This window comes from Phalacrocorax aristotelis, chromosome 1, assembly GCF_949628215.1.
Source record: "Phalacrocorax aristotelis chromosome 1, bGulAri2.1, whole genome shotgun sequence".
In the NCBI taxonomy this organism is placed as follows: domain Eukaryota; kingdom Metazoa; phylum Chordata; class Aves; order Suliformes; family Phalacrocoracidae; genus Phalacrocorax; species Phalacrocorax aristotelis.
This window is the reverse complement of record NC_134276.1, coordinates 194,506,024-194,650,202: the sequence shown is the minus strand read 5'-3', so window position 1 is coordinate 194,650,202 and position 144,179 is coordinate 194,506,024.

The window sequence follows — 144,179 nt, the reverse complement described above, 5'->3', positions numbered from 1 at the left end:
GGTCTACTCAAATCCAAAAGGGAAGCATACCAGAAATGGAGAAGTGGAGGATTATCTGCCGAGAGCTACAAGGGCATTGCCAGAGAGTGCAGAGATGCAGTTAGAAAAGCAAAAGCCCATCTTGATTGAAAATGGCTGTAGACATAAAAAATAACAAGAAAGGGTTCTTCAGGTATGTCAACCACAAGCAGAAAAAGAAGGAAAACATAGGCCCACTGTTAGACAGAAAAGGAGAGTCAATCACCAGCAATGATGAAGAGGCAGAGGTCCCCAACACTTCCTTCACCTCTGTCTTTACCAACACTGTCGGGTCCCAGGCTTTGGGAATGAAATTACCAGTTGATCCAAACACCGACCCACCATCGGTGAAGGAAGAGTTAGTACATGAATTATTACAGGAGGTTGACCCCTACAGATCAATGGGCCCTGACACCATCCACTCGAGGGTGTTGAGAGAGATGGCTGACATCATTGCAAGGCCACTCTCCATAATCCTTGAGAAGTCACGGAGAATGGGGGATGTCCCAGAGGACTGGAGGAAGGCAAACGTTACCCCTATCTACAAGAAAGGCTCGAGGGAGGATCTGGGTGACTATAGTCCCATCAGCCTTACTTCAATCCCTGGGAAAGTTATGGAGCGAATGCTCCTGGGGGTCATCACAAGTCAAATGAAGCACGTGATTGGGAAAAGCCAACAAGGCTTCACTAAAGGCACATCATGCTTGGCAAACCTGGTGGCCTTCTATGGCAATGTGACTTGCCTGGTTGACATGGGGCAGGTGGTGGACACTGTCTACCTGGACTTCTCCAAGGCCTTTGATACGGTCCCCCACAGTCTCCTCCTGGAGAAATTAATGTGTTTTGGCCCAGGTAAGTGGTCTGTGCAGTGGGTGGGGAATTGGCTGACAGGCCGCACCCAAAGGATGGTGGTAAATAGCTCTTTTTCAAACTGGCAACCTGTCACAAGTGGGCTCCCCCAGGGATCAATATTGGGCCCAATGTTATTCAACATCTTTATAAGTGATCTGGATAACGGGGTCAAGCGTAGCCTGATGAAGTTTGCTGATGACACCAAGTTGAGTGGGGAAGTCGACACTCCAGAAGGGAGAGCTGCTCTGCAGGAAGATCTGGATAGGCTGGAGGAGTGGGCCAGCAAGAACCTTATGAAGTTCAACAAGGAGAAGTGTAAGATCATGCACCTGGGAAAACATAATCTGGGAGTGCAGCACAGACTGGGATCCACCTGGCTGGAGAGCAGCTCTGTGGAAAGGGACCTGGGGGTCCTGGTAGACAGGAAGCTCAACATGAGTGAACAGTGTGCTGCTGCGGCCAAGAAGGCCAACAGGATGCTGGGTTGCATCAAAAAGGGCATCACTAGAAGAGATAAAGAAGTCATCATCCCACTCAGTGCTTGCAGGCCACACCTGGAGTACTGTGTACAGTTCTGGTCCCCGCTATACAAAAAGGATGTGGACAGGCTGGAAGGAGTCCAGAGAAGGGCTACCAATACGATCAAAGGATTGGGAAATCTGCCATACGAGGACAGGCTGGGAGAACAGGGTTTGTTCAGCCTTGAGAAAAGGAGGCTCAGAGGGGATCTCATCACCATGTGCCAGTACTTAAGGGACAGTCACAAAGACGATGGAGACTCCCTTTTTACACGGAGTCCCATGGAGAGGACAAGGGGGAATGGACACAAGTTGCTGTTGGGGAGATTCCGATTGGACACGAGAGGGAAATTTTTCACAGTGAGAACAGTCAACAGTTTGAATAATCTCCCCAGGGAAGTGATTGACTTGGCCACGTTGGACACCTTTAAGAGTCGTCTGGACAGGGCGCTGGGCCATCTTGTCTAGACTGTGCTCTTCCCAGAAAGGTTGGACTAGATGATCCCTGAGGTCCCTTCCAACCTGTGATTCTGTGATTGTGTGATACTGTGATTCAAATATAAAACTAATCAAAGGAATGGGCTGTGGTCACCTCTGCCAGGAATTGCCTTACTCTACAAATTTTGCTCTCCCATTTGCACCACTCTCATGTCCCTTCATCTTGACCCTCTGACTTTTTTGTGTTTTCTGATGCCCAGTTTCAACAGGCATTGATATGGCCACAACCCAGCCCTACCTCTACACTAGTGATCGCAGCACTCACCTGTGAATTTCAGCTGTGAGATAACCGAAGTCAGCCATAGGAAATGCTAAAAAGAGGACCTGCAATCATCTGAGTTTTGTACTGAGTCAGGCCTGTAAGTGCTTGTTACCTCTCGAACTGACACGGGGTGACTCATCGGTACAACCTGACTGGGTTATATAATGCTTAGGCACTGAGAGGCTCTGCTTTTTCAAACTGGGGACTGTTCTTGGCAATAACACTAACCTGGCAGTACCCTGCAATAACAGTAACCTGACTGTAACCCAGGCAACCTAAGAACATTAGTAGCTCACTAATTAGTAAGTAATAACCAGATATAGCCTTTCAGGAGACTCAGAGCGGCTAATCAGGGCTTTCATAAATAAAAAAATTCATCTCCTGGGTGCTAAACTTCAGTTGTTGGTGAAAGTGGGATTTATGGCTTGTCCATTGGGAGACTCATTCACGGTAAGGCAGGGTGGGAATAGATACTGTTCTGGCTAGCCCACACTAATGTGTCCTGTAAATGGTCTCACTGAGTTCTGCATCCCAGACTGGTTCTGCCCAGCGTTTGATAGCTGGTCAAGGTGCCAGTGGCAGGACCCTGCTCGAGCTTAGTCCTTCCAGGCTCAGTAGAGAGAGATAGACAACATCAAGTGGACCAGGGGACAATTCCAAATGGCTAACCATTAAGACATGTTATAAACAAAGGAAAAAAATATTGCTGGAAGTTCATAAATGAGTACAGTTAATTGGGTTACAGTCTAATTAATCCATATCTATTTCTTCTTTTGTCTCCTTTTTCCAGTATTTGGAGGAGACGTTACCATGTGACTTAAAAGGATGCTTGTTGAGTAGGGATTAAAAAATTGGGTCTTACAAACTTCTCTTAATCAAGTGCAAATCAATACTTCTTAAATTAATTGACCTGTGATTTCTTTAGGATTTGCCTTTCCCGTGCTCTCCAGAATATACCTGAAAACTTTGACTAGTTAAGCTACAGTGAGTCAGTCAGTTTTCCTCTGATGCTTAAAATGTTTTGGTTTTATTTGTTGGGTTTTTTTAATAAAGTTTTTATCATAAAAACATTCCTACTATACTACGGAGAGTCTTTATGTTTTCTAGCATTCCTGCATTTTTAAAGATATTGGGGCAAAATATCCAAATCAAGAAAGCTCCCATTTTCTGCTTTGTTTGGGTTTGTTTGTCTTGGTTTGCTTGTTTGCTTGTTTGTTTTATTTTTGGGTAGGTTTTTTTGATTGTTTTGTTTTGTTTTTTGTTTGTGGCTTCTGTGCTGTAATGCAATTACTTCAGCAAGAAACAACAAGGCTGTTTCTTTCTCTGAGATGTTGGTAAACTGATGATGTCAAGTGAATGTTAATTGGTTGCTGAAGCATAACTCTTTAATTGCCTCATGGAGACTATGGAAAGCCTGTAATTGGTCATAAACTGCAAAGGAGGGTGTGGCATCTGCTTCCTCTCTTGTTCTATAGTTGTTACTGTCATTTTTATCCCTTCCCTTTGCCACTTCCGTGACTGCCAGAGTAACTCCCTGGAGATGAGCAGAAGATATACAGTTAATAAGCAGCAACCAACATTTGGACTTTCTTCACCGCAATTATTGTGTGTGTTGGTTTTGTTTGTTTGTTTGTTTCCAGTTGCCTTGCTAATGAGGCAGTCACCAAGCTCTGCAGCTCACAAATGAGGGTATGTCCCCAGCAGCTGCTTTGCCAAGCCTCATGCTTCCTTAGGTCACTGCCTTGCTGTCTGTCCTTTTCCCAGACATCCCAGACTGACTGTACACTGCAGGCACCTTAGATCATCTTTCATGCCTGTGAATATAAAACACTTTTAAGCCAAATTCACTCTAAAATGCCCCTTGCACTAGTAGAAGTTTTTCCTCACCTTCCCTCACTTCTACCCTCTCTTTAATAAAATGAAATAACCATAATAAGAACCAGAACAGTGTAGAACCAGCCCTAACTTCTTTCTTCATGGTAGTGTTGGTTTTTAATGCATTCTGGGTAGAGACAACAAGATTTATACATCAGCAGGTTAAGCATTGGTTGTGGAGCAGGATTCAGAAGGCAGCTTGAGGAGGCGTGGAGAAAGTCCCTAGAACTTCTGTACCTGAACTCAAGCTTCTCTCCAGGACATGTACACATAAATGCGAGTTGCAAACAGTTATAGTTCCATTTGGAAGCTGTATCTCAGTATGTTTGCCTGCTGGTGCAAGGGTTTTTATGAAAAACCAAAGCAGGACCCTTCATTTTGGAGGCAGTGGGTCAGCTTTTCATGTAATCCTGTCTGACTAGAGAGAACATGTCACTGAAAACAGAAAACTATGCTTCAGACATTTCTTTATAGTGAAGGCCTATGACCTGTAACCACTAAATTATGGGGCATGAAAAGACAGCTCACAGATTCTGTTAAAAATGCAAGATTCAAGGAGCCAGACAGCAAGCAGAAGCCCTCAGCAGGAGTCTGGATTCTGCTCCCAGCTCTGCTTCTCTGCTTGGTCAACTATTGAATATACTTACCTGAATGTTTTTGAGAGTGGAGTCTAGAACTTCCATCTATAAAGGCACTGCAGGTATCATGAAGCTACTGCACGCTGCTACTGCTCACTGCTTATCTCTGTGGCCACGTAACTTCTGTGCTGTAATTCAGCTCCAACAAAAGTAGAGTGATCCCTTAACATACTTCAGGTTACAGCAGGTAGCTAGGGCACTCTCCTGAGAAGACTTTAGTTCAAATCTCTTTGGCTGACATGGATATAAATCCCCAGCTTTACAGACTACATATTTGGCTGTATCACCACTTCATGATGAAATATTCAGGTAGGCACATCACCTTTTCCAGACCTGTTTTTATTTCTGCTATATTTTTCATGCACTCCATTGCTTTTCAAAAAGACGAATGTGAGTATGTATAATACATAAACAGTCATCTTTAGCTGTTATTATTTTGTCTGCTTTTCTCCTTAGTCTGTTATTTTGTAAAAACTTATTATTTATGGAATTGTTTTTTCATTACATTTGATCATTCATGTTTAGGAACCAAGGTTATTAAATGCAGTGGTAAGAAGTTTTAGATAAACTTGCTTAGGGTAGTTAGTTAGTTAGTAGGTCGTCAGTTAGGTAGTAGCACCTCAACTGACACTATGCTTGACCACAGTTCACCCATCACACTGTTAATGCTTTAATTGATCTGTAATATTAAAATGTGATGGATTCTGTGGATGTGATGTGATGGATATTATCCTGACATTCCTGATATGGAAGTTGGTATAAATATTTCTACTGTAAGTTCATTTAACTTGCGTCATATAAAAGTGCTGTTATAAAGAGCTATGGGCCAAAATGAAATAATTAAGAACGGAGTTTTGTGTAGTGTGGGGTCTGCAAGGTTAAAGTTCTGGAGAAGCATTTTTAAACACAGATTATTTTTTTTATCTTCGTCTAGAAGAGGTGGAGAAGATTTAAGGACTCAGGCTAAGTGGTTCACCTGTGTGTTACATGATCTTGTCTAGCTGCATGCTAGAACTTTACATTTCAACCAGGCTCCTCCTGCACCCATGTGACTCATAGTATCTCTATGAGAAATTCTAGACACTAATGTAAATAAGCAAAGCACCAGGACTGAAGCTTTCCAGTTTGGAAGCACTTCCACAAAGCTCCAACAAGAGCTTGAAGTCTGAGTGTGGTCTGTACTGCTCCAGTACCACCAGAGGCTGAGCTTCATATTTCCTCTTTCCAAGTGCCCTGTTGTGTGTCGTGGTCACACCAATAATGCAAAACAAACCACAGATCTGAGTCTTCATAGCTCAGGTGGCAAGTCATCTGCTAAAGCACAATATAACAGAAAACCTAACTTAGTGTGTGCTAAAGGGGTCATTTACGTTAGACTGTCTTTTCCAGTGAAATTCTATAAGGTAGCAAACAATAACAACATGAGTGTTCCCAAGCATAAGAAGAAACAGAACAGAGCAAACAAAAAAATGCATCCTTCAGGAGATGACATTGTTGGTAGTTGTTAAGAAGGTTGCAAAATTTCAGTAGGCAGCTGCAACTTATGCTACACAACAACAAAAAATACGACTATTCAAAATACTTTGAAAGGCTCTTGAATAATTTTAACTTCAGGCTGTTTGTTACAAGCAGTAAGAAAGCAGTGAGTAACAATCCATTCACAAGGTCATTTTTCAGAAAAAGTTATTTTCAGAGCTGAACTGCACAGAGAATCAGATGTCCGTGGGAACATTTGACTTGCCTGCTAAACAGTTTGTGAGATATTTGTAACGCAAGTAAATTGTACATTTTGATTTCCTACTCTTATTGTTATAGAAGCCAGATAGCTATTAATTCTTTGTAACACTGTTGTAGCAGGTGTGTACAAAAGTCAGTGACCTATCTAATCCACCCACAGGATCTAAGTTGTCACCCTAACTTTCAGAACAGTGTGGTTTGCAAATACAATTGTAGCTTGTCATTTTATCATTAAAATTTTTAAAAGGGAGAATTATATCAGACATGCTTCACGAGTCTGTTCTGGTGAATTAGCAATTGGTGTGATTCCCCGTGGGCATTAAAAGTAGCAAAATGTACTTACTGCCTTGGCAAACAAGTCTGGCATTTTGTAGAATGGGACCTTCAAAATCCATGCATACTCACTGCAAATATTTTTAGATTTAATTTATGCATTTTATATTGGTTTTGCACATGATGTTCCACAGAACAGACATATTATCATGTATCTTCAGATGTAATTTTTTTAAACAGTGATGTAATAAATCATTGGAAGAAACTAAAAAGGGATACCGTAACTTCTCCACCACTTTCAGTCTTTAATTTGAGATTAAGTGTCAATCTGTACTCTAATTCACAGTTTTTCAACAATTTTATATAGGCAGATAGTTATAAAAAATACATGCAAGCAGTTGTAATATTATATGTATGATGTCAAGAAAATTGTTCTGGAAATATTTCTTTCCTTTGTTTTCTTATTTTTCTTAAAAGTAATATTATTTTACAGGTTTCCCTACTTGACTTTTTGGGTTTCCCATATTTTGAGGTGGAAAGAAGGGAATCAAACTCGCAAGCTAAGAAAAACTTCTTCAACAGAAAGTTGTTGGTCAACTTGCTTAAATCACTGGTTCAAAGTCCTTGGTCTCTTTATGCAGTAAGAGCTAACAACGATGTCCTTTTAGATTTTTAGTATGTGAAGCTTCTCTGAAAGGTCTGGACATTGCAGGTTTACTGCTTACCATGCTAGGTATCAAGTTCCTTTGGAGAGAGAGAGTAACAAAGGTTTGTGTCCCTTCCACAGTAACTAATTGCAATTGTAAAGATGGAAACAATTGACAGGATCAGTTAGCTGGTGTAAGAGAGGATCATTTAGATTCAGCATCATATCACCTAATTGTAAGTAAGCCCTGCTGGCACTAGTATTTATGTGTATCAAACTGACATGATGCCAAACTCAATTTGCTTTTTAGTTGTTTTACAAAACTACTCTAGCAGACTATGTCCAGGTCTGGATGTAATAACATTGTTGACAAGTCTGAAGATAAAAATTCATATGCCCTTAAATGGAATTACTTTCTGTTCATAAATACAACAGTAAAGATTGGGAACGTGTTTGGTTCTGCCTCGGTCTTGTTAATTGGGAGTGATATTGGCCAAAACGGCTGCTTTTAGAAATCTGGGAATAACCCCTTTTCCTGACAAGCACATGTCCTGCCCTCCACCACCATTGTATATTTTAAATGAATCTATTCATCCTGTCTCCATCTGACAGTTACAATCTCACTACTTCCTTTGCATATAGGCACTATAGATGTGACAGGCATCAAGAAATACACACTGAAATCAGTGGAGTGCCTGTCACGGGGGACTCAGTTGCCCAAGTGCAGACCCCTAGTGCCAGGTGAGGTGCTGTAGGATGCCCTGCAAGCCTCCAGCCACTGTCCCAGGAGGGCAGGAGTCTATCGTGACTTCATTGCCCCACTGCTACCCCCACCACCCTCAGGCACTGAGGTTGACACTATCTGCCTGTCTATAGACTACTGATGCCACCCTTTTTGATCAGTAAGGGGCCTTGGGGTGCAGGATTTAAATTTCATTTGCTCTATGTGTGTACCTTCTGCACACCTCTGTTGGAGCACTGCTGAATTTAGTGGAGTTTACATACCTATGCAGCAGACCAGAATGTGTTTCACTGCATTAAAACCAGCATACACTGTAAATCCCCAGAATCTTTTTGGCACAGATCTTGAAGCTGTACATCTCAGAGAATTGCTTCAGATCTGTGTCAAGGCTTCTGACTCAGAAACCCTTGTATAATCACAAAACTGTGTAAATTTCAGATAAAATAATACACTCTGTCCCTGGGTTGTTTTTTTTACCTAAGTCACACGTTTGTGATCACAACTTTACAAGTCAGCAACCTTGATATGCCTTTGAAAGTTTTCTGAAACTTGCAATCCTAAGTGTTGGCCAGCAAGAACTTCATCATTCAGTTATTTTTACTTTCATCGTTTTTCTTAATGTCTTCCCTATTCCAGATGCTCTCTGGTGTCCAGTTTTGTATTTCAAAAGAGGACCAGGGAGACTGATGATGCAACCAGTGCTGTAGATGTTGGTGTTCTTGGCAGACTCTAGTTGAACTTCTGCTGCAGATAAGAGTAGGTGGGACAACTCTCAAAGCGGCCCCAAAAGCAGACATGTGAGGGATGGAGATGCATTCCAAGGTGAAAAGAAGAGATGACGCAGTTGTATTCACAGCTCTAAACATCAGCAGGAAAGGCAGATAATGTTCCCTCAGAGACTGTCTATGGAGACATTCAGGAAAGTTCAGAAAGATTAACTAGAGCTATAAAGTTAAATCTTATAAGCAGAATACAGATATTAAGGTCAGGTTTGTTGAGCTGAAAGAGCACACAGGAAGGCACGAGACTTGGCTTCTGTTTCTGCCTCTGGCACTGACCTTCTGCATGACCACCATGGTTGGCTGTTGTCACACTTCCACTTTCAGCAAAAATGTAATAAGGATATTTGCCTAGCCTGAAAATGGTTTGAGATCCATTTAATATTAGTAGTGAGTTATTATTTTATGGAAGCTGTTATTCAGAAGTGGCTGTGCTTTGGAACTTTATGAGATGGCCCTGTCTCATATAAGGCAGGAAAGACAGGAAACTAAAGGCTATCCTATTTCTGAAGGAGGTGTTTACTTTTGGGTTTGCTGTCTGGGTTCCTTTTATAGATAATAGAGACTTCTATGGTTCAGTTCATCTTCTCTGAAAGTAGCTTCCCTGAAAACATCACATCAGTCTTGTCCTAAAATTGCTTTTTTCTTTCCATTGACTATAAAGAGCACCTAGAATGACCATCTTACAGATGACATCAGGCATTAGGTGAAACGAATCCCACCTTCTGAATTAACTTTCCCAAGTGTGCCAAGACACTGACAGTTCACATAGCACCAAAATTAGTATATTTCCAGGAAAATTTTGCTACCCTCTCTATTAAGTCCCTATTTTGGTCTATAAAATGCTGAGAGAAGATGGGTCGTAGTTCATTTTAACCATTTTAAAGTTGAACAGTGTTTGCCTTTTGAAATTTGTTAATTATGTGAATAACATATTCTTCCTTCTGACCTCCATACAAAATATATTATGTCTCCCATGGTGATAGATTTCTACATGTTTCACTTATCCCTAAACCCAGGTAATGTGGATTACTTAGACATCAGAGGTAACATGGAAAGAGTATCAGAAAAAATATTTCTTCTTCAGCATGATAGGACACTGGTAAAATGGATCAATAAAGTGCTACATTATTATATCCAAGCTGTATCCAGGTGAGAGGTCCATACAATGTTTAAAATTATAGTGCATATCATTATATCGACAATGCTCGTTGTGAGGAGGTACTTTCAAAACTTACAGTGCTGGAGAGGGAAAGTGCACCTTCCCAAGGTGAATTGTGGATGGATAAGCCATCTTATTCTCTGTAGTCTTTTTTCTTCCTGCTGTTATAACATTTGCCTGGGGGTTGTTAGCAATGCCTTTGGCTGCAGTGCAAGACTCATGGTCACATGTCTGCAAACATGTTTTCCCCTAATAGCTGCATGCCTTTACTCCCTTCTGCTGACATCTTTCTCATTTTGCTCAACCTCCAATGGAAAGTGGAGGCTCCTCCTACGTATTTTACCTATCACTTCTGTTATGTTGTCTCCCCACTGGAAAGGATTAGAGATGTCAGAGGGAGATGCCAGTTTCTACCCTGGACAATCAGGCAAACTGTAAAAGCAGAGGAACCTCCCCAGAACTGCTAAAAGAATTTTATGCTTTGTGGTTCACCAGATTCTGATATTTATGCCACTAGTGTAAATCCAGTGCTGGGTTTTTAAGCCATTTGAAATGAGGTCATAGACCTGACTTCTTTTGTCGCTTAGGGTCTCATTTTTCTATTTATAGGTACTGAGATATAACAGGTTTTAAAGAGAGCAGTAATAGCACACTTGAAGGATATGCTATTGAAAAGGTTGAATTGCAGAGGTTCAGAAGCATGGAAAGAGCAAAAACAGCAGCCAAGCTCTCCAAAGAGAAAAGGTTATCTAAAATTGTGAGTTCCTCTCATTGTGATATTTTGCCAACAAGTCACAGATGTACAACACATGAGCAAGTGAAAAAGTGATTATGAGGGTTATAATGGCAGCCCTGAATCCATAATGCATAATGCATTCATCCCAAGGTGCATTTGTGCATCTGTTAAGGTATTTTCACTAGTAGTGTAAAAGCTTTAAAAACCATTTTCTGAACTGTTTAGCTCATTTGCAGTGTTTAATTGATATTTTATATTTTTGTCCTTATTACTTTCTGACATTAAGCCATGACACAATGCATGAATATATTATAGTGACAGTTGTTCCAGCTTCCGCTTGTGATTCATCCCTTTGAGCTCTGTCATCATTTTTGCATATTTCTTTGTGCCCTCTTCTGCTTTGGCAGGGTCCCTGCAACACTAAGTTAGCCCTAGCTAGGCATGGTAGTGTGTCTGAGTCTGGGTTTGTTTCCCTAGAGGCTCATATAAGCCAGAATGTGGCCTAAGGTCCTTTGCTGAGAAATAAAGCAATTTCTGTTCATTTCTGTTCTTCCTCTTGTCATACAAGCAGTATTCTGCTCCAATTTGTCTTTGATCTCTCTGACACTCAAGTAACATCCAGACAGTTCCTCAGAGCTTACTTCTTCCCTTACCAATTTTGTACAAAATAAAAGCTGAGATTATTCTTGATCTACAGCAGTGGGATTGAGAAGAGATTCTGGCCCAGTGATCCATTTCCACTCTCACCTATCTAGGTGCTGCTCATGCTGATTTAAATGACAGCTGAAGCTGGTCTTTTGCCATCTGAATTCTAACTTCTCTTCCAACCCACCACATCTCCCTCCTGTATTTACAAAGAACACCACATTCTCCCTGCACTTTTTGGCCTTGAGGCCTAAAACTTATCTCATCCTTGAAACTGGTCTTTTTCTTTGTGTTTCCTTTTTTTTTTTAATACAGTAATCCCAAATTGCCAGACACCCCATACAGCCATTTACACCAATGACACACAAGAATAAAGTGTTTGGGAAAAGATGAGTTATTAGAGTGGCACTTGCCTTGGCTTCAGTATAAGGTACTCTACATATGGTGGAAGTTAATGGAGACCTTATCAGCACGATTAAGTCATTTGTAAGTGGGGAGAAAAATAAAGCAATATAATTCTCCATATATCATTTCCCTGAGCTGTTTCCTCCCACAACAGTGATATCACCAGCACAAAGCCCTTCAGACATCCTTATCCTGACCAGAACGATGCACTCTGAGCTTGTTGCTAACCCCTTGTTTCAGTTTTTTCTGAGGTACAGCTTTTTTTTCCTCAGTCAATGTAGATTATATTCATTGTTTCACACCTCTCAGCTTTATGAATTATTTCCTTTAGAAAAAACTCCAGCAGATATGTCAGCCATGATTTATTCTGTATGATATTGTAACAAATTGATTTCATGAGCTGACACTTTGCCAGACATTTTGTGGCCTCCAGGCCTGTGTGCCTCTGTGTTCATCCCAGTGTAAAGCAGGCACCACTGAATTCACTACTGATAAGAACATGGGTAAAACCAGAACCCTTTAAAACAGAACGTAACCTTAAACTAATACAAAGGTTATAATTATTTTGGGGAATAAAATAATAAAATTTGAGGATGCATGAAATACAACTTAAAGGACTTATGGTATGACAAAGGACAAAAAGCCAAGTGTGGATTTATTTGGTGGATTAAAGAAATATTTGCCTGTCCACCATTTAAGTTATCCAGTGAAGGGTATGGTCCAACATCAGATACTGGAGAACATGACTGCAAAATCCTACTGATGTTCCTGGATGTTAACATTGCAGAGCCTCCACTTCTGCTCCTTTTCCATCAGCAGAACTCCTGCTGACCTTGACAAGAGCAGGTTTGTACTTCGACAAGAGCTACTTTGAACTGTTTCAGTCTAATTTACCTTTTTTATTCCATTGTGTTGGAGGGCAAATAAGTACTTAGAGTTCTAGATAAAGCACAACACTTACTTACCAGCATAATAAAATTGATTGATTGATTGATAGATACATTAATTAGGATCCAATAGCCAAAGGAGTTGTGGAGAGTTTTGCAGGCTGGAAGAGATCAGTTTAGATGTTAAACACACAAGAAAGAAGGATGGGGTACAGTAGGAGCTTGTAGGAACAAGCGTATTGTGGTAAACAAGAACAGAGAGCAGAAAGAGAGGTGGATAAATGTCTTGAGACAAGCCAGGTGCACAAACACTCATTTAAAAATTAGAGTTAAACAAAATGTTTTCCTGAGGCTCTGAAATGTGGGATCTATAAAGAAAGCACAGGACTAGTACAGAACTTGCAGTTCCCCTCGGTGTCTGCGGGCACTGCATCTCAAAGCAAAAAGCAGTCACGGCATGGGCAGATGCAGCTCTGACAGCCCCTACAGAGAGTGTTTCAAGTTTATTGTGTAATGAGGTAAGGTCTTTGCATTGGGTGATGTGTGGGCCATGACTGCATTGTGGTACCATAATGCACCTTCTGAGTAACCTGAGCAACCTGTCCAGTCTTCTTTGCTATTGAGGGAATGCAAGAGAAGGTGGTTAAAGGAAGGATGTGAGAATTAATGGGATGACAGAGGACTCCCTTGGCCTTCCTCCTAAGTTTGCTACTTACTGGAAGCTCTTAACTGCCAGAATGAATATTAGGATTACCCATCTGAGACAGCCTGAGACCTACCTGAGTCAGTAATATGTTATTTCTTCTATATAGAGTGGGGGAATGCAGAAGGACTATGGGTCTGATTCAGTAAAGTTATCTCTACCTTTAGAAACCTGCATTTTGTACTAAGAAGTTACTGGGCAAAACACAGACATAAGGATCAATTGTTCAGTAAACATCTTTAAATACATAATCATTAGTATCTATTTTCTTTTTACTCTTTACCATTGTTTAAAGAAACTTCACAAGCTTGCTGCTTGTTATACCATTATACAATATACAGCACTCTGATCGAAAATTGTCCTATTAAAATACAGTGAATAACCTGAATAACCTCTGTGTGAACCCTGATCCTTATTATCTTGCAATTTCAGTTCCTCCAGTGTACTCCTCCTTATTGTCTCTGTGAGTAACAGCAGTTTCCTTTGAAACCTGCTCAGTTGCTTCTCTCTGTGTAGTCCTTTACCCCAACAGAAAAAGTATCTGTCCCCTACCATTTGCACAAACAGTGTGGAGCTGCCGTCTGCATGCTGCCTGTGCTGTGACTGAGGGATGAGTGCGGTTCCCCCTGGCTCCGGTTGCCAGGTCAGGAGTGCTCTCCCAAGCTCCATGCCCTTTCCCAGCTCCACAGCTGGGAGGTGAAGAACGCGGCAGAGTGTTCTCCGAGCTTCTGGCGAAGCACCTTGCTAATTTTATACCACCAGCATCTTTCCCATAATGCTAGAGAACTGTTCCAGGAAAAAAAACATTGCCAGAAGAGCTTTTGCAGTAAAAGGCAAGCAGAATTTTATCCATCCATCAAATTGGTTTGGCGGGTTTATTTCTCAGTAAGATAATACTCTCACTCTTTGTGAATGTGTCTGTGTTTGAATAGTTTTACTCCTATTTTACGCTACCTTTATACCTCTTTTCTCCCTGAATCTTTGTTCTGGGACATCTTTACAGAAATCTTCCCATCTCTTCTCCGTGGAATATTTAAGCTGTTGTCCACTATCCTAGTATATGCCAACATTTATTATGAGGAGTATCTTTTCTTCTTATCTCTTAATCAAAAGCAAAAAAAAAAAGGAAAAAAAAGATGGAATATAAAGCGTGAAGGCCCAGAGTGACAGGGGAAGTCAAGTTAATTCCATTGTTTCAAAACACAGGAAAAAATATGTGCCAAGTCCCAGTAAGGTTGTTATCTTGGTGGTGCTGTGGAGCACAACATACTGATGCTAATAGGTAGAAACAAATCCTGTCTCACAAAGCTCATTTTGCTTTAAGCAAGCACTGAGGAATTGGCCCCCTTCTCTCTATGCAGCTTTCATGAGTCTGGAATTGGCACAGCCTCAAGCTCCACCTCTAGTCCCAAAACAAGATTTTGAAAGCAACATAGCCTTTTGGTTTTTCATCGTCAAGGATACTGTGCCATTTCAAGACCCATTCCATAATAAATTACTACTGACTGCCAGCTGTTAACAAACTCAACATTGTCTCCCTTCTGTATAAACAGCTGTGTTACAAGAACGAAAGAAAAAAGGGAGAGAGGAAAGGGTTTGTTACAGCCCCATGATGCCAGTGAACTTTGTGTGCTCTGATTTGTGAAGAATTCAGTGGCTATGTTTTAACGGAACATTAAAGTATTGAAATAGGAAAGTAAGAAAGCATTAGATGACCCTAATGCTTTTTTTTTTTTTTTTTTTTTTTACGATATGATTTGTTGATGCGTGGCAGAGCTTGGACCCTGAACTATACAGAAAAAACTCTTTGTATTCCCAAAGTACATGTAGGCTATGGCAGAGTGCACTGCTCATTGGAATAACTCATTTGCCCTTTTAGTTCTCAGAGTTTACAAGTTTGATAATGAAGCCTCTGAGAACAGTATCAATACAATCAACATACACTATACTTCTACTCCAGCTTCGCAGCAACAATTCATCAACCTACTAAGTATGAGAAAAAAAAGGTTCACTATATTGAATACAGGTTCGCCTGTATACTTCAGGAACCCAGAATTGCTCAGCTCTAATGCAACACTTGGTTGCCAGGTCAATCTTATAATAGACGTTGTGACAAAATACATTTACACACGTGCATCAGTGAACAAATTTAATGATGTTGGATAGCGCAGTAATAAGAAGTTTTGCAAAAAGTTTTGCTAGAGACTACAATGAGGTGGGCTGGGGATAAAGGATGAAAAAGTTCAAGTATTGAAATTAGGCTTCAAAAAAAGGGTTTGAAAACACAAACATCTTTTGTGCCACTAGAAATGTACTCAGATGGCAAATCCAGACACAAAGCAAAGCATTCTGAGGCACCGTCAAGGGTTTGTTAAAATATGTCTGGACACTGAAGCAAAGCCAATTTACACAGTACCAGTTGGCAAGCATAGGGGTGTTTATTCTGCTTGATAAGCATCTCCTTAGTAACTCTATGAGTCAATAAATTGGGTTGATGAGCAGCATGTGGGGGGAAAAACTTGAGTGCAATAATAGTGCAGCGTGGAGAATGTTAACCAAATGTTAGGAATAGCAACTTGAAATCAAGGCTGCAGAGGTTGCTTTTTGCAAGAGGATTCCGGATAAACATGTGAAAGGTGAATAACAACAAGTATGCAAGGGAAGATAATGTGCCAAATTAGCCTGCAGCTCACATCCACGCTTATTTCCCTCTGCTTGCTCAAGTTAGATTCTGGATCAATTTTCCCTGATTGGCAGTCCTTTATTTGAATCGCTGTTGACTGAGTGCCAATAATTACAAATGGTACATAGGGGAAAATGAGGTCTTTGTTCAGGTGGGGTACATTTGACAAGTTAACATTTGTAACTGTAGCTTAAAGGACTTCTTTACTTCCAAAGGCTAGTTTGGTTCCACTCCCCTAACAACCATTGTATTGGACGCCTTTTACCAATGACAGATTCGTCAGTGGAAATCCCCATTCCTGAGATGACGTTGCATAGGAATCCCTAATGCTACCAGGGCAGGCCTTCATTGTTGATCACAAATCTATCAAAACCTTGATTCTTGTTATGTATCATTCCTTTCCCAACCCTTTACTTCTAGGCTAGCGTCTCTGGGGAAATTTCAGATGAGGTAACACTGCCTAAAATGGTCAGCAATAGTAATAGCATAGAGAATGGAATTTTAAATTCTAGCCATATATTTAATAACCTCCATTGCTGTCTAAGGGAGCCAAGCATGTCTAAAATCAAATGCAGAAGGCCTAATGCGTAAGACGAATAGCCTATGAGGTCACAGAGAACAGTTATGATTATCTAGTCTGACCTTTTGAATAACTCAGATCCTGCAGTTTCACCTAATTATCCCTGCACCAAACCCATAACTTTTGATTACACTATGACAGATATTTCAGAAACACATTCAGAACAGATTTAAAGAACTAAAGTGACAAAGAATCAATTGTATCATTAGTAAGCTGTTCCTGTGGTCAATTACTAAAGCTGATTCACAGAAAATGTTGACAGAATCATGCAGCCAAACAAAGTGCACCCTGATGAAATCAAAGTGCTTCACAAAACGCTGTAGAGTGGTGCACTTTTGCTTCAGGTAAGAGAAGAGCTTCAGGCAGACATATTTAAATTATTTGTGTTTTGAAATGGCTTCACTAGAAATTCTGATTTTGTATTATAAAAAAACCAAAATTAAATAAAAGCATTCCAACTTCCTGAATTTTTTCTTTACTAAGAAATTTGGATTCTTGGGCTTCAACAGTCAAAATACAGGTATATATACTAAAAAAAAAGATATTTTATACTCTTAGTTGTTCCAGACATTTATTAATTACCCTTACAATTAAACTCTCTTAAAATCCAGGCTGAACTTGAGCTGAATTGACTTCAGATCCAGACAGAGGTTCTTATTTTTTATGTAGTTGTGCCCCTTATGACCAACTTTTACAATTTTCTTTACTTCTCCTTTGTGAACAAGTCAATTTTTTAACTTTCTCCTGGAAAACAGGACAGACTGATGTTCTCTAGACTCTCACCATGAAATGTTTTTTTTACACTTTTAATCCTTATGATGGCTTTTTTAAGGTCTTCCCAATTATCAGCACCCTTTCTAAATGTGTGACTGTGTTATTACAATGACCGCTGAACTGTTGGCACTCTTTACATTCAGTATGTAGTCATTGCCATTAACATCTAGCAAACCTTTTAGCTCTCTTCAGTAATGTATTAAGATTTATGTGATCAAATTTAGGGAGCATTACATCTCATCCTAATGATGCCCAAAATACGGTGGATGAATCATGCCCTAAAAGTGCTGACTTCTTTTCATTGACTACCAGTGGAGCCTTGATGACAGCTCAGAAGTAGACATCAGCAATGTAGATATTGAAAGGTAGGTGGGATTAATTCCTTCGCAAGAAACCAACAGTCTGAATCAGTTATTGGCTCGGAGACATACAGTTTCTAAATCTTTTTTGTATTACACTCACAACAGTTTTCTTGCCTTTGTATAAATGGAAAACATATTCCAAGGTGAAAATGATGACTCATCCACCCATAAGAGTTTCTACCATTGATTTAAAATAATTTTTTTTCTGTCTAGCGCTGACTGTTGATAGAGTCCTTCAGGCTAAGTAGAGGTTAAATCATGAAGTAAGTATGGGAAGTGTATTTTAAATTCAAGTCTCACCAAAAAATAAAAGCAATGGCAGGGGGATAAGTTTATGTATCACTGAAAATGGTAAAGACACCTCTAAGCTGCACCTGAATAGTAAGTGTGCACAATAATACTTTTGTCTTACTGTTGCTACTGTTTCCCACTATCACAGTATTTCACTTCCTGCATGTGGACACAGCATTTCTGCTTAACAGAAAACACAGGCCATTTTCCTGACTCAGAAGACTTAAAAGGTTTTTCCTTAAAAGGGGCTTGTCTGCTCTGGTTTTGGTCTCTCTAACAAGGCAGTGAGTAAGCATCCAGGCTGGACGGTGAGTCATGAAATTTGTGATTTGGTCTCATAGAATGGTTTGGGTTGGAAGGGACTTCCGAAGATCACCTAGTCCAACGCCACTGCTGTGGGCAGGGACAGCTTCCACTAGATCAGCTTGCTCAAAGCCCCATCCAAGTTGACCCTGAATACTTCCATTGATGGAACATCCACAACTTCTCTGGGCAACCTGTTCCAACGTCTCACACCCTCCCTGTAAAAAATGTCTTCCTTATATCCCGCTTGAATCTACCCTCCTTCAGGTTAAAACCATTGCCCCTGTCCTGTCACTACAGGCCTTAGTAAAAAGTCCTTCTTCAGCTTTCTTGTAATCCCCGTTTAAGTACAGAAAGGCAGCAATAAGGTCTCCCTGGAGCCTTCTCCCCTCCAGGCTCAACAACCCTCTCTCTGCCTTTCTTTATAGGAGAGGTGTTCCAGCTCTCTAACTGATGAACTTCATGGTCCTCCTCTGGACTTGCTCCAACAGGTTCACGTCCTTCTTGTGCTGCAGACCCCAGAGCTGGATGCAGTACTCCAGGTACTCACAGGAAGGGAGTAGAGGGGCAGGATCACCTCCCCCGACCTGCTGGCCATACTTCTTTTGATGCAGCTCACGATACAGTTGGCTTTATGGGCTACAAGAGCACATTGCTGCCTCTTGTCCAAATTTTCATCCATCAATATCCTCAAGTTCTTCTCTGCAGGACTGCTCTCAATCCATTCATCCCCCAGGCTGTATTGATACTGGGGCTTGACCTGACCCTGATGCAGGACCATGCACTTGGCCTTGTTGGAAACTTAATGAGATTCACATGGGTCCACTCCTCGAGCCTGTCAAGGTGCCTCTGGATGGCATCCCTCCTCGCAAGTGAATCAGCTGTACCACTCAGCTTGGTATCATCTGCAGGCTTACTGAGTGTGCTCTCTATACCACTCTGTCGTTGATGAAGATATTAAATAGTGCTGGTGCCAGTACAGACCCTTGAGGGACACCACTAATTACTGTTTTCACATGGACATTGAGCCAGTGACAGTAACTGTTTGGATGTGGTTATCAAGCCAATAAACTGCTAAACAGCTCAGCTACATCATTGTCCTGTGGAAGTCTCTGACTAAAGCACTTCATCACCTATTCACCTTCTCACCTTTTGTCTCTTACTAAGAACTCTGGAAACTGGGTCTGTTTCTTAATATGCAAGTGCCTAAAGCAACACAGCTTTCCTCTGAGACCTCTATATTTATTGGGATGAATAAATAGGTAAATAGTGTTAACTGTTGACTGAGAACTCACTTTACAGTTGTAATGCTCTCAATTGTCAATAAAGGAAGAGTTGAGATCCCAGACTGAGTAACTTCTGTGCAGAGAATTCCTCCTGACTTCAGTGGGACTTCTCCATTCGCAGAGGGATTAGAAGACCAGATGTTTGGGCAGGATCTGAGCTGGCATCAAAAGGGTAAAAAGCTGTACAACTCACACTCATGTGTGCTATAGAGTCAGCTTGTCTCCATCACAATTAAAGTCTGTTTGTCTTTCACAGCATGACAGAATTATTACTTTGTTCCATGCAAAAAGGGCTATATTGTGTAGCAATAATAGGAATGCATTAAAATGTTTTAAACCTTTTAATAATATCAAGTATGGAGGATAATTTATATCCCTCCATTTTATTTATTTAAAAATAATTTATTTTCAGGAATTTTTATTGTATTAAACATATAATAATTGTGGAATTAAACAATCAGATGATTTGCTGTTGTGTATTATGTTCTTCAACAGCTATTTCACCCTAAGGCATGGATTAAATGGTGTCCCATGATAATATTTCTTCCTTCTTTGTTTATATAATTTCTTATGTTATTTTTTAAGACCACCATTCTTTTTAGACCAGTATATTATTCTATTTTAGACAGAGAAGTTAATATTTTCCAATTTTTTGTGACAATGTATCTTGATAAAGGAAATTAAAACTGTAAATTTTTTTTCTCTTTAATGAAAGACCAACTTTTATCCAAACTATATAAATTTAAAATAAATTTATAGCTCAAGGTCTGGAATTTGCTGCACTTCAGTAGATATTTGATGGAAAGCACTGTAAGAAATAGGCATTTAGAACAGGATTTTGAGATACTGTTTGAAGTATCCTACAGTATTAAAGATCAGTCGGCGAGGAGCACAGCGGCAGCAAGGGCAAGTCCCATGGCTCAGTGCTAGATCGGGGCAGGCAAAGCGGTTCCTCGTACCCGAGAAGCCCAGGTCAGGAGGTCAGGAGCCGGCAGCTCTTGCGAGTGGGGCTGATGTGCAGCTGACGTGGCGTGGGGCATTGCCAGAAGCAACGGTGGGAGATTTAAACGGCACCTAGGGAGTGCGAGCGACCAGGGCGTGGCACGTCAGAAGGCCGTGGCGCGTCAGAAGGGCGTGGCACATCCGTTCGCACAGGCAGGGCGAGCAGGAGGGATGCTGCAGCCCACTTGTAGGTCTATAGCTCAGGCAAGTGCTTCAGCCTTGGGTGAAATGGTGGGCACTCGCCTCAGAGCTAAAACCACTGTTCGTTCAGCGAAAGCTCCCGAGATGTCAGACTCATCCACCCAGACGGGTCTGGTAAGAAAGGACACGCCAGTACAGGCAGTGGGTTGCAGCAAATGCCCAAACCCCTCTCCTGAGGAAAAGGTAAATACCTGCCTGAGGTGTGCACAGGTTGATGACCTGTTACGTCAGATGGCCGAACTGCAGGAAATGGTTAAGAGGCTGTGCAGTATTAGAGGAGCTGAGGCAGAGGTAGACAGGTGGCTTCAGAATCATGTTCCTGTGGCAGACACCACCAAGGATGAGGCACTGTGGACCCTAGTGACTCACAAGAGCAGGATTCCACATCAGCCTGCACCCTTCACCATCACAATCAGAAACATATAGGAACCCTTAATGACTGAGGACACCCATGAGCAAGGTCTGCAAAGTCCCCTGCAAGGGCAAAATGTACCAGCAACACACAGAGGACATCGTAAAAAGAAACGACGCTTGCTCGTGGTGGGTGACTCTCTGTTGAAGGGTACTGAGGCACTGTGCTGGTTTTGGCTGAGAAGGGGTTAATTCTCCTCACCGTAGGGGTCGGCTACCTTTCCAGCTTCCTGCACTCTGCCACGTGGTGGGGGGGGGCAGGGAGAGGCAGGGCCATGGCGGGGGCGGCTGACCCCGAATCGCCAATGGCATGTTCATTCCATACCATGTGACACCATGACCAGTATATTAAGGGGGGGGGAGTTTGCGGCTCAGGAGTGGCGTGACATCAGATTGGTGGGCGGTGAGCGGCTGCATCACGTGCAGCTTGTTTGAAGAGCCTATAGGGTTCTTCAGGTATGTCAACCACAAGCAGAAAAAGAAGGAAAACATAGGCCCACTGTTAGACAGAAAAGGAGAGTCAATCACCAGCAATGATGAAGAGGCAGAGGTCCCCAACACTTCCTTCACCTCTGTCTTTACCAACACTGTCGGGTCCCAGGCTTTGGGAATGAAATTACCAGTTGATCCAAACACCGACCCACCATCGGTGAAGGAAGAGTTAGTCCATGAATTATTACAGGAGGTTGACCCCTACAGATCAATGGGCCCTGACACCATCCACCCGAGGGTGTTGAGAGAGATGGCTGACATCATTGCAAGGCCACTCTCCATAATCCTTGAGAAGTCACGGAGAATGGGGGATGTCCCAGAGGACTGGAGGAAGGCAAACGTTACCCCTATCTACAAGAAAGGCTCGAGGGAGGATCTGGGTGACTATAGTCCCATCAGCCTTACTTCAATCCCTGGGAAAGTTATGGAGCGAATGCTCCTGGGGGTCATCACAAGTCAAATGAAGCACGTGATTGGGAACAGCCAACATGGCTTCACTAAAGGCACATCATGCTTGGCAAACCTGGTGGCCTTCTATGGCAATGTGACTTGCCTGGTTGACATGGGGCAGGTGGTGGACACTGTCTACCTGGACTTCTCCAAGGCCTTTGATACGGTCCCCCACAGTCTCCTCCTGGAGAAATTAATGTGTTTTGGCCCAGGTAAGTGGTCTGTGCAGTGGGTGGGGAATTGGCTGACAGGCCGCACCCAAAGGATGGTGGTAAATAGCTCTTTTTCAAACTGGCAACCTGTCACAAGTGGGCTCCCCAAGGGATCAATATTGGGCCCAATGTTATTCAACATCTTTATAAGTGATCTGGATAACGGGGTCAAGTGTAGCCTGATGAAGTTTGCTGATGACACCAAGTTGAGTGGGGAAGTCGACACTCCAGAAGGGAGAGCTGCTCTGCAGGAAGATCTGGATAGGCTGGAGGAGTGGGCCAGCAAGAACCTTATGAAGTTCAACAAGGAGAAGTGTAAGATCATGCACCTGGGAAAACATAATCTGGGAGTGCAGCACAGACTGGGATCCACCTGGCTGGAGAGCAGCTCTGTGGAAAGGGACCTGGGGGTCCTGGTAGACAGGAAGCTCAACATGAGTGAACAGTGTGCTGCTGCGGCCAAGAAGGCCAACAGGATGCTGGGTTGCATCAAAAAGGGCATCACTAGAAGAGATAAAGAAGTCATCATCCCACTCAGTGCTTGCAGGCCACACCTGGAGTACTGTGTACAGTTCTGGTCCCCGCTATACAAAAAGGATGTGGACAGGCTGGAAGGAGTCCAGAGAAGGGCTACCAATACGATCAAAGGATTGGGAAATCTGCCATACGAGGACAGGCTGGGAGAACAGGGTTTGTTCAGCCTTGAGAAAAGGAGGCTCAGAGGGGATCTCATCACCATGTGCCAGTACTTAAGGGACAGTCACAAAGACGATGGAGACTCCCTTTTTACACGGAGTCCCATGGAGAGGACAAGGGGGAATGGACACAAGTTGCTGTTGGGGAGATTCCGATTGGACACGAGAGGGAAATTTTTCACAGTGAGAACAGTCAACAGTTTGAATAATCTCCCCAGGGAAGTGATTGACTTGGCCACGTTGGACACCTTTAAGAGTCGTCTGGACAGGGCGCTGGGCCATCTTGTCTAGACTGTGCTCTTCCCAGAAAGGTTGGACTAGATGATCCCTGAGGTCCCTTCCAACCTGGGATTCTGTGATTCTCTTATAATGATACCCAAATCTGTCTGGTATAACTCACAACTCCAAGGAAAGCCAGAGTTTACAGTAGGTGGAGCTGGGTGTGATGTCTTAGGGCATCTCAGATGGCACTAATTTTTACATAGGTGTTGAACCTCTGCTTTAGGATGAGCTAAGTTGCTCTCTATGGTCCACTGACTGTGTTAACTGAAACTTCATTAACTTTGACAAGAGACTAGACACCTAATGGACAAGGAGTCATCTACATTTAAATTACTTAATCTGCAAACTAAATTCTATCTGTATCCAGAAATGGTTGTCTAGGCTTCCACTGATGCCAATAAAGTAGAATCTCCTTAGGTAATTCATCCAGTCTAGACCCCATGACTCACCTCCTACAGATGCCTTGTTTACTTATTCCTACTTTAGTTTATGTGCCATAGAAGCAATATGTAGTCCTGTCAGCAGAAAAACAACCTTTGACAAGAAATACTGTGTCTACCTTAGACAATTTTCATTACAACTGTGCCTAGCAGATGATCAGCAATATAGACATGCACTAAGATTCCCTCTATAGCTGTAATTCCACCCTTCTGTGACTTTGAATTATGATGCTGCCTTTTAATTAAGTAATTACATTTCAAAGGAGTCCTGTATCTTAGACACAAACAGAACCTAGTTCTTCAGGGCAGCGTTTGGATGTCTTAACTAAAAGACCATGGTTTCTTTTCAGGCAATTCCTTGCTCATATTTTCTGCATTGTCTCTATGTTTCCTCATAAATGAAACAAAAGATTTGTGGACAAATACTCTTGACTGTGCTACATTATTGCTCTTGATAAGGTCTGAGTTTTTTTTTATTTTGAACCTAACCCTTTTAAAAAGTTATAAAAACATAAATGTTTAAAACTTTTTGTCAATAATCATGAGGACTGATTATTTCAGATCTGCAGCACAGTGACTAGAAGCTGTAAGAGTTTAATTTTCCCTTTGTGGGGCATCCACTAGCATCAAAGAGTCTCTGGTGCAGGACATCACAGTAACAAACAACTGAAAGAAGGATAAATTACTGGAAAATATCTCAGTCTTTACTTCTGTGAAATTGAGTAAGCTTGTTTTAATTAATACATAAGCACTATGGGAGGATAGAGCGAGTGTAGTATTGTTCAGAGTGTGGTCCTGTCGGGCACAAAAAACACTTTTAAACATGCTTCCCAGAGGTTTACAGTTAGGCTAAATTTTGTGTTGTTTTATTTTTTTAATAGCAGGGATAGCAAAAAGCTATTATTCTTCTGGCAGTTTCCAGCCAAAATTTCAAATCTTCTTGGGCATCTCTTTAAACCGTTATAATAAGTTGTGAGCAGGAGAAAAGCATGATATTATCCTCTAACATCATCGGAAATTAATACACAAATGCTATTTAAATGTTTCAGATAGAAGGTCCATCTGTGAATGACACCAATTTGGAAGAATGCCTAACTTTGTTTAATTTATTAAGAAAATGAAAAAAAAAAATTATGAATAGGTTATGTTGAGAAATTGTAGGTACTGATGTCTATGCTGTTTACTGCAATTTCAGTCCTGGTGTACTCATATGAGATGCCCGCCATGCCAGCATAATTCTTCTGAAGACAACAGGGTAGGTGGATTATGCATGTTTTGAAACTGATACGCACTTTGTCACTCCTGAAACTAAGAAGCCTGAAGCTGGAACTGAATCACACTGAACTGTACCTAACATACCATATTTCAGCTGTTGAAATATAACCATAACCTTTTAGCATCTGCTGGGTATGAGTAACAGAATTTTTAAGATTTGGTACTAAGGGGTAGCAGCACATACTGAATGAACGCTATACAGCCTCGTTGCACAGCAAATCTTGGAGTATTAACTTCTTTCCAGTTGCTGCATCCTCATTTAAATGCACTGCAGCATACTGGGATTTTACACTCTGTAAGTGTTGCTGTTCTTTTATAGAAACCATCACACCAGTGTCAGACGCTCAGGATTGGTCCTGCAGGGCAAGAAGTCAGTCATGCAAATTCTTGAAATTAATAAAAGCTCCAATACAGTTTTCTGGAAAAAAAGGGTTTCAATTCCCCATACAGCTGTTTGCAGGGTTTCCTAAGCTATTTTGTAGATGTCACATTGCTGTCTAAATCACCCAAGAAACTTAAACATGATGTCACCATTCGATCTTGGTAAGAGGCATCCATTTCCTATGAGAATGGGGAATTAAGGAATGGCATGGGGAAAGAGGAGGAAAGTAACACAACAGCAGTTTGGAGTTTTGGAATGTGCAATCATTCTAATATGTGCAATACATACTTTAAAACAGTCACGCTTCAAAGTTTTCTTAAAAAAAATACTGACTTAATCCTTGCTCCTCTGAAACCGGCTCCTCCTCTTCTCCCAGTTGTTGGCTTAAGCCATCTGTTATCTGTCACAAAAGGTCTTTTAAAAAGCTCTTCCTAAATGGGGAGATGTATAACGGTCTTGGTTTAATATTCTTAGTGAACTAAATGTTATTTGGCTATTGGCATGAGACTGCTGACTCCTGACAAAGGTCATGCTGGGGCTGGACAATCTACTTTGTATAAAGGATTGACAAAGAACAACACTAAGGAATAATACATTCCAGTTTTTGCCGACACAAATGATTGCATATGCAAAAGAGCAAATCTACAGTTAAAAGTAACCTTGAGACATATGTAAAACTTGCCCTTATGTTAGTCATAATATTCATAAATGAAAATCTCTAAAATTGGTTTTAAAATGTAAAAGCTGTCTTGTAATAGCATTTTATTGCTCTAGGGTTATAATAGCTATAATATATATAGTTATAATATATAGTTATTATATAGTTATAATAGTTATAATATATAATCCATCAAACCATACCATAGCTAGCTTAGAAAGGGCTCCTGAACCTCAGCCTACAACGAGTGAATGCTACTGTTTCTTAGAAATTATGATGTTTAGTAAGAACTTATTTTCTTAGCTCCTCCTTATGCCTTTCATCAGCTCTGGAAAGCTCTTGCTAACTATACAATAAAATTCTTTCTAGAAGAGCTTTCTAGAACTTAATAAAGTTTTTTTAACCTGATGTAGGAGTCTGTTAGAAACTAAAAATGTATTTTAAGAGTCAATAAAATGAATTCTCCAATAACATATTTGTGTTTTACTTTGAATATGGCTTTAAAACTTGTTACCTGTGGAAGCCTGATGTTTCTGTCCTGCTGAACTCCAAAACCCTGCTGCATAAAGTTAATGTTAATTTAACCTAAAAACTATGAACAAATGGATATAGCAAAAGGCTAAGTAGGTATTGGCTACACAAGAAGTATAAGTGTGTATGAAAAATATTCTCATCTCTTAATGGGCTAGAAATGCTGCTCCTGATTTCTGTTTTCTAAAATAATTCAGTGCTGTAACACAAAGGAAATGCAAGTTAACAGCAAAGACTTCTATCTCCCTTTTTAAAGGCATATTGTGTCACTGCTGTTGCACACCTTTGATCTGTTGCCGGTTTGTTGTCATGTGAAGCCTTTTATTGTTGAATAAATATCTTACCAATAAGTATTTTCAATAGTGCTCTGCCATGGTTGACTGGATGGCCTGAGACCAGATCACATTTTAAGAAGCTTCCTCTGTCCATTTCTTTCTGGATGATCGCCTTAGGGAGATACTGCATTTGTAACCATGTTGAGCTATTTTGTTGGGCTAAAATGTCTAAAAAGATAACGTATCTGTGAAACTAAGGTTGGCAAGGAATGAAAAACTGACTGTAAGAGGATCAACCACACACACACACTCCCTGAAAACTTTAATTATTGGATTATAACTTGTCTGTGTTTTAACTGTGGGCCTTTAGATCTTTGCTTGGTGAATGTTTAATATTCACTTTATGCTGCCTCAGTAGCAGCCTTCCAGAGTTACTGGCAAAATGAGATTACTTCTGTTGGCAAAAGAATTTCCAGTCTATGCAAAGAAATGAATCCTAAGGAACCCACTGACATTTATTCTGACTTGTTAAAAAAAATTTCTGAAGCATGAAGATACATTTCCTGAAAAATGCAAAATCTATGTTTCTGTTAAGTAAACACATCTGAAAGGATAAAAACAGTGTGAAAAAGCTAAAAGAGTTTTGAATAAAAATAACACACACCTACAAAGGAGTATTTCATTGGTAGGGAAGCACTGTGTCCGTTTTGTTCAGCTCGCCTTTACCCAGTGCTGGGTCATATCATATCATGCACATCACACAAGACATCAGACACCAGGATACGGCAGTGAGCATTGGTGGGGACTCTGCCTGCATTCCTCTACCTCCCTGCACATGAACACCCCAAGCATGCTTTGAGGTGCAATTTAATTATCCAGCATTTTTTTCAGAAGGGCAACCTTCCTCCTCATACCCTGCTGAGGTCAGCGCCTGCTGCCTGCACCGACCCTCAGAGCCAGGTACTGCAATTCAACAGCCCCTGCCCCAGTCTGCTCACACTTCAGCTGCATCTGCCCCTGCTGCTGCCCTTGTGCCCCGGGAAGGGAAAGCTGCCTTCTGCCCTTGCTAAATCCTCTCCTTGTCCCGCCCACGAAATGACAGCAGAAGCATCTCTTGTTCCTTTCTGAGGACTGCCTTGTTTTGGGTGAGCCTAAACAGAAAGAAGGAAAAGGAAGCTTCCTGACAAGTTGTGGAAGGGATAAGCAGAATCTGGCCCTCAGAATTTGACTCTGACTTCTTATGTCTTACTAGACCATTTTAATTACTTGGCATGAAAATGCATGCCAGAAAGGAAGCACAGCCTGAGCCTGTGTACAAAATAAGATTCAAGTGAGGAAAAAAAACTCAATAAACAGGTGCTGCTTCTGGTGCTACTAGGGCTCTATGGACACTGCTTCTCTACAAGACTTTTTGTCATTGTTGGAAACAGAAATAAACTTTGAGAGAATCTTGTATATGGATATGTGGACTTTTGGATATAGAATGTGTATATATATATATAATATATACATATCTTCATACATATATACATTGTGTGTATATGTATATACATACATACACTTTTTCATATGGCTCTTGTAAGCTGAACTACTTTGTAAGTTCTGGTGCTTTCTGTGAAAAATTTCAAGACTTGGCTTGAATTCCCTGCAGTAAGGGGCTTTTTTAAATCACAAAAATGGTCTTTCTCACTGTTAACCACAGCACCTCTGCATATATGTACTTGAAATGTTTAATTCCATGACTACACAATGACATAGCTTCTAAAACAAAGGTAATAATCTATATCCAGGCAGGATTTTTCAATAACTGCTTTATATGAGCTATGGATGCAGCAGGGAACATTATAATATCATCTTCAGAAATGGTTTTCATTTAAACTATAGCACACAGGGCAAAGCCTAATAAAATAAAAATGTGTTGGAGTCCAGATGACTTCCCACCTGATTGTTTCTACCTATGGAATAAAAAATAACCTAGTCTCAATCACGTTTAATTCTTCACCCCTCTGCCAAGCTAGACATTTATGTCAGGTTCATTACATGTTTCTTCCTTGCTCAGCAGCACTGCCACCAGTAAACCCAACAAGCAGAGAACAAGAAGGGAACAGAAAGGCATAACAGCACAAACATTGAACTCAAGGTTGTTTCACTCAGTATTTGCTCAGTATCCAACAAACAAAGAAAATAGTCAAAAAACAAAATAGGACAGCTATGGCTGAGAAAATATTTCATTTGGCATTTTGTTTAAGTGGATGCTCATAAATGACAGTTTTGTATTTACAATTCATTGATATATCTGGCAGCCTGATCCACCAAACATACAGGGGCACATCTTGCTCTTCCTTTTTCCACCTAATATCTCTAGTGAAATCAATTAATTTCCATGAAGGTACTCTAAATTTAGGACCAGAAGTTATATGACCTGAACAGACAGTGATCAGACTCCGTTAGCAATGAAACAGAGCAAAACTGAAGATTACTGTGAAGATACTTCAGTTACTGTGCTCTGGATTGTTCATCTTACTAGATGTACATTGCATTGGAGTAGGTATTGCAATGGAGCCATTGGAGTAGGCATTGCAATATCATTTCCCATCCACCTTTGTTTCAGTCAGTCATTTTAACTTATCCTGTGAGAAACCTGAAAGGAGATTCATATACCTTTAAAGGATTTGTGAACTCTTTGGGGAAAATTAACTTACTCAATTTCCTCTTATTGCAGAGATTTCTTCAGCTAGTGGGGGAAAAACTGCTGCAGCACAGCAGCGTAGTGAGCTGACTATGAATGCCAAGTAGTAAGCAAATCTACGATTGCAGCTAAAAGTAAACAACTGTTGCTAGCTACAGCTGCTTCCTTATTTTTAATTTTTTAAAACCTCTTCTAAGATTCATAGTTGATTCTTGTCAAGGAAATGTTCTTCCTTAATTGCAATACTCAGTTACTGATTTGCTAGTCTGCAAATGAGAGCTTTCCTATATAATGCCTTTGATTTTTTTCCCTCTCATAAACTAATGGAGCTAAAAGTCATGTTTGTTCGCACTGCAGCTTCTTCCCTACTGACGCTCCCTGTTCTCTTTGCACAGTCCCCTTTCTGGATGTATTTGCTCATCATCAGCAAATCTATTTTTAGGTACTCTCCTTGAAAGAGGGGAGTAAGGAGAAAAAAATAATGTGGATGATCTTATTTAGGAAATTCAGGGCTGCATGAAACTGTGGAATTAGGTGAACTAAGAAGGGAAAGGGAAGAGTATATCCAGCTGTCAGTGGTGCTAAGGAGGGCACGAACTTCACCTTCTTTGTCTCACCAGTAAATCTGTTTGAACAGCATTTGTAAACCTCTGATGTTCAGGGTAGCAAAGGTTTCCTATTGACTTTTACTCTTTGTCTCCTTACAACATGAGGACTCAGAACAATAGAACTGCTGTGGGTGCCACAGACATGAAAACTTCCTAGCAGAGCTAAGTAGGAACGTTTATCATCTTCAGATACTTTCCTTCCTTTCTCCTGATATAAAGTTTCAGATACAACTATGGTAGAAGAACTCTAAGAAACTAATTTCTTACATCAAAATTGGCAAAGAACCCTGCTAGAGAAGCTCAGTACAAACCCTTTTAATATTAATTAAATATTTTTAAAAGAATGCTGGTCCTTGTGGACTTGAACAAGAAGCATTAGTTGCCCAAGAGTAGAAGATGCTCTCAGTATCCTACCTGGCCTTCAGCTGTCATTCTGGACAGCAAATGTATCCTACAGCTCCTGGACTGTGAGATCTGTCTGACCAGGTGCCTTACAGACCCTAAGTAAATAGGTACACAGGGGTAGGCAAATGAGCTGGAGGCCAAAAGCATGTACCTCTTATGGGCCATGTTGGGTGCCAGTAGCTGGTGAATCCCTGGGAACAGCAGAGATGAGTCACGTAATGAGTCACGTAATGAGCTGCAGGATAGGCCTGGGGATTTAGGGAGATCTGGTGCCTCTTAGCCAGCAGAGCATTCTGAAAGAGAAAAATGTAGTTCAAAATAATCTGAAAAGATTCAGAGGGTTAGGTTATGGAATGATGTCTTACAACACCTTTTTTCCTTGGCAGTGCCATCTAGAGGTAAATAAGTTTAAATGACACTAACTTCTTAAGGTTGAAGAATACTTCACTGCTCTTTGAAAAAAATATTTTGTTCTTTTCTGATTGAATATATTATTTAGGCAAGAAGTATTTTTAATTATTGCATTATTATTAAATTCCAATCATTCCAAACATTTGTGGTTCCAAACTCTTAATTCTTGTTCCATTTGGACAATAAGCTTTTCATTTCTTATAGAAATGTCACACAAAATTCTCCTAGCAGAGGTAGGAATAGCTGTTCCCGCAAGGGAAGAGAACATTCTCGATTGAAGCTATAGTTGTAAGAGTCAGCAGATAAAAAAATACCACATGAAAGTTTTTCTTCACCTGCAAGTCCCTTCCTCATGTATACTTAGCCAACTTGTTTATTTTATTTAGCCATAGTGGAAGAACTATACAAAAAGTTTTCTTTATTTCTTTCCTCATTCACTCCCAATATTCAAAATTCATAGATTTCCAAGAAGACTCACATCAGCACTTCTAATCATTGCTGTCTCCACTGATTTGTCCGTTCACAAATGAACTAGTCATTCTTGAAGAGTAAGCATTTCAAAGATGAAAAAAAACAGCTATTGTACCTGTATACTGTACAGTTCAACTCTTCCATTGTCTTCCAGGTTTTTTCCTCTCTTTAATATGTTCCTGGTGGAACATCCATTCTGCAAGGTCTGAACTGTTTCATTACCACCCTGGTCTTCTCTCCTTGCTGCAGGACTGCACCACCACTACTCTCTAGAGCACTTCCTAAAGTAATTTCCTGCCTGCCTTCAAGTAAATTTTTTTGGCACACTCAATTTATTCAGCCCTAACTCCCTCACATTGCTCCAGCTGAATCTGCTCTGCAATTGCCATTCTGTGTGACAGCCTAGAGTCCTGACTTCCTCTGGACTTTCCTTATTGTGTGCTGCAGTAGTACCGCTAAAATGGGATCTCATTACCTGGAGGCTGAAAGAACTTGTAACAGACTCAGAACAAAACAATCTTAGTATTCAGAAAGCTTTTTTCAGCATTTTAATACATTGTCCATGGTTTATAACTGCCCTTTTGATCGAGCTCTTTCCTTGCAGAATGGTAAATTTCAGATTTTTTTAGGAATCTGAAAAATTCTTAATTTGCAGGGAGGAAAGACTTTACAGACAAATCTAACTGCAGCAATCTCTACTCCCTGGGGTAATGTTTTCCATGAGAAAATTATTTCTATTATTTGTAATAAGCATTATGCAACTTCTAACATTGCCAGAAATATGATCCAATATGAACAAGGAAGCCTTTATTATGCATTGAAATTAAAGTAAGTTCCAGTGATATGGAAATTCACCATCAGGAAAGCTACTGTAAGAAAGGCTGGCTAAAGTTTGAGGTTAGTAAGAAATTTATCAGTGTGATACAAGTTTAAATATTTACACACCCACAGAGTCTGTCAAGATAGTTTCACATTTTCACAAAAAAAAAATTTTCTTCCATCCAGATTTCTTTGGAGCTTTTGTTGCTCTTCTTTCATGATTTTATTTCAAATGCCATGAAAGATTGCTCTTAAGCATTTGTTCTGAGATTGTTCTTAGACAAATTATTCATGTTTTGTTGTTATTGTATGTCTGTCCTGTGACTTTTTTTTCTTACAGTACCAGATTCCCAAGTTGATACCTGGCTTTTGGTGAGAGAAGCACACTGAACTTTTCTTCACCTGAGAGTTTCTAGAGAGGTCCTTATGGAAAAAAAATGAACTAAACTGTATTCCATATAGCATTTAATTTATCACTGCTGTATAGAGTCCATCGTAAAGTTTACCCAGCTGTAGAATCTTTTCTGGTCTTTTAAAACTGCAGAACCAGGCTAAATCTCCTCTCTTAAGAGTTTTCCCACCTTATGGTCAATTCACTTTATCAGAGTGAACTCACAAATTCACTGTAAGACAGTTCTGGTTTTTTCAGATTTACTTTTTAATAAATCCAATGGCAAAGATACCTATTGTACTCCACAAGCCCCACAGAAAAACCTGTGTTAGTCTCCAGCTCAAGGCCAAACATAACTGTACAACAACCATTTTCATTGACTGCTGTTGCAGAAGTCACCAACAGGCACAGGTTATGCCAATCCTTTTCTAATTCTACAAAAGTAACCAGAAGCAGCTTTTCACCCTCCACCTCGGTGCTGTAGGGTCTGTTGATCCCCATTGTCTCACTCATTTGCCAGACTTGTGAATGTGTAAGATTTTTTTCCCTGTGATTTGAGTGCGTCTTGTTAAGACCATAGCTGGGGAGGCATTAATAATCCCTGCTAGAGCCACAACTTACTCATTTCTCAGTGGATGGTCTTTAGACTTGATGTTAGTCCACAGCTTAGACTGAGTTCCAGCCACAGGCTTAATCACATCCACTGCGATGTATGCTGTCAGTGTCCTGAAGGGATATTAATATATCTTACCAATACAGGTACCACACTAAGCATCATTTTTCAGAATCCTCTCTCTATTTAATATAACACAAATTTTCTCGAAGCTTAGTTAGGATGTTAAGAACTCCAAAAAAATCCAGTGAGTTTAAAATCATGGCTCCTTCAGAACCTTCAATGTTTCTAATGCATTAAGCTGATACCTGTGATTGCTTCACCTCCACCGTAGCAGACTATTTCTTCATAGAATCATAGAATCATAAAATAGAATCATAGAATCATTAATGTTGGAAAAGACCCTTAAGATCATCAAGTCCAACCGCTAACCTATCACTGCCAAGTCCTCCACTAAACCATATCCTCAAGCACCACATCTATCCTTCTTTTAAATACCTCCAGGGATGGAGACTCAACCACCTCTCTGGGCAGCCTGTTCCAACGCTTGACCACTCTTTCAGTAAAGAAATATTTTCTAATATCCGATCTAAACCTCCCCTGGTGCAGCTTGAGACCATTACCTCTTGTCCTATCACTTGTTACTAGGGAGAAGATCCCAACCCCCACCTCGCTACAACCTCCTTTTAGGTAGTTGTAGAGAGCGATAAGGTCTCCCCTCAGCCTCCTCTTCTCCAGACTAAACAACCCCAATTGCCTCAGCCGCTCCTCATGAGACTTGTCCTCTAGACCCTTCACCAACTTTGTTGCCCTTCTTTGGACACACTCCAGCACCTCGATGTCCTTCTTGTAGTGCGGTGCCCGAAACTGAACACAGTACTCGAGGTGCGGCCTCACCAGTGCCAAGTACAGGGGCACAATCACCTCCCTCCTCCTGCTGGCCACACTATTCCTGACACAGGGCAGGATGCCATTGGCCTTCTTGGCCTCCTTGGCCTCCTTGGCCTTCTTTAGTCTCTGAGCTTTTCTACAGATAGCAAGGGAAATGTTTACTATGGCACTGTGAAGGAGCAAAGGACTAGCATGTCTCTTGTCAAATGTTACTAGTATACTCTTCTCCATGCCCGTTATGACAATCTAAACAAACCTGGGTAGCATACCAAAGAGGGCAGTCTGATATCAAACTAATAGAGGCACTGACAAAATCAACTGGAAAATACACGAATACCCAACTACCAGAGTAAAAAATTGAACATCCAGTTAAAATTTTGCAAACTAGGAGAATGTTATACAATTTACTGTGCTACCAGCAGAGTTAATGAAAATCAGTCACATTGCCACAGTGTTCCTTAATTTCTCCATTATGGGCTATGGCTTTTAGTTCCTAAGGCCACTGAAGCTCAATAAAGAAAATTAAAGGAACTCCTGCTGATTCAAGACAGAGCAATAAGGTTTAAATCCCATGTTCATAGATTTAACAAGGAACTGTGAACTGATATTTTGTGGGTTTTTTCCACCAAAATAATTACTTGATTATGCTCAATAAATTAACCTCCTTTTCTGTGCCCACCTTCTATCATCCATTTGTTTTTCATTTCTGTTGTAACTGAAGGCAGAATATTCTGCTACTCAGAATAAGAAAATAAAAAGTATTGAAGATGAATATCACAATCCGAGACTTTAAATCAACTTTTTAAAAATGCCATAGGTTTAAGATTGAATGCTCTGTCTTTGCAGTTCAGAATTGTTGGTGACATTTCGCTTATTTTATTTATATATAGATATACACACAAAGTAAAACTACAATGGGTACTCTTAGCTATAGCCAACAGCTCACTGAAAAAAAAACAACGAAACAATATAAAAGCAAGAATGCAGGTGGAGTAAATAACTTCATAAACAGTAAAGCCTATGATGACATAAGAATCTATGCCAAACAAAAATATGTGCGGAAAATGGAGAAAATTGGCAAACATCTCTTTTTGTAACACCACCTGCATACAGAATCACAGAATCTCAGAATGGCAGGGGTTGGAAGGGACCTCTGGAGATCATCTTGTCCAACCCCGCTGCTTAAGCAGGGATACCCAGAGCAAGGGGCACAGGACCGTGTCCAGGCAGGTTTTGAATGTCTCCAGGGAAGGAGACTCCACAACCTCCCTGGGCAGCCTGTTCCACTGCTCTGGCACCCTCACAGGAAAGAAGTTGTTTCTCATATTGAGATGGAACTTCCTGTGTTCCAACTTGTGCCCATTGCCCCTTGGCCTGTCATTGGGCACTGCTGAAAAGAGCCTAGTCCCATTGTCCTGACACCCACCCTTTAGATATTTATAGGCGTTGATGAAATCCCCCCTCAGCCTTCTCTTCTCCAGGCTGAACAAACCCAGGTCTCTCAGCCTTTCCTCATAAGGGAGATGATCCAGTCCCCTGATCATCTTGGTAGCTCTCCACTGGACTTGCTCAAGCAGTTCCCTGTCTTTCTTAAAGGCAGGGGCCCAAAACTGGATGCAGTAGTCCAGATGTATCCTCACTAGAGCAGAGTAGAGGGGGAGGATAACCTCCCTCGATCTGCTGGCCACACTCCTTTTAATGCATCCCAGGGTACCCTTGGCCTTCTTGGCCACAAGGGCACATTGCTGGCTCAGGATCAGCTTGTTGTCCACCAGCACTCCCAGGTCCTTCTCAGCAGAGCCGCTTTCCAGCAGTTCAGCCCCCAGCCTGCACTGGTGCATTGGGTTGTTCCTCCCCAGGTGCAGGACCTTGCATTTGCTCTTGTAAATACATGCATTCTACCTCATATAGACATAGAAATAACAGAAATATTTTTCTGACATGTTGAGATTAAAGGCAAGAGTAATCTGCAAATACATAGACAGTGCTGTAAAGATTGAAAAGAAGTGTGTATTTGCATCAAAAATGGTAATAAGAAAATAGTGTCCAGAGAAAGGCCATGAAGTTGGTGAAGGGTTTAGAGGGGAAGCCATAGGAGAATCAGCTAAAGTCACTTTGTTTGTTCAGCCTGGAGAAGAGGAGACTGAGGGCAGAACTCATCACAGTCTGCAGCTTCCTCGATGGGAGGAGGAGGGGCAGGCACTGATCTCTCCTCTCTGGTGACCAGTGATAGACCCAAGGGAATGGCAGGAAGATGTGCCAGGGAGGTTTAGGCTGGCTATTAGGAAAAGGTTCTTCACTCAGAGGGTGGTGGAGCACTGGAACAGGATCCCCAGGGAAGTTGTCATGGCACCAAGCCTGATGCTATTCAAAAAGCACTTGGACAATGCCCTCAGAGATATGGTGTAAATTTGGGGGTGTCCTGTGCAGGGACAGGAGTTGGACTTGATGATCCTTGTGGGTCCCTTCCAACTCAGGACATTCTGATTCTATGACTGTATTCTGTGAAGAAACAGTATTTTAAGGAGGACCAGGGCATGACTACCAAGAGATTAGAGACATGCATGCAGTCCAAAATTAAGTCAGACCAGAGTACTTGGTTTGCCTTACTTTAAATGCTCAAGTGAAGCATGCACATTAGTACTTTAGTCTCCCCATAGAGTCTATGAGAAAAGCTAGATATATACTATAATCACCCACCCTACGTAAGGTCTAAATCATTCTCTGCAAACAACTTTTTTTCTCTAATCACTCAAGCCAAATTTAGATATTCTGGAGTTTGTGTTCGTTGTGTCAGTGCCTAAAGCTAGGTGAAATGAACCTTGGACCATGTGATTTTGTCTGAATTTCTTATATTTCAGTTTTACATCTAAGAATAAATTGGAAGTCCTTCAGCATGAGAATTAATCATTCATTATGTATGATAATTCTTTAAAATAGCACACAGCAGTTGTGGAGGAATGGAGGCAAAGGCAACACATGAACTCAGTAAACCTTTAGGTCAGGTTGGCGTGGCTACTGGATTTTATAAACTCCATTCCATTTATTAATAGATTTGCTTTGATCTTTGCTCTTAGCTATTGTGTTTATTGTCTGCACAAATTTTTTACCTTTTGACTGACAGAGTTTTAGGGGTAAAAGATGTATTTCCATTATGTTTCATTTGTGGTTTATCAAACCAAGAACTTTTATTACATACACAAAAGACTTTATCATTTACTCACAGAGATTTTTATTGTTATTATTTTCATAAGGAATGGCTTAGACAATGCTTTTTATCTATAGGTCTTTTGCTTTATGCTTTTTAACTATAGGTTGTTATGGCTCCTAACCTAAATAGATTAAAAGAAGAATATCACAAATATTCTGCTGTGAAAAATGCACTGAATAGCTGTGAAAACCTCAAGCATAGCTAATGTTTGTGATTTATTTGCCTTACAATGGTATTTGATCCCAAACAGAAGAACAACTTTTGGCTTCAGTAAGGTGAAGGGAAACTATATCCAGGATAATTGGCACAAGAAGGACACCAATAGTGTGTATGGTGGTGAGTAATAAATGCAGCTTTTTCTTAGATTTTCAGCTGAGAAGCATCCACAGAACTTTGGCACAAGGCGTAGTCTCAGGGGAGCAGCGTGCTCTGTCTTACGAGACATTACTGGAGTTTTTCAGAGCATACCCACCCATGTCTAACCACACTCCCTCCCAGTCCACAGGCCCAGCATATAAGCAGAGGAGATACACTGGGGCAGCCAGGGTTTCCTACACAACAGCAGCAGTCTCAGAGTGTATCTCCTCCCGTACATGGTGTCCCCTCATAGCCCATGACCCCCCTCAGAGATGGGAGCAGGGGCCATCCCTGGTGCCATAGTGGTGACCCCAAACCCTGAAGCCTTACTAGGATCACTGCTGATCTGAATTTTCTGAAAAGTCATCGCTATTGCCAAAGGCTTTTTCATTAAAAACTGAATTTGAATCAAGGATTTGGCATAACCCCTGGTACAACGTAAGGCATATCATGTATCTAATACCGTCTTCCTCTCAGTCAAGCAAAGTGCTGACATAAATATAACAAGCAGTAGAATGTGACCCGATAATACTGTATGCTTTCTCATTCAGAAAATGCTGTGGCAAATCCCTCACAGTGTCAAATCACAATGGATTGAGGGGCAAGGAACCTGACAGCACACGAGTGCCACTACAGGCTTCCACCCCCACAAGCACCACATTCAGCATCCTGGGAGCCGCACAGCACGTTTTTTCACATTTGCAAAAGTGCATTCCTTGATAAAGAGGCAGAGCTGATTATTGGAACTGACAATTTCTAAAACACATTTACCAACATTTTTTTGTCCAAGGGAGCAATAAATATTTGAAATAAATGTTTCACAGTTCACAGCACAGAATTCCAGTGTTCAGTTAAAAGCATTCTGCTAAAATACTGTCATCTTACAACAAAATCTGAAGGTAAATGGACTGTTATGAACTAATCTAGAGCATTATAATTTTGTTCTACAGCTTTGTGCTTCTTTTCATTAGTTCTTTCTCTTTGGCTATTGAGGGAAGGCTGTAATAGTGAATACTAAGAATATATGTGGTGTACAGTGAGTTTGATATAACTGTTTTCTTTTTTTTGAAACTTGAGCAAATTTTTTAAGTCAACCATCTTAGCATAAGAAGTCTAATTTTCAAAAGCGAATAACAAAAGAGACAATCAAAACTAAACAGAGTAATAGGTACTGTCACACAATTCCCATCATAAAAATGAAATAAATATCAATGGGCTGGCAAGCAGTTTCTTTCTGTTTTCCAAGAGATTCCCACAAAAAGGAGTGAAATACATTCAAAACACACAGAGCAGAAGCAGTGTAAAGTAAAACAACAGCATGTAGCAATACTCAGTTAACTCACTCTTCATACAAAGATGGTAATGAAGAAAACACACCAAAACCTCTTCACAATTACTCTGTGGTTTTGCTTTTCTTCTTACCGCCATTTATTTTTTCTCCCTTCTGCTAGTCTAGGTAGGCTTCCTAGCAGACAGTGCACTTGTAAGGAGGCCACAAACACTGGGCAATTCCATTCTAGTTACTCTTTTCTGGTCAAATTTGGTGCTGTTTGGATTTTTCTGAGTAAATTTCAGCCAGGAGATTCTACATACAGGCTCAGAGTATACCTACCAGAAGTTCAGAAGTTAGTGTCCAAATGGATAAGGTTACTAAAATGCAATGCCAAAATCAGGCTTAATAAATAACCTGTTTTATACTACAAGCAATGCTACTTCCACTGGAAAATTCTCCTGTTCTTTGTAAGTATAGACTACAACTTTGGTTTTCTCTCTCTTTTTTTTCTCCTGTCAGTGAAAATAAAATTAAAATTAGCCTGCACAATTAGGAATTCCCTACTTTTTACATAATAAAACAGATGGAAGAGGAAGATACTCTCTTTCTGTTCTCATACAAACACGCACACTCATCAGAATTTATGCAAAGAAGCACCAAATGGCAAAAAATAGAAATATCAACACCAGATAATGTTGATAGAGTAGTGATTATATTAGCACATAGATTATGTTGGGAAGGCTAGAGGACCTTTCTGATCACCTAGAGGAAATTCCATCACCTATATTACTGAATTTTATTTAGTCAAATCCTGCACTGAGCTCATTTCAGCAGGTTTTTGTCTAGAAATCCTATGCATGGCCAGAACAAACAACATCTGCAGGGGTGCCTAAGTGAGCTTGGGCGACCAAGTGACTTGGCTAAGTGACTTGGCTAAGTGACCAAGAAAAGTGTTATATCATTTCAGACAAATTTGAAAGTAAAGTGTTTAAAACCTCATTGGGTGGTGCTGGATTGATAGGCACAGCTCTAGCAATCACCATGCCCTCTGACTTCACACTACATCTATCTTCATCCAGCCTCAGTCAACACTGGATATTGAAACCATCCCGGCATACCTGTCTTTAATTTGCCACAGACATCTTTAGTCTTTAGTCCAGATTAATTATTTTCAATCTCCCGGTCAGCTGCCTTATACATGAATATTAAAACTTGAAAGTATGCCCTCCAGTGAGAAAGTTGCACAACTTTCCAGAATAAGCAAGATTAATCAGATATAATAATTATGATAATAAATGTAATACTAACTTATCACATCATATCATTTCAGCTAAATGAGCTCTGTGGCAATAGCAGTTAAGAATTAAGAGGAAAGGCAATGACAATCCACATTATTGAAAATAAACTCTTCAGGGGCTTAATCAAAGCCATTTTTCACAGTTCATATACAGCCCATCTTCTTATCTATGTGCTTTGCATGTCTGGAGGCAACAGAAATACATGAACCTAGGGCCTCGGTAAGTTAACCTTAACAAGTTAAACTTTGACACAGCATAGAAAAGTGTAAGGTAGGGAATTATTCTTATTCTGGCTTTCTTAGAGTTGGGTGTGGGCTTTTTCCTGATAATATGGTATTAAATACTCCATTAGAGCTGTTGCTTGAACTCTGGTTCAGCCAATAGGCTGTAATTTCACCATTTTGAATTGTTTAAAACTAGGCTATTTTTAATTTCAGCTCCCTATACACATTTTAATGTTTAATTTGTCTTCTGGAGGCCAAAATAGGTACACTGTACAAGTACCGTGTCAGTGTGTTGTCTAATTGATGACACTAGGGCTACGAGACTCAATGTATGGCATACATTAAAAAAGCTGAAAGACATCCACTTTCTGGCTCTCATAATCCTCTCAGAAAATATTAGCTCAGCTTCTCCAGCCCTCACACCTGCTATTTCTTACTCTAACCTTATTTTCCAGGTGATCAATTCAATTTCACAGCGTTCTACAGTCTTCTTTGGTATTCTCAGTTGGAATAGACTCTGTCCATCAACTGTTATCTCCATGTCTTCAATTTCTATCTCCACTTCATTCAATTTTACAGTGAAGCTTTTGAAATTCTTATCAGTTGTAGCTTGCCCAGCATTTTATTAATCTCTGTCATGTCCTTCATAAATAAAATCTGACATTGTGCTACAACTCAAATTCGTAGACTGTGAAAACTGTGAAAAAAATAAGAGAAAATTTCAAAACCCAACCATTGGAAGGTTGAAAGTAAACTTCTTTGAGTCGCCATTTTTATTTATTCAGACTATCAATGTCTAATAAAAATAAATTTTGAAATATCAAAAGCAAACATCAAATCTTACCAAATTAAGAGAACTAAGAATAGTTCATCTTTGGCTATGTTGACTTTATCTCAGTAACCTTATATAAATTTAGTTAACAGAATAAAAAAAACAGTATAAGAGTCATTAGGCCACAGTTTTATTTTGTCTGGTTAACTGAGTCCCCAGCACAGAAAACAAAACGTGTTGGTTAAAAAAATATGTTTTCAAAATCGCATACTTGAATTAATTGAAATTTGTACTCATTCTCCCTAACTTGTTGTCAGAAAGCTAGATTGAAATATTTTAAATAGACTGGAATTTTATTTCAATGTCATTCTATCTGAGAAATGAATATATAAATCTTCAGGATTGAAAATTCTCTGCAAGATAAAAATTACATTTTCAGCACTTGGTTTTTTACCCTGTCAAATGTTTTGGAGAGTGTTTTCATTTTTTCTTTCCCTTTCCCATTACATCAAAATTAAAACACAAAACCATAGCAAGACAACAGTTAACTAAATTTGCTCAGATTCATCCTCAGAACAGATCTGCTGTAGTTACAATGATCAAAATCTGAAGACCATGTTTCTCTTCACCACTACCTCCAAACCAAAAAGAGGTTCTGGTTTCTTGGTATACCCCTTTGCCCTCCACTCCAGTGTCAGAGAAGAAATTGAACAGTAGTGTGCCTGGGCTCCCCCTCTCCACCTTCACAGGTCATGCAAAACCTTCAAATGCCCTCCACCCCATCCCAGCTGAGAGGTGATGCCATGCACTGGCAGGCCAGCAGACATTCCTCCCTGGTGAGGGGGGTGGTAAACAAGTTCATAATGTGTCAAATGTACATCATCATCAAAACCTATTATTCTCAGGCTAAGTGCAGCTACTCTATATGGCAACACTTCATATTAGCATGCTTGATTGATCCATCTATAGATTGCATGTTGGCACTGCAAACAACTCCATGGCCAGAGGCGATGTGTCAACCACTTGAGAAAGCTGTGGAAAGGTCTCTGCCTTCATTGATAAAATAAGGCAATATCTACATACCATTACATATACCAGTGAACACATAAATGTCAATATTAATGTTTTCAAAAACCAGTATGTCAAAAGGATATCACATATCAACATGCAGTGGTGTTCCTTCATACAGCTTGCACTTCCTAGGAGCAACTCATCATTCTGCTCTAATCAAGGAGGATGTTTTTTATGACGGTCAAGATGATGTAGCTCTACTTTACCCTGAAGCTAGCGAATAAAAAAAGCAACCAAAACTAGTATCCTGGAACAACCACATATATTTATCCATGTTCTTGTTGTTTCTGCTATGCCACCTATGCATCTGCTTCTTGCATTCAAATTTTGGTGATGAAAGACTATATAATTTTTCTATGATACCCACCTCTTAAACAGTCTGTGACTTTAAATTGCAAATAATCTAGTGAGATAGACAATACCAGCCAACATCCAACACAAGAAATATTTTATTTTTTATTAGAATACCTCTGAAAATTATTTTTTGTTATTAATCTTTAATGGCATCGTTACCATTTGAGTGGAACAAAAGAGCCAGATCAATTTTTATTTTCCAAAATGTAATTTCAAATGCTTTGGCAAACTAGGAAATATCAGGTTCTTTTGCCCTATGAGTTCTGTTCTGTTCTAAGACAGTGAAAGCACTATGTAACTATCTAGTCTATGGTTTTGATATTTTGCACTTAAAAAATGTTCAGTATTTCAAAATAAAGTAATTTCTCATTTAATGTCTTTACATTCACTAATGCATTTGTTTTAAAGAGCTCAGGATTTAATCAATAATTGTGCACACACAAAGACCACCCCTGCTCAACAGAGCTGATGGAGCAGTCTTGTACGGCTGCAAACCAACAGAGCCATGCAAGGAAACAAGGAGACAGTGGTGGTCAGCCAAAAATTCATATGGTCTCTCACATCTCATAGACAAGGAAATCCATTTCCCTCTTACACAAAGGAAGTACCTGTGTAAGGTGTGCTACCCCTGAGCTCTCCCAGCCCCAGGCACCTCCCACTGCCATGGCAGACACGAGGGGAAACAATGGAAAGCAGTCTTCAGCAAGCAGTATCAAAACAACTGCGAAGGCTTCACAGTCAGGGGAAACGGCTCCAGATTCAGCGGTGTCATGCTCACTTTTGAAAAGCAAAAAAGATACAGATCTTGGGGACTAGAGAGGTGCCTGAAGATAGAAATTCAGTGAAAGAGGAACTGCAGCTAGCTACTGGGAGCCAGAGAGGAGACTAAGCCAAAACGGAACAGTGACAGCTTTTATACAATTAATACAGGCTCTTTTCCAACAAAATAACCTTTTCTGCTTTACTTAATCATCCAAATGAAATGAATAATAAGGGGTGGAGGAGGGGAATTGCCTGGTTCAAGAACATCCTGGATGATGGAAACTCACTGGACTTGGTTGCTGCTTTATTCATTGTAATTTTCCTCCTCTGGGGCAAAGATGGAAGAAGAAAAGGGAGAGAATCAAAATCAAGTGAGCTTAGGAGTGGACAGCTACTTGCCATGGGGATATTTCTGTGTCTGTGTGGTCAAGAGAATGAAAGAGTCACATTGAGCATCGAGGGGGGAAGCAGGGGAGGGACTTGATAGCTGTTAGGGCCATTATTTCCACCTTCATGATGAATAGTCAGGGTCAGGAAAAAGGAAAGTAGTATGAAAACCCCATTGTGGTGCAAGAGTAAGGCAGCAAGATAGATGAGCTGGCAACAGCTAACGCTGACCCTGCTATGAGGCAGAGAAAGTAGCATGCAAGTGTTCACCGCTGCTCAAAAATATGGCAGCAGCAAGAAAAGCAATAGTTACCTCTTTCATCTCTGGAGTGTGAGGACTGAGACAGCACTGAAAAATATGTGTAAAGGTAAAGAAAAATAATGAATGAGCTCCTGCAAGGCAAGTTTTGAAGAGTTAGTGCATACCAAAATGTATGCTTTATTCACGTAAATATTTTTAGTGGCAAGTTCTGATGCTGTTGCTCCCACTTTCCCTTGTAGATTATTGTATGACCTATGTAAGTCTTGAAATGGAAGCATAGATACATTGGACTATCATGACTATGCATGTAAAAACATGTTGTCATGGATCCATGGTTTCTTGCACTTAAAATTACTATAAGTGAAAAATTTGAGGCACAAAATGGGAAATCATGTAGAAAAAGAAAATAAAAAGACATATTAGGTCCTAAGGAGGGATTCACCTCACCTAAATTTAGATGTCTGAAAGACTGAAATATTGCATCCTTCTATTCTCAGAGGTAGCACTGGAGACAATAATATCATCATAGGATAAATGTCTAAAATGGATTAATTTAGATTAATTGTCTCCTGGAATTGTTTATGTTTATCCATTGACTCCAGAGGGAGAATATACAACTAACCAACTAACTTTTAAAAGGATAAAATTGTGTGAGATTATTCCATCACAAAGGTCAGCTGAGGATTGCATGCAATGGCACAAATCAGAGAATCTTATTATTAACTCATATACATCATCTTCTACTTCCCATAGAAACAGTAGTCCACTAGTTCTATATATAAATATTGTAAAAGGGGAAGACTGGAAAAAATAATTGCCTTTACAAGAACAGAAGTGAGAAAATAAGAAAATAATGTTTGTTGTACTAAGTAAAATATTAAAATGAGATACTTCCATAAGTGTTATCTAATATTTACTAGGCAGCTTTTTGGAGTAAAAATCCTTGAGGATAAAATTACCAAGTACTGCCTAACTGAGCTCTAAATTATCCAAACGTATAAGCAAACACTACTGTGGGGTTTTCTGGGCATAGAAGCATACAATACTATGGCAAAAGTGGCATATAAACTTGTTTTCTACCTGGTTTGAAATAATATTACTGCTTCAGCTTAGTAAAATTCAGTGCAGAAGATTTTTGATTGCATTCTTCCTTCATAAGACCCACTCTGTTCCTCTTACAGCCAAAGTAACATGATTCATCTCTACTGCTGAATTATTTCTAGCTCACTAAACAAAGTCACTGCCTTTTTTCATGTTTATACACTCTTCAAAAGCCCCTGCAGACCACTAAGAGCCTTCTTCTTGAGTCTCACAGTAGCCAATATGTCCTTTGTTTGAACAAAAACACACAGTCCTGATTGTCAGTTTGGGAACAGGCATCTCTTTCTTTGTCATCATGCCCAGATATTATTGCTCATCTTTTCCAAAGCGTTTTGATCCAAAGTACCATGTGGGAGAAAATAAAAAGGCTCAGCAGGAGACGGATGTTAAGGATGGAGTTTCAGACTTTGAATTTGCTGCCTTTTATAAATTCAAATAAGATTATTTATACAGAATGATCAAATGATGGTCAAACATGGAAACACTCAGAAGTCCAGTTAGGGTCAGCTCTCAGGATTTGCTTAACCAAATGGATAATTCTTCCCTCCCATGTGCACTCCCGTGTGACTCCTTTCTGAAATACCATACCAGCTCTTTCACTCTCAGCTTCAAAATAATTTTTTTTCTTCAAGGGTACCCTTTGAAGGTTTCTATTAAAGCTTGTAACTCCTCTAATTTCAGTGTTGATATCCTTCACGGTCACGGTTCCCATCTCCACACTCTGGACAGGCTCTCTTGGTGGGTGACTACAGCCCTCCTTCACTGCAGTCACCCCTTCTCCCTCCATGAGTCCCAGATCCCTGTACTGGAAGATCCCAACCCTCTCTCTGTCTGAACCACAGCACACACATGCCTTTTTAAAAATTTCTTCTTCACTGGGGATCCAAACTTGCTTCAGTAACTGCCAGAGCCACTACGTGGTGTAAACTCGCTCAAAAAGACAGAATGGCAAAGGAACTGGGGTTGGGAAGTGAGGTGAGGGGTGTTCTTGACCACAGGCATTTTTTATATAGCCTAAACATGTAGCACAGTTCAACAGACCAAGGTCAATCTTGGTTATTCAGAAAAACATGTTTTAATATATGTATCCAGAAGTCTGCCCATTTAAAAAATCTAGTGATTCAGCAGCAGTACAAGTTATAGAGGCAGGCAGACAATAAAAGAAAAATTTGACTTCTCATTCTTCTGTTCCCTGTTAGTTTTCTCATTTGTTCTGCCTGCCCCTGCCCTCATCTGCACCTTCTTCCTCAGGACCTTCTGACTTCTGTCTTCTTCTGATCTCCCTAGCTCGTGCCTCTGATTTCGTACTGATTAACAAACATAAGAGTTATCTGCATGCTTATCTTGAAAGAGCAGTACTTTTGAAGGAAAAAGTTACCTGAGGTACGAATTGTATAAGTGAAAAGTCTGATCATTCCATCAATCTGGAATGTCCACCTGCAGTTTTTAAAACTTGTTATGTCTCTGAGCAACCTCACCTAAATTCAAATGTAGTCATCCTTTGAGCAGGATGTTGGACTAAATGATCTCCAGAGGTCCCTTCAAACCTACTTTTTAATCTATAATTCTAGAAATGGAGGTTTTCACTCTAGTAAGTAGCTGCTTAGCAGTATCGTGAGAACTGGAACTACACCATTCAGCAGTGTGTGTAACATTGGAGCCATTACCTTAGCTTTACTTTTTGGAAAGGTTGGCCTGTCAGAAGGTCAAGATGGAAAAATAATATAAATTCTTCATTGTTGAACAAAACAATGATTCACTTACTTCACTGTCCCAGTTATGACAGTGGCTACTAAGTGTATAGTACTGCTACTGCATAAAAAGTGACTGCCTAGCTCTATTTAAGGGCTCTTCAGGTATGAATTTACACTCCTAAGACAGTTTTCTCCACTTTTGTATAAATGAGTGTTATGGTTACCCATGTAAAAACATGTAAATTTCAGTGGAAGCCTCATGTTTACCTACATTAAAATAACAGGTTTATGGCAAAAGCCAAGACAAGATCCAATAAGCTCCTGAATAATTCAACAGTATATCCCACAGATCCACCATGCAGACCATGAAAGTCTCAAATTCAGCAAAATAGTACCCCCAAAACCCAGGATAAGCTCAGCAATGTGATGCCTCTGCCTCACAAAATGATTTTCTCTAAAAACACTTGTGTGTGCCTTTGTGTGCAAGGGTGAAGAGAAGCAACACACTGATACTTATTCAAAAGCTGCCACGTTACAAATTTCAATCTCAGATTCATGCAGCTGAATAAAGGTAACTGATGAAAAGTAAACTTCAGGAGATTTTAAAATGAAGGGCTCATTGCATTTGCCCAGCAAATCTCATCAAATGAGCTCAGCTTGTTTTAAGATGATGGTGCTTCATTTATCATGTAGTCAGGTGGCAGGTGCTTTGCCATCTGAAGAGATCATGAACATGAGCTCAGAATTAAAAATGTAATAGGCTTAGAGCAGAGAAGGTAGTACAGCCATAGCTCCACCATGGAAAAATGATTTAGGGCAATCATTTGTAATTTGTGTAACACCCTGAAGTAATTCCTTCTCTGTGTGTGGTAGGTAACACTTACTGCCTTTTATTTTGATTTACTCAGTCCTTAGACTCTGATAGCAGTTCCTTTGGTGCCCTTTTCACACAGACTGCTAGCTCCTTCTAGTGTGGGCAGGCTCCTTTTTTCATAGAGACAAATCTCTCCTTCCAACTGCTGTAAAAAAGGTATTCTTTCCCAGGAGCAAAGTTGATGACCTTGCCCCAAGAGACTTACCCTTTGGAAATGAAGTCAGATTGATGTGAAAGCTCAGAATTTACTGAGGAGACACAGTCCTTGTGATGCTAAAGACATGTTGCTGAAATGACTATTAGGACATAGTATTGGCTCTGACTCTTCCCCGAGCTCCTCTTCTGTCATCACATCAAGAGGGATCTTCACAGTTCTGACACTGCCAAACTGTTTGCTTTGGTCACTTTTGCTGAATTTTCTTCAGTCTTGTCCATGTCATCTACAAGTGCTTATTTCACCCTGTGACAGCACTTCCTAGAATATTCTCCAAATTCTTCTTCAGGCTGTTTCCGTGCATAGAGATTTCTGTTAAGGCAACTCCAGAGTTCCTTATTACCCTTTTCTTTTTCACATCTTATCTGAACATCTACTTTGTCATAACCTCCAGAAACACCCAGCACTGGGTGAGTTCAAGGAACATTTAATACAAAAGTTTAAGATTTTGATTCAATAGAAAGCATAATGTTGTGAAAACACAAACATTTCTAAACCTCATTAGTCTGCAGACAAAAACACAAAATAATTTGGCTGACGGGGGTGACACTAGACTTTGTTCTCCTTGCCAGTTACAGAACCTCTGTTAACTTCTATTTACCATGTCCTTCAGCATCATTGCAATTCCCTCAAAAGTGGAGGTTTCTGCTACTTTTCTGTGAAGTATAATAGACTCTTTTTTTCATGGATCTTTACTGAATTATGTTGTCTCTTCCTTTTTAAATTTTTTCCTTCTTACTGTATGCCTTATTGGACAACCCTAAACAACTAGTAGGCACTAACTTTGACAGCAGTGAAACAACAGCCAGCATCAGTACGCTACAGACTTGCATAGTCACAGTACCTAATGTAACATGAATGACAGCTGTGTGAATACTCAAGCCTTATTTACCATCAAGTACTAGACTTCTGAAGAAAAGTATTATGGATATTTCATTTCACGGCCTTCTAACAGGTTTCCACTGAAACTTTTGACAAATCATTTACTTTCTTATTTACACTCTGTTTCCATGTACTTTGACATTTAATAGAATTTTTTTAAGGTACGATGAAACTCCTAATGGATTTACATAGGACCTAGCTCAAGAAAACCAGTCTTGATTGCAGTCACTAGGTACAATCTGTACAATAAAAATATTAATATTTTTAATGCATAAAAGTCTCTATTTTCACTCCTTCACAGTTTTCCTTCCTTTGTCTCTCTGTTGACATATTTACCTCCCACTAAAGTTTCAACAATATCAGATACAGGGCTGCAGGCATCTACCTTGACCTGGAGCTGGGTGGCTAAGGCTAAGCCCCACCAACTGTTGCATTGCCTTTGGGGGAGGTTGAGTAGGGGCACGGCATGCTCTGAAGCAACTTTCTGTACTGTATTTCCTCTCTAGTGTCCCATTCTGTACATCATGGTGTTTGTTCCACCTCTCCTCTGCTTCTTTTCTGATTCATCATACTCTTCTCCAGAGCTCACCTGGCTCAGCAAGTGTCTCGTGATGCCTTTTACACTGAAGTGGGCAGTGGATGTAATCTATATCTGGGGCGTCAAACAAGCAGAAACTGGCTGCCAACTTGCTCTTTGCCTTGTGTGGAAACAGAGAAGGGAATACAGAAGCACAGACAGTTTGGAAAGACGTGGAGCCACCTTTCCCTGGCACTGGCAGCTACTCTTTACTTCCTGTGGGTGATTTCAAATACTTAGAGTTTACAGCCAAGCAGGGACTAGACAAGGTAGCAGAAAGGTTGTGAAGTTTGGCCTTTGCAGCAAAAAAGTCTTCCTGTGTAAGCCTCTTGCTTTTATGTTTCCTCATCAACAGTGGCAATGTATTTTTGCACCTAGGGGCTTTCAGCTGATGGTAGTCAAGCTTGCTGGGGAGGCAGGCTAGGTCTTATAAGCTCACTGTATCAGATGACTTAAGAGTTTGGGAATATCTAGGGATACCACAAAATCACAGAATTTTTTTTAAAAATAATATTTTAAAGGAAGAGGTCTTAGAGAAAATAGAGAAAATGTTTTCTACCACTGTGAAACTTGATGATGAGCGTAGATACTAACCCAAGACTTGTCATCATAGTATTGAACAGCTTCCAGCCTGAAGTTGTATGTCTAAAGGCAGCAGTCAAACTTGATAGAAACATTTAAAAAACAAGAAAAATGCTTTCATAACTGGAAACCAATGCATTTTTGTAATTACCAGGAACAACACTTATCTATTTCTCTCTTAGAGTCTTAGAGGGTCATAATATTGCCAAGGTAAAAGCAAAATGTAAATGATTAAGCTGATGTGTTTCTTATTTTTATGTTCTGTGGTGTGTCAATGAATCACACAGTTATTTTCTCCCTTTCATGTCACATGAATGGGTTTTTAGAACCTCACACATCCTGTGAAGGACAGCAATGTATTGACTTCTCTAACCTTTTACTTGTCCTAGAGTTTGATTGACTGGTCTCCTCTCTTCTTACAGTGTCGGCAGCTGCCAGAAAGAACCACAGCCTCAGCCAGTCCAATTACTGGTTTTTGAAAAGGTGAAAGCAGCATAGTTTAGTTATGCTGTGATACCTCATAAGAAGCCCATGTCAGGAATTGAAATTCAGATGCCTTGTTCTTGTGACAAAGATAAGTGCAAGAACAGGAAGATGAACAAGATCAGAAGAATGAATATACTTTCAATAAAGACTTGAACAAAACACTGTGATGGTACAAATTTAATCTGCCTTTTTACAATAAGGTACTAACGGATCTCTTGTATACACAGAGCCAAATTCTCACTTTTCAGCACCATACAACAATGGCATTTTGTGCAATTCTTATATGAATACACACATTGACTGAGTCATTTAAGTATTTCTAGGAAGACTTCTTTAACAAATATAGCACCTTTTCAACAAGTAACAGACTATTATGACAGTGACGCCTATCCCTTCTTCTGATAAATATTCAATTTGGTTACACTTCAGGGTAATAGAATGTTATGAAATACCTGGAGATCTTTCTTTCCTTTGAAATGTATAGAGTATCAAGTGTGATATTGCCTTCTGCAATGGTTGCACGGTTGTAGTTCTTGATAGCATCTTCGCTCATGCTGTAGCAAAACAGCATTGACCCTAACTTGGGCTTCAGTAGCAGAAAAATCTCCTCCATGTGTAGACAATATAGATAAGTCCATGTAAATAATCCCACTTTTAGTTCTCAGAATGTAGTCTGCAGTGCATTCCAACATAAAATACAAGACCATATGTATTGGGTTTGTGTGGCAAAATTTTTGTAAAGGGGGTGCTATAGGGGTTGCTTCTGTGACAAGCTGCTAGAAGTTTCCCCTGAGTCCAACAGAGCCAATGCCAGCCAGATCCAAGATGGACCCACTGCTGGCCAAGGCTGAGCCAATCAGTGACAGTGGTAGCACCTCTCCTCTGGGATAGCATATTTAGGAAGGGGGGAAAACAAAACCCTGCACAACAGCAATTGCAGCTGGAGAGAGGAGTGAGACCATGTGAGAAAAACAACCCTGCAGACACCAAGGTCAGTGACTAAAGAGGGGGACAAGGTGCTTCAGCCGCTGGAGCAGAGATTGCCCTGCAGCCAGTGGTGAAGACCATGGTGAGGCAGGCTGTCCCCTGCAGCCCATGGAGGTTAACGGTGGAGCAGATACCCACCTGCAGCCAGGGAGGACCCCACGCTGGAGCAGGTGGATGCACCCGAAGAAGTCTGTGAGCCCCTGGGAAGCCCACGCTGGAGCAGGCACCTGGCAGGACCTGTGGACACATGGAGAGAGGAGCCCATGCTGGAGCATGTTTGCTGGCAGGATTTGTGACCCTGTAGGGGATCCATGCTGAAACAGTCCTGAAGGACTGCACCCCGTGGAAGGGACCCACACTGGAGCAGTTTGTGAAGAACTGTAGCCTATGGGAAGGACTCATGTTGGAGAAGTTCATGGAAGACTGTCTCCCATGGGAGAGACCCCACACTGGAGCAGGGGAAAAGTGTGAGGAGTCCTCCCCCTGAGGAGGAAGGAGCGGCAGAAACAACATGTGATGAACTGACCAAAACCCCCATTCCCCATCCCCCTGCACCACAGGAAGGGAGTTGATGATAGAGAAAATTGGGAGTGAAGTTGAGCCCGGGAAGAAGGGATTGGGGGGGAGGAAAGGTGTTTTAATTTTGGTTTTATTTCTTTGATTTGACTGGTAAGAAATTAAATTAATTTCCCTAAGTCAAGTCTGGTTTTCCCATGACAGTAATTGGTGAGTGATCTCTCCCTGTCCTTATACCAACCCATGAGCCTTTTGTTACATTTTCTTCCCCCACCCCATCCTGCTGAGGAGGGGAGTGATAAAGTGACTTGGTGGTATGTAGCCAAGATCAACCCACCACACCATAGGAATGTTTAAATGTCTGAAGATGATACGTAGTCTGTAACATGTGTAAAGCTTGCAGAAAACTGGGCAGAAGGCAGAAGAGACAATTTTGTAGCATTCCAATAATGAATCCCATAAGATGGTTTTTAGTAACATTGGCAAGCAAGTCTGAACTACAGCAACACCACAAGTTATATATTAATTAAAAACATATAGGTAAACATCATAGACTGATACAATTGTGCCAAATTTCATTGTATTCTTCAACCTGATTAATAGATAACTCTTAAAATTACATCATCCTACTTAAGTAAATTAAGTATGTCAACAAGGAACAATAATCTCTAATACAAGAACAGATGAACGTAGTTGGATTGACATTGGGGTGTAGGAAGCATGATAGATGTAATCACGGCACTCTGTGACCTCCTAAGAGGGCCTTCTGCTGATTGAATTGGCTCGTGAGCAGACTGCAGCTTAATGTTGATCTGTGGTGAACATTACACAATAAAAGACCAATTAGCAGGTAGTGAGGAAAGCTTGAGAATATTTTTAGTTCACATAGGTCTATACTCAATTTTATTTTGACACCAATTACTGATTGCTGTTTGGCATCTCAGAGGCAATTATCTGCCCTCAGATCCTCTATTTCCTAATCCTTTTCTACTAAATGAAAGCTGCTTATTAAACACTTCCTAGCATGCTTTTCCAGCCTTTGAGTCTCTGCATATTCTTTATGTTCATGTCCTGTAAGTAAAAAGCTTGGTCAGGAGCTACTCTTAAAAGGCAAAGTGTCCCATGACAACTTCCAAGAAATATTTTTCATACAATACAGTATGAATGAAAAGTTCAGAAGTTACAACTGCTGCCACAAGTCTTCTGCATGTACCTAAACCCTCACAAAAGCCTGTGGTTTAACCTTTCAGCATCGAGTTCTTGGAGCAAGACTTTCAAGGTAAGCATAGTCTTCTTGGACTCTGTCCTGGTTTCAGCTGGAATAGAGTTAATTTTCTTTGTAGTAGCTAGTATGGGGCTATGTTTTGGATTTTTGCTGGAAACAGTGGTGATAATGTGGAGATGTTTTAGTTGTTGCTAAGTAGCACTTGCACTGGTCAAGGATTTTTTCAGCTCCCCATGCTCTGCCGGGGGCACAAGAAGCTGGGAGGGGGCACAGCCGGGACAGCTGACCCCAACTGACCAACAGGATATTCCACACCATATGGCATCATGCTCAGCATATAAAGCTGGGGGAAGAAGAAGTGGCGGGGACAAGTCTGGAGTGATTGTATTTGTTTTCCCAAGTAATTGTTATGTGTGATGGAGCCCTGCTTTCCTGGAGATGGCTGAACACCTGCCTGCCCATGGGAAGGAGGGAATTAATTCCTTGTTTTGCTTTGCTTGCACACACGGCTTTTGCTTTACCTATTAAACTGTCTTTATCTCAACCCATAAGTTTCCTCACTTTTACTTTTCCAATTCTCTCCCCCATCCCACCAGGGGGGAGTGAGCGAGCAGCTGTGTGGGGCTTGGCTGCTAACTGGGGCTAAACCACGACAGACTCACAGGCTTAATAACTGAAGCTCCCATAATTAATGAAAACAAAGATGTGCGTGAGGGTTTGGGTGTGAAGAAGATATAAAATAACTTAGAAGCTACAGGATTTTGCAGAATTCTTTACTGGTAAACTGAAGAAAGAGAGTTGAAAATCATTAAATAAATATTTTTTTTACTAATTCATTCCATGATAAATCTTGGCCACCTTCTTACTGTACTTTGATATCTGTGAATAAAAATATTTTGCATAAAATTATTAACAACAGTGATAGTAATAATTCACTGAGCTATTAGACTGAAGAAGACCTATTTCCACGACAAAGCCTCTAGGAGTAGACTGAGTACTCTTTCTAATTCACTTTCAATGACTCTTAAGAAAAAGCTGGATATAAAGAACTTGGGCCATGGATTCTAGGTACTATTTGGATCAGGCTTCAAGAGGGCTGTAGCCAAATATAATGTAACAGCACTTAGATAAAAGTCATCCTTTATTTCTATGAAAAACTGAGAATGGATATATATACAGCATCAAGGAAATTAACGTTTACTTCATCCTTTGTGTTTGACTGCTCAAGTTTGGTGAGCTACAAGACAGATAGTTGGAATACAGCTAAGGAAAGGAACGCACCTATGTGAACAGTCATTAATATGTATTTCTGTGTGTGCATTTCTTAGCTGACAGCTTTGTTTTGGAGATTTTTGCAAAGGCATTGTGGGTGGGTTTCAGTTGTCAGAGGAAGAAACCTACTTTTCCTTATCTACAGGTGCATGAGGATGTTTAAGTTAGCATTACAGTCACCAAAGAGCTGGTTATTACAGCCATGGTATCTAGAAAAATGACTGCTCTCTCAGAGAAATTGGGCACCAACTTTCGTCAGCTAAGTCCCTTCACAGATTCGATTGACTTTACTGCCAATAAACTTGATACAGTTGACTGCAGGTAGGTATTTAGGGTAGGGTATCCTGCCTGAACTCCAGCTGTTTCTACAGAAGGAAACAGGCCTGCCACTGGTCCTTTGCCATATTTATCAGCAGTGTATCATGTGACTGATACCCCACGGTGTCTCAAATGTCTCTAGAGACCTGAGTGTGGACATCTTCACAGAACCCTAGTTCTCCTGTAAGTATAAGCACCTAAGATTATATGTGTGACACTGTGAGATGAACCTTACCCCAGATGTCAAGGTTGTCTAATCTCTACATGTCATAAATTGACAGGACAAAGACGTGAACTAGCAACATAATTTTACATTCCATTGAGTAAGGAACTGTCCTTTTTATTAGAAGGTTAAGATCAAAAAGTGTGCCAAAAAGGCTGGGAAACTGCAGAGACTCCTGCAGGAAAAGGGAAAGTTCTTCAATTGTTAGAATTCAGGTACTCAAGAAAAAATGAATAATTTATTGCAACCAAGGCTGGATTATACTGTCATTTATGTTTAATGTTTTTCATTGTAAAGGGCTCCTACATCAAAAGAAATACACTTCTTACAACTGTAACACAATTACCTCTCTACAGGAACAATCTCAATCAAGTAGCATATAGGGTATTGCTACAGAATCTAGGAAGAAAGAAAAGTTTGACAGAGGACACTAGGATATAATCTTATTTTTAGCAAAAATGTGCCTTAAGGCTGAATTTTCAAATAGAGGCAATTGAATAACTCTCATAACTCCATGAGACACAGTGATTTGAAATGCCAATCAGGTAATTTCACATACAAATGCAGAGTTCAGTGCTATTTGCATATGTATAAGTTGTTTTCCCTGTATAGCTGTGGAGTGTGCACAGCATCCATGAATAAACATTCGTAGGCACTTTTAAAAAACACTTCAGCCTTGTTGTCTATCACTTGAAAATTGTCTTTAAATGTTCATGCAGTAAAAAGAAGACCTTAGTTTTTCAGAAGTTGGTGGCCTTTTTCCCACTATGTGGGATTTATTACATGATTGGTCCATAGCTCTTTGGCCTCAGAAGAACCGTATATACCTGTAATTATTCCAGTAAATATAGTTTATTTTTTTCCTTTGTTTTTTTTTTAATGTGCATGGGTAGATCACACACCCCTGAAACAATCACAGGTGCAAATATTTCCAAGGAACTGCTTAAGCCTGACATCCAACTTCTGATTATCCTCCTTTCAATTTTGCCATTCTTTGCCCTCTTCAGTCATTTATTCTGTGCAGAGGAATGAAAATCGGTACCACCACAAAAAAGATTTTTCACACCTCTTTTTATAGTGTCAGAAGGTTTCGTGTCTGACGTAGTCTGAAGAGAATAATGTTCAGAACTAGCAACATTAGATTCTCCTGTATGTTTAATAAATGAAAACAAGTTAATATTCACTGAGTTAAGAGGCTGGTTGTGTGTGGTAACAAACAGGAAAATGGTAGGGCTAATTCATGGTGTGTTTCAGAATCAGCCTTTAATGTTTATTTAAATAAGATATAGACATTCACCAGCCAGTATATATTGCAATTCTTCAATCCAGGAGCCAATTTACATAGATCTTCAAAATCTGTGAAAAAAATCTAGGTAGAATAGTGAGGCTGAAACAGAGTGGTCAATTAAGAACATGAACAATCTTTCATATCTTTCATATCTTTGCTTTTATCAAACTCCAGAATACCCTTGAGTTTTTCTTAATATTCAAAGGGTGTGTGAAAAATGGAATAGGTTTTGTCACAGTATTCCTCAAAACCATACTACTAAAAGAGGGTTTTATTATTTATTTTCCCCTGAGAGTTTTAGAGCTGTACTGCAGTGAATAGCTTTTTATGGTTTTATAATTTGTTAATTTATCTTTCCCCACAAAGAATAATTAAAAAAAAAAACCAAAATCAAGTGCCTATAGTAGCAACTATAAAAGCTAAACAAAAATACAACAGCAGGCAATTCCCTGCACATACCGATGTGTCACAAGATGGTGAATTAGAAAACTCACACTTAGGTGTATATTTCAACAGCCAAAGTTTGCATTTCTTTTCCAGGGGTATCCTAATTTTCCAGCAAGACTTTTTAAGTGCATGGTTACTTATTTAGAGAAGAATTTTATCTTTCTGTTCAGTGACCTTCATCCTCCTCTTGAGTTCTTTATCTATCTTAAATGTGATATTCTTTCTATCTGCAGTATAATAGATATTTCCTTGGCTGGGTGAGAATTACAGTATTAAGAGGGTGAAGACAGTGCAGTAGCTCCTGTTATTAGCCAAAGTTCCATCCAGACTCTCTGCAGAAAGCTTCATCAAATTCTGTGCCAAAGCCCTAACTTATATTTTACTCCTTTGTAACAGTCGACAAATTCAGGTTTGGCTTAGGTCAACTAAAATTTCAAGTGTTTGTTCAGTTGAATGTGTACATAAGTAAAATGATCACAAAACAGCTGAGCAAAATAATCACATGGAAATCTTTTGAGATTAAAAAATGTGCTTTGTTTAGGAACAACTTTTTGCTTGGAAGGATCCATCTGCTTTTTTTAATGTTAAGTACAGAGGTAGTTCCCTTTTGCTGGAACACCTTCCCTGTTTTCTGTGGACAAAGAAAAAGGAGGAAAATGCCATTTATAGGTAAGATTTGTACCTTTCTTAAAACGGCACAGAGCTAGAATCCAGCTTGCTTTCAGAAAGGGAAACAAAAATCTTTGTGAAAATGTACTTTTCATTCAACCAACCTAAACCGCAGGTAGTGACGTGACATATATTTGTTAATTTCCTGACATTATGCTTCTGAAGTAGAAACAAGTTAATAATGTCTTGACCCTTTCTGTTGCTTCTTGTAGATTAGTTGCCTGTCAAGCTTTGTCAGAACTAGTTTATACCAGAAGTTTCTCTTCTCTTAACTACAGTTCATCAAGACTACCAAACATCACCATTATCTGCCATTTGGAACAGGCATTGCCACAATCAAGCCACGGTAAGGAAAATTAAAAAACAAGGACTTTCTGCTGCACACACATTGACTATGTCTCTTTTGGTAAATAGATGTGCCTGAGGCATATGTCTGGCAGGGACTGCCTCAATTTCATGCTACTGAGCTCACTCTCCAAAACTGGCTGGCTTCATCCAACCTGTCTATGGGGGATGGTTCCTGACCTGTTCCAACTCTCCAAGACATGTCTGAGAAAGTGTGAGCTGATAAGCCAAAACCATACCAATCCAGCCACTTAGGAACAGAGACGCTGGCAGGTCAAGTATTGGGGATGTTCCTTGGCTATGATTAATTTACTACCATAGGCATTTCCTTTGAGTCTAATATTGCCAGCAACACCATGGTGATTTTTTTCTCTTTGATTTATTCCTAATTATTCTTTTAATTCCAAACGTGCAACATCAAAATACCTCTGTGAAATAGAAGCAGCTTTTTAACAGATCTGTTTGCATAGCTACTTTGTAGTAAAATGGAAGGTAGCGTAGTGAGAAGAGTGCATTATATTTGCTTTGAGATAGTACATAAATGGTCTGAGATCAGGGCATGGTACAAATGCAGAACAGAACAGAGGGCTCTATCCCTTATGTGGCTTCAACAAGAAATCTGGCAGCCATTTTTAAAGCATCATAAGGAACAGCATGTGAAGAAATTATCTTTAAGCCAATACATCTCAATAATTACTCAAGGGCTCCGGAGGGTATCAGAAAACAGGTCATGGAAACAGAAAAAAAATGGCAACCTTCTAACACAAGCAAGCAAACAAGGAGTGAAATACAAAAAATAAATGAGCATTCATATTTGGCTAGTAAATGAAAAACCATGAGGGTAACGACTGTTTAAGTGTTATTTCAGAAAGACAAGGTGACCCATTATTCACGAAATACCACTGTAGGACCAGCAACAACATTGGTTGCTACCTGTGAAATCTTAAACTGTGACACCTGAGCAGCTGTTTCCTACTGAAAGTCCTTAGGTTCAAGGTGTGTGACATACTGCTGAACTATGTCAGGCATATGTGACCTTACTCCAAGAGTTAATACATACATACGACAGTGCTGCACAGGTCTGTTCAGAGATACTGGCTGGGCTTTCAGAAATATCTTAGCTGCACCATCTCAGGAAGCTATCTATCTCACACATTATCATGCAGGGAAGACATATATCAACCCCTTTTGAAAATCTACCAGTCTGTGACCAGTTTGACCTTCAGTATAGTAGGGACATGATCTCTTCTGCTTTTCTCCCAGATAGAGGCCTTGAACAAAGGTCTCTGGGGAGCTTCAGATGCAGGAAGTTTTGCATGCTTCTGTATTTTGTGCACTGCTATCTCTCTGTCACGTTCCTAGCTTCAAATATTCCCAAGTTCAAAATGAAAAATAAAGATAAAATAAAGCCACTGAATCTGCTGCCAGTAAATACACATACAACAGAAAAGGAACTTCATAGACTTCATTTTCCTGCAGGCATGGAGTGATTGTATTGTTCATCAGATTTCCTGAGAGCATAATTTTCCTTCCTTTCTTCTGTGTTCATCTATCATGCTAACTGTTGCTTGGAGAAAAATAAAGAAAAATATTACACTAGGCATGATCAGTTAGTACTGAGAGGGAAAGTTATTTTGTGAAGTCTTAGAAATAGAAGGAGATTTCAGTGTCACTCCTGGATTTCATTAATTTAAGTAAAAAAATCAGATATTGCTGGGGTTTCTTCTGTCAGTTGAGCAGATGTCTGTAGTGACTGAATGACACTTTTCCCTTTGCTTACACAATATTTACATCTGTTCCAGAAACAGGTGAAAAAAATTTCTGTATTATCAGGTTAGGACAGCACAGGGAGAAAGAAAAGGTCCAAGATATCTAAAGAAGGAATGATATATCAAGGAAATACCAAACCATTAGCCCATCCTTACCCCGTCCCCTTTGAGCCCTGTAAAAAGAAAACAAATAATTTGAACTTCTGTCTTGAAAAATATTTATGTTTAGGACAAAATTCTTGTATTATTCTGTAAGCTAAAGAAATAAGGGTGGTGTCATGGATTGGCTGATATCAAATTACCTTATCAACTAGATTTTACTTAACATTTAAAGTCTCAGTGTGGGATTCATCTCTCCCATGTTTAGATGTCTGTTCTGTAAGCTTGGAAGCTAGTCATCGAGGTCCCCTTAAAGTCAGTGGAGAGAACTGGATTCACTGGTCTAATTCAGTGCTTTACAGAGGTAACTGGTGATTCAGCAGTTTGCATTTGCTTGGAGATTTTATTAACTGCTAGTAGTGATGACTTTTTTGCCACTTTATTCCTGAATTTCTGAAGTCAGTATCTGGGAGTTGCTGCCTGAAAGAATTAAGATGTCTTTCCCCTTCTCTTGCATGATGCAGTGACAATGATGGATAAAGAAAGAGTCTTCATTTTATGAAGGCTTATTATCTTTTTGACTGCCTGTCTAGAGCATATCTCTATATTAACCCTGCAATGAAGCCAAGGAACAGCAAATGCAATTATTGTTTACAAAATAAGAAAGGCATTTTAATACTTCTCAAGAAAAGAAAAAAAAAGTAAAAAGGATATTGCAATGCTGACTTCTCCAGTTCCAGTTATTGATCTCTGGACTTTATGTTTGTGGCTTAGTGCTTTTATTTTACTTTATTTTATTTTTAAGAGAATGATTTCTCTAGATGAGATAGTTCCATTCAGGTATCCAATAGCTGTGATCTCACTTGTAGGGATACATTTTGGTCTCTTTCTAAACTGCAGAACAGTAGCTTCTTACACTGAGCCGTAAGCTACGACACAGCTCTCCTTTTTGCATGCCTGTCAAAGACTTGCCTTTTCTTCTGTTGCAGCTTAAGGCAGCATGTGAGGCAACACGCTTGACAGGAATTATGCTGGTCAGCGTGGCTCCTTCACTTTTGTTTTCTATTTTTTTGACAGGTTGTGGTAACCCTGGCAACCACCTTGCTGCATTGTTAGTGCCCATGTACCATGTGCCGGTGCACGCGCCTGACGGCTGCTAAACGTTGTGAAAGGGTGCATGAAATGCTGCCTTGGATTCTTTCTCTTGCTTTTTATTGTCCAAGGGAACTGCAGATGTCTGGCAGCAAAACACTTATTTAACAGTGGGAACTCTTTTCACCTCCCAGTGAATGAAGCACAAGGATTTTGCAGTTTCATTTGAGACACCTTGTTTTAGGGGGGTGAATTTTCCCTCCCTTGCAGAAGACCACAGGACAGACGTGCCTACCCCTAGTCTTTGCAGTTATCCAGCTCAAGAAGTTGTACTGTTGACAGTGCACCAAGCACAGTTATTGCACGCCCACTTCAGGATGCTGTGAGACAAGCTACTCCAACTCCGCCCAGATAGGTCGTATTAGGAAAAACGTTACCACTGACACTGCAGACCTCTGGGACCTTCCAGTAGCCTAAAGACCTTAGAGAATTGGAGAGGTGTAGGGGGAGAGCAAAACAATTAACAGTCAAAGCAAATTTAGGCTTACTGTTTTGAGTTTTATTATTACTGTTGTATATTCGAACAATAATGGCTTAATTGCTCGTGGTTTCTTACCTACTGTTCTGTTTGGAAAGGGAGTCCATGAGCCACAGCTATGTCTTCTCTCATGTCAATGGATGCAATGGAGAACAAAGCCTGGCAGTGTGCTTGGGGGGTGAGAAGGCTAAAAGGCAGAAACAAGGTTTTGTTTTCACTTACAGCTTGAATGGGTAAGACTGTCTATCATCAGAAAACGTCATTAATTGTAATGGGTAGCTATAGCAACACATCTACAAAAAACAAAACTATGGCTTCCCAAGAGACAGCAATATACTGTTATATTCTTATGGGAGTATGGATGCAGGTCATCAATGTAATATGTACTTGGGGAGCAATTAAGATGTTTATGGTCATGGTCACATTGTTCTTGCTTAGCAGGACAGTGTATATTGAACACAAAATATCTCTTTTTTTTCCCTTCTCCCCTAGTTAACTTTCCCAAACTGTATGTTTTCTGCATTTTGAATGCATCTTAACTATTTTACTCCTATAGAAAAGAAAATGAGCATGTAACTACCATGGTGGTTTTGAGTTCCTTCTTTTCCCTAGCCAGACAACTTGTCATTCAATCTGATTTAGGTTTAACATCCCTACAGTGCATTATGCATAATGGAGAAAACCTAAAACAGATGTGCCATTAAAGCCAGCACAATATTGACTAAAAGATGTAATGATAACTGTTACCTGACGACTGACTTATAGTACAGAAATTCAAGACTACTGAGATACAGAACCAAATTTATCTCAGGAAGCAGAGTTTTTGACAAAATTAAGTCCAAGTTTTCTAAAAAGCCTCTTAAAATGGCCAGTACTGATCAGCTTATTTCCATAACTGGTATTACTGGGATAGAACATGGCCACTTTCAGAAAATTAAGATAACGGAAATTTTTATCTTCCTCAGAGTGTAATTTTGTTGCACAAACCCCGGCGCAGAATAGTAGTCTGCAGAGCTGCCTTGCCCAACAGTGACAGCAGGTAAGAGAGACTGAAGTGAAAGCTTAAAAGGATGCCTAAACATGCATGAAAATGATGATGCTGTTGCTACCCCAGTTTACTGAGTGTGTCTATCTTGTCAGATGAGACCCAGTCTATTGGCTTACACAGAGAAATCAGAGCTGTGGTCCTGCCCCCTTAGGGTCATGGCAGCAACGAAAAATACAGCAAGGAAGAAGAATTCTGCTTAGAGTTTGTAACCTGCTTGAGGAGTGGAGGAACAGGCATATAATAAACCCTATAACTCTGTATTCACATTATGGTCATGCCAAAAGAAAGGCTTTAGTATATGCCCGAAGCTATAAACAAGCACATAAAAAAAACCCAGGAAAACAATCTAACAAATAACTAAAAATCTTGTTCAATTAAAAAAAAAAAAGATTTGTGTTTGAATTTATGCATTTGCTTTTCCATGTATTTTCTTTCCTGACACCCTACTTCCCTCTGGAGAGTATGAAGTATGGGAATTTCAGAAGCACTATCCATGCCTTATTTTTTAATTCTATTCTGTCTTACTATGGAAATAGCTATTATAATGCTGATCTTTTCAATCCAACTTATATAGGATTCCTATTAAACTCAGTGCTAGTTCTCTGGACAGAGAAATACTTTACAAGGCTTTCCAATAATACCTTTCGGAGCTGTTCACTGCTTTTCCAGCAGTCCCATTTTGGTGGGTCAACCAGTTACAAAATTCTAGCCAGTTTCCTATTCTGATTCCAATATAGTAGAAGAATTCAGTGCCAAAACTTTACTGTAATTAATAAAAATTTTTCTCCATAACACCCTAATATCGGTCAAATGTGCACATGAGAATGTCTGCTTTTTGAATAAAAAAACAGCAAAACACTCATAGTCAGTTTTGTAAGAAAACCTTGGCTATGTGCACACAAAAGGGGCTCAGAAGAGAGACTAAATGTGAGAGAAATCTGTATGTTTTAAAATTAATATTTTAAAAATACTTTCAGTGTAAGGGGGAGGGCAATGAGATAGACATTTTAAGCACAGTGGTGGCATTATGTTGTTGATATAGAGGTGAAAGCCAAAGCTCGGCTGGAGATGCAACTGGGAAAGGTTGTGAAAGGGCAACAAGACGAGCTTCTGAATGTACATCAGCAGCAAAAAGAGAACCCATAAATACAAAAGCCTGCTGGTGATCTGGACAGGCAACCTAGCAATGAGGAACACAGGAACAGATGAGGTACCTGATGTGGTTCTCATTATTTATTGGAAAGGTCTGTCCCCAGGCCTCCCATGTCTCCATGCCTCATAGCAAGATCTGGAGGAGAAAGGTTCACACAATAGAGGTGGCAGAAACGAGGGACTACTTAGGTAAAATAAGGTGGAGAGAGATACATTAGATGAGTAGACCATGATGTGGTGGACAACTGACCGGACAGATGGGCTCGGAGTGTAGAGATCAATGGTTCAAAGTCCAACCAGCAGCATGTTATGCATTATCCTAAGGAATGATACTAGGGACATTGTCACAACCAGGACGATGGGAGGAATGCTCCTTCACAACAGCCCCTTAGTTCAGTGACTTCAGATCAGGTCTGAGGACTCTTCCAGATCAGAGGAATGCCAACATTCATAATCCACTGCACAAATATCCCAGTATAAAACTCTAGGTCTTTCCTTGTCCCTCTCTAGACTTCCCTGACTAGCTCTGGTTTTGCATGAAGCATTTCTACTTAAACAATTCTTTCCATATGATCTTAAGCATGCTGTAAAACTATTTCCATTTAGACTTGTGCATAGAAAACAGGCAGGTCCCTGAGTTTTATACCTTTATTAGAAAACCTATTAAAGGTTTAAGTAACAAATTACTATTAATCATATTAACATTTCTAGAGTGTCTGATGGTGACAGTCATTGTACATGCATGTAGTAAAAAGATAATACCTGGGAAATGGAATCTTCCCCCTGATAGATGCATTGAACAAGCCCACAAACATACAGTAAAGGGAAGAGACAGGGACATACCCTCAAAAACCCCTAATCTAATGATTCTGGGAGCTGGGATGGTACAACTAAAACAGACCACAGACTGTCCAGTCACACATACTCTCCCTAAGTAACATCTCGTATGAACACTGATATAAAGAGGCTACAAGGCTAGGTGGGCCATTCACCATACTCTTTTGTTTTTACAAATGAAAGTTAATTAGCAAAAGTTCATAAGAAGTCCCGGCTATCAAGTCTAAAATTTACTGCTAAGAACTTTTGTGTCTTCTTATGCCCTGAGTTTTTCTCTGAAAAAGTGGTGAGACCAGGCTCTGAACCAGTTCTTCGCAAGAGCTGTGAGTCACACACAGAAAGGGCAGCAACCAAACCAGTAAGTCTTTGTAGAACCTGCTGAATGGATTAATGGAGTACTGTTATACTTTTTGGTCATGAAATTTCATGACAAATCCAATGATGAAGAGATCTTAGCAGGCATAGATTATCACTCACTGATTTTCCCAGTCCTAAAGTCTACAAAATAGAATAAAATTAGAATTGAAAATAATTAATATTTGCAGTCTGTTCTACCAGACCAATGTTCACATTTCTTCACCTATAGGCCTAATTCCTACATCACAAATCTCTTAGAAATGTGCAGTCAGTCCTACTTCAAAGGAAGAAAACTTTCAAATGATTGTGGCACACAGCTAGAGAACTACAAGCAACAAAGGATCTGCTGAAAGAGATGAGTGGACAGTATTTGGAAATGATACACTGAGAGTACTCCTGAATACCTCAGGTCCTTGCTCTTCAGGGATCCAGTGTACTAGGCTTGGCCAGACCTGTTTGATCTAGAAAACAGCGCAAGAACTAAGGTCAAAGCATACTATCCTCAAAATCACAAGAACTCTGCTACATTACAGTCTGAAGGGAGAGAATACCTAATTCTCTCTTTCAGAGGTTTTATAGACTCCCCTTGTTATGAAATGATCCAGTTTAGTCCTTTCCTGTGTAGGCTCCAGCTCAGAAAGGTAGTTGAGAAAATAGAATAACACTTTCCATCACCACCAAATGAAATGATCAAATAGACAGTTTTTGAGAAGGGTTATTCTCTCTTGTCTGACTTTGCTCACATTCCCACTTTGAATTACTTGCCCATGACAAGTGCTCACAAGCACTGCAAACATACTAATAATCAGTAATAGTTCTAAAGAACTTTTGACCTCAGCAGAATTATTCACCTGCAGAAATGAGTTGTGTCTTCCAAAAAGGTGGTTGCATCAGGGTGGAGGTCAAGACACGAGCATTTTTTATAACTTTCCACATTAAGAAGCTGCAATCTTCCACAGAATGGGAATCATTTCATGCATTTCATTGAGAAACTAGCTCTAAGTAAGTGTAAGAAGAGTAGATGATCAATTGAATTTAATACAGCAAATCTTCTTTGAATACAGCTTTTCCACAAATTACCACTTGCTGGAATTTGTATATATAATACATTTTTATAGCTTCCCCCAAAAAAAAAGAAAATAAAAGTTTCACTTTTTCTACAACAAAAACAAAACATGGATAGAATTATCATTTCAGATTTGGAAACCTGTCCCAAAAAATATTTAGAACACAGCACTGTCATTATAGTCATAACAGACAAAAATTTCAACCTTTTTGCCCCATTTCAATCATAATGTACCTGAACTATAACATGGTATAACAGGTATTTTGTGTGGAATTAGACTGTTACCAGAAAAATATTTTAAAGTGTATTTGTTTTAGAATACTATGTCAACCCTTGAATAGTTTAGTGTAAAATGTTGCCAGTGATACTATACATAAATTTTTTAAGTGGCAGTGAAACAAAGCACACACAATAAGTATCATTTCTGCAGTATTGACATAATGATGAATACCATAGCTGTCAAGACTTTGGAGGTTTCATGTGACATTCACACACATACTAACATCTGTTTCCCTCTTGTCCTCCTTCCTATTTAGCATTCAGGATCCTGAATTTCCCAAGTCTGCTAACAATACTCGGAGTTTATTAAAGCTTCACTGCACTGGAGAATAGTGTTCAAATACTGTCACCAAGCACTGCAGTACACTGATCTTTATTGCCCCCAGCTACTCACCACAGACAGATTCTTGTAGCTTTGCTAAGGAGTTTAGGAGACAGTAAACCTCCCAGGCCTGAATGCAGGTTCAAAATTTAGATTGCAATGGATTTTAGAAATACAACCTGAGCCTGAAATATAAATGCGCACTCTGGTATTTACAGAGTTATAGACAGCTGCTTTAACTATGAGTTTGGGAACCATTCAAGAATCCATTATAGTCACTTATTCTAGTGAGAGGAAGCCTCCGGGTAACTGAGAAGTGTTCACTGTCATATATTCCAGTACTAGGTAGAGTATCTCCACCTTTGAAAGTACTTCCTATTACCCCAGTGAAAGGAATTACTCCCTGGTCCATTAGATGCCGCGTAGCTGACTCTAAGTCTACTCTTGATAGCTAGTCTAATTTTACCACCTGACTAATAGGGAAAAGATGGGCGTTCAATCTTCAGACATTGTTAGGAAACAAAGACAGGAAAACTGGTAAAAAAATACTTTTTTTTTTTTTTTCATATTTCCCTCTGTATAGGAAAAAGATTTTCAGGTGCACAAATGGGAATTAGGTATTCAAACCATCAGATTTTGATAGGAGGCAAATGCGTAACTGTTCCTTTTTTCCCCTTTAAAAAGCCTCCCCAAAATAAATAAACTCTTCAGTCTACATTTGGCTACATAGTACAATGAGTGCATCCAAAGGTTTCTCCACTTACTTCCATGAAAAAAAAAAAAAAGAGCAAGAAAAAGAAAAAAAAAGTGATTAGCTAAAGGCATTACATTTTACCACCACTTTTCCCTTAACTAGACTGAAACCTGGAGTCTCACTTGTCTACCTTTACAACTGTGCAGCTTTTGTTACTATACTGCCTGAGTGGGTCACTGTCATTAAAAGGGGTTTCAGTCTGAAAATTTCCCTGCAGCTGAGAGATGTAAGACCATTAAACAAAGAGCAAAATGTTAAAGGTTACATGGGTGTCTGAGTTGGAAACTGCATCAAAATCTACTGTCACATAGCTTGGAGCTCCACATACTCTGTTCTCTCCCTACCAAGAAAGCTTTCCCATTATCAGTATTTCTGTTCCTCTACTCTTTGGGAGAAGGGATCCATATCACTTATCAAATTAAGCTTTTAATTATGTTTGACATAAGATGTTCAGAAGCCAGAGCCTCTCCCTGCTTGGCCATCGGCAGAGCTTCAGCACCATGCCAGGCTCCCCGAGGGCCCTGCGCTGCAGCCTCTCCTTGTACCCCACAAATGGTCCATTACAGCACACACGACCTCTTCATTGCCACCCCACACAGTGCTCCCACACCGACAGAAGTACCCCATCCCACCCCTTGCACATCACAGCACTCCACAGATCTGCACACCAACCTCTCCTACCACTGACCCGCGCACGCCTCCCCAGTTATCTCCACCCGACAGGCACATCGCCTGTCCCCTCATCCCAGAATGCCCCTCCTGGCCCCTTTGGTGAACTTCTGCCTCTGATTGCAAGGCTCCTGTCATGCAGTAACATCACCACAGTGTCTACCAGTGCTGTCTTCATCTCAAGAGAGCATGGAGTCAGCTGGAAAGAGGCAGAGTGAAATGACATGGAACAAAGCAGCTCAGGCTGAGATATCTTGGACGAGTGCGTGGAGACACGGGTGCTGAGAGCACTGGTGGCTCTGGAACAGGGAAGGAGAAGGAGAAAGGAGGACTGCAGATGGACACAGGAATACTGGAGTGAAAAGATGGGGTTAGTGTGGTGGTTTTATGTGGCTAAAAGCTGGGACCTGGCTCACTAAGGCTGATTCTTCCATTTTCTCATTCTACCACTTTCTTTTTCTTAATAAACTCTGGTTTTACTTGTCACACTCCTTTGTTCTATTTTTCTACCCATTTTTCTTGCCTTTCTGTAGTTTCCTAAATCTTCACATCTCATTCACCTAGTCCTGGACTTTCTCCACTCTCCCCTCCTCCTTTTTCTCTCCATTATAACCTTCCTCTTTCTTTCTGTTAAGGTTTCCTGTCCTTATCCCCATGTCACTCCTTCCTACCCACCACATTTTCTCCATTATGCTAAACTTCCAGCTGCCACAAATACCTCTCCTGGTCTTTCATAAGTCGCATGCAATGATTAATTGCCATCCCTGCTGTTGAAGCAAACACGCCTCTCAGAAGCCATTCTTCCTGTAGCAATCTGATTCAGGAAGCAATAGAGACACACACAGCTGCTGCAGTGCCTGGATGGGAGTGATCGGTAGCGAGTGAGCAGTGGTGAAGCGGTGTTTGTGCTGCTGAATGAAGGATTTGGAGGGTGGCCTGAGTGCCGCCTGAGTTGGTGGAGTATTAAATCATGTAGGAGGTATGTGCTCCACCAAAAGAGTTTGCCTAGGGCCAGCCAGGTAGGCATGTTTCCACGCAGATATGGTAGAAAGGGAACTGTGGACTCATTTTCTGAAATTAATGATTAACAGATTAAAGACTGCATTTCAGCTTTCTCCTGTCACTTAGGGGACATAATGCCTGACATTTTAACGGGCTTACCAGCTGATGTCTTAATTCTTCTTGACCATGTCTTCAAGCCAATTATTTTCCTCAATCCCCTAATAGAGCTTTGGGGCAAGAGGGATTCTTGACACAGACCCCTCTTCAGTTGGGGAGTTCAGGGAAACTGGGCTAATATAGCAGGTAGAAAAACTAGGGCAGGCTTGTTAGGGAGAGAATACCTGTCTCTGCCTTTATGAAAAATCACCCTTGAAGTACTTATTTATTTAAGTATACTTAAATATTTCAACCAAGAATTGTCTGCTGAACATGGGCCACCATGTTTTCAAAGACAGAAAAGCTGGTATAACTGTGCCATGTTTTCGTGGTGCAAGAAAAGAGTTACACAGCAGCTGACTGAAGCAACACAAAACGGTGCAGGTCTCTGGAGCCTGAACAAAAACAAACTCTGGGGAAGTCTAATTTCAGAAGAGGACAAAAAAATCCTTTTATGCTTCCCTGCAAAATATAATATTGTAGTTATAGATCACAGCGTGTGAGTTTTTTATTTAATCAAAAAGCTCCTTAGTTGCTCAGTACCGGTCACAGATCACAAGTATCAAACAGGAAGACATTAAAGTAGAGTCTGAGTCCAGTAATCCATCACACTTTGTATGACCAGGCTGCTTTCAAATGCAACATTAAGCTTACAACAAAATCTTTCACTGCTGTTCTTTTTGTATAGCCTTTCATTTTCTAAAATTTACTTTCTGGAGTTCACATTTCCATTCTCTGATTTGAAACACACAGAGTTTTGTCAGATTTCTTTGATTAATGAACATTTAACTCTCTTCCTTAACATACAAAGCCCAGTCATTTATTTCTGTACCATGAACACTGCTAGAAAAATCTAGGACATGTATAAATAGTTAGTACATATAGAATACTATTTCAAATGAATAGCCCCAAACTGTTTTAAACTTCATAGCTGGGATAAATCTGAAAGAAATCATGCATTTCCTTCACTTCAGATAACAATTCTTTCACAACAGCATTTTGCAAGACAGACTGGGCATAAGCAGTAGAAAATCATATTATGAATTTACTACTGACTGCACATTTAATTCAAAATTCTTTCCTTCTTTTGTACAAAAGGGCTAAGAACATTCAAGGTTTGATTATGCTTGTTTTGATAGTACAGGAATGACAGCTGACTAGCTTGTTCAATCATCATGGTAAAAAAAACATATAAAACTGCTGATGAATTTGAAGAAGCTAAATCCTGATGTCCACATGCTTCAACAGGCATACTAGAAAAAATACTCTGTAAAAAAACTTGGAGTAGTATTTTCCTTAGCTTTCACAGGATAAATGGTTTCGCACTTGTGAAACGCTTACACCACTAGAAAAAAGGTAATTAATGCAAATGCTTACACATACATACTGCTGTGTAGTTAGGTGACCCAATACTCAAAATTAAGAAATTACTTCTGCCCTTGATATGCAGTTAAACTAGCCAATTCTCCTTTCACACTGATTTTTTTAAATAAATATAAGCTTTTATGTGTTATTTTCCATTTCTGTTGCAAGGTATAAAATAATCTAGGTATGCAGTGTGATTGTTGATAAGCCAGCAGAAAGAAATTCTAGTTTATGAAATTTTAAACAAATGAACTAAGAACAGTCACAAGTGCTTTGTACATGGCATGATTTTTGAAAAACTGCATAAAAGACTCCTCATCTTGAAAAACTGGCCACCTCTTTGAACACAATATTTACTAAACATTTTTTAATTAAAATAATATTTGAAACAATGTGTAACCTTTTTTTCCACTTTTTTATGTATATTGCTACAGATAGAGATTATTTTCTGACTGTCATTGGTGCATGATGATTGGTAAACTGACCGGAACTTCATTAGTAAATGATGTTGTCTTGATCTTCCAAATTCCATTTTAAAAAGTTATTTTCCCTAGCACTTCAGCAAGGTCCAGGAGAGCTTGCCTGCCAGTACCGATAACATTGTTGTGCTCCTGATGCAGGTTATTTCTGATTGATTCTGCCCTGAATGGGAAGCTTGCTCGTTAGCTTCCATGGCATCCCTGTGCCAGAGCTCACCACTCCCAGGGCAGGCGGGAATGTGTTTGTGCCTCAGCTACTCACGTTCACAACCTGGTGAATTGGTTTAAAGTAAATGTGTATAAAAATACTGGAGGGATGGGGACCCCACAGAGAGGACAGTAAAAAAATGGGAAAATGGTAACTCCTTGAGTGTGGCTTAACCAAAACACATCATGTCTGTAATTATGAAGGGCCCCAAGCGTCAAGGACTGGCAAAAGCACACCAAGGTCTGTACAGAGGTTATTAAGATCTATTGCTGGGTATACAAGTTTTATTGCAGAAGAGCCTGAGAAATAATGGAACATTTTCATATTCCCCAAGCAAGAAGGTCTCTTGCCGTCTCTGTGAGAAAGCCTGGACCATGGCGACTGTATTCTCAGCCTACCTACATTAGGCAACAATCTCAATATTAACTCAGTGACAACATATGGGTAAAATATGCTCCAATCAGCACATTTTTGTTAGCCTTTATTTGTCAGTAATCCTTATCAAGCTTTCTAAATTCTTTCCTGCTCAACATTTTGGGGGGGATATGTAACGCAGCCCCAATCCTAAAGATGCCTATTTCTTAATCTAGCTTAACTCATAATTTTTCATTATAACGATCTATGTAAAAATGTTGCTGCGGGCTACTGAAGTCTACTTATGAGGTAGACTAGGGTGAGATGCTTATGGGTAAGTCCTTTTAAGAATTTGTTGACTAAATAGAGGAGTAAACCAGGTTATTTACACAAACCTTTCCTCAGTGTCATAACGAATGACTTAAAAAAAAAAACCATATGTGATTGGCCCCCTAGCCCTTCTGGTGGTAACTGGGCAGGCCATTTTGGGTTCTGCTCTTGTGGGTTCCTAGAGGAACTAAATCATATAATTTCTAAATGTCATAGAGAAAAACATAAAGAATCCCAAATAATTTAATTAATCCAGTCCTTGATCTACTTGATGACTTTCATTCCTCCTGGTATAGGCAAAGCAATGATCCTCAAACAAAAGAAGATCCTTCTTTGAGAAAGATGGTCATCAGTCAAAACATGTCTTTAAATTGTCTAATACAAGGCTGTGGTAGTGTTCTTTCTGATAACTTACTTAAACACTGGAAACAAGTCACAACTGACTAGTGAGAAGAAATTTTAATGTAATGCATATGTATGCCCCGAGTGCACCAGCCTATTTAGGAATATTAGTTTACTGATCAAGTTTCCTCCATAATGACCATTTTCATAGGATTACGTGATCCCTTGTGATGTGAGTTAGTAGAAAAAGTTTTAATAGAATTAAATATATTTTAACTTGCCTCCTGAGAGAGTCATGTATGATTCAAAAAGCAAACTCTTTCAAAGCGAATAATGTGCTTCAGGAAATTGGCTTAGTGCTGAAATCTACTAAAGCTGATGTCCAAGAGAATTCTGTGATCCCTACTGATCTGTGTAGCTGGGAAATGCCAGTTTGTAGCAGTTATTTTTATCTCCTCAGCAGTTGAACCCTGCCTCCACGAGGGCAATGTATTTTTAATGCATATGATGTTATTATGTAAATTGGTTTAGCTGTGTAATCTACTAAAGGTGATTTCTCTGTCCCATGTGAACAACAAAGCCAATGATCGCATAATATTCATTAAAGATAAAATTGTCTTACTTTCCATAACCAATTCTGAAGTGCATTGCTCTCAATTTCAATTTCTGTTCAATAGTGAACCTGATACTCATTTGCAAAACTAATGAATGTACCAAATAAGAAGTAATGCATTTTTCTTGCTTGCATTCCCAAGAAGACTATAAATTATTTTCCAAGGAGCAACAGAAACTGTAATTAAAGAACTTGTAAGGTCCCATCAAAAGTTCCATCCATTTTTTTTTCTGCATCAACATATAAATCTATGCCAATATCTAGCAAAAAGTCCTGCTTTGATACATTTCTGAAATCAGGTAGGCATCAACCTTATTTCCATCTCTAAATGTCAGTGCAAGGTCATGTCCATGCAAATGAACTTACAAAAGTGACCCCCTTATACAAATGTACAGCTAGGCTCTCAAACAAACTTTATGATCTGCATACATGGATCTATACGGAGTCCTGCAATTAATTTATTTAAGAAGACGCTAGACATACGTGTATGTGAAATTAAATTGCAAGAGTTTCTTTGTTAACAAAAAATCAGGTAACACCAGTGGCTACTGCAGTTCCGTATCCGGCTACTGTTGTCTGTATACAGAAATGAACAGGTGCGAAGTAAATACCTGGATAAGCCCTCTTTAAAATATAATATTTTGGGTTAAGCTGTAATTTCATCTCCACTCCAGGGGGAGAAAGTAGGTCCAAATAAATAATTAGATGTATTTACACAGCATTTTTTTACTTGGGAATCTATAAACTTTTTTAAAAACATGAACAAAACCCTGTGAAGAAACCATTCATAAGACCAGTGAAAGATTAGATAGTAATAAAATATTTTCAGTGACGACTGAACAACTCAGAAGTTCAGCAGATATTTAAAAGCAAGAGACAATGTTCTCTGAATAGTAAAAACTTATTTTCCAAGACAGTTGTCCAACAGTAAGTACCCTGCATGACACATATTTTAAAAAGGAAAGGATGCTTTGAACAGGAGGTGACTTTAAATTTTGAAATTCAAAACAAGTTCTTGGCATTTTTTCTGTTGTGAAAACTGCAGCTTCGCAGTGACAGAATGTGAACATAAACATTTTTATGGAAAGTTATTTATATAATTTCTTTAACCACTGTCATAAAACTACTATATAGGCATTCTCAGAAATGAATATCCAGTGAGAATTTCATTCAGCTTCCACTGATTAATTCTGGACCAGTTTTTAATTCAAAAGATGAGAATTAGTGCTTTTCTTTGATTTCAGGAAACTCTGGGTTTTTCATTTTGGTGAAAGTACTTGTGAGGATGTGCTCCATGTGAGAAGCATGCGTGGACTAGATTATTTAATACTTAGGTCTTATGTTCCTGAATTTTTTGTCCTTTTCTTGCTGTTGGTACATTATTCGGTGATATATAAGATAGAAAATGAGAATATAATCACATATATAGTTAGACTACAATCACATATATTACATATATATTATATAGCACAAATAGAAGATGAGAAACTTGTTTTAATTGCAGCTTCTTGGCTCGCTATCATGGCTAATTTGGAAGATACAAAACTTTTGAAGGATTCAAATACTTGGAGAACTATGGTTATATGGAAGGAGTGAAGCAATTGTAATGGGGAAAAAGGGACAATTGTTGCCTTTTTTTTTGAGACTTGAATATTCTGTCCTACCAAAGGAAAATATTGCAATATATAATTGATTAATAAGGACTTATTAATATTTGTTATAACAGGTTCACTTGTTAAGCTTTGAGTTAGTCAATCATGTCATTTAGTGTTTGTATCATATAACCCCCATTAAACTGTTGAAATATCTGAAAACTAAGACGCTCACTTCTTGTTCAAAGTCTTTCTTTTGTTGACACACTCCTAGATTTTAGGGTTTTACACTAACTGTAATGTAAATACACTTTTTCTGAGCTTTTCTTTATCTAGCATTATAAGGATAGTCTTCACTCACTAAATTACAAGGAAAAATATTGTTTCATTGGGCAACTTTTTCTTTTTCTATTTAATGAGCTGATTAATGTCTTGTGTAAATGAAATTCATCACAGCATAAGAAAATCTGTATCACCCTGCGTAGCCTTTAAAATCAAAAGGTGAAGTCCAATTCTCGGTTTTAATTTCTGGGCTGCAGAAAATGGAGTAGAAATGGTGTTGGAGACAAAAAACAAGGAAGAATCCTCTTTCCATACCCTATGAACACAGCATGGGCAGAGGTTGTCTTTTCACCTGTCTTTTCTTACATATGCTGGATCTGGTAGCTGATGAAAACAGCATCTGTCTTGCCACAGATTAGCTAACCCCCCATTGCCTGGTGACCTGACACAACACAGGCGCTCAGCAGGGATCTTCCTCCTCTTCTCTTCACGTTGGTTAGTTCTGTGCTTCCTCTTCTTGAAAGTGGGTACTGTAGCATTTATTTCCTTTGTAAAACTTTGACATCCGAGTGCTGGATTTTGGTGTCATTATTCATGAGGTGTTTATTCTCTAACTGGCCTGTCGTAGGGAGCTTGCTGGGGTTTCCCGCTACTCAGGACTGAGTTCTGGAGTTTACATTCCTAATGATACTGTCAATTCCTCTTTCTAAGCCTACTCTAGGCAAAGTCATTGTTTTCTTTTTCCAGAATGGAGTAATATCACTTCCTTGTGTGTGTCTTCTCACAAGATGTAAATTCTTGATTCAATTAATATTAAGCTATTGGCTCCATCCACAAATCACACTTAATGGAATAGTGCAGTGCAAGAATGCAGGATCTGCATTTCCATTTCCATTTGTATTCCTTCTTTTTCTTTCCTCTAATTATTTTGTTACCACTCCAATGCTGAACTGTAAACTTTACAGACAATTGATATAAATTGTCAAAGAAGTTAGATGTAACTGGATGGGGAAAAAACCAACTAAACCTAATAAGATTAAACTCTGAGGCTTCATATTTCCTAGTTTAATTTTAATATATTAAGAAGGAGAGAACAATACGTGAAAAGAACATTCAAGCAAATCACATAGACATGAAAGTATTCTACTTTGTCAAACAGAAAAAGACTTCTTCACTTTCTGGCTAAACATAACTCAATAAGTATGATGTAATCGAAAATAGATGTACATGTTGTTACCATATGGTTTTATAAGAAAAGAAATATTTGTTTGAAAAGACCTTCAGGATATGGATCCCTACAAAAATCTACATGTAACTAAAAGCTATGGACAGAGTTCTGACTGGAACTTTTGTTGCTATTCAGTTTCCTAAACACAGGCATTAGAGACCCTCAGTTAGCCCTCCTGGCCTCCAGCTGCCTCTTCAGAAGGACACAGTTTTCCTGCATGTCTTGTGTGCTATCCACAATTATCCTGAATATGTAAATTGTCATTATCTGACTATCTAAAAACATCACCAAATATATATATTTAGACAGATAAGTTTTTTCTGTCCCATACTTGTCACTTTGAATACTTTTTTATATGGGTGCATTTTCATTATCCTAGTTTATACTGAATTGCTTGACAACAATCTGTAAATGTTTTCAGGGTCAGTTCCACACAACTGTGAGTAATTTGTGTCCAATACTCATGAACATAACCTAAGCTATTTGTGATTCCAAATAATCTAGACACATTTAATATATTGAGACATTACTGTGAAAAATCAAGTCTACCTGGAGTTAGTCTGGGACTGGTGTGCATCATGCTGGATATAAGATCCAAGAAATGTTAGAAAATACCATCTTGAAGATCATCCTTTGTTCCAAATATTTTCTGTTTTAGTTTAACCCTTTTTATTGCTTTACACATATATATTTAACTTCTCTGTAAGGGAAAGAATTTCCAAATTAGTTTTCACTTCTTGGAATTTTTTCTTCCTTAAAGGAAGGATCCTGAAAGACATTGTATTTGGCTGCTGTGAAAATTAATGTAATGTAGCAGAGGAAGCTTCAGTTTCGGTACAGTAAGCTAGGGTTTGAGTGACCCAGCTTATGTCCACCAGAGACACCCTGTATAACTATATACAAAACAGAGCCTTTTAGCTATTTTTGCATAGAAAACAAAACTTTGGTTTACACCTTAATTTTAAGCCAAAGTTTTCAACAATGTACACGGGTGTTTAATCTTCAGCCCCGTGCTAAAAATCCCAGTCTGATTTCTGAATGCATTGGGAACCTGACAGTGGGAGCTGGGCAGTGCTGGCTGATGCAGATCCAATGCTGGAGGATACCTGCAGGCTGCTTTTAATGTTAGGTTGAAACCTACAGCTGAAATAAGTCAACCTGGAGCTTTTTGTTGCAAGAACAGAACATGACTTTTGCACATATACAGAAGTTTAGATATTCAGATACTGCAGACATTTAAATATCAGAGATAGATAACTTATCTCCAACTCCTACCTACCAAGTATCAATAGAACATGAGTTTGAAAAGTAGATTTGTTGTCCTCAGGTTGCAGTTTCATTTCTGATTCAAGTAGAATACACAAGAAAGTACAAGCACTGGGCTCTTGGGGTTTGGTTTGGTTTTGTTTCTTTTTGGTAAGGTAATTGGAATACAGAACCTGCATGACTAATTTTTCTCTGTTGAATTACAATGCTTCCTGCATGATGGGATTGTTTTTGTGCTCAGTATGTTGCGTTTCAGCACGGCGACAGTGACTAGGCAGCTGGATCAGCTGAAGCCAGGAATCAGTCACCATGGGTAGCCTGTTTCCTGGGAAACATATGGAGTATTTGTCCTCCAACCTCAAGAAAGCAAATAATGCTCAGAGCATCATTAACTTCCAGTCTGTGACTTCTGCCTCCCAAAGGGCTCAATTCAACAACTCTCTCTCTGAGTATCACTTATTTATATGAGTAGGTTGATTACTTTCTATCCTTCCCTTAAGTACTTCTCAACCAGACCACACATCTGAGGTTATGGGTACTTAAGACAAATTTTCATACATTCCAGGTATCAGTGGTGTATAAATCATAAAAACTTGCTGGCCCACAAACTCTTCTCAAAGACAAATCTCTTCCCCAGCTCCATGACCAAGCACCCTTCCTTCCCAGCTGCTCCCTCCCATAAGCAGGAACACCAGAACTCTGGGGAAGGCACTTACCAGCATTTACTGGTTTCAATATGTGGATTTTTTCTAAGCTGAGTTTTAATCCTTTTTTCAAATTTTCTGCAGAAAATAAACCTTCCTGCAGTATTCCATGTAAACCCAGTACTGCATGGAACAAGAAATAACCTCACTGACACCCTACACAACCAAACCCTATTCCTAAATTAACCAAATTAAACTTTAAACAGTAATTAGGGTGCTCTCCCACTCCCATTATTCCTACTGGAACATGGAACTAAAATTTCAGTGGGTGGCTAGACTTTCCTTCAAGTAGTTTGTCTTGGGTTTTTCCCAACCATCATGTTCATTTTAAGTCATATGGCATTTGAAAATGTTTCTTACATTACTTCAAGAGGTGTGTTATTAGCTAAAATCTCAAGCTCAATTAAAAATAAAGAGGAATTTTTAATATACTGTCTCAAGGGGAAAAAGCTCAAATATATTACAAGAATTAATTTTGAAAACTCAAAACCATAAAATAATAAAAAAGAACCAACCCTACATTACTACTAAAACTAATTGGATTATTTCTTAGGGCACGACTTATGATTTTAAATGGTTCTGAACTGTCTACCTTATTACCGCCGTCAAAATTGCTGCAGGGGATAACTGTGAGTATGAAATACAGGCATTTTAGGCTTTTCTCCTCAAATCACAGAGCTGCTCAGACTAAACCAGGATTCAAGGTGTGGTACATTCCCTAAGCCTGTGACAAGAACATGTGAAACAGCCACTATGTTGGAGTGCATATATCCTGACGGCTCGTATTTTGTGTTGAATGATGCATAACACTTGCTAATTCAGCTAATGTGGTGTCAGGGGGATATGGGGTATCAGGAGGTGTCAGTATCCATCCCCCTCCAAAAGCAGGTTGCAATCATGATGCTGATAGGGAAAAAGAGGTCACTAACCACTTCAAGAGCAGCTTCTCATCCTTCTTCTCATCAGACAAAACATGCTCCACATCAGGCTGTGTAAATGGGAGGGAAGATTCAGTTCCCTTAGGCTGTCTCCTTCCTTGGTCAGCTCATTCCTGCTCCTAACAATTCATTTCTTGTTTGGGGGAGAAATGCTCCACTGAGACAGTTTCTTGGCAAACAGCATTTAAAGCAGCTCTAATGAATTGCACTAAATATCCAGCTCAGAAAAGCAACTACAGGCCAGGCTAGTGATGAAAGTACAAATGACACTTTTAGAAATAGTCTTTCTCCTTTTTTTGGCCTCTCTTGGGCATTGAAATCATAAGGATTTTCAGAGGATTAAGCAAATGTCACCCCCAATTAAGCTCAATACATTTACCTTTTACATTGGAAGGTCAGACTCCCATTGGACTAAAGTCTTTACTTGCAGTGGAACATTTGAAAAGCAAGCACACAATTTCCTTCCAGAGCTGTACTTCAAATACTTCAGTACTATGTAGGATTCTGAGAAACAGGCTGGCATGAGCATGTTACTAATTAAATAATGAAAGGGAGAAGGACAAATCTTATCATCTTCAGTCTTGGAGAAATGCCAAACACATTCCCAATTAGAAAAGAAAAAAAAAACCTATCGGTAACTCACACTGAAATTTTAATTTATGCCTGTAAGAACTGATGGCAGCATGTACAGACTTGCCTGTTTATCTTGTGCTGTTTCTTAAGCCATGTCTGGTAACCACAGGGATGTTTTGAGATTCCTATTCAGGAGTGAGAATTTGGCACTGAATTCTGTGAGCCTCCTAACACAGAGGTCACAGTTCCTACATCCATGAAGACACATTCTTTGAAAAGGGGTGACTGCAAAAGTTTGACTGTAGTCAATTGGTTCAATGAACTTTCTATTCCAGCTCCTTCATTTTCTCTCTTATTGCGTAGTTTGAAATGATCTCTCTCCTGGTTGCTACAATTATTTTCTATTAGCAATGAGCCTTTCATTAGCATAAGGTGCAAAGAATACAACATCACCTATTGTGGCACTAGGTCACTCGCCTGCTCAGCCACCTGGGTCTCTCTTTAACCCAGATCAGCACAGTCACTTTTCCCAACATAAATTGTACCTTTACATTTTACAATAGCTCCTAAGCAACTATGTTCAGCCTTCTTTAATTTAAAGAGACAAGCTTTTAGCAGATGTAGTACTATTTATATAGAAAGGAACCTGATTTTTAAAAGTTATTTACACGAACCTTAATCTATTTCTGAAGAACTTAGATGTTATTTCTTCATTTATTGTTTATCCCCAGAAATCAAAGATCAGAAGAATAAGAAAAATGTTTCAAGAGAAAAAAAATCAGAAAAAAAATTATTTTCCCTTCTGCTTCAGAAAGCAATGAAAAAGGAAGTGTAACAGGGCTTTAGGAGAAGAAGAGAGAAATAATCCTTTGCTGGTAACATTTTGTAGACTAAAAGATTGTGGAAGAAAAAGATGTGGGTAATCAGAATGTCTCAGATATAGAGGGTTGATTTGTAGTATGCCAAAGTTCTGCTGCTCTCCATTGCACGCTTTTTTTTTCTTGGAAACTTTGAGGTAAGTGATGTGGGGTTCTAAATATTGTAAGACCATCTAAGATCACTATTACATACCCTTGCATTATAGGCAAAAAAAGGGTATAGGTATTAGCTTGCTTGAAGGTTCTGTGTTCAGCAGGCACACTGCAGGTGTACAAGCACAGTAAGAACAAGAATCACATTAAAGCTTCATTACTGCTTATGATGTCTTGATAAACTTGATCTGTACTGTCCCAGTACCTGACTGCTTCTTACAGTCAAAAAGTATGGAAAAAATTCCTCAACAAAAAACCCCCTATGTTACTAATTAATTTCCTCTTCACTGTATGGATTTGTTTCTTAAAAATACCCAAACAAACAAACAACTTGGTATTCTTTTTAGGACAAGATAAACAAAAAAACAAAATAGAGATTTATTGCAGTCATCAGGAGACGCTGCATTCATTTATATTCATATCATTACCAAAAGAGAGGGAAAGAAAGAATAAAGGTTTGTGGTGAATAAATATAGCCTGAGCCCACAAACACTTAATTTCAATGGGAAGGCTTTTATATGTGTAGACAACTCAAAAGCAAAAGCTAGCATAGTCAAGCTGAAACTGAATGCTAACGTTCCCTGGAAAAAATTTAAAACTTAACTCCGCTACATGTTGCATTCCTTGTGTAGTAGCCAAAGCCACCAGTGAATTGCATGAAGGGTTCAGATATGTGAGAAACACATGTCTTGCGGTGCCTGTCAGAAAACTCTTGACAAATGGAAAATGCCAGTTCATCAAAACCTAAACTCTCTATGGTAACACGTGTTCTGTCTTCAACAAGGACAGAAATGAAGGTCAAAGTGAAAAGAAAGGAGACAATCCTTCCCTTGGCCCAGAGCAGCCAAGAGCTCAAGAATTAGGACTAATTAACTTACATGTGATAAGGGAAATTTCAAATCTGTGTCTTAATCCAATCAATCAGGAAAATATATTTCAAGAAACAGATCCAAACATTCGTGAGGCAGACAGCTGTCCCAAAAGGAATAATTTAGGTTTAATATGACAAACAATCACTTTTCAATCAATCCGGCCTCCTGATTAAGTTTCCCATGATATATAAAGACTATTGATAAAAATAATAAAAAGTAAGATTTTTAGAGAACTCTAATTTCAGCTAAACTACACTTTCCTGGACAAGTTTCAGCTTGCACGTGTGTATACTATAGTGACAACATTTTAAGTAAATCATGGGGGGAAAAAAATGAACAAGAAGAGGATACAAATCAGAATTTAATATTCATTTGAAAATCTCCCTTGAACACTTGCAACACTCTAATCCTGCATATCCTTCTATGTATGTTTACTTCTACACCTCTGGGTACTCAAGTTTCATTAAAGTTTCCTATCGACTCCCTGGTGCACGCAAGATCAGGTTTTAAATGTGTCTCAAATAACATGAACAGTCCATAGAGCTGTTAAGCTGCCTGGGATCCTGGGATGTTGGTCTGTAGTCTTAAATGACAGCTTGTGCTCTCAGCTTATGTTGGAGTAAACACAAGCTGAGATGCCAGAACCTTCAAAGTTGAACCCACAACAGTCCATGTTAAGATAATTAAGTTTGCCTTCCCCTGTACACGTAATTTTATTAGAGTCCAGAGTTCTAGAAATAGACTGTAGTTAAGGAAGCAAAAAAAGACAACTTAAGAAGTAAACAAAGAGATAATTTTGGATTAATGTAGCTGTTCTCAAAGATGACTTGTTACAGGACTTCATATTTACAGTCACTTAAGAAATTAACCATTAATGCAGAAAAAAAAATCACATAGATCGGAATTTTTAAGAGCAGACAGAAAGTCAGCAGTGTGCTATATTGATCCCCAAGATGCCTATGATAGAGAAGATACAGAAATTTAACAGCTGCAAAAACTGTGTAAAATCAAAGAGGGGATAAAAACGACATAGAAGGTGACAAACATTCACCTTGGCAACCATCAGGTCCACAGATTAGAGAGTCTTGAAATAAAGCTGGGAGGGGGAGGTGTCTGCATACATTTCTTTACCATTAAGATCATTTTATGCTACTGTGTATAATGTATTCTTTTTATTTGAATTTTATAAACAAGTAAATAAATTGGTTGAAGTTTTGACACTTTTCCCAGAGCCTTCTGCAAAGTTCTCTTCATGTCAAAGAAATAGGGAGAAAAAAAGAAGAAACATAAAGAAAAGGCTTAATGATCTCCACATAACAGGCTGACTTTCCATTAGAACTGAAACAGCAGACAGTTAAAAAGAGCTGGTTGGCAAAGCAGAGAGCACTTGTCAGAAGAAAAGGTAAACAAGGTTATAGGAGGGCATATATGCCACTGGCAGTGGGAAGAGATGGGAAAACCAGTAGGTTTTATTAAAATGAAATGTAAAGATTCCCTTTTCCCCATTAGTTCCTTTTTAATACTTTATACACATGACATAATATAAAGTCATCTGGTGAAGGGCATGACTGACAAGCATGAGAGAGAAGAGAGATCTCAAGTTTTAAGAGAAATTTCCATTCTTATAAAACTTCTCATGTAAGAACAGATCTAAAACCATACAGGAACAGTGGGAAGCAAGAGATTAGGTCCTCATTCAGTCCCTTCAGAAGCACGAATTGAGGCCTGGGACTGGTTAGTGAATGCAGAATGGAGCCTCTGGTGGTCTATGATTAACTGGTTTGTCTACAAACAAGCTCTTTATTGGGAATCACTTTCTTTCCTTTTTTTCTGTCATATTAAAAGTTTCTGCATCTTTACGCTGTTTTGTCTCTGGACATTCTTCCATTTAACCTCAGAAACCTTGAATTTCTCACATAACTTCTTTCCCAAATATCCAACTTCTCCAAGCGGCTTGTTGAGCCAGATATAGGAGACAACTATGCCTGACTTAAATAATGCAGCACCTAAAAGTAAGTTGGGATTTCTGAACTGATCTCTTGTCAGCTGGATAAATAAGTTCCCTTTCAGCCAGTGTAGAAAATCAGACACCTCTGAACTGTTAGCCAGGAGCACAGGGTTAAAAAGTTGCTGTACCTAGAGCTCAGGTCCCCAGTTGCCCACTGGTACAGAACATCAAGACATCTAATGATTTGGTACCTTTATTTTTACAAGACAGAAGCTGTAGATAGTACTAGTACTCCTCCCCTTTCCCATAAGAGCTGACTGGCTGGAACACTCACCTCATGGGTAGGTGAACCCCTTGCCTGAAGGGATTCTAACCCATGTAGGACATGTCCTCTTTTCTGTTGAAACTGGGCTACCATCAGCCAGGAATGTAAAACCACTGCAGCTAGAAGAGCAAGTGAGGAGAATAACTGCAGCTCAGAGGTTAGGAATTTCATCTGGAGAAATGGCAAAGGTGTGTTACCATCCCAAGCACATGGATAAGGCTGTAAAATCTACTGTAATTACAGAATTTTTCAAATAAGAATAATTCAGAAAAAACAGCTTCTAACCATTCTTATTAACACCACCAAGAGCACAACTTCTCTCAAAAAAATTAGCCCTAAGGCATCCACCTGACTTAAAGATTACCTCTTCTTTAACAGTATCAGGGAGGAAGGATAGGTAAAATGAACAGTCTGCCAAACAAACAAAAAAAAAGGCACAGCAACTGGGATAGGAGAGAAATTCTAGGAAAGTTTCCAAAATGCAAGCATCATTACAAATACAGTAACACACATAATAATAATAGAATTCTACCTTCAAAATACCCGTCAGAGAAAGTGAAAGATGATCTCCTGTGGCATTTGCAAGTCACATCACCATGGTATCTCAGCATGTACCTGTGGCTTATTTAAAAATAAGCAAAGTAGAAGAATCTGCTTACAAATGTCACTTTCTGAAAGGAAGGTGTTTACATTTATGGGTAAGGAGGACACAGAATTAATTCAAGATCTTTGCTTCTAGTCATCAGTTACCAGATGACTCTTCCTGCATTGGTTCAAACAGCTGGTGAGCTGATGTACTAAATGAAGTCCTCCCTCTCTCCCTCCTCCCTTTCCCCATTTTCCCTCCCCCTCCCTGCCCCATCCCTCTCCTCCCAGTTACCTATGAAATCTGAATTTGCTTTCTCGCTCCCCTTAACAAATAATTCCTTTAGAATTTTTTTTCCTGCCCTGTCCCTTCTTTCTCTGTACAAGTCTAGAAGCAGCAAAAATAAACCATTTGGATGTCAATAAGACACTCATTCATGTCTAAAGCCAAACTCCTGCTGTTGTGCCCACTAACTACAATTAATTGGGGAGCTAAACAATTGTTCCCTCCTTTCCTCCTTCTTCCCCTGATGTAACACATTAGGTATATTTCTGCATGTTCCATTTAACCTTTAATTGTGTGTTAATCTGAAAAGCCACCCTCATTTCCTACACAGGCTTTGACAAGGACAGGATTGAGCTCAACACTCAATCCCCAGTCTCTACAACACTGCATAAGGTGTGCTAAGATGTGAAAAGCTATTAAAATTAATGATAATAAGATAGTCTCCTGCTGCTTTACCCATATCTGGCAGGGAACAGCGAATGCTGCCTGAGATGGTGGTCATGACAACCAATATACTTGCCCTTGCCCAGTTCCTAAGGCTTTGGAACTAAATGCTGTTGAGCTGATATAAAATGCCAAGACTGATATGGCCATTTGTTCTGGTTGTCAACAAATCTTTTCTTCAGATACATCACTACAGCTGACTCATGCTACTACTATAGTTCATCCTATATTATGTGTCTTCAGAAGGCCAAATGGAGTTGTAAAAAGCAGCACATATAAGAGCTCAGCAAAGGCTTCATAAAGAATTGCAAATCCCATGCATATAGGATGTTTACTGTAGCACAGAATAAATTAAATCTTTGGTTATTTGCAAGTTCTGAGATAAGAGATTTATACCAATGTCTCATTGGTAAGTCACAGGGTGGACCATCTTTATCAAAACTTATTCACTGGATGTTTACTGGAAAGTGTCCATACTAGTGCTTTTTAGATATCTGCCTTTAAACTGTGTTGAATTAAACAATGACTTCCAATAATTAGTACATACAGATTCAGATTTACATCATTTCTGATCCATCCAAGTTGGGAAGTGATGTGTCAGTGGTGTTTCCTTTGATATATTTCAGAATTGTGATGCTTGGATCCAGTTCTACTTAAGGGTTAACATGGTTTTTTTCAAACTAATTTTAGTCCTTTGCTCAAAGAAGAGTCATAAAGACTGAATAATTGCCGGGTCAGAAGAAATACTCACCCAACCTAAGAAAAACTTTCTTATTCTGATCTTGATAAGAAGTTAATCCAACACAAATTTCACAAGTTTTCCCCCATTATTTCAGCTGGCATTATATTATCTGCTGCATAAGGGAGGCCTCCTTTCCTGACAACATATAAATTCACAGTGACAAAGAGTAGATGTCACTAAAATAAACTACCAAGTAATTTTTAATACCATGTAAAAGTGTCTTACTTGTATGGTCACCTTTTTTATATATCAAGAACTTTCAGGGGATTTGGGAGATGAAAGTGTCAGCAAGCACTGATGAAGATGAAGTCAGAATGCAGTGAATGAAATATGTTTTCTTTATATTCTGATACACATCCTAGAATGAAAAAGATTCTAATCTAGCTATTAGTAATTATTTCTTCCAGAAATCTCACCAATTAACACAAATATTGGATACTGAGGGGCCAGTAGTCAACTCCAGGAAGCATGACAGACAACAAGCTTGGCTGTTACTCCCTTAGACTTCTCTTTCCAACAATCCTTTCTACAAAAGGTCTGCATAACAAACATTAAAGAGCATTTCCAAAAAATGAAAACTTGCTGACTTTTAAGGAAAAGTTCCTGGAGGACAGTTCCACAAAGATTTATTTAATATGATGAATACTGATAAAAGATAAATTGGTTTTTTCCTCTCACAAACACATTAGGATTGTATGCAGAATCCTTGCAGACTTCTCCCACCTCCCTCACTTCCCATTTTTCAGTAATGCTATAGCACATGTTCATTTTTCTACCTATCACAGTTGTAGTGAACTTAACATCCCAGAATCCCTTCTTAATTTTACCATGGTTTTCTAGGTATGTCTTACAGCATGTGGAGACAAGTCTGTGACATTGGAATGAATGTTTATGAAAGAATTTGGGACTACAGTTCTCATGCAATTATCTGCAATTGCTGACAACTCAATGACTCAGATGTTCCGACCCAGTTCTTTATTCAATATATGCAAAATATGCAAAACTAAAGACCAAATAATGGATGTGGTTAACATAAAACAGGCACACTAAGACATTATAGTTAGGTGGAATACTGATTTCAAAGCTAGTAAATATCTCTTAGTTAAATTCCCTTCATTCCTAAAGCAGATAAGGAGAGGACTGTAAATATATTTACCTTCACCACCCAGTTTTAAGATTTTTATTGTGTCTTCTTCCACACATGCTTCTTGGCATCCCTGTGACTGCTGTAAAGTCTTGGTAAAAGTGTAGATGAAATCCAAACCAACCTACTAAAGTTTTCACTTCCTGTATTTCAACAACATAGTCACCATCCCATTCTCTACACTGCTCAAACTCTCCCAACCATTACATATTGAGCTGCAGTCTGAATGTTATCAGTCTTCCCCCAAATTTTTTAAGTTGATATTGCATTAATTGCATTTACATAGACAAATATCCAGTATCATTTCTGATGCACATGCTTGTAACCAAAGTTACAGTAGATTAACATTAACATTATTAATAGAGCACCGCTTGAATGTTTTTGCTTGCAGAAGTCTCAGGTATCATTCAACATGAATCAGGCATGTTAGCTTTCATGTACACACTACATCTGTGGAAATGTCATGTGAACGCCTCATACATCTGTCAGCTGCCCCACACTGATTTTGTAGTAAATCTGAACCTTTAGCTGCATGATCAGACAGACCAAAATATTCCTCCGTTTATGGTCACAGAGTTCGTTCTTATCTTCTAAGTAGTGTTTATGATTTCACCCCGAGCAGCCCAAGGGGACATTGGTTTAAGGTATACATAATATAGGGCTTTCTATCAAATGAAAGACAATTGCATTTTTACCCAGTTGGTGTTAACCTGCTCAACAGCAGAGGTCCTGGAATTGGCTGTAAAAATACCTGTTAAGGAATAGTTGTTGATTATGAAACTATATTCAGCTGTCGCATGCTTTTTGAAATACCTACTGTCCACATATTTGGCAATGAAAGCTGTGTAAAGGGTTGTTTCAACACATTCATTGGAAGAACTAAAGTGTTTTGAACATATGAAGTGGTCCTCCAACAGCTTCAACATGGTCATATGGCCTCTCTGCCATATCTGGCTGGGATATCCTATAGATCTAGGATGGGTGTCACCATCTCCATTATATTCAGGTCACAGATGGTGTACCTTCCTGACTTGACCACTACACATTTGGAGCTAGATCCTCACCTCCATCTAAATGGGAACAAGCTAACTTATAGTCACATCTGTGTTCCCTAAACCTGAGGTTGGCTGGAATATGGGTTAGCTTCAGGCATACATCACACTAGAGCCACATCTGGTTTAACATGCTGAGCTGGTAGCTGCATCAGTTTTACAGTTTGGAAGACACTCACTTCAGGAAGAAATGAAAACTCAACCATTTGCTTCAGCCTCTTAATGCAGGACAGAGAGGACAGAAGTGCTGTGATGGCACTTTTCCAGCCACTCTCTGGTTTTGGAACTACTATCTAAGTCCTCTCAATAACTCCTTCAATTAAAGACTACTAACAGACTTTGCAACACAGGCAATAAGAAACACTTGGATGGATGACAGACTTCACATCCAGTATCTCATGACCTAACAGGACTAATCACAGATGTACCAAACCTTTGCAAATCTGAAAGTTCTGCTGCTTTCTGCGCTCTGTAGATCCTAAGGTAGCAGACATGAGATGTTGGCATCTATGAATATGAATGAAATGAATGTTGGCATATATGAAGAAAAATGACATATTATAGGTTGTCAAAATGTATATGTAGATAAAGTTTCTCTCTCCTTCTCATGTCTGGTGTGACCAATTAAAATGATAAGTGAGCCTGACAGAGGTATAGGATAAAGAGTACATACCAAGTATTCTGAAATAACTTTATAAACTTTTCTGTGGAAGCTTTTTTCTAATTATGTAAAATCCATTCCAAAATGATGGTGCAGAAAAGGGCTTGTTGCTGTCTTCCCATATCAAACCATATCAGACAATTTTGATCATTTCGGACTTTTACATCATTAGAATTTCATGCATCAATCAGTGATTCTCAAGTACTGCCATGCTACAGTTACAACATGACTTACCACCCCACCACTCGAGCCCTCTCTCAGTAGTTGCTGGAAGCATGAGTTCCTAAAACTTTCAGATTAGTCAGGCACACCACAGTTATCTTTACCTCCATCGGAAATCTGTTGCTGTAGGTTACTGGTTTTTGTGCCTTCTGAACTTTCACTCAGTAATTACTGAAGTACACTCTGGTCCTCAGGGACTTCACCTTTTTAACTTTATGAAGTTAGTCTCACTTAAGTCGTCTAAAAAACAATCACAAGTGTAAATTTCTGCAGGACTTGGATCTTTAAATGTCACCTGCTCTCAGTAGGAAATGTCACCCCACATAGTACAATGTAATACAACAGCCTCTTAGTCAGAATCAGGTCTCTGGAAACTACCACAGGGAAAATATATTCACCCAAGAGGCAATGAAGCAGAGAGTTTCACTGAAGTATAACTGGGTTATATGTTCTAAATTCCACTTATTTTACAACAGTAAAAATATGTCTAGCAAGCTCTTAATCAGAGAGTGAGAGAGTACAGTGCATTCTGTACCAAACCAGATATTTCCAATTGCTGTAGTACTAAGCTTTGCTCAGAGTGCAGACCTACTCCCACCATTACGTGCACCAAAGACAGTGCTCTGGGTCATAAAACACCTAAACTGCTGTGGTGGGTTGACCTTGGCTGGCCCAAGGGGCCCAACTGAGCTGCTCTATCAGTTCCCCTTCTCAAGAGGGCAGGGGAAGAAAACACAACAAAAAGCTGGTAGGTTAAGATAAGGACAGGGACGTCACTCACCAATTACCATCACAGGCAAAACAGACTCAACTTAGGGAAATTAGTTTAATTTATTGCCAATTAATCAGAGTAGGATAATGAGAAATAAAACCAAGTCTTAAAACAACTTTCCCTTACCCCTCCCTTCTTCCCAGGCTCAGCTTCACTCCTGGCTACTCTTCTACCTCCTTTCCCTCCCAAACAGTACAGAGGGACAGGGAATGGGGGTTGTAGTTAGATCCTGATGCTATGTCTCTGCTCTTCCTTCCTCCTCATGCTTTTCCCCTCCTCCAGCATGAGGTCCCCTCCATGGGACACAATCATCCATGACCTACTTCAGAGTGGGTCTTTCCCACAATTGTAGTTCATCAAGAACTGCTACAGCATGGGTCCTTTCTACGGGGTATGGTCCTTCAGGAATGGATTGATCTAGCATGAGTCCCCAGTGGGGTCACAGGTCCTGCCAGCAAACCATGGGCCACAGCTCCTGGCAGAAGCCTGCTCCACAGCAGGCTCTCCCCTCTCACAACTTCTTTCGGGGCTTATCCATCTGCCCTGGCATGGGGTCCTCCCCGGGCTGCAGGTGGATACCTGCTCCACCATTAACCTCCATGGGCTGCAGGGGACAGCCTGCCTCACTGTGGGCTTCACCATGGGCTGCAGGGGAATCTCTGCTCTGGCGCCTGGAGCACCTCTCCCTCCTTCTTCATTGACCTTGGTGTCTGTACTGTTGTTTTTCTCACATATTCTCATTCCTCTCTCCCAGCTGCTGTTGCACAGCATTTTTTATCCTTTCTCAAATATGTTACCACAGAGGTGCTACGAATGCCACCAATGGACTCAGGCTTGGCCAGTGGTGGGTTCCTCTTGGAGTCGGCTGGAACTGGTTCTGTCTGACATGGGTGCAGCTTCTGGCATCTTCTCACAAAAGTGACCCCTGCAGCCTCCTTGCTACCTTGCCACATAAGCCCAATACAACTGCACACATCCTGGGCCACTGATGTCAAATCTATTCTCTTCTACTAAAATGCTCAAGCCTTAGCACCCTGTCTCTGTGATTTTTCTTTTAATGATTTTGTTCAGAAGGAAAGGACCATTACATGAATTATTTTTCTTGTAACAGAAGCCAACCTGACCATATACACCTCGTACAAAGAGAATTGGGAAGTTTTACCTGAATGTTTTCTGTTACACTGTGTAGTATATATACTGCCAATGAGTGACTAACATTATGTATGTGAGTATGCACAGTCATCAGATGCTCAGTATTGAAAGGATGTAAGTAAAATATACATTACTTCTATACTGCAGTTAACAGAACTAATAAAGGACTTGGACATGTAGGCATTTAAATGACGTTATTCTTTGAAGCACGACCCTGGCATGTTAAGTGACATCAAGTCCATGAAGTCCATGATGTTATGCTCAGCATATGTATTACAATCCCAGTGTGAGAAGTGACAAACTACAAGAAAAATATTGGAGTGGAAGTGTGGGTTTCAGTTGTTCAAGTCTGTCATTTACGTAGCAATAGGTGATACTTCAAGATGTTGGTATAACCTTATATAGATTCCATTAAAAGTTTAGGTGGCTAAAAGAAGCACTTCATCCTCTTCAATACTTTCTTTTCCCTCAGACCTTGTTATAAAAAAAAATAATAAATGGAAAACTAAAAGGACAAAAGTTTAAATAATTCTTTCTTATTTCCTGCTCCTTTCACTGTCTTTAAACCACAGTGGTAAGGTAAGATGTGGTAAGTTATGAAATTTTGCTTGCTAAGATTTGAAGCAACCTTCATGACAGTTTTTCTTATTTCTCTGATATTGAGAAAGGCTAGCAATTGCTGAATTGAGGTGATATTTCATATACATTGGCAACAAGTATTCCTCTGATTTTTTTTTTCAATATATAATTTTTCATGGGTTTTCTTACAATCTTTCATTCCTACAATTGAGCTGAAAAGTAAACTATTTACAAAATATTTCATAGGTAGAGGCTGGTACATGAAACCATTTCAGGAAATACAGCATAGCTGCTCTCTATTGTCCACTCATATTTTTTATGGAATAAGCCAAACCTGTGCAAGTTTAGCTAGTCCATCTTGTCTCTGAAATAGAGAATTCCTCACACTGAAAAATACCAGTTCTTTTGGAGGTAGTCCAGATTGATCACACTGTGCCCTGCACACACAAATTCTCCCAGTCTAACATTTAGAAATATATTACAGGTGACATTAATTTTAGGACCTACTGTGGCATACATGAAGGTTATTGGAATAGATACCGATGGAGATTATAGTCCCCCAAATTGCCTTCCATTAGTATTGTTTCTTTTCTGAAAGCTATCATGTCTTCAGAGTCCACAAGACAGAGAAAGAGAAATAGAGGGGTTGCAGAGCTTATAGTAGAGTACAAAAGATAACATAATGGTTAGACACAGAGCCTTTAGAAAAGTCTGAACAATTTCTATAGGCTCATGCACAGATCGAAACAAGTGTCTTTGTATATCAGGATTTTTCTAGAGAGGCAGTTCTCAGAGCTGTTTGTGCTATATCTGTATAGAAAACAAAAAGGCTTTGTAAAGAGTTCACCTGTAGGTTTGTATTTAGAGAAGATCACTCCAAAATATAATCGTTCATACGGATACACGACACTTGCACGAGACATATCGAATAGCATAGTCTGTATATTCAAACCAAAGAAAACTTCTGTAATTAATTCTCACTGACTTTTCAGAGCAATGGCTTGTTAACATTGCCATTTGGCCATCTGTCTATTAGCCTCAGTATCAAGTTAAAATAAATAAACCAGTATAACCAACAATAAAACAAGAAGGCCGCTTGCCTGGATGTCAAACCTCTATGCAGTGAACTACAATGTTTGTATTAATCAGCTCGAATGGCTTCATACTTGGGAGCTGGAGATAATCATGGGTTGGGGTTTATTTTACTGCTCTGTTCTGGAGAAGTGACCTCCCTTTTTTCAAACATAGATTATTTTGTCAGCTACTTGAATAATATTGAAACCTGACTCATTCACCTTTAGTGAGCATATTCTTAAATTTGTTCAAAGCCAGAATATTAGCAACTATGTGAAACATTGGCCATATTCTGTACCACAGCCACTTTGGTGCCCTGCATCTGATGCCCCGTTGAAGCATAGGCTGCACCATGGGGAGTAGAAAGAGAAACCTCATCAATCTCAGCAAATGTAATCCAGTTTGTAACACTGTTTCCTAATTACTCCAACAGCAAGTTAATTAACATACACAATAAGCAGGAGAAGTTATGGTCCTTGTCACTCTCATCATCTGCCAGGTACTGCTTCCCTGTTAAGTGTGTGCTAGACAATGTTGGTTAACTCTACTTCCAGACCAAAAGGGCTTCTTTGTATCCTTTGTTCTTTGTATCTTAATTCTGGACATACAGGAACTCTATAGACTCACCATGCCTCCAGCTCTTATGAAAGTAATGAATTTAATTTGCCTTGCCTCCGCTTCTTATTACACTAACTTGCATTGTCTCTCCTGCCCGAAAGTGCTCTCATTCATACTTCATACTCAATTACTCTGGACCCTTGGAGATCATGTACAGTCTTCTGCTTACAATTGTGCATATTATACTAATCAGCCACCTCAGGCTGACACAATTAGGCTTAATTAGTTGAAACATTTATTTCTAAACCTCTGTCTCCAAAGAGATTTTATTTCAGATTGTAAAACTACAGTAGTAGTAGCTGTATGTGCCAAATCCATCTGCAACACCACATCAGCCAAAGTACAGTCCTGACTCCTACATTTCAGTAAGGTTTTACCTCTTGGTAGATGAACCAATGAAGGTGAGGAGAAATCTCTGCATTCTCAAGTGACAGCCCAGTTCACCTTTTAACAGCTGGCCCCCAACATTCATTTTATTGTCTGCCAAAGGTTAGCTGCAGAAAATCTACTTACATATTGCTATCCAAGTTCTTGATGAGCCTGGCTGGAACAGCATTCTCAACTGCTTTTAGAGGAAAAATCAAGCCAACAATTCACAATTGCTTTGTTTTTCCTCTGAAGCAAGGAAGAGTACTTCTGTAAGTCAGTCCAAGACTGAACAATCTGAGAAAACACAATGAAGAGATGTGTGCTCTAACTCACTAGAAAATCCCTAAAATGGAAGTGTTGAAAAGCTGAAATTCAATTCAGCAAAAGCCTTATTCTATAGCCCAAATAGTGACAAAAAGCATTAATACGCTAAGAAAAAAATTATCTGCCTCCTCGTGGCTGGTCAGTCTCTGCTGCCCATACTTTGTGGGCAGATTTTTGAATCCAGTTCATTTTATCACCCCCGTACAGCTGTCATCACATGTCAGCAACATAAGGGCATTGCTTTCTCACACAGCCCATGATGCAGCTTTTGCTTTTAGGCTGCTCTTAGACACCTGATTTTCTGTGTTTTTTAATCACTTCTGCAATGGCTGGCTGTACATCTGCAATGAGGAAGTCCACAGCTTTTGCAGTTCAATAACTTCATATGTGACAAGAACCTTCTTGTGTCTCCGAAGCCCATTTTGACTTCTTTTCACCCCAAACCATTCACTGGTTTCATTTCCTTATTGATCACCTGAGCTGAAATCCTTCTGAAAATTTCTTTGCCCATTGAGCTGCTTAGTCTGCTTTTTGTAACATCACCTCCGTGTAAGGGAGAACGTGAATGGAGAAATAAAAATACCATGATATTTAGGCCTTCAGAACTTAGAGATCTGGCATTTTCAGCACTATTCTTCCCATCACAGGTATGAATACCCTTTCAGCCTTCCCAGGTTTGACTCACTGTTTCCTTCTAACAAAGATCTCTCCTTTAGTTTTGATAAGTCTAATTTGCTCTGCGGCTACTTTGAACAGGTTTCAAAGATTTGCAGCACTTTAAAAAATGAGTCGTAGCCTGTGCAGGGCCTTGTCCTGCTGGGCTACAGAGGTTCCCTTGGCAGTCACATTTCCTGGATGTTTTGAATACTTGTTTCTAATCCTGTCTTTTAAACCCAGCTGTGTTTCACAAGGCTCACCAGGGAAATTCTCTCCTTATAGGATCTTCTCAGGTTTTCACTTCAATTAAGCTAATTGTCAGCAATTTAAATTCCCTCCTTAACTGAAAGTGCAAATGTTTTGTAAGAAAAAAATTCAGAATTTTAAAACAAACCTTCTAGTGACAAAAAAAAAAATTCTAAAGATACACTAAACACCTGAAGCAGAGATTGAAATCTAGTGCTGACAAAACATTCTTTTACGTCGAATGTTATGTACGTATTTATACCAACCCTACCTCTCCTTTTTTCTACAAAACTTTATTTCAAAGGTCACATCTCCCTCACTCAGAGGCCTATTAATACTCCATACTTCACTCACCTGTGAGCTCATTTCTATAGGCTCTTACCCCTCGCTGTGCTCACCTCTATCACTTCTCACTGCCACAGTTCCCTGATTTTAATGAGCTCCTGACAGTCTTGGAAGCTGCTTGGCTTAAGGAGAACCACTAAATCTTTTTACATGTCACTCAGGAACTGGGGAGGGGGTTGTGTGTGTTTGTTTATTAGCTTTTGCAGAGTTTTGTGTAATGCCTCTTCTTCTTGCACAGTGTTTGTCCCCATGTTATCCTCTCTTAAATTCAGAAATGTACAGGCCTTGGAGATCTGCTGCTACCAAATCTGAATGTCATGGTCTCTGGGGTTATACACTGCAAAGCACATTGCATGTTCAGTAGCCTACATAGTTTAATGAGCATGCTGCTTGAAATGTAGCAGGAAAGATGCTGCAGATGCTGGGTGATGCAAAAAGATCAATGACAGGTCAGGAGAAAGCACGAGAAGTAGGTTAAAATGCAGATGCCCCATGGCTTTTGGAGGAATCATAATGGTGAATGTTTACTGCTGACCTGGAAGAGCAGGTGAATAAAGAGGTAGAAGAGATACAGAGAATGCAAATTTTTTTAAGCTAATTGAGTCTAACTAGGCAAATCTAACAGGGAAAATGAAGAATACCAGAAGGATTTAACACAGCTAAGAAAATGGAAAACAATAGCAAAAGAATCTCAGTGAAAACAAATGCAAATAATGTACAGAGGAGAAAAATGTGATGGGTTCTGTCTTGAATCACTTAGGGTAGATGTTTTCAGTTAATTCATTTGTATGCTGCGGTAAGTATATGTACACATATGCAAGGCAGTATTAAGAAAATAATTCACTGTAATATTCTAAGACCTGCTAAAAAATGGGAATGCTGTGCTGAGGGATTTTTATTTTTTGTCTAAAGGTTGCAGGAATAATCTAGAAAGCATCAAAAAAAAAAAAAAAGCAAGAAAGAATCATTGGAGAACAAGTACAGAGACTAACCACTAACTGCAAGAGGAGAATGGCTGGACGCTTATAAGCAGATATTCTTACCAACCTCACCACGTAACACAAAGATGAACTGGAAGACACAGACTGGTGACTGGACAGAGGGATGCTGAACTTCAGTAGTGCTGAAAAACAGGAGCCAATGGCAGTATTAGGTTTCATCATATCTGAAAATAAGACACTGAAGTTTAGGTACACAACTTGGATAACAACGGGCACAGTCTGCCCCTGTGTTATAGACACATGGCTAAACACCATCCCACTGGAGGCAAGTTTGGAACGTGGTAATTTGTGTTGCCAAAAGAGGAATGTGGGTTTCTTAAAGGCTGATTAAAGCACAGGTGAAGAGCAGACTTGATTCTACCTTGAGTATCTCAGACTGTTTTCTGGTGATTTCAGATCTTCACTCTCCCCCCTTACCTTGCCTAAATTTGGAATTTAAGCCTAATGGAAGGATGAAAGGAACTTTAATTCCTAATTTTGTCTTACTTGGATGATGCTGTGTCTTCTTATATTTGTATGAGTGATTTTTTTTCCCTATGGAAATTTAAACAAACATTATTTTGCCAACCCTTTTGAGAATCTAGGTTAAAAATTTTTAAAAAGCCTTTCAGTGAGTGATTATTGTTTCCAGTCCCTTTAGTTAGAAAGGTCTTTTCATGTGTCTGGTTTCCATTGCATTACTCTGTAGAAAGTTCCTTCAAGGGCAATCGCCTACCTTCTAAGGTACAGTACCTAATAGTACACCTGCATACAGAGATGTAAATCAACCTTATCAGAGCCATATCAGCTTTTAAGTTATGGTCTGGCCTACCTGTACCTTAACACCTGGGGTTCTTTCTACAGTAGACTGAAGGGGACAATAGGAGAAAAGAAAAATTCCAAAACCTTTTTTGTAATGTCTATTGCAGGACTTTTTTGTGTAATGCGTATTGGTTCTAGGCCCAAGTTAGGGCTTGCATTTGCTCTTTGCTTGAAAATATTCAGATTTCTAGCATTATTTGATCCTTATTTATGTAGCAGAAACCTTGCCATAGCTTTTAGGTAGTCTGATCACCTATTTAGTGTTTTATGCTGAATAGCTTCTTCTCTAATGAAATTTTGCAAAGCATGAAGAATACATCTATTCTACATTTGGATTCTGAAGCGCATGCACTAGATATATTAAAAAAGGATTAGAAAGCCAAACACATGAAAGATGGGAAATGGCCATGCTTGTATCAACTGTTCAATCTTTACATAATAAAAAAATCACTCTTTAGTATCTGTGAAACATTTAGATCCAGTGATGAAAAGCCCCTGAGCGTACTAATTCTCTCTTCACAGTAGTATGCAGTAAATACCCAAGGGGTCATAAACTAAATGATTAAACATTAAACAAATATCAAGTACTATTTCATTAAGAAGCTACCATCTATCCTGTGCACTGATATGTGAATCTGATATCCTATGCACTGAAAATAGTGAAGGATAATGTAATTTAAGACTGTCATAGTTGGAGCTGATCAAAAGTCACATTTTTAAATAGCAAAATTACTGCTCCTTTTTAAATTATTTGAAATTTCAAAATTCCAATGAATGAGAAAATATTAGAGGCAAGAATATCATTCAATGTTACAACTTTAAAAACATTTGGAAATACGTTGATCCCAAGAGAGATCCCAAGGTGACCCCTGGAAGCCTCAGCACTGGGAGCTGGAGCTGTTAGGCTCCTGTTTACATAGCAAAGATACTCCTACACCCTCCCATTTAAACTAAAGCTTTTGCTGGTGGGGGTCAGGGCACCTTGAAGAAGAGACGGGGGACCCCGAGTCTGGCATGAAGAAATGAGGAATGACAGACATGAGAAGACCTGGGCATGTAGGCACTGAGACAAGCTGCATGGCTGGCCAGTCGCAGATTTTTCAGATGTTTGATCCCAGGATCTTATAAGCCTGTCTGTGAAGAGGGCAGGAAACCTTTCTGACTACATTTTTACTTAATTTCATTCAGTCTGATAGGACTTTACAAACCATTTCTGTTTTGAAGGATCAGCAGCTTCTGACACTATCTCGCTAATTATATCCTGGAAAATTACCAACCCTCTGTAATTATATTGCATGTGCACCTAGGGATTGTTGTACAGACATCCCTGCAGGCATCTCCTAAATTCTGAGCATTTAATTCTGATGATCTTTTACAGTGACTTTAGATTTCTTTCTGTATTTACATGTATGTGCGTACTTCTAGTTTCCTTTTAAAAAACAAACAACAACAACTAATCAAGAAAAAAACAGACAAAAACCCCACAACATAGGCCACAGGAGAATTTGTGGAGCTACATGTCCCTTTCCAGGCTCTGGGAGACCACATTCTTTAGTGACCACAAGCTCCTCCTGGCCTGGTCCCAACAGAGACATCTGCCATTCTTTCAGCCTGTTCCTATACAGCCATTCCCCTCTTTTCCCTCCCACCCATAATTCCAGTTATGGACTCTTCCCCCATCCAGTCCCAGTCTGCACCCCCTGAGCAGTTCAGCTCAGCTCAGCTGCTCCTCCCTGCAACACTACCTCCCCCTCTGCACATACCCACACTCTCGTCCCTCCTTTCCCCATTCTTACTGGCCCTGCCAGATCCCAGCTGCTTGCCCAGAGAGGTCACCGGCTTCTGTGCAATGGTAAAAGCAATAACGGTGCTAGTTACCTAGTGAATTAATGCCCTGACTAAAATGCAAGCAGAGACCCAACTCCTTCTTTGGAAGCACTCTGTTTTTCTCTAGTAGTAATTCACCTGTTCTTACATTAAGGCCTTCTCATAAATCATCACTTAAAAATACCTCAGATCACTAAAGCAGCAATAAGTTTTATCCTCAAACTTATGAACAAGACATGTGAGCAGCTGATCCAACCTTCTGAGAAAAGAAGGTATGAAAGAGTGAGTGCTGAATAGACAGAATGTGGAAATGAACATTTTGCTGCTAGCAAAACTGTTACGGGATTTTTAATTAGCATGTGCTCTGGGTCCCAGGGTTCAATATGTATTCAGAAAGGGTTGTCTCCAGCAGTGGAGCTTTACCTACTGCCTCGCTGGGGTATTATTTGTTCAACAGAAACCCAGAGTACGCTGAATGCCAGGCAGTGGCTCCTGAGGAACAGCAGTTTTCTTTGGACTTCTTCCAGTCACATCACAAACCCAGCTATTCTTCACTTACACTGCGTGCTGAGATTGCAGCTTAGGGCTGAATCATTAGTGTGCAAGCAATTTTATCAACTTGAAGTTTTGTGAGCCTGGATGAAGATCCAGATGAATGTTTTGATAAAGCTAATGGTAGAACCCCCTACATAACATGTGCATTTTCAGAAAATCCTGAGGAGATTGCTATTTGTACCCTTGCTATCTCTGTCTACATGGCTAGATGGCTGAAGCTACAATAATAACTCCTTTAGCCAAGGAGTGATTATTTTACTTTTCCATTATTGTAAATGGTGATCTTCTATCCACCGCTTTGCGAATCCGAGACTGCAAACCAAGCTTTTCTGAACAAGAACATATTGCTGGTTGGGGTGGAAGGGCTTACTTTTTTTTTAGTAGAATTGAGCTATTTAAGGCAGAGTCTAATAATTATTTTTAAAATGTGGTTTTAGCTAAAAATTTGGGGATTTTTCCTTTTTAACAGTTTATTTCTGTTGTCCAAAATATGACTGAAAGATACTTTTTTATTTAATTTCAACAGTTACTTAACTTACATTTGATTGCTCTTGCATTGGTTTCTTGTAATGTCTATGCATGTCAGATTGCCTTCTTGCACACCAAGTTTTCATTCACGCTGACATGTTAGACTTCAATATAAGCTGTTACAATCAGGTAGTGATTCCAACTGAAAGAGAGAATTTAGGAATCTCTGAGACACGACAGCTCCTGCAACTCTTAGGTTCAATGTTTCAACTCCCAGTCCCTTTCAGTGCATGGTCAGTTACATGGTCATTAACTATCTTTAGCATATCACAGAATTTTAACTGGAGCACAGCAGCGGTGCCCAGCCATGGTCTTCACTAGGCTGGAGCTCAGGTAGAGGCAAAGCTGGGACATGACATGCTGAAGAACTGGAGTAGCCAAAGATCCTTCTGGTGCAATGTCTGGATCATAGGTGAATTTATGAACCAAGCAAAGAAGCAAGAAGAGGAGTCACAGTGAAGAACAAGGTAGGAATATGCTCCAAAGCCACATTGAACACTGTGAAATTAAGGAACCTAGGGAGGTCTTGAGATTCAGGGAAGAAGGCTATCCTGGAAGAACACCAGGACTACGAATGAAAAATTATTTTTGTGCAGACAGTTAAAATTCTCAGAAGAAATTGCCAAAACTCAGAAACTAGACTCTGGAAGACTATCCAGGCAGACAGCCTTTTGCCCTTGGGTCATCAGAGGCCATTTAATATTTGAAGCATTTGTGTGAGACCAAACATATTGCTTTGTCCTCCTTTATTTACACACAACATGGTTGGTTGTATGAACTGATTACCTGGAGGTAATAACTGACCTGCTGACTTAGCTAAATCTCAAAAAGATATAATTAGGCATGAGCTGTAGCATTCTAGCACCCAAGAAACACAAATTAAAAACACATTACTCAGTAACTTATTTAACATGCTTACATCCAATTTTAGTATGCAGAATTTATCAGCATCAGACTCAGAGAGCAACAAACAGCTGAGAGAGGCATTATACCAGTGAGACCAGGAGTTAGATGTGATCCATAGCCCATGGAGAATGACAGACACCTCCACATTAGACTGCTTGTATCTAAATAGCTTCAGGAAGTATCTGTCCCTGTGGTTGCAATACTAATTTGAATACTGAGTGTATAAATGTAGGCTCACAAGGGTAGTGACAAATGAGGACAGGCTTAAGGAGGTGTCATCTCTGGTATTGGCTAACACTGGTGTTCGCTTGAGAAGATTTCTACTGTCTGTGTCTAGAATATAGCCCTCATTCAGTTTTTACAGTCCAGCTCGTAGTAGTTCTGTCAACAGGTTTTCCTCTAATATACATAGCAATTTTCCCCCTTAATTAAAATTTCACATTTCTTCTACCTTCTAAAGAAGGTAATGATCCTTTTGTTCAATTGCTTGGCGAGCAGTGATATAAAATAAACACGTTTATTTGTAGACTTCAGAATCATGGTTTTTTAAATGTCCAGCTATCCTGCAGTCTTTTGAACTGTTTTAAAACTCATCATGTCAGAGTATGTGAGAACAATTAGATTTCTCTGCCTGGATCAAGCTTGTAGGAGATTATGCAGATTCTTCTTGTGTTTGTTTTATTTGCATCCCAAGACATTTTGAGTTCTTTATCACAGAGATGCTTATTTCCATTTTTCACATATTAGTCTCAAATATGCTTTTATGATTAGTGTATTGCTCTAACACTGATTAATGAAAAATTTAGATCCTCTAAAATAATAAGCCACTAAAAATGATAAATCATGTTGGTTTCAGAATATCAAAGAGAAAGTATACAGCAGCTGGTATCGAATTTGCAGAAGTAATCCTCTGATGTGCTTAGTGCTTAAACTTTTAAATGCATTGGGAATTGTTAAAACTAAACATCTAGTTGGAGCTACTGGGTAGCTATACCTCTTGTACAAAAAAATGAAATAATAGGTAGTGAAATTTCAAAGTGAGAAATGGTATAACACAGTTGTGAAAACAATGGTTTGAGTCTCCTTGAGTTTGTCCAGTCTTCAGCTCCTAATAATGTTTTTCAAATCACAGAATGATAGAATGCTTTGGGTTTTGAAGGGACCTTTAAAGATCATCTAGTACAATCTCCCTGCCATGGGTAGGAATATTTTCAACTATATCGGGTAGCTCAGAGCCCCATCCAACCTCACCTTGAATCTTTCCAGGGGTGGGGCATGTACCACCTCTCTGGGAAACCTATTCCAGTGCCTCACCACCCTCATCATAAAAAAAAAAATTCCTTATATCTAGTCCAAATCTACCCTCCTTCAGTTTAAAACCATTGCCCCTTGTCCTATTGCAACAGGCCCTACTACAATGTCTGTCCCCATCTTTTTTATGAGCCCCCTTTAAGTACTGAAAGGCCACAATAAAGTGTCCCTAAACCCTTCTCCTCTCCAGGCTGAACAACCCCAACTCTCTCAGCCTGTCCTCATAGCAGAGGTGTTCCATCCCTCAGATCATTTTTGTGGCCCTCCTCTGGACCCGCTCCAACAGGTCCATGTCTGTCTTGTGCTGAGGACCCCAGAGCTGGATGCAGCACTGCAGGTGGGGTCTCACCAGAGCAGAGCAGAGGGGCAGAATCACCTCCCTCAACCCGCTGGCCACGCTTCTTCTGATGCAGCCCGGGACACGGTTGGCTTTCTGGGCTGCAAGCACACATTCCCAGCTCCTGTCCAGTTTTTTATTCACCAGTACCCCAAGTCTTTCTCTGCAGGGCTGCTCTCAATCCTTTCATTCCCCATCCTGTATTGATACTGGGGTTTGCCCTGACCCATGTGTGGGACTTTGCACTTGGCCTTGCTGAACCTCATGAAGTTCACACGGGCCCACTTCTCAAGACTGCCATATTTGGTTATTACTATTTAAGTTTTACATTTATTTTCTTTTATAATGCAGGTAGACCCCACTGCCCAATGAAATGTGCTGCCCACTGAAATCACTGGCACCTATGTGGTACCAGTGTGATGCTGGTACCAGAACCATTTTGGAAGCTGGTCTGAGACTGCTTCCATTTCAATGCAGGACACACAGAGCTCATCACTGGGCCAAGTTCATTTTTTGTTTTATCTTTTCTTTCAGCACAAATTCTCCCTCAGATGATGAAAATAATGTGGAATGGTAATAAGAGTCTGATCAATATCTCAATGCAATACCTTAAAGGTCTCATCCTAGTGAGGAAAAGTCTCAAAATGAAACATCCTAATAAAAACCTTTTCAATCACTCAAAAATAACAAGTACAAAACCCTGACAAACTCACTCTTTGGTGGAAACACTGAAACTGAGAGCAAGTATTACTGAACATTAGTTAATAACTTTTCTTCAGATACGTCATTGCGTTTTCCCTAGAAATTGTCCAGTTCCTTTGCATCCTTTCCAGTCCTTTTTGACCTACGGGTTAAGCAGTACAAAGGAGGTTTTTTTAGCACAGTAGTGGAGGAAATATCTGCTGATATTGGCTAATTGAATGCCACAAAAAGGCAGATAGAAAGATTCTTTGAATTTGAGTCTTCAGATTTGCTTTGCAATTTTTCATGCATACATTGTCAGCTTCCAAGATTGTTTGTCCAATGGGACAAGGTCCAGGAGATGCATATAAATAATGATTTGCAAAGATTTTGCAATTAGAAGTGCTCACCTAGTAACACTGAATGTGTCTAATGACTTGAGAACAGAGTAGGGCAGAGGAACTTGGCAAAAGCAGGAATGGATGCAGCCACAAACCGAAGAGGAAAGCTGAAAAGCCAAATAGCTACTGCTTGGGAGAGGGAGGAGGAACTATTACTCTCTGTGGTCCCACAAGAAATACAAGCCTTGAATTTGGAAAAACATACAAAAGTTTGGAGGGCAACTGCTGGTAACGGATGAAATGTCTAGTATCAGCATGTAAAGTCAGTTAAAGATAAGGATTCATTACAGTGAATGAGACAAGGAAATAAGTGAGTAATATTGAATATTTCAATTGGTTGGTCATGTGACCATGAAAGAGTCTACGATGGCACAGAGTCCAGTTACTATCTCCATCCTTACTTCCTGACCGGTCTTTGTCAAGACATATTTATTCCCTCTATGCCATCAGTGCACATGTAGCCCTTACTCAAAATAAGGCATCCATGACCAATACAGGAGAGAAGTATTGCTGTTTGGTACAGATAGGTTTCAGACATAATAACATTTTGAAAAATTGGGCTTTAAGTGAGATGCAGCTGACCATTGTCTATACCAAAAGAAAGGGAAGGAGCTACGGCTAGAGTACTGCTAATTGAAATCACAAAGGAAAGGTTGCTCAGGTAGAGAAAGCACTTCTGTTCGCCTTCTGTATATGAGTTCCAGGCAATAACTACAATTATCACTGCTGAAGGCTATCAGAAGGCTAGATGAATCTGCATTTCCTTGTCTGTGTTTATCACATTACCTGAATTTAACTTCCAAAGGAAGATCTTGAGGACAAGTTAGACATACCTTTTCCAGAAATTACATAGACTTAGCCATCCTTCTTGCAGGTTGGATGGTTTAATCAGTGTTTGAAATATCTTCCAGAAATATTTTCTAAACACCCTGATTTTTCTGATGGTGTACAAATGCTGAAGACGACACACACCCAAACCCATTGAAGTCCTCAATAAAGAGAAAAATGCATTGGCAGCCACAGGGGTATGACAGTGTGATGTCTCCTAGTCTGGAAGAGCTACTTCACAACAAAGGAGTCTCTCTCACAAACAGCACTATGGAGCTGCATGCAGAATAAATGGGGTCCTCATGGGACAAACACAGCACATTGAATGTAAAACAAGAGTGAGGATCAAGTCTCAGAAGGATGTCATAGTGTAAATGGACCCTGATGGAAGATGGAATTGATGGCTCTGAAAACCTCCAGTCAGGGAGAGCAGTGAGTTACAAACTAACTACCCTATCATGCTAAGAAGTTCAAGACTGCAGAACAGTCCAGTAACTTCCACAATAATTTTCATTTTGAAAAACATAATAAAATTGTGTATTTAGTTGTCATGGATATTTAGGTTGGGTGGTAAGAAAGAGCACACATGACAAACACTTCTGCTGCTCAAGACTTCTCTGTGCACAATAAATCACAAAATACGTTATTTTTTTCAGTGCAAAAGTATATATGGACCTCATATTACAAAATCCAAAAGTTCCTACTCAACCCCTTACTCCAGTTAATGAAATAGCCCAAAATTAGATAATCCTTTTGTAGGAAAGATTTACCTTATACAGTGTTTCAAGTAATAGTTCTCTGTTTATTTAAGAATCATTTCCCGGGAGAATTTTAGCAAAATAGCAGCAACATGTTACCAAATAAGTGGTGGTACGAACACTGTGTTTGGAAGAGCATAGCTGACCTCCTTTAAAAACTTCATTTAGAAATGACACTTGACTGGCTTTGGTCAGAACAAACACAAGAACTGAATTAGAAATACCAGTGCAGAACTGCTGGATGTCAGTGCCAGAATGCCTTGCAAAAGGATTTTGGGTGAGAAATTACTCAGAGTCAGAGAGAAAAATGGTGAAATGCGCTGTCAGGAGGATGGTGGAATGAGTAACATACCTGGAAGGAAGTTAGAAGATACGATAATGAATATGAAAGTTCAGAAAAAATAAAAGCATAAAAATTGATGCATAAAAACATTAGTGAAAAGAAAGGCTCATGGGAAATGGAAGCAAAACTGCTTTCTCTGTTGAAAAGTTCCTTCCAGTTCCTTCATACTAAGACTTAAGGACCTTGCTGCAGGTATGAGTTAACAGAACCAACCCTTTTCTAGTCCTCTCAAAATCATTGTTAACACAGAAAGGTGTATTAAACAAAATTGATACTCTGAACAATGTTCTTTATATAATCTTCAGCCATTCAAGCTAGCAGGATAAATGATGCCACATTACTACTCACATAACCCCATTAGCAAACTCCAGGATGCTCAGAGGAAAGCCACAAGGAATAACTTGTGATTAACTGACAAAGCTCGAACTGTTTTGCACATGGGATTTGCCTTCTAATTACAAATAGGAAGCACATTTAGACATAGTAGTGTGTTACAGACAGTTCACACATAGACACAAAGGACCAGGGTGTGTTTACTAATCAAACTTTTGCTATCCAGCTGTAGAAGTGATGAAGATGAGATCCATAAGTCTGCACTTCTTTATTCCAGGCTGGAAGGAAAGAGACAAGATGATAAGGAAGCAGGAATGTTTCCTGTTTTGCAGGCTGGCAGGCATCAGTATCAAATGTCACTGCATGAATCTATTTTTACTGATCTAATGTATTTTTAATCACACCTGCAACAATTTCATGGTCCATTAGTTATATGTCTTCCAGTCTACCAAAACCTGAACATGGGTCAAAGCTTAGCATTGGGAATATGAGAAAAATATGACAGCAAGAATTACAGAAGTCTTATCTCAGTAGCCTGAACATCGCTTCCTGTGATTTTGAGATATTTCCACTTTACCCGTCCATGCCAAAGGGCAAGAGACCAACAGGAGGTGAAGGTAGAAGTTGGCAGGTTAAAAGGTCCCTCTTAGAATTCTGCAGACTCCCTGGGAGAAAATCTGAATGCTGCCCCCCAGATTCTCAGAGTTAGGATTCACAGCTTCAAAGCCAGTGCCTTTTTAATGGAGTTGAATTCCACTGGACATAAAGAAACAGTGTCTACTTCTGCTCTGGCCAAGTGACCCCCTAGCACCCCAAGTTGCTATGGTTAGGCGTCCTACCCACTGGACGAAAGGAGTATCTGCAGCAAATGCAACAGAGACTTGTCATGAGTTTTTCAGTAGGGCTGCTGATGTGTCGCATTGCTTTATGGAGGAAAGAGTACGGAGGCATGTTTCACTTCTCAGATCCTCCAAATTGACAGTCTCTGGTTGAATAGGATGAAGTGGGAAGAGGAGAGAAGGAAAAGGTAAAATGACAGGAAAGACAACACACCTTTTAGTGCTCTTTGATGGTGATAAAGGACAACACAGAGCTAGAGCTGGGAATGAGTCTTTATGACCAAGGGAAATTAATGAACATTGGAGGAGAAGGCTAATGCAAGAGGCAGGGAAGCCTCTTTGTTTCTCTCTCAGCAGGCTGACAGCCAAACTGATATACAACATCAGGTTCAAACCAGAATATTCCAGGGAGCATTGCATTTCAACCCCATCCTCTTACAGGGCCTCCTAAGCCTTTAAAGCAAGCAAGAAACCATTTCCCCTTGCATTTTCAAATTTTGAGCCACCAGAACTGCAGAGACAGGCATTTAGTTAAAGATGGTGCTTCACATCCTTGGAACCATGCTCATTTCAGCTGCAAACTGAGGACAGAATTATGTGTTGATTCATTAAGCTCTTTTCCTTGCAGAATTTGAGCTGCATCAATTCTATGGAAGGAGCTCACATAAAGTTTACACCAGCTGTTCAGCAGTGTCCTTTCAAAATTCTCCACTATATACTCCATAGATATATACACACACACATATATATATACACATACAGCATTTTCCTGCCACCCTTCACCTACACCCCAGGAATCTGTAGTGGCTTTAAAGGAGCTTTGCAGCAGCCTGATCCTGCTGCTTTGCTACAGCAGCTGACTGAACTGACAGCATTATAGATAGAGCACAAACACGAAAGCTTGTCAGAACTAGTATTTAGTGCAAAGCCTCAGTATCAAGGGTATGAGTCTGAGTTCCTAGAGCCTCTGCAGCTGTCAGCCTTCAAACGTGAAAATGTAGATTTCAGTTTTAAGACATAAGCACCCAGCTAGGAAATGTTATTCCATTACATAATAAAATGTATGTTTGCTATATTTAGAAGAGTCAATGATTGTGATGCATGGAGTAAAAAGATTTCTAATTCACAGTCAACATACATGCTAACTCAGATTTTGATTTTAAGACATAAGCACCCAACTGGAAGATTATATTTTTCATATGCATAATAAAATTACTTCTATCTTTAGGAGAGTTGATGGCATTGAGACATAGAAAAAGTGAGTTCTCCCTTGAAGAGAGGGCATTTTTCTGTGCTTCTGAACACATGCTTTGATCACATATAAATTCATCAGTAGTGTTTTTTCTTTTGGGTTCATTCTGAACATTTGCTCATTTTCCTTTCTCTTTATCTTTATCGTCTTAGAGAGTGAATCCCATGTCCATATAGTCCTGGATCTTTCTGTTCCTTGAGCGCATTGTTAGCAAGTGTATTATTAAGCTAATAAGGTTTAACTTTGATCCTTTTTCTGAACAAATCAAGCTCTGTGCTCAATTTCCTCCCATTTTATGCTTTCTCAAAAGCTTCAGCACTATGAATAAATTTATTACCTCTCCGATATGCCCCTCTAGCATTTATACTATGAAATGTAGCAGCATTGACCAATGAATAAGCTTTTCTAGTTCCTTTCCAACTAGGCCTTTTTTGAGGAAAGAAAAATAGGAGCAATAGGAGCAATATGATATAGTCTCTTTCCCCTGCAAAGAGCATTTGCATGGATAATACCTATGAATTCTAATGAGAGTTACACATTATGTGGAATGACGTCACTATTCAAAAATGTATCTGACAGATAGCCTGTTCAGAAGACTGATCTCTGTTTAATAAATACAGACAAAAATGTCATGTAAAAAGAAAGCTCTTCAGTCTTACAAATATTTTATAGCAAAATTAAATAAATTTTTGTTTTCAGTTCAACACAAAATATCTAAATAATGTAGAATCTTTATTGTAATCATTAAGTAAATTCACTTATGTTTTAAATAACTCCACAGAAGCTGGAAAACTGTCTTTTCCTTTAATAATATTGCCTGCTTCGACCATTCCTATGGTTCTTTACTTGGGGACAATTTGGAATTAAAATGGTGGTATACTTCTTCATTTGGAAAATTTCCCTTAAGCATCATTCTAGCATCAGCTGTCTCTATTGTGTTTATGCAAGCACTTGCTCAGAAAGGATGAGGCAAATAAGAATGAAAAAAAAAAAGAGGTAGATATTTCCATTCAAAAGAAGTAAACATCCCAGAAGAGATTAAAAGAGACAAAAAAAGCAAAAAAAAAAACAATAGGAAGTTAAGTTCTTAGTAAAATCTGAAAGCTGGTATGAATATATAGTTAACAAAGATGCAGAGTTTACAAAGATAAAGTTATAAAATACACCTAAACATTTTGAAGGAGGATCAAATCCTCCCATTTCAGGAGAAACAAAAAGGAGAAGCTAGGTAAATACTTTTCCAGAGTATGCCCTTCTGTCACTGACTGCTGATGGGATTCTTACAAATTCCTCTGTGGCACAGAGCAGTGAGAGCCAGTACACAAGACTGGCTGGGCCACCAGCTGTCTTAGCACAATAAAAAATCCTACTTTGCTATGGAGTTGATCTGAAGCAACACAGAGGGAATTAAAATGAAGAATAGGAAATATTATTTTGCAAGGAATGGATGGAAATATTTCAAGAGTTGTTGCTGAAGGGCATTTTTCCTTTCAGTATCAGAAAGAAAATATTTGTAGGGAATCTAAGCCTTCTAATTCCCACTGGGACATGTGACACGGGAGCTGGTGCTTCTCTCAAAATGTCAGGATTAGTGACATTTCCCACAGAGTTCCCAATTCAGCAGAAGCTATGAGTTCACCCAAAGGCAAGACAGTACTCTTATGCTCACCAGTACATGAAAATAGCTGTACCATATAGCTCACACCCTACCTCAGTCCCCATGGCAATAGTGCATGCCAAGAGAGGAATAGAGGAACACAATAAAAATAAAGTAACTCCTCTTCAGATTATTTTCCAATTGTCCAGCGATTTATGACTTAGGAAATTCCTGAGCCAAAACATTAACTTTGTAATTGTTCCTGCTGTGAAGTTTCCCTCTATGAATTTGTCTAATTGTTTTATCCACAACATCACATGGAAAGTTGTTCCACAGCTACCCAGCATGAAGCTATATTGTCTTTTGTTTTTCTGGGATCTGGCACCTACAAGTTTTGCACTGTAAATAAGAGTCAAGACAGCATTTTTTCATCCTCCTATGGGAGCAGGAAACCAGAAGACCATACTGACCACATGCAGCTCCTTTGTTGCTCAAACTATCCCTCTTCCAAAAATGCCACCTCCCAGGCATACTGACTTGCCATGGCTTGGAAAGTGAAGTAGCTGAAGTAAAAGGACATATAAGCACTCCAAAAGTTCTGACACAAATACACATTCATTTTAAGGAATATATGGAGTGAATTATTCAGGAATGACACAATATTTCAAGAACTAGATACCACAAGAAGGTGTCCATATGGACCATTTTGAACTGAGTCAAAGGATAATAGAGAGGGACAGAATTGAGGCAGAATACTTTACAGTATTCCAAGAGAGTGAAAGGTCCCTCCTCTGCATCAACCATCTTTCTGCTTTTGGTCTCTTCCTCTAGGCCAGTGAGTAACTTCTTCCCTTTTTTATAATCCTCTGTTACAGTTCCCTGTTGCTCAATGTCATCACATGATCTTCGCATAATTGCATTTACACCCAGGTTATCTCAACCTCATTCCAACTTTGGGTGCCCAAAGGCAATCACAGCTTTTTCTACTCTGAACTTTAATTTACTCTTAGTAAGAAAAATCAAAATAGTAGGTAGGGAGGCCTCTATTCAGAATGAAGCTTGTAGTTTAACAGTGACATGGGAAGAGTCCCAAATGACATCTAAGAGAATTTGCTAGCTGAAGATTGTGCAAATCATTTTAAGTAGTAAGCATTTAGATGTTTTCTGATCACTCTACTGACCCCATTGTCTTCTGTAATTTAGAAGCTAGAAAGGCTGTCAGAGCAGCAGTGTATAAATGTAGCTCTTACAATTTGCATTTACTTAAGTAATAAAACTATTCTAAGTCTACTTCTAATTCTGTGCTTCTTTCATAACATAGGAAAGAAACAAGGGAGACAATTCTGAAATATGAAATATGATGTCTGAGATGTATTGAAAATAAAAGAAAATTAAGAATGATGTTATTAGGCTTTTGAATGACTTCCTGATCTAAAGACATTAAACATCTTTAAGAATGTCTGGGCTAAGAGATGGGAGGACTGAGAGGACTCATTCAGCAGCCTGGCAGAGCGCAAGTTCATCTAAAACAAATAGAAAAGACCTAATAGCATATAAGGGGAGAAAAATAAGATAGCTTTGTTGGGGATATCTTCTAAAACCTATAATTTTTTTAGCTTAACAACCTATTTGAAACCATGTCATAAATGTCAGGACTTGTGGAGATTTCACAGAAACATTTATCCAGTGATAAATAGCCAAGTCACTCTAGCTTTCTTTGTCCTGCACTCCTTACCATACACCATCTAAGTGCCTTTCTGTAATACATTTACTAGGGGATGGTCATCTGCCAAATGTAGTTCATTCCTTCCCTCCTGCCCTCGAGGACTGCCATCCATAGGCAAAGTTTTCTTCTGAGTTTATGTGCTCTTACATGTTACTATTTGCAGCCAGCAGTCTCAGGAATGAATTCAATACAAATCAAGCAAGAAGTCTTTCTCTCCTCATGTACACCCTATCATAGAAGTAGTATGCACTTTTCAGAGGAAAGATCCACAGAAGTAGGACTAGCTGGATTCCATGGGACATCAGATTGTGTTCAGGACAAACCTAGCGCTTCTTGCCCAACCAAAACATAAACACATGCATGGATTTTTGCACCCTTCCAAAATGAACAGAACTTTAGAGAAGATGGCATCAGCACGGCACAGTTTGAGATTAAAATTTCGTAGATTAAAATTGAATAATTAAACTGACTGGTCTTTGTAACGGTTTCTGTGCTGAAACTCAGGAAAGCAAAAACTGTGCTTGGAAAGAAAGTAACATGTACATCTTGAAAACCTCCACTATTACTTCCACTATTACTTTCTGTGGTGTGGCCAAAGGGAGAAGTGGAACTGAAGCAACTTTTACACCTCAAATTATGTTTAAGATAAACTGAAGTGAATGATAACCACTGTAGTTACTATTAAATATTGAGGTTATTTGTCTGTGGTTTCAAAGTTAACAATAACCCAACACTGCATGCAAATCAGTGACCTCTGCCAAGAACAGAGGTTGTATTTCCCTCATTAGCTGGTGGTAAACATGTTAAACAAAATGTACCCACTGATATAAGGGCTTATTTAAATATAACAAGCCATTGTTAATGATAATATTCTCATTGCAATTTGTGAGCTAGCTATGGACCTGCTTTACAAAATATTCCTAATATTTAGAGTTAGGGCTTGCCTACAAGGTAAAAATGTGGAGAGAAAAAGGCACCAGGAAATAATATTAACTGAGATGCCTCATATAATTTCTTCACACTTAATAGCACACAGTAACTTCATCCAAATAAACAACTGGCTTTTACTTCACTGCAGTTCATAGCTTCTTCATTAGAAGAATTAATCAATGAATTAGGATTTGGGGCAGATGCCTCCATTCCTCTGGGCCTTATGCATTACAGAAGTGTTCCACTGTAAAACAGAGCACACATCCTACTTCAAACAGCCTCTAAACCCTGTTATCATTAGAGCAATATCCTCTGATGCTTATTGGGCTGGAAGAACGTTGCCACTTATTCAGAAACATGGACAAAGAAGTTCTGCCTTGCAATGCGAGAGCTTTCCTGGCACATAGTATGCACCTTAAATTGTGTTTTATACACACTGTACATTGCTTTACCATTAATAAATTTCAGGCATATTTGAAGTTAAAACAGTGCTGGTGGTAGTTAAGAGTATTCATTATACGGGGATGGTTCTTTGCTGCAAGGTAGCTTTATTACTAGGTTTGTACTGACAAAAGTGACTTGTTAAAGCTTTCACTGTTATAAAGATATCGTTCGCTGAGATCTGTACTGAAGGAAAAAAAATTGCTAAAATTCCTTTGGAGAATGCAATCCTTGCTGAAGTTTGTTACTGGGGACAAATGCCTTGCTAAAACTCCTACTGACTGAAAATGACATTACTGACAAAGTGAATTAATTCTTTATATGATCAAAGCCACTGAATGTTCCACTGTCCATAAATGCAACTCTATATTTTCAATTAACCTGACACAGACAAGGTCCAACCACTCAGGATGGGACTAGGTAGGACACAGGCAAATAGTCTTAGAGTGGGACAGAGCAGCCACCAAGGAAGCCAGCCATGGCAGAATAATAATTTTGAACAAAGAGTTCTGTTGCTTTGATATCTGGTTTGCAAAAGCTTTGAAGCATGTGTTTGCAATGGTGATAATGCATCTGTAGCTTTTAATATCTTTTTACAAGAGATGGTATAAAAACACGGGAATTGAGAAATCCCTCTTAAACAATTTTAGAGCCCTCTACTCCTCTGGTCTTTCTTCCAGTTTTTTGGAAGCCACCATCACCCTGCTACAGTAGCATTGGTGAAAAGATTGCATTGGTGAAAACCACCATGGTCTTGCATGTTCTGTGAAGTTTACAGTAGGAACCATTATACTTCTGCTCCCCATCCATTTCCATTTTTCATGCTGAGCAACCTCAATTTCCTTTCAACACGGGCATCACCAGTATAAAAATAAGTAACAGAAGGATTTATTTGAAGTGTCAGGTAATGTTTTCTTGCCTGCCTCTAAGACTTCCCAGAGTCAAAGTTTTTGACATTATCTACACTCATTTGATGTACCCCAGAAGTTTCACTGACAAAAAATTTCAGGATCTTTTCTTTAAATTGGTATTGATTTATTACAAATTCACACAGCAAAAATGGAATGAAGAATGCAGTAAAGGAAACCTGATGCACCAAACCTGTGCATAAGAGCAGAGAAATAAGCACTCCCAAGACAACCTTCCATATTGAAGTCAGTTTAGAATGACTTCTTATGTTCATTTTTGCTACATTGGGACTCATTTGTTGTACGATCTCATGTGTACTTTAGCAGTGCCAGAGCTTCTTTACAGCACTGCCTCATCTTTAATGATAACAGTAATGCAGAGACCGGATCTACATGGTCTTCTAATTATTGCTTTTATCTTCCCCATCATACTCCTAGTAGTAGGACAACAATTATTTAAAGAAGAAAGGGATTTTATTATTTAAGGCTGATCAATGTGAAACTAAAATCTGAAAAGTATAAATTACACATATTTTACACCCAAATATTCTTATAGACTTTGAACTTCAATGCCCACCTTTAATCAGCCTAGATAAAGACTTTCAAAACCCAAATTCTCTGAAATAAGCTTTGTGCAAAAGCACAGCATCCTTTACTTATTTTTACTGCACTTCTACAGAGATCTGACACATCCTTACATATACATAAAATAAATGTTTCTTAAAGATCAGAGCAGTTTATTGATTGCTGGTTCTGATGTGCAATCTTCTCTTTTTAATTCATCCCAGCAGCGGGAGCAATTATTTTCATATTTCATTTTTCTAGAAACTGAAATATGCATTTTTGAAGACATATTACTGGTTTGTTTCCTTCTCCAAAATTATTCTGAAGGGTTTTGGGGGTGATAGTCATTCTCTGGATGAAGTAATTAGTCATAAATATTCTGTCATTTATAAATATCATTGTTGCTTTACTATTATTATTATTATTACTTTTACAGGAGAAAAGGGATACTAGGTGTAGTGAAATGAGAAATCTGCAGCATATTACTCTGAAACTGTGCATGTCCCTGAAGCTATAGAGACAGATAAAGACACAAAATAGGATACTACTTAGAAAATATGTAGTCCCGAGACAATAGAGGGCCAATTACTTAGGTGCGCTATAGAGGAAGTGTCAATGCCTGTAGTAGCATAAAGAAGGCCTTAAAGGAATTTGGGATAATACACATCCACGTGAACTGGTTAAAAGTTAGAGGCAGAAACTGCCTTGTATGTTAAATGTTAAAATACAGTGACTTCAGCACACACGTTGGAAAGGCTGGTGACGCTAAGCCTGTAAGAAGCTGGGGCCAAATTAAAGCACTAACTTTTGAAACTTTTCCAGAGCACAGTCTTATTGTTGGCACTTGCTTTTGATGACAGTCTGGAAAGCAGAAACAGCAGGGCCTCGTTAACACGCACACATTGTAATTAAAAAAAAATAAAGATGAAAAATACAGGGAATGTCTCTTATCTTCAGAGCAAGGATATAGCAGCAAAGCACTACAGATCGAGGTCCTACTCAATCTACCAGTACTTCCTAAGACAACAAAGGTGTTGTACAATTGCCAAGATAAACAACCAGGCACACAACATTCTTGACTTCTACTGTGAAGCCATATACCTGCTAATACAGCAAATTCAGTTTCTTATTTAGGGTTCACACAATTATAGCTGAGCAGTGAGAGTTGTATACCAAGCACTGCGAACAACTTCAGAAAGCTCATGCATTCTGTTAGCATACCAAATAAAAGACAACCTAAAGGGGTAACATACTGTCACCCTCTTAATTAAATATGTGTTTCTATTTTCGAGTGTCTATAGACAGTTTACAGTGCATCTGCAATGTGATTTTGCATGCAGAGCTAACAGGAAGAATACTCAGGAATTATGAATCTAGTAATAACTCTAGCAACTGCCTTGTTCTGCAAACTCCTCATGTGAATCATCACACTGAATCCAAGGAGACTGCTCTCATAAGGACTAATCTTACAGTTCCATGGTTTCACAATGTGTTTTAACAATGTCATAAACTAAGCAGCAAATATGTTATTTGGTGTTTTCTTTAATAGCCATGTGGATTCTCTGTTTCTGCTTACCATTTATTGAAGTGTTGATTTATTCAGAAGAACAGTAGTCATTGTGACCCAGTATGGGTTTTTAGGAACTGATAACTTCTCTGAAATGGACATTTCATACATTTCATTGACATGAGATATGTAGCCATCGAGTATGGTAGAGTGCAAGTTGTCTTTGGAGACTTCAAAGGAATGTGTGAAACTTTAAATAATAAAAATGTGAGCTCAGAAGATACTTGTTTTGGTGCCTGGTCTGAAATTGCAGCAGTCAATTCAAGAGTGCTTTCATGTCTGGGAACTTTTCTGGTTTGGTTTTTTGTTTTTTTTTAAATACAGTTTTAAATGAGAAAAATTCTAGGAAAGAAATGAGGAGAGCCGAGAGACAGAGGCAGAGAGAGTACTCTTGCACTTGAACTAAATGTGACTTGTCAGGATTATAATCATGCATGCACTGCATTGGAGAAGACAGTGTTAGGGGATATTTTCACAGCTCAGAAGAGAAAAAGAAAGAGACTTGAAGGTCAGTCTGAATTTACAAAAGCTGAAAAAAGACAAAGAAAATCTGCTGGTAGCTCAAAGCACATCAAAAGGAGGAAGAGGTAGCTTTATGCACTCCTTGCTTCTCAAGGCAATTCCATCTAGAAGTTCTGTGCAGAAGAGGCCTCTGGGTTTCCCTTTCTGCCCATGACATGGCAAAAGTGATATTTCAAAGTGCAGGGAAAAGATACCTTCGAGATCTCTGATCAAAGAAACTTTAGATATTTCCGGCTCTTGCATTAGTTCATGCTTTTTCCCTTTTCTTTCTGTAGCTCCACAGCAACTTAGTAATAGCCATCTTTTATCTTGCGAGTTAGAGCACAGATAGGCAAAATGCCTTAAACAGTCAAGCCCGCAGCAACCAAAAATGTTGCAAACAGCAGAAAGGTCTGCTTTCACAGGGACTTGCCTTTAGTATGCAGTACTTCATTTCATTCAGTTTCAGTTTCAGTTTCGTTCCGTTTCAGAGCTGTGTGTTGTAAATAGAATATTTGTTTTGCAGCCCCCTGTTGATGGACAGTTAACCCTCAACTAAACAGAAGGGATGACTTGGCAAAGCAGGTTTTTTATATCCAAGAGTTTTCAGTTCCCTTTCAAAAGCAACTTTCTTGGGGCTTGCATATGCTATACATCCCCAAAAGGTTAGAAGATCAATGAGAGGCTTCCCTTTATGTTCAAATACCATCTCCTTGTCCTTCGGACCATTCCATCCATACTCGATTACAAAGCATGGCTAGAGGTTAATTGCTGCATTCTATCAGCAAGTCATCTTTAAATTCTTCCTGAGAAAGGTCTTTTTGTACAGGGCAATTGTATATTCTGTGTTTTTCCCATGGTGTGTTTCAGCATATTCTTTGGTCCAGGAACCCACAGCAAGCAACTGCTTTTCCAGAGTTTACCTGTGACATTTCATCAGTTGAAAACACCTCTATCAGAGCTTTTTTTTCCTTAGAGCCATACCACATGGTGTGCACCATGCACAGAAATCAACATTTAAAAGCCCGTGCTTCATTATTTTGCCTTATTTCCTGTCCTGATTGAGCGAGAAGGGCAGAGGGCAGGGAGCACGACAGCATACAATTATGGGCAGACCCCAGAGAAGCAGCTGTGAGGAAGCTGTTCAGAGGGTGCTACTAAAGAATGAATATTTATGATTTCTTATCCTGTAACCTATTTCAAAGTATAAAACCCACAGCACAGTAATGCTTATGGCTTGGCAAAACCCACAAAGCAATAAAATTCATTTATTCTGTGAAGGGGGAGACATGTGTGAAGGTAATTGAAGGGAGATTTTGACCATGTCTTTGATACTGACTCTGACTTAACTCTAAATCTGAAGGCTAAACTATATCTGCAGCTATCCCTGTAGTAAAGAGTCAACAGATCTGGGTGGATGTAGATAAGAGTAGAATCTATCCCATGATGGGAATTTTGGAAAGTAGATTCATTTCCCAAGGAAAAAGAGAATATAGAAAATCACCTTCATGTTTTCATCAATACCTTCTTGAATTTTAATTAAGAATAGTTTAGTTCAGAATAAAAACCTTTTAGAAAATGAAAATACATTTTATTTGAGAGGTTTAAATTTTTTTAAGTCCCAAGTACTTAGACTAATATGATGCTTTTGTGGCAAAATGTTCCATTTCATCCCTGGAGTCACTTGTCATCAAAACACAGCAGATCAAAATTGTTTATGCTTTTTTCCAGGCACCTCTAGTCTCAGTTCCCAAGCACACCAGTTGGAATTATATTCAAGGAGTCCTATTCAGAAACAAATCAAACACTTTACATGGGAGTTTTGTATCTCAGAGTCAGGTGTCCAAAGGAAATGTCTACAATAGTTTGGATTAGTTGCTGTCTGGAAATTACTCTTTCCTGCACCTCTGAAGGAAGCCTACGGTGACTGTGACACACTTTGTTTTTCAGCAGTGTTCACCTCTGAAGAATTAAAAGTATCTCAGTATGGGCACACCTGGTCAGCCTAGCACCTGCTTGAGACTGAGAAGGGAAAATCCAAATGTCTTTTCACCTGACTCCCTTCCAGGGCTTACTCCACTCCAATTTTCAAAGGATCAGCAGGCAGTCTTGGGCTCAGCACAGAGTGGAGTGGTGGCTACCACTTTCTTCACAATCAGGCCAGAGATAGATAAATATCATTTGACATAATGACCTCACAATACAAGAAGGGAATAGGGAAAGCAAATTCCAGTATCTTCCTTGTTCCAGTGTCACCCCTGGAGCAGCCAGAGCGACCTGGGCATTAGGCAGCAATTATTCCCAGCAGTCCCTGGCAAGGAGAGGTGCTGAGAATTTCATGCCCTGGTTAGTAGCCAGCTCCTTCGTGAACATATCCATTTACTTGTTGCTTACTCAGGAAGGTTGTCGTGGATCCTCTTCTGAAACATCAAGGTCTCTCCTTCAACTCTCAGTTCAGGACCATGATACCTAGGGCTTTTTTTTGGACTCCCTGCCTAAGTGTTTTACAACATTCATCTTCCCTAGGTATAAAATTATGGGATTGCTCCTTGTCAGCTTAGTGGTAGCACTACAGCAGGGTCAATAAGCCAGTCAGGCTTTGTTGACACAACTCACCTTTGCAGCTTTCTCTCTTTAAATTGTTAATACATTTCAGGTCCTCTAGAGAGTCTTTAAGACAACTCTTGTCCTTGGGGTTGGCTACTTTGTGCTTCTAGGTGTGACAAGAGAGAAGGAACTGAGTTAATTCTTGAATTTTAACAGAGGAGACCTGAGAGACATGCCTCCTCTGAGCACCTGTATATACTCAGGATGACACCACGCATGTGAATCATGGCAGCCTGGAGTTTTCCCCTTCCCTTGTGCCTGGAAGATATATTTCACCTGACCTTCATCCAGGAAAGAGAGCCAAGAATGCAGTGACTAGCAAATTTAAGACTGGTAGCAGTTTGTTTTCTCCCCTTTTTCAGATGAATCAGCTTTTATCTCTGCGCTGTGTGTGTGTGTGTGTGTGTGTGTGATTGAAGAGTGTGCTTCCAAAACAGGCAAAATACAGAGCTGCACTGGGAAGACACAAACATGGGAACATGGCTTATAAAATTATCTTAACCTATCCAAAAACTGAATTTGTGCATTTGGATCTGGCAAATGGGGCATAATAACATAACATATCCTCTCAGCCTGCATGGACACTCACAAGATATAAACCCTGGGTTTGGTTTTGTGTTGTTTTTTTTTAAACAAAACAAAACCAACAAAACCAAAACAAAAGACCAGCCTATTTTCAGAAATAAAACCATCCTCCAGATTAATATTCTTTCTCTTCTTCCTTTTCTTGCCACACTGCATGACACTGCATGCTGTCCTGGCTCTGCTCCTCGCCACCCACGAACCGAGAGATTAAATTCATTGGTTTTGGTCTCCCCATGAATCTGTATGAGTTATCAGGCAGCTCCAGCCACTCCTTCTGCATTATTTTTCACTGTAGCTTTGGCTTGCTAGAGCAACAGTAAATCTTTAGTTCATTTCTTTCCACATCCCCTCGTTGCTTGCAGGGTCAGGTAGAGGGAACCTCCAGCCCCACCAAACAGAAACTACTCTCAAGATGACAAACGCTCAAGGCATGAGCATCCCCACAGGCTCCCAGGTGTTATATTGTGGTGGTGACTGCATCAGCCAGGATACCGGTAAGAGAGTGGAGACTTCTTGCTTGCTCATTGAGGTGAAAAAAAATAGATGGTTCTAACAAAAAGCCTGTTTTATTGATCTGTGTACATTCCTTGATAGTAATTAACTGTGAAATGCCTCAGATTCCTATAATAAAGTCTGTTAATTCTTTTGCAGTAACAGGGAGGCAGATCCCTCCCTGCATTTCAAGCACCAGCAATTCCAGAACAACAAGGAGCTTTATGTGCATGTATAAAAAATATCTCAATGTATTATTGGGAATGAAATTTCAAACAGTAACCTGCTTATATCCAAAGTGAACTAAAAATGTCTCAAAACTAGAATGGCTTGCTCAAATCTGCCCCCATTCTCAAAGTGCTGAGGCTGTCCCACCCAGACCAGGGCATCTCAGCTCAGTTTCATTTGTGTGCTACACTGTCCTGAGGCATTCATAGAAATGAAATTTACTCACAGGTATACCTCTCTGAATCAAATTTCTGTAATACCTTTGTTCAATATCCCAGTCAAAAAGAAATAATCTATGCCAGGTACACTCACCTACAGAAACACAGAAAGCAATAAGAGAAAGGTCATTTTCTAGTTGTGATGGCTACTTACGAAACAACAGTTAGTGAGGACCCACTGGCACCATGTTGTAGCGGCCACATACCTTTACTGCACAAATCCCTGACAACACCTGCAAGCGTATTTGTAGCACAGCTCTCCATACTGTGTCAATGCTGAACAACTGTGCTACTTGACAGAGAGTTTGAAAAGCTTCTTAGGAAATGAAAATGCTTAACTAAATGGAAATGGTAGGCAGGAAGTCATTCAAGCACAAATGCTCGTCATATAAGACCTTTACATATATATGCATTGCTAAATCTAATTCCTGGCAGCAGGAGGAAAACCCTTGCACATAGGTGCCCTCATTTGTTCCCAGCAGTGGGTATGACCTCCTTTAGAGGTTGCAAGAGCTTTCCCTTCAACATGTACTTAAACAAAGAACAAACACCCCCAGTAGAATATAGCTGTGCTTCAACATAGCAGAACTATGGCAAGCAACAAATACCCTAGGAGTGAAATATTTCAGTGTAAATAAAAATAGATCATATAAGATCTAGACTTATCCTGTCCTTTGTATTGCAATGCCTGGATCCTAAATCTCTTCTTCTCTTTGCCAGAGGAAAACTTTTCTAAACAGAACCAGTCAAGAAAGCAAACTGTCCCCGTCTCTGGAGACATTCTTCTTCCTAGCATCTAACAGAGAAAGCAACTGATATGAAAAAGCCTGAAGAGTTTAACAAGAGGAGCAACCTTTTGTAACAGCCAATAGCAGTTCCAAAAACACATTCTAAATTTGCAGTGCTCTCTATAAATGCCAGAAAACAAATTTCTGTCTGTAATCTCCTTCTTTGGCAACAAAGGTAAAAATAAAATCTTATCTACTGCTGTCTGTATTATTTTTACTTTATTTCTTTCCTGATGCAGAAAGCATACATCTTGCAAAACATATATTTTAGCAGGAAGTGATGGTTATGCACCTCAGATTGTTTTGGTTTATGAAGCTGCATTAAGATGGCATAAGATGGCATGAAGATAAAAGCAACCCACAGTGTTTTTTCTAAACTGCTCAGTTGTGGCGTTTTTGTGAAACTGATGTCTAGCAGTACCTTCGTGCATCACAGATGTTATCGTAGGTAAACTATCTATGCGTTCACAAATTTGGGGGTAAAAAATCTCTCTTTAAAGCAGCACAGTCACAGTTAGGCAAATATAACCTTCATTAAGCACTGAATTTGCACATGCTTATAGCATATTAGATTAGACCTAATAACTAAGCATAGGACTAGAGCAGAGGTAGAGCTATCTCACTTTCATGTGAAATGAAAAGTTATCTGCAAGATCAGATTAAGCTATTCTGTACTTTTACCCAGGTGCCAGCTGAGAGTTGCTGGCTCTAGTATGCAGTTGGGTACAAGATGAACCCAGTCAGAAACTTAAGCCTTAATCATAACTTACTGAGTGAATGATATTTCAGCTGGATAAGTCCACCCAGAACGCATGGGCACTAATGAGGCTATAAGGTAAGAGCTGATGGTCTGTGGTTGGGTTTTAGCAGGTATGGGCAGGGGTCAACCCTTTGGTAGTAATGTGAACTTAGATCAACTTAAACTTCTGGTATAACTTCACCATAAGGAAAATTAATGGCAAAACTCCACTCTAAAGGAGAGTAATCGGGTGTAAAATGAATGTTTTCAGATGACTAAGAAGCTGTTTTTATGTTTTGATTCATCTTTAATTAGATGAGAGACAAATATTGCATCACATTCTGTTAGGGCTCAACAGCAGGCAATCAGGAATATAAAGTTCAATGTTATTTACATTTGTTTCCCCCCCCCCCCCAAATGCATTCTTGTCTTCCCACATTAAGCAGCTACGTACAGGTTGTTCTCAGTTTAAAATGCAAAGGAAATTTCTGTATCTATTTCTTACACAAACACATACTAAAATTTTAAGATTTGCCCAACTCAGGATTAGGGGGCATCCCTCATTATGATTATTTGTCATCACTGCTTTGACCCTCAGGTTGGCGTATCACTCCAGTAACATGACAGAAAACAGGTATCTGCCTATCGTTATCCCCAAGATGCAGGATGCACCCTCTGCTCCCACTCTAGCAGCCTATTTCAGGCATGGAATACCTAAGATGGACCTAAAATTAATCATTTTGCCCTGGGATGCAGAGTCCAGAGTTAGTCAAAGTTCCATATAGCATCCCAAAACCAAATAATGAATTCCACTCAGGCAAAAATTCCTTAAGTGGGAATAAAATTATTTCACGTTTTATCTCCTAAGATATATTTTTCACAAGGACATAAAACAAAGATGGCAAAACAGCTTCCCCTGGACTGATGCCAGCAGTCTGGCAGAGAATCTCTGGGTGTGTTTTGGGTATGGATAGGAAATCTGTAATGTTATTAGAGAGAGAATTATTACCCGGAATTGTTCCATGGAGGGCGTTAGTAGAAACAGCTGGGAAAACATTTTCCTGGGTATGGTAGTTGTCGGATTTCTTCATTAGTCACTGAAACAGGAAAAAAAGATTCTGTTTAGGCTTGATTTTATCAAGTAACAAGACAATTCAGAGGTTATTGTAGAAAATAATCTTGGGCTGAGAAGTGATGAGTTATTTTTGTTCAAGTAAAATCAAAGAATATAGGCAGAGGTCTACAGCTAAGCCTGTTTTGCATAACCAAGTATTGAAAAGTTAAAGAAACTTCCTAGTAAAATTGAATGGATGAAGACACACAGAAAACCTTGAAAATGGACTTTCTTCATGTCAAAGGAGCTAACATGATCAGGAATCTGTATTCCCCAGCGAATGAAAACCCTGGACAAAGAGCTATCTGACCCACTGGAATATTTAGGGGAAAAGAAATCTGAGAATAAGAAGGATACTAAAAATAAGAGAATAGAAAAAAAGCACAGACATCTGTGTGTTCGGTGTCAAGTCAGGCAAAGTTTGCTGTGGTAATGATCAAAAAATCAAGCTGAATTCAACTTTCTGAAAGAAAGTAGAGAGAAGATTTGTCCAGCCTTATAAATAAATGATTATAGACACAAGAACAATAAAGAGGTAAGGAGTATGAAAATGTTGGTGTGGTCCAAAGATAAATATACTCTGGTTAGCTTCCAAGACTGATGATATAGAAAACTAATGCAAAATGAAAGCAGGTAATGAGAATGCATATTTAAAACTAGAAATTGTCACAATTGCAGTAGAAAAAAAACTCACGGAACATAGGCCAGGTAATGAAGATAATTTCCTCAGAATTGGCACTGAATTTGTAAATCCCACAGCAAGTATTTTTGCAAGTCCTTCTGCATAATTGAAGATAGCAAATGAGGAACCTATATTTAGGAAAGTGATGTGAGCAATTTCAGGCCTCTCAGTCTAAACGCCAACATAGCAGGCTGGAGAGCAGACTTGGACGGAAGAGATAAGTGAAAAGTTAGAGGTAGCTGAGATTAAATTTAACATGATTTGTTAAGGAGACCTCTTGACAGATTGACCTGGAAGAGCTCTTTGATGATTTTTGGCCAAAGAAAATGAAGTATATCCCGTTTATCTGGATTTCAGTAAATATTTGATCGCTGTAAATCCTCTGTCGATATGTAAATATTAGTTAAACTGGCAAACATAGAGATTAATAAAGGAACCATAAGGAATACATGATAAATAATATATGAACTATTTTAATTATTTGTTCTTCATTTTTTTAATGTTATAGTCTGTTAAAAGAGTGAGTAGGTGAGGTACAACTCTTGGGAAGAGCAGAGGCTTGTCCCTTCTTTTGGAGGAAAATAGACATGCCTGAAGGTCAGCAGCTTTGAGAGACTGCTGTGAATGACAGGCCAAAGAATGAGACAATACACAGAGCTAGGAGCTGGAGCTCAAGCAAAGAAACTCAAATGTTCCTGTGAGGACAGGCAGGTGTCAGAGGGGACAGAAAGGGTTTCCAGTCAGCCAGACAAGACTGGGCAATTTGCTGCAACTCAGAAGTCGTTGAGCTAACTGAGGGTAAGCCCAGAAGAGAAGAACTTTCCCCAAGGGCCAAGTGGGCAGGAGGAAAATATCAATTAGACCTTTTTTATTACTCTATCTTGCCTAGTTACATTGTGGTTTTTTCTGTTTTGGAAGTTAATTATTCATATTCTAATTAGAGATGGTTTTTTGAGTTCAAATTTTTGTGACATTCTTGGGGCAGTTTGCAACAAAGTCTCCTCTATCTCATTTCAAAGCTGTAGCTGACTCAGGGTCCTGTCATGCCAGGGAAGAAAGTGGTATAAACAGTAAATGAAAATGTTTAGGGCTGAAGGGAGAGATATCTGGGGGAAAGAGGTAACCAGTGCTGTTCATCAGGAGCCATTGTTTACATTAGTGACCATAGTATACTGCAGTCCATGCTCATGCAGTCCATCCCTGGCACAACACTGAAAGTAGCATCAAGGCAGGGAATGCTGAAGTATCATACAAAGAAAACAGTATGAGTAGAGTAAAAAAATAAAGTAATGAAAGACCATAAAATTAACTAACAACATAAGTTCTGAACTCGTAGGAAAAAAAAAACAGTAAGTAGGTAGTACTCCATGTAGAAAGAGCAGAGAAGGATGGTGTGAATGCATTTGAACTCAAGTAACCCATGATGTGGCCAGGATACTGTAAAAGTGACTGTACAATGTTTAGGAGGAGAGGTTTCTAGCAGAATAGTAAAACTGCTGATATTTGTCCTATTTTACAAGGCCTTGCTAAACCCTTGCCTACAATACCTAGAACTTGCCTGATCCCCTACATTAAAGAAAGATGAGGTCAAACCAGAAAAGGGCTGAGTTTCTATACTTTGTGAGAAGAATCTAAGTAACCATGGCAAATTGAAGCCTGAGAGGGCAATTTATTGTTTTCTATAAATATATGAAGCAAGTACATGATAAGCATAAAAAACAATTTGAGCTATTGTAAAAGCTCAAGTCAGAAGTGAGAGTTATGTCTAGAGTGTTCCCATTAACACATTTATGGAAATTAGAAGGTTTCTAACAGTCAGAGCAAAAAATTGAATTCATCTTCCCCATCTGATTGTAGGAGATAGCAGGGAATTATATGGCAGGTGCTAAATTATATCTACCTGAAAGTCTGAGGAAAGCAAAAGTGTTTTGGTTTTTTGTGTTGTTTTTTCCCCAAAATATCAGCACTACTGAGGAAAAATGCTGTATGAAAAGACTCCATGGTAACAATGAAAATGATGACTCGGAAAAGAAATGTAACTAAATTTTCAGACCTCTCTTTCCTCAGGTGTTTTTCTGGGTGGTTTTGCCTAACCAAGCCAGTTAGGTATCAGGTCTAATAACAAGTGCAGTTATGAAATTCTGTAGTTTGCCACTAATTTCATTCTTGTATTCTTGACAAGCATGACTGACATTCTCATGTTCATGTCCTCCAAAGGCAAGGCACATTCTTCAGCTGGGTTTTGATTCACATAGACAGTTGGATGTATACTTAAAAAATAAACTGCTATCAAAAATCAGTGCTGATACTGCATGCATGAGAGGATGAGGAAGAGGATTAACCACATGAAACAGATGGTTGTAGTGTTGTTTAATCAATTACTAGAAAGTCCTGAGATATTATGAAGATGAAACTATAAAAGAAACTATCCCAAATGGCCAAGACTCCTAAATAAGACATTAGCGACTATCTAGGGCACATCTGCATTTCATGACACTTTAAAATATGTCTTGTATATTCCACTTACAGCATCATGGCCTAACAATATTTGATGAAAAATGGTGTGTTATCATCCTTGAACTGTCAAACCTGAATCTGCAGCATCGAACAGTAACACAAGCTTCACCTAAATTATGAATTGCACAACAAACCATGATTGATTCCTTAATTTCCATTTTAATGGCACTACAAATTGCAATATTTACACCCTTTTTGGCATTACACCTCATTTTGGCAGCACAGAGACTGATAAATAACATTTTATGTCCATTACCAAGAACATAGATTGTTTACAATTTACTTAATCTCGACAGTTTAGATTTACATGAGCCAGATAGAGAATAAATTTATCTAAAATCTAATATTTGTTTTCTCCAGTAGTTCTATCTCTGGAGTTGTACTTGGATCACAAAACTAAATAACAAGAGGAGAAAAAGTAGATTAAATCTTTTGGGACCAATCCTGCTGCTTGATGCAACAGAAAAAGCACTGAAACCTTCATAAGGAGATTAATATGCAAAGTAGAAAGAACAAAATTTTTTATGGTTAATGTATACATCTGAATGTGTATTTTTACTACATTTTGGGGACTGAGGATCCAAAAGGCTTGTGAGGGGGTAGACTAAAAGGCCAACAGTTCTTTGACTTTGATCTAAGTTTTCAAGACAACTCTTTTACAAAGTCAGTGAGTAAATGACACAATACATAAGCCAAATGGATAAAGAACTGATCAAAATGTGTTCCTTTTGGGTTTAGTAATAAATAAATAGAGTAAACCGATCCTGCTAATCTATTTTTCTTCTGCAGTATTTACTTTTCAGCACATTACAGTAAGCAAGCCAACCAGGGGAGGTGCCCCACTGGACCTGCTGTTTATGAACACAAAAGGCCTGGTGGATGATATGGTGGTCAGAGGCTGTCTTGGGCTCAGCGACCATGACATGATAGAGTTTTCAGTTCTTGGAGAAGTAAGGAAGAGGGTCAGCAAAACCACTACCCTGGACTTCAGAAGGGCAGACTTTGGATTGTTAAGGAGTCTGGTTAACAGAGTCCCTTGGGAAGCAGTCCTGAAGGGCAAAGGAGTCCAGGTAGGCTGGATGTTATTAAAGAAGGAAGTCTCAAAGGCGCAGGAGCAGGCTGTCCCCATGTGCCGTAAGTCGAGCAGGTGGGGGAGAAGACTGGCTCGGCTGAATAGGGAGTTTGGCTGGAACTCAAGAAAAAAAGGAGCGCTTACCGCCTTGGGAAGAAGGGGCAGGTGACTCAGGAGGACTACAAGGATGTTGTGAGGTTATGCAGGGAAAAGATTAGAAAGGCAAAGGCCCAGCTGGAACTTAAACTGTCCGCCACCGTTAAAGATAACAAAAACATGTTTTTATAAATATATCAGTGACAAAAGGAGGGCCAGGGAGGCTCTCCCTCCTTTATTGGATGTGGAAGGTAACCTTGCCAGGAAAGTTGAGGAGAAGGCTGAGGTACTTAATGCTTTCTTTGCCTCAGTCTTTAATAGTCAGACTGGTCATCCTCAGGGTTGTCAGGCTCCTGTGCTGGGAGATGGAGATAGTATGCAGAATGAAGTCCCACTTGTTGAAGGGGTGGCAGTCACTGACCTGCCTCCTTCACCTGGATGTTCACAAGTCAATGGGGCTGGATGGGATCCACCCAAGGATACTGAGGGAGCTGGCAGAGGAGCTTGCCAAGCCACTGTCCATCATTTATCAGCAGTCCTGGTCAACCAGGGAGGTCCCAGCTGACTGGAAACTAGTGAATGTGATGCCCCTCTACAAGAAGGGTTGGAAGGAGGATCCAGGGAACTACAGACCTGTCAGCCTGACCACGGTGCCAGGAAAAGTCATGGAGCAGATCATCTTGAATGCCATTACGCAGCACATGTTGGACAACCAGGGGATGGGGCTCAGCAAGCATGGGTTTCTGAAAGGGAGGTCCTGCCTCACTAACCTGGTCTCCTTCTATGATAAGGTGACCTGCTTAGTGGATGAGGGGAAGGCTGTGGACGTTGTCTAATTGGGCTTTAGTAAGGCCTTTGACACTGTCTCCCACAGCATTCTCCTGGAGAAGCTGGCTGCTCACAGCTTGGACAAGTGCACTCTGAGCTGGGTTAAAAACTAGCTGGGTGGCCGAGCCCAGAGAGTTGTGGTGAACGAAGTCAAATCCAGTTGGTGGCCGGTTGCAAGTGGCGTTGCCCAGGGCTCAGTGTTGGGGCCGGTCCTGTTCAATATCTTCACTGATGATCTGGATGAGGGGATTGAGTGCGCCCTCAGTAAGTTTGCAAATGACACCAAGTTGGGTGGAAGTGTTGATCTGCTGGAGGGCAGGAAGGCTCTGCAGAGGGATCTGGACGGGCTGGATTGATGGACCAAGGCCAATTGTATGAGGTTTAAGAAGGCCAAGTGCCGGGTCCTGCACTTGGGTCACAACAACCCCATGCAACGCTACAGGCCTGGGGAAGAGTGGCTGGAAAGCTGCCAGGCAGAGAAGGACCTGGGGGTGTTGGCTGACAGCCGGCTGAACATGAGCCAGCAGTGTGCCCAGGTGGCCAAGAAGGCCAGCAGCATCCTGGCTTGTATCAGGAATAGTGTGGCCAGCAGGAGCAGGGAGGTGATCGTGCCCCTGTACTCAGAGCTGATGCAGTCAGGGGTTGCAGACATGGACACATAGATTCAGCTGACACCTACTAAAGACAATTCTAACACTCTTGTCTACTCTTGACTACTGGCCAAAGAAATACCTTCAGGTTTATTAAACAATCAGTAACATATAACATTTTCTAAATTACTGCATGATACTGTCCTTGTTTCAGCTGTGATATAGTTGATTTTCTTCACAGTAGCTAGTATGGGACACAGTAGCTATGTTTTGGATTTGTGCTCAAAACAGTGTTTATAATGCAGAGGTGTTTCGGTTGTTGCTAAGTAGTGCTCACACTAGTCAGAGACTTTTCAGCTCCCCATGCTCTGCCAGGTGCACAAGAAGCTGGGAGGGGACACAGCCGGGACAGCTGACCCCAACTAACCAAAGGGATATTCCACACCATATGACATCATGCTCAGTATATAAAGCTGGGGGAAGAAGAAGGAAAAGGGGGGACATTTGGAATGATGGCATTTGCCTTCCCAAGTAACTGTTACGCGTGATGGAGCCCTGCTTTCCTGGAGAGGGCTGAACACCTGCCTGCCCATGGGAAGTAGCGAATCAATTCCTTGTTTTGTCTTTGCTTGAGTGTGCAGCTTTTGCTTTACCTGTTAAACTGTCTTTATCTCAACCCACGAGTTTTCTCACTTTTACTCTTCTGATTCTCTCCCCCATCCCACCGAGGAGGAGTGAGCGAGCGGTTGGGTGGGGCTTGGTTGCGGGGTGAGGCTAAACCACAACAGTCCAGATTTCAGAACATCTGGAAGGGAGGTAATTACATGATAAATAAAAACAAAAATGTGCCTGTTACCTGGAACCAGTGTACTACACATAAGGCTTTCAAAATGGGCAACGATAATAACTCCTAGCAGGCTTGTATGTTGAAAGCACTGCACAGACATCCATTAATCTTCATAACACCTAGGAGGCAAGAGGGCAAATACAGTTATCACAAGAGGGCAAACACAGTTATCGCTATTTGACAGATAACATGAGAAAATCAAGTCCCAGCTTGTTGAAGACTGCAATGAGCAACACTACAATGATGGAGTGGGTATAGACTAAGGACCAGAAGATCTATGTGTCCTATTGTGCCCCATAGTAAGCCCATAAAATAGATAATTAACAATCAGGCTGTAATAACACTAATGGTGAGGGGTTCTGTCTGTGTTGTAATTGTACTTTTTCATATTACATAAGCTTCCTTAGCATCCCCTGTGGGGCCTTTCAAAATGGACCTTGCCTAGCAAAGTGGGAACACCTCTAAACAGATCTGAAATCCTTTAGAGAACACATAGCCTGAAGCCTACTTTCAGCTAATTTATCAAGCCTGTAATTTTCTCATGCAAAATAAACATGTGCTTTAGCAGTAGAGTTGATCAATCCTACGCAAGTGAACCATACAATTTTTACCTGTCCACTCAAATCATGGTATGTTACCAAAGACAAGATGACTGGATTAGTAGCCTGCCAAAGAGCACAGCTTGCCAGCACTTAAGCAGCTGAACTTAGCTGCATGTTTTCTGCTATTTGGCTCAATGAATATTGCTTTCCCTCTCCTGGCTAGTATAGTGGTGAGACTTGCACAGCTTTGTATGGAAGAAGGCAACGCTGTGTTATGCCCTGTTATGTATACTAAGGCATGGCTTTAGAGATTCCCCCCCACTGAATTGTATGGAGGGTAAATTTATTTTAAAAAAAAAAAAAATACAGGTCTCCTCTGTAAAGGTAATCAGAGGGAAAAAATTCCAATGTCACTGATGTAGGAAAGAAGCAAGTATGCAGACTTATACACTGTTTTCACAGCCCAGCTCAATTCTTTATGAAGAACACTTGCCTTCCTGGCCTGGCTGCCCTGCTGGTAGTAAGGGAGAGAGGGGTAGCAAAGGAGAATAAAACAGCAATGAAAAAATTGGAATCACCTATTAATTTCATAATCCTATAAAAGCTGTCATCTTTTCTGTCTCTATGGAGAGATAGGATTTGGCTTAGGTTCTCATTTTTATGATTGTTTTTAAAGCATCACTTGCACCCAGTGTAGGTTTCCCAAACACTTGTTTTGTCTAAATTCATTACTATGGATGAAGTGCTGTTCTGTGTGTTGACATAAATGCATATAAAGTTTGAAGTACCTGTACAGAGCATTTGGTTTTATTGCTTCGGCTTTGCTCAATGTTATCTACCTACTCTGAAGTGCTGGACCTTGGCAGGTTTGCCAAAATTGTTTATCACTTAAGTACACAATGGTACTTTAAACTTCTCTGCTTTCAGCATATTCACAGTTCGGCATTTTTTAAAATACTATAATTCAACTGAAAATGGGACTTTATTACTCACAGCAGACAGAATTTACCTGTTATGAAACACTATTTTTTACAACCCTGTGAATGTCTGATTTTTGTGGTTTTTTTCTTTTTCTTTTTTTTTGATGATCCGAAGAGTAACATTGCTATTGTCAAGGCATATAGTTTGGAAGTTGTGTGGTGGGCAACAAACATTTTAGGTGATATATTAGAAATTGTCATGATTGTGCTTCAAAATGTTACATTAATCTATCTTTTCCTATCTTTAAAAACTAGCAGTGAGCATTAGCACCATGGACTAGCTATTTCTTCTAATATATGATAGCATGTCATATGCAGAGAGTGGTGTATAACCAGACCTTGAAATCAGGCCAAGCTCCCATATGAAAACTTCGATGACTGATCATATTGCAGTCAATAGTTCTTACCGTGACAAATACTGTTGTCCAATTTTGTTCTACCAAGAAATCCTGAACAATAAATCAATATATTATATAAAGTGCATAAACATATATGGTGGTCGAAGCCTTAAATATTTATTCATTTAAACTCACCAAAGACATCAGATCCATTTTGCACTGACGTGTGGGCTGTATGAGGGGACAGACCCCAGCACAGGGAAGGTGTCAGTGTGAAGAGCCAGTTTCTCACCAGTGGCACAGCATAGACAGCCAAAAGGGCAGCAGAAGGGAGCCAGACTGGCCTGGTTAGGGCTGTGTGTTCATCAGTTATTTGTCCAGGCAGCACATTGTGCCGAGCACAGGTGAGACAGGCCAAGTGTTGATGGACCTGGGGCCAAGCCATGGATGGACACTTTCCCCTCCCAGTCTTTGACCACCAGCAGGGCAAATGCACACAGAAGTTAAACACTAAATCTATCATACGCCTGATTTTCAGAAAGGTCTTTCTGGCTAAAATCAGTGGCACTTTCCCTCTTGAGTCCCCTGACCTTTGTGGAGACCTGAGATCCAGAGGGTCCCCTGACCTTTGTGGAGACCTGAGATACGGAGAGGACCCATTCCTTGTTCTTGCAGCCCCAGAAGCAGGACCAGCATATGACTTTACACAGCAACCCAGGAGTGGACTCCTTGCTCCTTTGATTAATATTGTTGAGGATCACATCAAAGGGAGGTCTTTTCTTGGCCCCAGAACAGCTGTTTTCCTTGGTTTTGTTGCATGAAAACTTTGAGCTTCTACTGTCCTGGTCTGTGCTGGTGTATGATGCATGTACAGTCCCTTACCTCCCCTTGTTTCCATTTGAGGCAGTACCCTGAACTATTCAGTATATCTTTGCACCAAATAGTCTAAAATAAATTCCTCTTGGGACCAATTTTGGGGACTGGAGTCCTCCATACTTTTTCTTTCTGCTTGCAGCTCCCTGCTCAGGGCAGCAGTCCTGCCCACCCCAGGACACTTTGGGCTGCAGCCTCCATTTGTTGTGCTGGTAGGACAGACAGATGGCTGACATCTGCAAGCAGTCAGCGTGGGGGACAATGAGAGGAGGGTAGTAGCATTCCTGTCTGCTGTCCTGTGGATCAAGTATCTGCAGAAAACAACAGAAACAGGATGCAATCTAGGTATAAAAATGAGAGAGAAACATCCAGGATCTCTAACCTGCCAGTTCTGAGACTGAAAAGGGTGAATGAAGGATATATATGCCTGTGGATCTGATCACTAGCGGTGTGCATGTCAAAAGGTGGTTAAAATCAGCATAATCATATTTTCCTTTTCAATTTCTTATATTGATGCTTGTTCCTTAAACTATGAAAGCTGACATCTTCTACAATTTGAGGAAACGAGTTGCAAAAATTAACCTGCCTGTAGGAGAAACTCTCCCCCACTAATGTATTTTTCTTTGACTGTTAGCAGCTACAGCTCATTGAAAATATCAAAATATATTTTATACATTAAAATATTTTTAAATCATTTAAAATATAAATGGTAACTTCAGCAAAAGCTTACAGAACATGTACCACTGTACTTTGGATGGACACCCAACACAAGCCTTGCTCGTTCCATCGTTGTCATTCAGTGAAAATTACATAGAAAGTCATTGGAAATGAGATTTTCCCTCATCCAGAGTAATTTCTGTCTTGGTAGCTGGGTTCTCTGCTTCTTCATCAGATAGTAAAACTCCTGAAGTAACCAGACAACTCACTTATCATCAGAACACGGTGAGAGTTTCTACTTGGCCTAGCAAACTCTAATTTAAAACTGAAAAACTCTGTTATTTACCCATAGTTTACACTGTAAAGTGTGTGACAAAGCTAGAAAGTCCTAGAGGGCAATGCCATCTCTCCTGTCAGTTTGGATACATTCTCACAGATCTTGTGAGTCTCCGGGATTTTACAGTTACGCTGTATACTCCAAAGCAAATAAAAAATAAAAGAAGAAAAAAAAAGAACAGGAAACAGAGGAATCTCGTGTCTGCGCTTTTTAAGAACAACCTTATCTCTTGTATAGGATTTTGATTTTTAGTGACACCATGTATACACGTCAGACTTTGGGTGAGGTGTCTTCTGGCCAACACCAGCAATGCTCCTTTTCAGGAAAGTGAGTAACATTGGGGCGGGGGTGGCATTGCATGTGTACCAGGACAAAGAATTAAAATGGTCTTTACTGTCTCCCTTCTGCACTTTGTCAGATTAACAATAGAACTAACTCATTAGAATAACAGTGTGTGGAGTCTCAGATCTTCATTTCCCCCCTTCCCCACATAATTTTATGATGAGTGGGACCAAAGTGACAATAACAGATACAGGAAAAAGTGTTATTGCATGGTTAAACAGCAGCACAGCTTCTCTCCTTCTGTTTCATCCATATGGTTCAGAGACAAAATTCAGGAACCACTTTTCTAACATAGTGGAACATGTTCTGTCTTTTTCCTCTGTGTTTAGGTGTCTAGAAAGCCCTGCTGATCAGTTCCTGCTGAGAAAGGTTTGTCTTATGGAAACCCATCCATTTGGAAGACAGTTTTCAGGCCACCAATGAAATCTTAAATAGCATTCTGGCACAAGAATCTAACGGATGCTGAAGTTAGAAGCTCATAGGGGGCTTTTTATCAGGGAAGTATATCTCTCAGGGGTTCTGCATGGGACAGTAATTGGTCCTGCACTGTTCGATATTTCCATTGGTGGTCTGGAGTCATACAGAAAATAATTGCTGATACAGTTGACTGATGCTGCACACCACTGGGGCAGTGATCTTTAACAGTGAAGAAAGGAAGACTCATATGGAAGGATGTGAAACATTTAGCAGGATGTACCAAAACTAAATATTTTTTAACATACAAAAAAGTTAGAGCTCTTGTATGCAAATTAGTTTTTCATGTTTGCTTTTAATTTTTATATGACTAACTTTTGCATTGAAAAAAATGTTTGTTTCAACTAGAAATTCTTCATCAACTTGGTCCAATTTCTCCAAATATTTGTAGCCAAACAAATGTATTTGAGGGAATGGTGTTATTACCATTCCTCTTTATCCACTAGCTTAGGCACTTATTCACCGCCTGAGAGACCAGGGATCAAGCCTTTCTGCCTGAAGGGATCTGAACTCACATCTGCCACACACCAATAAAGTACTATCAGTCTGTTAGAGCTGCTGTGCTCAGCGTAAACTATTTAAAATTCATTGAACCATCATGTGAAGGAACAAATTATTTCACTACCTAGTTTGATCTGCTGGGCACTTTCATAGGATGTAGGATATTTTCATTCCAGTCCCTGCTCCAGCGAGTCTTTTAATATTAGTATGAAATAGCATATGACCAACAAGACAGAGGAAGGGCACCTCACTATAGGTTGATGGTATTTATAGCAGCATGGTATGTATTTAGGGAAGCTTCCTGAGATATATTGGTTCAAATCTTCTCAAGTAAATCTCAGAAATGAACATGAGCCTTTGTCCCTCCTGAGGATTTTGTTAACCCCTAGAAATTGGATAAAAGAAGATCAATGACTAAACTATCATTAATTCTAGCTCTTCATTTTAATGTTTGTCCTGAAGTGTGTGAGAATCAAATATTCTATTAATGTTCAATGTAATGTTTCCATAAACATGTGACTATTTTTCACTTTTTTCTGATTTGGCAAAGACAAACCAAACCAAAATATAAAATTTGTTTGAACTAAATGAATTTTCATTTATTATTTTATTCAGCTGGTGAAGAGAAGATAACTACTTGGGATCTTTAATTACATCCATTTTAGGGGGAAAGGATCCTTAGCACTGTATTCAATTGTCACCTAAAAACTTTATCAAGCCTTTAATGTGCACTTGCTGAAGTCTGAATAATTGCATTGGTGGTGACTGAAAGCTGATTATGTGATTGTAATTACTGAGAGGGCAATCGATCTCTGTTCCCTGCAGCTATTACTCTGCAAAGTTCTATTTAGTGCCCATTTCCCTAATTTGCTTTCTTCGGTAAAGGAAAATTCACTGAATATTTTCTTCTACTGGTAAAAATATATATTTCATTTTAGGGTTTAATTCCAGTTGCCTTACATAAGCAAGAAGAGCACCTAAGAGCAGTGCATTTCCAAGTATCACTATAGGGAATAACACTTGGCAATAGTTTTGTACTTGCTTGTTCAAAGCTTTGTTTTGCGTAGAGCAGGTTTGCTGGCTGGGTAGCTTGTTGCACAGTTGATTTTTTTGAACTAAAGAGCCTAATATCAAAAAGAAGTTGCCCAATGTGGCCTATCCAGGCAGGGAGAGACAGGGAGATAAAATGTTTTCCAGTTTTAGATTCTGGAGAGTTTATCCCCTTTAGTCACCTGCAGCTGAGGATGTCAGCAGGGAAAGGATGGGAAGATTGGAAATCCTCAAAAACCTCTCTGGCAAAGTGATATGTGCTGTCCAATTCTAAAGCAATTTTATCTTGCAAACTGAAAAAAAGTCTTTGATTTTTCTTTCAGTTCTACTTCAAGGCATTCTGCTACAAATTCGGCTTAAATGAGAGGCCAGGATAACCCAACTAATTCCCTACATTATACCCTTGTTGTCACTTATTCTGTCACACCACTATTCTGCAATCACTTCCACAAGTACATGAATTCAGTGTGACCAGTCTGTCTTAAATTCCAAACTTTTGTACTCCTCTGCTAAATCAGGATTGAAGGATCGTACAACTCCCTTTGCAGTGTTATCTCACTGTCGTGGAATAACATATCCAAATCTTCTGTCTAAGCTGATTTCTGGTAGGTATTTGACATGTTCATTTTTCATGAACTCATGTAGCATCTGGACCTACCAACCAATTCATTTAATCCGAGGGAGTTTCTCTGTTCCTATTGTAGTTAATGTGGGAGAGTAGCAGTTAAAAAGCAAGTCTTTTCACTTGGACACTTTCTTTCAGCTACGAATGTAAAGAGGATCTAGGTGATTTGCTTAGACCTTTAATTAACCAATACTCATTGAGCTGAATTCCGTATGGCTTTTAAATGAATTAAGCCTATCTCTAATCAATATTAGGGTTTGGAAGTCATTGCTGTTTTCAGGCTTCATGATCTGGGCATTTTTATATTTTTATATGTTCATGAAAATATTTCACTACTTCCTGGCATTGCTGCATTTAAGTTACTGATATGATACACAAAACATTTGATTACATGGAAGATAACAATTTAAACAATTTCAAACGTCATAACTTATTCTTTATATCCAGTGGATTACTTTTGCAGTAATGAATTAATAAATGATGGCATGAATTCAGGGATGTTTCATTTTTCTATACTGGGAAATCTCTATTGCCAGTTTTATGTCATGCAACTAAGTCAGTTCTTTATAAAATAAACAAATAAAAACTGTTGAAAGATAAAAATAGGTCAAAGATCACTCTGGCTTAGGAGTCTTAGTGACATAATCATCTTAGCTTCATCTCACTATAGATAATATTTTGACAAGCAGGACATTGCACAAACCTTTTAAAAGTTTTGTGGAGCTTTGAAGTGTTAAGTCAGTCCTGGCATGATCCGCAATCACTAAGATTCATTCCTTGTCAGTACTATTTTCCCTTTTCAGAGAACGACTACTTTAAAACCCTTCCACAGCAAAAGTTGCAGTTACTGAGGTTCATTTCTTGTGAGCAGCAGAACAGAAAAAATTATAAAGAATTGAGATAAATGTGCAGAAAACTATTCTGCAGATGCTGATCTTTCTGCATTAATGGACAATTTTTTTGAGGGTATTTTATGTACTGTGCTGGCATATAGTTTTTCATTTTTACTTTTACCAGCTGTAACTTCACCATTCTTCCAGTTTCATCTCACTGACTGTTCATTCTCAGCTCTTCCAACTGAGTTTATTTGAGAGCAAGAGGGGAGGAAAGAGAAAAGACAGCTCAGAAAGAAATCAGCCTGCAAGAAAGTGCAGGAACATAATCTGAAAATATGATTCAAACTGTCACTATGATTAATATTTTTGGCCTTCTTCTCATCTTCTACTCATCAAAAGTCCTTTTGCCTGTGGTCTTAGAACCAGCAATATCACTTACTCTTGACTCTACATTACCTCCAGGTCTTTTACCCTTTTGCTCTGTCCTTCTGAAGTTCTGCCTTTCTCTTTTTCACCATTACACTCTCCACCTTTCCCTTTTTATCACCCACAGGTCATCTTGCAGAGTTTGTTCTTCAGCACCATTCACCTAAGAGAGAAAGGTGACTTGGGTTAGCCACGTGTTATCACCAAAGACTCTCTGCTCAGCCTGGTGATCGTTTCCCTACTTACACACAAAAATCACCCCACCATACCCAGCCCCTATTCCTGCAGAAAACTGATCCTACAGGCTTCACCCTAGCCTGAGTAAATGTGCTTTCATCAACCAAAATACACTGAAGACTAAACACAAAGCTGAACAGAGGTTTTGGGGTTTAAAATCTAATTTCCCTGGTTTTTATCTAATTACTCTAATTCTACTTTAGTAAATGAGGAAGATATAGAAAAAGGATTCTGATCAAGTGCAAATGATTTGCAGATCTGGTCTACAGATAGAACTCAAATCAGGTTTCAGAAAAACAAAAGCAAAGTTCAGGCCTGCTCTGAGAATAATACGAGAAGATAGAGTAGCTTGAGTGAATAAATTTTTCTTAATGCAACCTTCTAATTTCGGTTGGTTATAACACTTATATTAGAATGATATATGAGAGTTTGGACATCGAGAAATCATAGCTGATTATTGCATTCCAAATAGGAGAGTGAAGAAGTTCCACCTTAAGAATTTACTGTTTTAATTTATTACTTTTCATTATCTTAAGCTATTTCAACAATGAATGCATGAAACTCACCAATTTGCCAGGCTGTCTTCCCTTTTTAAATCCATCAGCTGTTGCAACCTAAAAAAAATTCTGATCAAGCATGTTACAATACAGCTAAAAATGTAGATAATCTAACAATTTCATCTACTTGCATCCATAATTACCAGGTTAAGAACTAACCTCCTGAAATAAATCACAAATAGCTACATAGAAGCATTCATCAGAATTTACTATTACTACTGATCACTATACTATTTAAGAGGGACTAGGGAAAAAAATGGAAGAACATAAGTAAAGAACAGAAATTATCATAAAAATAAACTTCTCTCAGTGCTACGTGCTTCATAAAATCAATTTACATTTTGTCTCTAAGGGATTTTCTTCCTGACAAATCTGAAGTCTAGCAAGTGCTAAGGTTATGTTCTACAGCTGAATTAGCAGTAGCACCAATTCATCACAGCTGCACACATCTGGCAGACTGCTATACCGTTTTATTGGGTTTGCATGGCAAGATTTTAGGTTTTCATGGTGGTGGGGTTACAGGGGTGGCCTTTGTGAGAAGTTGCTAGAAGTCCGATAGAGCCAATGCCAGCCAGCTCCAAGGTGGACCCACCGCTGGCCAAGGCCGAACCCATCAGCAACAGTAGTAGCACCTCTTCTCTGGGATAACATATTTAAGAAGATGGGGGCAAAAACCCAAAAAAACTGCACAAGAGGAACTACTGGAGCAGGTGGATGCACCCAAATGAGGCTGTGAGCCCATGGGAAGCTTGTGCTGGAGCAGGCTCCTGGCAGGACCTGTGAACCCATGGAGAGAGGAGCCCGCGCTAGAACAGGTTTGCTGGCAGGACTTGTGATGCCATGGGGGACCCACGCTGGAGCATTCTGTTCCTGAAGGAATTCACCCCGTGGGAGGGACTCATGCTGGAGCAGTTCATGAAGAACTGTAGCCCATGGAAAGGACTCACGTTGGAGAAGCTCATGGAGGTCTGTCTCCTGTGGGAAGGACCCCACGCTGGAGCAGGGGAAGAGTGTGAAAAGTCCTCCCCCTGAGGAGGAAGGAGCAGCAGGAACAACATGTCAGCAGAGACAACTGACCACAACCCCTGTTCTCTGTCCCTCTGCAGTGCTGGGATGGAGGAGGTGGAGAAAATCAGGAGTGAAGTTGAGCCCGAGAAGAAGGGAGGGGTGGGAGGAAGGTTTTTTAAGATTTGGTTTTACTTCTCATTATCCTAATCTGCTTTGATTGCTAATAAATTAAACTAATTTCCCCAAGTCTATTTTGCCTGTGATGGTAATTGGTGAGTGATCTTTCCTTGTCCTTATCTCAGCCCACGAGCCTTTTATTTCCTCTCCCCTGTCCAGCTGAGCGGGGGAGTGAAGGAGCAGCTTTGGTGGGCACCTCATGTTCACCCAGGGTCAACCCACTGCAACTGTTCATACAGTTTATTTACTTGCTAAGGTAGCTAAAAAGCAAGTTTTTACTTGAAGGGATTATCTACAGATGTTCTCTCTGATACAAAAAGTGCATGTTTCCCAGAAGCTATCTCATTATTTAAACAGAGCTGTATCGAAAGCGGTGCATTGAAATCTGAGTGGTCAGCACTAGGCAGTCAGATTATTCTGGCTGGAAAAATTGCTACCAGCTGTGCTGAATAAGGCTGCAACTGAATACTACCTAGTACAAGAAAGCAGGAATTGCTTTTTCCTTTTTTGTTGTTTTTGGGTTTTGTTTTGCTAGAAGTCCAGCCAAAATAAGTTTCTAAGATCTCCCTATATTAAAGAGCTTTCCCTGACACTAGAACAGCAAATAACTAGACCATTTCTATAATGTACTATTTTCTTTGTGTTCCAGGAAAATATTTTGTTCTGTGAAATCATGACACAGTTCATACAGCTCTCTCCATACTTCTGTGGCTGAGTTGGTACACCAAACTTAACACCAGCTGGCATACAGTGACAGGGTGGAAGCCACCAGAAGTTGACCCTACTGCATGCAGTGCCATTTCTACCTTAGATCTTAAAGTCAGGAAGAGAAAATTAAGGGTAGGGTCCCATTTGAAAAGGTCATATCTCTGGTTTCAATATGACTTCATGTTGGCTGGGATGAGGGGAAGTAGAGGAGCTGTTTTCCAACACTCCTCAAATAACTGTCCAAATTCTTGCCCAGTTAATGGGGAAAAACTTTAGCTGAAGAAGGTCCAGCCTGTCCTGTAGACATGGTGCTTAGGGACATGGTTTAGTGGTAGACTTGGCAGTGTTAAGTTTACAGTTGGACTCGATGATCTTAAAGGTCTTTTCCAACATAAATAATTCTATGATTCTATGAAAAAGGTCTCTCATCTCCAGTGAGTCACATGACTGAAGAGGACAACTCCTTTTGCTTAGATTTGCAAACTACTGCTTTCACTGAGAGTACAAGTGACTAAAATGGAAATGTTAGATATCCTCATCCACCCAGCATCCCATTTGAAGGTCTCTCTTACACAGGTAACTGGAAAAGAAAGAAAGGGATGATGGTAGGGTTTGAAAGAAACATTACTTGAAATCTCCCCAGGGAAAGAGTCTCTTTAGTCAGTCTGAGGAGAACCGTGTCAACATCTCGCCAGTTGCACGAGTACCTTCAACTTCAAGGCATGGGGTACGCAGTGTAAGAGCAATCTTCCCTGCATCTCTGAAGCGGCGTCACTAGGCAGAGAGGATCATATACTGTGAAAGCACAGAGTCAGAAGAGAGGAGGGAACCAGACTGATTCCTGGGAGAAGTCTACATGGTTACAGGAACCTTCATAATGGTTGGTTGTAGTTTTTTAATTAAACAGCAACAACAAAAGTAGGAACAATCTTGGGTAAAGGGAAGACAATTCTCTTTTGAGTAGTAAATTCTCAAATGAGTAGTAAACTAGCACTGATTTATCTATTATCTGACCTTCTTGCCCTGACATTGCCATGCTTTCAGGTATGCATAAAAAGATGACAAAAAAGACATTGGGTGTAGGAGAAAAAATTTTCTGCCTGTAAAACCTGCCTGGCAGAAACACTTCTTAGAAACTGCAGGAAAGTTAACACCACCTGTGGTATATCAGGGCTAGGCCAGAGGAAAGTTGTTGTTAATGGTTTGCTCCACACTAGTGCTGGCACCTCTGGACAAAATGGATCTGCTGGACCCTCTTCTCTTTTAGCAGGTTCCCCATCTCTTCTCCTTGAGTATGGAGCTGCATGCATTTTGGTTTTAAATGCATGCTCATGTTTTGATTCCTTTGCATTTTCCATTCTAGGCTTCTTAAATAGTTTTTGGAGACCAATAAGTTTACGGTTGTTGTAACACCTGGCAACACAATTTGCTCTGACATCTAAAATCTTTACAACTTAGAGGGGGGAAATGACAACACTTCACACTTTCTAGCTAAACTACAATTCATGAACAGTTAAAGTAATAATCCTTTAGATACATGCAAGTATTTAGTGCCCACAATATAGAAATGAAAACTGTTTCTATTACAGTGGTATTCAGGTTTTTTTCTCTCATTTGGGTAGCTGAAATGATCACTGACTCAGCGTTCCTGTTCATATAAATAATAATACATTACAACGTTAAGGGAGACCTGCAGGCAGACGAAAACCAGAGAAAAACTGTCTTTGCGGGAAGAAGAAAAAAAATAGCCTTCAAGAGGACTAGAAAGTATTTATTACACAAGAAGCTTTTGAGCTGCTTTTATTCAGCATGACAGGACAGTAGAAGATTGTAAGTCCTAGCTGCCCTTGAATTACAGACCTTGACTCTGCTGTCATGCAAGAAGATGAGGCTGCAACAGCTAGTCTTATGGCAGTAGGGTTAAAAAAGTCAATTCAGTCTCTTGTGTCTGAATGATTTCTGCTGCATTATCTATTGGCCTAAAATGGTCCAATACAGCATGTTTCTCCCCCTATCCCTTTGTTTTCTCCTCAGAGGGTAGTTATTTCTGGGGGGAGCCTAAAATTACACAGATATGCTGGCAGCTAAAAAGAAGTAAACTTGAGTGTTAGGAAAAAGAATCACAGTGGTGGTGTGGTGACATGCCCATTTATTTCCTAACAGAACCCCACATGATATGTAAGTAGTAAAATGAAGCCAGTGAATTAAAATTGCACAGAATATATTAATATTCCAGCCTGAAGACAGCAAAAGCGTATGTGAATGCATACCAGCTGCAGGTTAAAAGACACAGAAAATCAAGTGACAAGGATGTCTCAAGAGCTTCAGAATTTGAATGCTCATCCAAACTCTTCCAAACTCTTCAGTCCCATGCACATTCAGTTCTTGGATGTTGTGGAAAAATTGCCCCTTAGATGAAGTGTTTTTTTCTGAGACTTTGAGGTCTGCTTTTCCTTCCATCTTCATATGGTGGAAATACTGGTCATTCCTACCCTGGCAAACCAAATCTAGCAGAGTCCCATCACCCTCTCTGGCTTACTTAATATGATATTGAAGGGTCCTCATACAGGTTTCTTCTGCCACTTAGATCATAGCTTTACTACTAAACCCCAAGTCCAGTGATTGTGTTGTTGTTGACTCATAAAAAAGAACTGTTCTCTAACATCATGCTTCTTTCTGTTATCTTCCAATCAGGTAATGTCTTAGTACAGTTGCAGAACTTTTAACCATACCATTTTATTAATATAATGCAGTAAGTATTCTTAATAGACTTGGGTGACTTTTCTTCACTGAATAATATTGAGCAGAAGAGATATTTGAGATATCAAGCATCTTCTAGATATTGGGTTCGAGAATATGTACTTTCAAGTTCCTTCAGGTAAAGAGTTGAATTTTAGCTTACTTATTGGAAACAAATGTTCCAACCAGTAGCTGAGTAAATCAGTAGCTGAGTATAATCAGTTTGCCAGTAGCTGAGTAAAATAGTAATGTTCTTTCGGTAATGGTAAATCCAGCTTTGCCTCTATTGCCTAGTTGAGAAGTGCTTGGAAACAAAACATGGGGGGGGGGACGGGGGACAGGAGAGTTGACTGAGTATTTAATCCAATATGAATTAGTGGATTATTGTATTTTTTACTATTTTGGCAAGGAAAAAAGAAGTATTTCTTACTTCCATTCATTTAGAATTGAAGTCTTTGCTTTCTCTTCTCCATTTAAAAGCAAAATATCACATAGGTAATTACTATTGAATAGGACTATAACTTTAATACAATAGTTGCCAAGGGGAACTGCACTGGACCTGGCCCCGTCTGCTGCGGAGTGGCAGATCTCGAGGCACAGGGGGTTATCTGGAGACACGGGAATGCCAGGGCAATGGAAAGACCTGCCAGGAGCCAGTAGCCCTTGCGGGAGAAGCTGATGGGACCTGGGCAATGCCAGGGCAACCATGACCACTGCATGCGACCAGGAGTGCTGCCGACAGGCTGTGGAGCAGCAGTTTGTGTGGAAGGGCATGCAGGAAGGGTATTGTCACCCTACCAGCTCAAAAGGGGAGTTCAGTTGGTAGTAATCCCCTTCTCAGAAGGAGCTTAGCTATAGTATCCACCCAGTGGAAAGCTATGCCCTCTGTGCTCACCAGAAAGGATGTGGCAACCCAGAGAGAGCTCCCACAAAAATATGCAGCCATCCAGGTCTCAGGCTGCAGGGACTGCCAGAGCCTTTCACTGGTGATGGATGGCAGCTGTGAGCACAGCTGTGTGAGGTGTGACAAGATGGACAATTTGCTCAGCTTGTGGCAGAGCTACAAGAGGAAGTAGAAAGGTTAAGGAGCACCAGGGAGTCTGAGATAGACTGGTGGTGCCATGCTCTGCCCTCCTCTACATAGAGAAATGGGTAGGGTGGGAAGAGCTGTCTCTGAAGAATAGCCACAAGCAGGCTGAAAGCTTATGGGTAAGAATCAGAGACTGAAGCAACAAAGGGAACCTTGTGGTTGGTGTCTACTACAGGCTGCCTGATCAAGGGGAGCCTATTGACTAAGCCTTTTTACTCCAGCTACAGGAGGCATCGTGCTCACAGGCTCTCACCCTGCTGGGGGACTTCAACCACCCTAACATCTGTTGTAAAAGTTGCATGGTAAGATATAGACAATCTGGGAGACCTCTGGAATGCACTGAGGATAACTTCTCAAGCCAAGTAATAGACAGCCCTGCCAGAGAGGTTGCCATACTGGTCCTGTTGGTCACCAATGCAAGTGAGCTTATCGGTGATGTCAAGCTTGGAGGCAGCCTGGGCTGCAGCGATCACACATTGGTGGAGTTCATGCTCCTGAGGGATATGGGAAAAGCTAGGAGTATAGGCAAGACCCTGAATTTTAAGGAAGTGG